General features: G+C 36.9%; 5 protein-coding genes across 13 annotated transcripts; 3 read left to right on the forward strand and 2 right to left on the reverse strand.

Moving 5' to 3' along the window:
• The first annotated feature begins 22,985 nt into the window (after nucleotides 1–22,985).
• On the forward strand, nucleotides 22,986–29,797 carry LOC142623921 (S-adenosyl-L-methionine:benzoic acid/salicylic acid carboxyl methyltransferase 3-like). 3 transcript variants are annotated; one of them, XM_075797405.1, is made up of 4 exons: nucleotides 22,986–23,402; nucleotides 24,640–25,044; nucleotides 28,187–28,441; nucleotides 29,221–29,797. In XM_075797405.1, exons 1-4 carry the CDS (start codon nucleotides 23,178–23,180, stop codon nucleotides 29,578–29,580), a joined length of 1,245 nt encoding a protein of 414 aa, XP_075653520.1. In that variant the 5' UTR covers nucleotides 22,986–23,177; the 3' UTR covers nucleotides 29,581–29,797. The 3 variants fall into 3 exon arrangements, with proteins under 3 accessions (XP_075653520.1, XP_075653521.1, XP_075653522.1); XM_075797406.1 differs by lacking the exon at nucleotides 22,986–23,402 and adding an exon at nucleotides 23,714–23,752; XM_075797407.1 differs by lacking the exon at nucleotides 22,986–23,402 and adding an exon at nucleotides 23,774–23,869.
• A 9,286-nt stretch (nucleotides 29,798–39,083) lies between these two features.
• On the forward strand, nucleotides 39,084–39,383 carry LOC142625278 (salicylate carboxymethyltransferase-like). Its single transcript, XM_075798963.1, has one exon. It carries the CDS (start codon nucleotides 39,084–39,086, stop codon nucleotides 39,381–39,383), a length of 300 nt encoding a protein of 99 aa, XP_075655078.1.
• A 13,179-nt stretch (nucleotides 39,384–52,562) lies between these two features.
• Nucleotides 52,563–55,732, forward strand: LOC142623808 (putative methyltransferase TCM_000336). The gene is made up of 4 exons (XM_075797262.1): nucleotides 52,563–52,714; nucleotides 52,878–53,282; nucleotides 53,810–54,082; nucleotides 55,255–55,732. The coding sequence occupies exons 1-4, from the start codon at nucleotides 52,640–52,642 to the stop codon at nucleotides 55,588–55,590; spliced, it is 1,089 nt and encodes a 362-aa protein (XP_075653377.1). The 5' UTR covers nucleotides 52,563–52,639; the 3' UTR covers nucleotides 55,591–55,732.
• Nucleotides 55,733–74,333: 18,601 nt separating this feature from the next.
• Nucleotides 74,334–84,192, reverse strand: LOC142625716 (uncharacterized). Of its 6 annotated transcripts, none has more exons than XM_075799415.1 (17): nucleotides 83,838–84,192; nucleotides 83,651–83,744; nucleotides 83,502–83,543; nucleotides 82,946–83,091; nucleotides 82,775–82,859; nucleotides 82,582–82,683; nucleotides 81,929–82,009; nucleotides 81,383–81,435; nucleotides 81,196–81,298; nucleotides 80,186–80,329; nucleotides 79,687–79,783; nucleotides 77,884–78,109; nucleotides 77,693–77,789; nucleotides 76,499–77,515; nucleotides 75,444–75,536; nucleotides 75,021–75,301; nucleotides 74,334–74,632 (listed from the first exon to the last, which is right to left on the reverse strand). In XM_075799415.1, exons 5-17 carry the CDS (start codon nucleotides 82,787–82,789, stop codon nucleotides 74,497–74,499), a joined length of 2,445 nt encoding a protein of 814 aa, XP_075655530.1. In that variant the 5' UTR covers nucleotides 82,790–82,859; nucleotides 82,946–83,091; nucleotides 83,502–83,543; nucleotides 83,651–83,744; nucleotides 83,838–84,192; the 3' UTR covers nucleotides 74,334–74,496. The 6 variants fall into 6 exon arrangements, with proteins under 6 accessions (XP_075655530.1, XP_075655528.1, XP_075655526.1 ...); XM_075799413.1 differs by having other exon boundaries at nucleotides 82,582–82,688; XM_075799411.1 differs by having other exon boundaries at nucleotides 77,693–77,786; nucleotides 82,582–82,688; nucleotides 82,946–83,113.
• A 3,688-nt stretch (nucleotides 84,193–87,880) lies between these two features.
• Nucleotides 87,881–116,945, reverse strand: LOC142624406 (kinesin-like protein KIN-14B). Of its 2 annotated transcripts, XM_075797972.1 has the most exons (23): nucleotides 116,607–116,945; nucleotides 114,011–114,134; nucleotides 113,625–113,711; nucleotides 113,296–113,466; nucleotides 113,066–113,172; nucleotides 112,333–112,464; nucleotides 112,028–112,206; nucleotides 110,941–111,102; nucleotides 109,962–110,053; nucleotides 103,229–103,380; nucleotides 102,423–102,596; nucleotides 100,604–100,750; nucleotides 98,669–98,857; nucleotides 96,633–96,704; nucleotides 96,283–96,338; nucleotides 95,958–96,183; nucleotides 94,954–95,145; nucleotides 94,665–94,856; nucleotides 94,143–94,493; nucleotides 93,745–93,843; nucleotides 89,434–89,574; nucleotides 89,184–89,342; nucleotides 87,881–88,621 (listed from the first exon to the last, which is right to left on the reverse strand). In XM_075797972.1, exons 1-23 carry the CDS (start codon nucleotides 116,814–116,816, stop codon nucleotides 88,166–88,168), a joined length of 3,870 nt encoding a protein of 1,289 aa, XP_075654087.1. In that variant the 5' UTR covers nucleotides 116,817–116,945; the 3' UTR covers nucleotides 87,881–88,165. The 2 variants fall into 2 exon arrangements, with proteins under 2 accessions (XP_075654087.1, XP_075654088.1); XM_075797973.1 differs by lacking the exon at nucleotides 112,333–112,464 and having other exon boundaries at nucleotides 116,607–116,931.
• Between the last annotated feature and the right edge of the window lie 6,489 nt (nucleotides 116,946–123,434).

Genomic DNA, 123,434 nt, shown 5'->3' on the forward strand with positions numbered 1-123,434 from the left:
TTGCCTTTGTCTGGATAGCGAAAGAATTTCTATTATTGTCTTTATTATATCTGCCTGTCGTAATTATTATAACAACTCTGCCTGCCACAGGCAAGTGATAAACAACCTTGGCAAACGGGGGCATCGTTTGCACACAAGCTAGACCAAGGAAGGTTGCTATTGGACCGGTCCCAAATCCCTAATCCAAAAAACTTTGAGGCCAAGTGCAGTAGGAGGCGGCCCAGCCCAACATTTACAAAAAAGGCCCCCACACATGGTTTCCAAGGCTTCTGCTTTCTCTTCCTCCTTCTCCTCAATCATCCATGTATGGTTTTCCTTTGCAGCTAGTACTACTTGGTAGCATTCCCTAACTAGCACTTGATCTCCTTCTACCTCACCCACACCATACTTCATTGGGAATTTCACGTTTAAGCAGTACGTAGATGTTTCTGCATTCTAATGGTTGAGTGTGGGCCTTCTAATAATCACATTGTATGAGGATGGGCAATCTACCACCAAGAAGTCAAGTTGCTAGGTTAATTGTTGGGGGTGAGATCCCACTGTGACCGTCAGCGCTACAATACCTTTGGGGTATACTTGGTCTCCACTGAAACTAACGAGGGGAGATTCAAAGGGCCAAAATATTATGGGGTCTACCTTCAGTTGCTGGAAAGCTGAAAGATAGATAATTTCTGCAAAGCTGCCATTATCTATGAGGATTTGTCTAGTGTTGAATCCTTCTATCATAAGCATGATAACCAAGGGTCATCGTGTAGTTACTTTACACCCCTAGCATCCTCTTATGAAAATAGGATGTCCATATCTACTTTTCTTCTCTGCTTCAAGGGTGGTATCCTGTGGACACTGTTTACCTGCCTTTGCTGTGACTTCTTGAGGGACTTAAAGGATCCACCCATGGATGGTCCTCCTGTGATCATCTATATCTCTCCTATCACCCTTTGTGGACAATTAAACAAATTAGCCTCGTCCCTAGGAACAATCTCGTGCTTCTCCTTGTTATCATCTCTAGGTCGGCTGGCATCCCCCTTTTTCACAAATTTCTGCAACTTCCCTTTTCAAATGAGTTCCTCTATATGCTCCTTCAGGTCTTTGCAATCTTTAGTGTAATGGCTGTGGTATTTGTGGAAGTGGCAATATTTTCTCTTGTCACGCACATTGGGTGAGGAGTGTAGCGGTTTTAGCCACTTAAGGTAATGATAATCCTTAATTTGCATTAAAATTTTATCAACGAGCATAACTAGAGGGGTAAATTTTACAGTCCAAGACATTTTATTGTCTTTCCACTTGTTCTTGTTCGGGTTCTGACGATCTCCCCTTTCTCTCTTATGCCCCCTCTAGCCTTCTCTAACGCCTTTTTTTTTCTTCAGGCTTGTCCTCCTCCCCTATTGCAGCTAGGGCACCTTCAGTGTTCATGTACTTCTGAGCTTTCAACAACATCTCTGCCATCGTCTGTGGGGGACTTTTTGCGAGAGCAATCATGAACTCTCTGGATTTCAACCTGGCTTTGAAGGTGGTTAACTACACCTTATCATCTACTTCATCAACTTCAGGACTTCTCTAGTGAAGCATTTCACATATTATCTTAAGGACTCACTTTCTCCTTGCTTAATGGTGAGCAAATGGTTTGCAGGCCTTTTCGAGCATTGTCCACCAATGAAATGGCACACAAAAGAGTTGCCTAGTTGTTCAAAGTTATTAATGGACAATATTGCTAGCTTACTAAACCACACTTGAGCTGCTCCTTTGAGGGTAGGAAAGGAGCGGCATAGGATCTCGTCTGGGGGTTACTATAGACTTAGAGTCATCTTGAAGGTAGTAATATGGTCTAGCGGGTCTTTCAAGCCATCGAACGACTTGAGCTGTGGAAGATGAAACTTCAAGGGCATAGGAAACTCCAGAACTTTTGTGGTGAAGGGCGAGTCTATTCTTCTGACCATCCCGTCCAGATTCCTATCTGTCTTTTCCCTCATTGCATTCCTTAGCTTGTCCATCTCTCTCCACATTTCTCTGAGGAGGTCCAAATTTGCTTCGTCAGAAGTTTTTAATCGTCGGTGGTCATCTCTTTTGTTGCTATCTCCATCGTCATTCATGTTAGTCCTAGTCCTTGTGGGTGAACGATTTTCCTCTTGTTGTAACTGCAGTCTCAACTCCTAGTTTGTTTTGGTGAGCTCTTCTACGCTAGTTGTGAGCGTCTGAATCCGTAATGCTAGTGTTGCAAAATCTTGCGGCGTATTGGACTCCATTTGGAACTTAGAATTCAATGGAACTACACTTTTAGACCGAGGTATGAAATTGTCGTCCCCACAAACAGCTCCAAACTGATGATGCAAAAAGCGTCAGCAATCAAGTTCGTCTAGAAGGTTTCTATCACAAACTCATCAAGGGTTCTACAAGAAGCTGCAAACAAGTACTCTCTTATGAGGACACTGGTGTAGTGCCGGCCAATGAGTCTCCGATGATAAAGTTAGAAAAGAAATGAAGTTTAAGGCTAGGCTGAGAGCAAGAAGAATTTTGTAAATCTCTGTGTATATTATCCATACCGTGTTTTGAGCTGTAAGGTGTCTATAAATAGACTTCTCTTCCTTGCTAGCCGTTGGCCTCTCTTAATGGAGGCTTGAATGCCTTCTCTGTAACGTTTTAGGTCTGCTTAATGTAGGTTTTAATGAGGACCCCAACGGTCTCCTTGTTGATACGTAACTGTCGGAGTATTGAATGCTTCTTTATGGCGCCCTTACTTCATCCAGGCTGGATCATCTGGAAGATTGTATCTATTTGGCTCATCAAAGATGATAGGAATTAAAATGTGAATCCTCAAATTAAGCAAAACTCCTTTAAAAATCTCTATTGTCGTGTTACCATTGTTTTCACACAGCCCTCTCAAATAAAACAAAACTAACTTGGATGTTCGTTTCATTTTTGTTTACATGGAAGTCGATATTACGTATATCGAGTTCCACTTTATTTTTTTAAAAAAACATAATATCGAGTTCCATTTTATTTTTTTAAAAAAAATTTGCAAAGAACTCGATACTAATAATAGCAAGTTTCACTTTAAAAAAAAAACATAACTCGATTTTTTCTAATCTTGAGTTACATGTGGCAATTTTTTATTTAGAAAAATCACATCAGCAGTTGCCACCTTGGCAAAATACACATGAAACTTTATATTGGTAATATCGAATTCTACACAGAACTTGATTTTCATAATGTCAAATTTCAAAATAGTGGTATTTTGCCAAATAATTTCAAAACAGTGCTATTTTGTTGAAAAGTTTAAAAAGAAAAAAATTGGTATTATGCCATTTTGCCCCAAACTACATGTGATTCTCCAACTTCATTGATTGCTCATGTCAAGTCAATGCCTTGCAAAATGGGTCTTTTTTGTGAGGCGCATTTTGTTTTACACCCACCCCCCTCACCTCCCCGAAAAAAATTGTATGGTATAATTAATAGAATATAACCACTTTAATTTATTTCATGCTATAATTAATAGGATATGATTTTAACACATGGTATTTTGTTCACATATTTTTATATGGACAAAGTTTAGCTACAAAATTAGTTATAGTCTAAACTTACAACTTTTCTTAATAAAATAAATATTACTAGATATTTTGAAAATCTAACCGTTGAATTACATGTTTTTTATGTTTTTAATACACATGCCAAATTTTGTGTCAATCAAATATTATTTGCTATATAATCTATAAACTTATATTTTATATATTATTTTAAACTACAAAAATTTGCAATTTGAACAATTTATTGATAATATAGTTCTTGATCTCTAATTTTCTAAAAATTTTGCGAGCATGGAAGATATAATAAGATGATATAATCCAATGGTGGATTTGTCAAAATTACTTTCAATAAAAAGATATTGAAGTAAAGTTGTAACTTAAGATTACAACCAATTTTATAGCTAAATTTTGTCATTTTTACATGTCACACTATTAAATAATTTTGTATGAGCTTTCAGGTTTGTTTCTATTTTTTCCCCCCTTAAATAGTGGAAGATTAAGAATTTGAACACATCTTTTCACCATAATGGATTAGGCAAGATTACTGAGCCATAAATATTTTGTCTGTTGACAACGATGATTTTTTTTTTCTTCTTATATTTCAATATATTATAAATAAAACAAACTTTCATACAAGGAAGGAAAAAATCTTCACAACTTTGCTTAAAGTCTATTGTGCTAAAGTATATGACATATATTTCAAGGACTCACAGAAGAAGATAAAATGGATTCATTCAACATATCCCTCAATACACACCACCCCGTCATAAGTCAAATTCAAAATTTTAAAAGGAGGATACTTCTCCATTGATTGCTTGGAGGTTTCTGAAGTCAATTGAAACGTCTATGACAATGAATTCAACCCATCTGATGCATTTAGTGATGATTAATACAATGTTGCAAAGTGCATTGACGAGGTTTGGCTAAACTCTTACCTAGTAGTCACTTTGGAGATGCAATAATTGACGAGGTTTTCCGTAGGTATAAGGAAATTATATCTAATCACATTTTTAAAGAGAATATTCAATTTATCAAATGTGACCAGTTCTACGACAAAAAGAGGATGGTCAAGATATTTATATGTGGTTGATTGTTGATAGTGACGTTATTTTATGCTGACGCTATTGTCATTGACACCTCTTTTGACGTTCAAGGCCGCACCCCTTACGTGGCGACGTTAGGCTAAAGGAATCAAGATAGCGAAGACTGACGGCCAAGGTGAGAAGGTCCTTAGCTGACGATATCATTGGTTGACGACCTAGGCTGACGGCAGTATAGGAGGTGCACATTGGTTGACGACCTAGGGTGACGGCAGTATAGAAGGTGCACATTGGTTGACGACCTAGGCAGGCAAAGGCTGAAGGAGTAATCCAACCTCCATTCTCAATCTATCTTGACTTCTACATACGTGAATATAAGGAAAGTTCTTTCGCTACACGTTTGGTCTTAGTCAAAAAGATCCCTATAAGGAAAAGAGCTCTATACGATATGCAAAGATCCGCAAATTGCTCTTCTAAAAGGAAAGTACTTCCTCGCCAAGGCATTTATTTCGGCTCTACTCCACTATATAAACCCCAGAAACCCTCATGACAAAAGGTACGCACAATCGCCTCAACTCTGGCACTCTAGGGTTGTTTTAAAGACTCTAACTTGATCGTCGGAGGGTTTTTGGCCGGCACCACACCGGTGCTCTCTGTCGATCACCTACTTTCTCTTCGCAGGTGTTGCTTCAATCGGAGGAGTACTCGCAGCTTACTGGTGACTTCTTCGGCATCATCAGTTGGCGCCGTCTGTGGGGAAGAACATTCAGCCTTGCTCTATCCCTGAGACAAAAAGTTGTATGGTACTCACTCGATCGATGGCAACAGTCAACAACCAAGGCGACGAACCGCATGCTACAGCGCTAGAAAGGCAAGTTCAGACACTGGCTGCTGCCGTCGAGCGCCTTACTAAACAGAATCACGACTTAGAAGAACAACTACGGTAGGCGACCGCGCACCAAAGTGCACCAGGGGAGGACCAGGAAGTAGCAAGCCCGGAAGGGAGGAATACCGTCAGGCCTGAAGGTAGCACCGCACCAACAAGGCTGGAGCGGCCGGAGACAAACCCGCCATCTGCCTCGGACTCCCTACCACCTCATGTCGCGGCCGAGATGCGGGAGATGAGGGAACGCATGGATGTGATGATGAACGCCCTTAGAGGACGGGTGTCCAGCAACCTGGACGACCTAGTCCATAGAACGGATTCACCTTTCACAGCGTTGGTGAATTCATGCCCCGTTCCTCCAAAGTTTCGCATGCCCCATGTGGAAAACTACGACGGATCCAAAGACCCGTTGGACCACCTGGAGTCTTTTAGAACCCTAATGCATCTTCAGGGTGTACTGGACGAAATCATGTGCGGCTTTTCTTACCACCTTGAAGGGGCTGCGAGGGATTGGTACACCGGTGGCCGACGCCTAATTCTATCGGCACCTTTAAGGAACCGGGCGCACCGGTTCGTGTCACACTTTATTGGAAGTCATCGGCACAAGAGGTCTATTGCGTGTATCGGGCATTAAGCGCGAGAAGACGAGACGTTAAGGTCCTATATAGCCCGCTTTAACAAGGAATCCCTCTCAATAGACGATGCGGATGACAAGATACTTGTGGCGGCATTCACGAACGGGCTACGAGGGTAAGTTCTTGTTCTCTCTATGCAAGAATGACCCAAAGACTATGTCCGATGTATACTACGGGCGACGAAGTACATGAACGCGGAGGATGCCTTCGGCCAAAGACGACCATAAACCCGGAAAAGGGAGAGACAGGAAGATACGAAACCCGATAATGGACGAAAAAGGGGGAGAACCGGAGAGGACGAGATGATCGACGACCCAAGCCGCCTACGAGGAAGGTACACGAACTTCACTCCCCGAATACGCCCATCGACCAGTGTTGATGCAGATTAAAGACGAGGAAACCTTGGCCTTCTCGGAAAACTGAAGGGAGATCCCAACAGGAGACCAAGGGATAAATACTGTCGATTTCATCAAGACCACGGCCATGACACCGCCGATTGCTACGACCTGAAACAGCAAATAGAAGCTCTCATTAGGCGAGGGAGGTTACAAAGGTTCATCAACAAAGAGAGGGCGGACCCGCCACAAAATCAAGCCCCTCGGCAAGGTAATGATCGCCCCAGGCAACCCGTAAGAGACATAAGGATGATTGTAGGAGGCACCGCGAGGGCCGGATCTTCCAAGAAAGCCCGAAAGGCATACATCAGAACGATCCAGAACGTCCAGTCGGCAAGTCCTGCGCTTGGAAGGTCACGGATTGGAAATCCCCCCATTGAATTCTCGGAAGTAGACGCCCAGCGCCTTCACCATCCCCACGACGACGCTTTGGTCGTCACCATACGGGCAGGAGACTACAACATACACCGAGTTCTCGTAGACAACGGTAGTTCAGCAGACATCCTTTACTATCTTGCTTTTCAACAGATGCGAATTGAAAGGGAGCGACTAATTCCGGTTAATGCCCCACTCATTGGCTTTGGAGGGGCGAGGGTACATCCACTTGGCACTGTCACTTTAGCGGTAACCGTTGGAGACTACCCACAGCAGGTCACCCGGAACAAAACATTCCTGGTAGTCGATTGCTCGTCGGCCTACAATGCCATCATAGGACGTCCAACCCTTAACTCATGGAAAGCCGTAACCTCGACATACCATTTGATGATAAAATTCCCTACTGATCATGGAATTGGAGAATTGAGAGGAGATCAGGAATCCGCACGAGAATGTTACGTGGCCATGATGGAGATGGACAATCACATTCAAGCCATGAACATAGAAGAACGTCGGGTGCCGACAGAGCCCGTCGAGAGGCTCGAAGACGTACATCTCGATGAAGCCCGCCCGGAGCGAACAACAAAAGTCGGAACCCTGGCCGACCCGGCGGTACGCCAGAAACTCGCAACTTTCTTGAAAGAAAACAAAGATGTGTTCGCATGGAGCCACGAAGACATGCCGGGAATCAACCCGTCGGTCATGGTGCACAGGTTGAACGTGTCGTCATCTTTTCCGCCCGTCCGACAGAAGAAAAGAACCTTTGCCCAAGAAAGAGACCAAGCAATAGCGGAAGAAGTCCGCAAACTGCAAGAAGCGGGATTTATCAGGGAAGTGTATTACCCCGACTGGTTGGCGAACGTCGTAATGGTCAAAAAGAACAACGGGAAATGGAGGATGTGCGTTGACTTCACAGACTTGAACAAAGCATGCCCCAAAGATAGCTACCCCCTCCCGCGGGTCGACGTCCTGGTGGATTCTACGGCCAAACATCAGTTGCTAAGCTTCATGGATGCATTCTCGGTATAACGCATCCGAATGGATGAGGCGATCAAAGAGAAGACTTCGTTCGTAATAAGCCAAGGCCTTTTTTGCTACAAGGTCATGCCCTCGGCCTGAAAACGCCGGCGCTACCTATCGAGGGCTCATGAACAAGATGTTTGCACGGCGAGATTGGAAGGAACGTCTAGGTGTATGTCGACGACATGCGGTCAAAAGCCAAGAAGAAGAAGCTCATCCGGGAGGATCTTAAGGAAACATTTGATACTCTTCGCTCCTACAACATGAAGCTCAACCCAAGCAAGTGTGCTCTTTGGAGTGACGGCAGGAAAGTTCTTGGGGTACATGGTATCCCAAAGAGGGATCGAGGCCAACCCGGACAAGATTCAGGCCATTATGGGGATGGCCCCTCCTAAAAATATCAAGGAAGTACAAAGCCTCAATGGTAGGGTCGCCGCGCTTAGTAGATTTGTGTCGAAGGCTGCAGATAGATGTCTACCTTTTTTCCGAACATTGAAAAAATCCTTTGAATGGACTGCCAAGTGTCAACAAGCATTCGAAGATTTAAAGGCCTACCTCTCTTCCCCGCCATTGCTAAGCCCCTCGCAACCAGGAGAAGAACTGTTCCTCTATCTGGCCGTTTCCACCGGGCGCCAGCCGCGGCCTTAATCGAAAAGACGATAAGATCCGGCCCAATTCCGTGTACTACGCGAGCAAGGCATTGCACGGTGCAGAAGAAAGATATCCCCCCATGGAGAAACTTGCCTTCGCTTTGGTTACAGCGGCCCGTAAGCTCAAGCCGTATTTTCAGGCCCATACGATAGTCGTCCTAACTGACAAACCTTTGCGGCGGGCAATGGGCAGCCTTGCGACTGCTGGACGAATGGCGTTATGGTCTGTAGAACTAAGTGAATTTGACATACAATATCGCCCCCGCGTCGCCATCAAGGGACAAGCGGTAGCCGACTTCATTGTTGAGTTCACCAGCGCGGAAGGCGAAGAAGACAAGAATCCCCAATGGGGCATTTTCACTGACGGGTCATCCAACAAGAAGGCTGGCGGGGTAGGGGTCGTGCTTAACTCTCCGGAAGGCGACGAGCTCAAATGTATGATTCGCCTCGATTTTCCTACAACTAATAATGAAGCTGAGTATGAAGCCCTGATAGCAGGTTTAGACCTTGCTCAAGTCATTGGGGCCACGAACGTGGTTGTTCATTGCGACTCCCAAGTCGTCACAAGCCAAGTAAACGGCGAGTACGAGTGCAAGGGTGAAAGAATGAAGAGGTACTTGGAGCAAGCAAAAAAGAGGATGGACGGGCTGCAAGCCAAAATAGTCCAAATTCCAAGAGGAGAAAATGAACATGCCGACCGGCTTTCCAAAGCAGCCTCTGCGGAACCTATGACCACCATCGACAAGGTACTTTCTTTCATTCAGTCCTCACCGTTAATTGACGTTGTCTGCATACAGGAAATTGGTTCCGAAAACAATTGGACCACGCCCTTGATCTCCTACCTAAAAGATGGCACGTTGCCTGATGAAAAGGAGGGCCGGAAGTTTGAAGGTCCGGTCTGCACGGTTTGTCTTGATAAAGGACGTTCTCTACAAAAGGGGCTTTTCTCGACCATACCTAAGGTGCGTGGACCCCGAAGAAGCAAGCTATATTATGAGAGAAGTACACGAGGGGATATGCGGCAACCATTCCGGATCACGTTCATTGGTACAGAAGTTGATTCGGGCCCGATACTATTGGCCAACAATGCAAAATGACGCCCATGTTTATGTGAGAGCTTGCGACAAGTGTCAAAGGTTCAGCAACCTCATTCGACAATCGGCGGAAGAATTGACCCCCATAACTGCCCCATGGCCATTCGCCCAATGGGGGTTGGATATCATGGGACCATTCCCGATGGCAGCAAAGCAGCTGAAGTTCCTCGTCGTCGGCATCGATTACTTCACCAAATGGGTTGAAGCTGAAGCCCTAGCCACAATCACTGAAAAGAATATAAGGGGTTTTGTATGGAGAAACATTGTTTGTAGGTTTGGAATTCCAAGAGTCTTAATTTCGGACAACGGTAAACAATTTGACAACGACTCCTTCCGAGCCTTTTGTTCAGAGTTAGGAATCAGGAACCATTATTCCTCTCCAGCCCACCCTCAGGCAAACGGACAAGTGGAAGTCACCAACCGATCCTTGCTTCGAATCATCAAGACTCGGCTCGAGGGGGCAAAGGGTGTATGGCCTGAGATGCTACCCAGCGTGTTATGGGCATACAGAACGATAGTACGAACCCCTATAGGAGAAACCCCTTTCCAGCTGACATACGGAAGTGAAGCGGTCATTCCAGCCGAGATAGGAATCACAAGTTACAGGGTGGACAATCACGACGAGGGAAGAAATGATCAAGAGCTTCGTTTACAACTGGATCTAATTGACGAAGTAAGGGCGGTGGCTGAGCAGAGACTCGCACGATACCAGGACCTTGTAAGCAAGCACTACAACTCCCGAGTCAAGCACCGAGACTTCAAAGTCGGAGATCTTGTTTTAAGGAAAGTAATAGGCGCGGCCAGAGATCCCACACAAGGAAAGCTCGGCCCGAACTGGGAAGGACCCTACAAGATCGTATCATGGCGAAGAAAGGGCACCTATCACCTAGAGACCCTTGGCGGGCAGAAACTACGACACCCATGGAACGCCGAGCACCTCAGAAAGTACTACCAGTAGAAGATAGCAAGCAGAACGTTACTCCTCACCACCAGTTTATGATCCTCAGTTATTTGTCTTAGCCTATTCCTGTTTACAGTGTATTTTAAGTCCAAAGGGCTGAAAGTTTATTTTTCCTACTTTGAACAAAATTTTACTCATGCATTCATCATAATAAGAGGAGGTTCATTCAGAAACGACTAGTGAATTTTTTATGTCTTCAAAGTCCACAAAGTGGACGGCCTACCTCAAAGTCCACAAAGTGGACGGCCTACGTCTAAGTCCACAAAGTGGACGGCCTACTTCAAAGTCCACAAAGTGGACGGCCTACCTCAAAGTCCACAAAGTGGACGGCCTACCTCAAAGTCCACAAAGTGGACGGCCTACGTCTAAGTCCACAAAGTGGACGGCCTACGTCTAAGTCCACAAAGTGGACGGCCTACTTCAAAGTCCACAAAGTGGACGGCCTACTTCTAAGTCCACAAAGTGGACGGCCTACTTCTAAGTCCACAAAGTGGACGGCCTACTTCAAAGTCCACAAAGTGGACGGCCTACCTCAAAGTCCACAAAGTGGACGGCCTACGTCTAAGTCCACAAAGTGGACGGCCTACTTCTAAGTCCACAAAGTGGACGGCCTACTTCAAAGTCCACAAAGGGGACGACCTACTTCTAAGTTCACAAAGTGGACGACCTACATCTAAGTCCACAAAGTGGACGGCCTACCTATAAGTCCACAAAATGGACAATCTTACACCTAAAATCCACAAAGTGGGCGACCCCAACCTAAGGACAAGGTGGACGACCTCGTTACTAGAAGGCCTTACCACCAAGTGCATAAGATGTACAAGTACAATAAAATGCTGATAAGTTCCCTATTGGGCTCGTCACCTTGCCATGATGCAACAAAGTGACGGTGTTATGTTCAAAACGACGGCATAATAACAATGTTATGTTCAAAGTAACGACACGATAAGCTAGCTGACGGTATTGTTCGTAGAAATGATGGGCGTATTACCAAATGAATACATCAAGCTAGATTCGCTGAAAGAGAAGCTGACGCCGTTAGGAAACTCAAGCATACAATTTTGTCCAACGACGTCGCCCATGTAACTGACGGAATGATAAAAAAAAAACGACCCTATGTTTTTATGAAAAAGAAGCTGACGCCGTCATCAGTTCAAAAAATTGGATTGAAGAAAAATACCGTCACCCTTAAGCTGACGAGTTCATCACGAACAATTTTGACTTAATAAAAAAACACACATGCTTGAAGCATAAAATGACATTAAAATTAAAATAGGCAATGTCTTTACAAAAGCCCAGAAAAATGGGCGCCAAGTACTACAATTTCGTCAACAGTTCTTCAAAAAAAAAAAAAAAAAAAAAGGGAAAAAGGAAAAGCTTTAAGCTCATGAGAGGGCGTCAGTGTTGTCCATCGTCTTCAACAGTGAAAGGCTGGGCACAGGAGAGAGAAGGGCTGACGGCATTTGGGTCGCCATTGTGAGGATTTGGAGTCAGAGTGACGGAGTGATCCGCAGTTGGCTGGGCTAGGACGACGCTGTTGTCTCTCTGATTATTGTCGTCAGCATCTTCATGGACGACGTCGCCTACAGGGGTTGACGGGATGGACTCATCCATTGAAATCCTTGACAAATCCAAGTCAGGATAGACAGATTTTACTTGCTTCAGGCAGTCCTCAAACCCGTCACCATAGTAGGTGGCACAAGCGTCTATGAAGGCTGACGAATCTTTAAACTCCTTCACAGCGTCATTCCTAGCCGTTTCCACTTGGACTAGGATGGACCTTAACTCCTTTTCTGCCACCACCTTCGCCTCCGTCTCCAGCTCCCGTCGACGGGTTTCCTCCGTCAGCTTTTCCTTATAGTCCTTCAGCTCCGTGCCCAAGATTTTGTTCGCCTCCTTGAACTGCGCCCGGCCGGGCCGCCGGTACTTGACGCGCTCGTTCAGACGGGTGATCACCCCCTCCTTGGCAGAGCACCTATTCGACAAGGCCTTCACGCGAACCATAGCCTACATTAAAAAAGATAGAACAACGTCAGGATGATTAAGACTGATCGAACACCAAAAGTAAAGTAAAAAGAGACACATACCCTAGTGAGGTCAAAAAGGGCTGACGCCCCTATCTCGTCAGTAGTTTGCTCCGCACAAGGATCCGTCTCCTCATCCTTTAAAATGGATTCCGTCACCTCTACAGCATAATCCTTGTGGGTCAGCAGATGGCGTACGGATCCTTGGACAATGGGCCCTGACGAGGTCATCGGACCCTTGCCCGCCCCATGAGCAGACCTAAGAGGTGACGGCCTCCGAGAAGACTTGTCCCCGGGAGTGGGGGCAACCTTCTTCCCCTGACGGTCTTCCCTGCCGTCAGGTTTCCTCTTGGCCGCGACCTTCCCAACGGGCCTGAGGGCTGACGGTGGGGTTGACTCGCCCCCAGCATTCTCTTGCTGTTTCTTCTTGGCCGCAGCGGCAGCTCGAACCCGTTGTTTAGCTGACTCCATTTCTGCGAAGAATTAGGGTTAGAAAGAGACGGCGTCAGGATAAAGACAAGAAGTTGAAAGACACTTACGACGACGGGAATAAGCGTTCAATTTGCAAGCTTCCTCCGTCGGTTCGTGACCCCACAATATAAGTGAAGAGTATCTAACGTGATTAGATCCCGACACTTCCTCTCGTCCAAAGGAATGGCCGTCACTCGACGAATGAACTCCTCTTGCTCCTCGGTAATACGTGGACGATTGTTAGCTGCAATGAAAAGTGGCGGGTTAGGATAGCAAAAAAGTAGACGAGGCGGGAAGGGTCGACGAGATTAACCTGAATCTCTAACATAAGCCCATGTGTTATCAAAACCATTGGGCATTGACTCCCACTCCTGCGACGACATACCCAATTTGTTCCTTCTACAAAGAAGTATCTGCCCTTCCACTTCCTATTGGAGTCAGGCATATCTGACACTAACTTCAACTCCTTATCCCTCACTGCAAAATGGTACACTCCTTTTGACGAGGAAATGTGCTGAGGACGATAACACCAAAAGAACTCGTCCAAGGTCAGCTGACGGTTCCCACCACTCAGACGACCCCATAAGATCTCGGCACCAATGAAGGTTCGCCAAGCATTGGGGGCAATCTGGCTGACGGATACCCCGAGGAAGTTAGCCAGCTGACGGTGTAACGCCGTCAGCGGCAGCCTTAGCCCTGCCGTGAACATGGCATCATACATGCCGACGTCCGCGGTTCATCCCGAGTAACACTTCTCACCCTCTTCAGGAAGACGGATGGGAATGTCGTCTGGTATTTGGTAACGGGACCGCAAACTTTTGAAGACATTCTCCGACATCGTCGGGAGAAAATTGTTGACGGACCACTCTGAGGGTAAGATGAAGGGACGGTCATCACCAGAGGATCCCGAGGTGCTCTCTAAGGCTTCCTCGTCGCCGTCACTCTCACCCCCGTCACTGATACTTGGCTTTCCACGAACCCCCTGGTCTTCATCGTCTACCCCTTCTTCATCACCACTCACCTCACTTCCTCTAGAACTCTCTACTTCACCGTCAGAAGGAGTTGACGAGTCTCTTTCTGACGACCAGGATAGGCCCTCCGCGGGCTCACGACCTGGTGGGAAAACTTCGTCGTAACCCGCTCCGTCGCGGATTGACGATTGATCACTCGGCGTCTCCCTAGACATCTGACTACCTACAAACGACGGGTTTTTCTAAGATCCTAGGCATACGACTTCGCTAAAGGGCATCACTAGAAAAAGTAAAAAGGTAAAGGAAAACTTACGTGGAGGACGGTCTCGAGAAGGTGACGGTTGCACGATCGACGGTGTGATAAAATTGACAGTGACGGATTCTTTCTCTCAAGATGAACAAGGCGAAAAAAGTGGGAAAAAGGGTAAACAGTGAGGTATATATAGGAGAGAGGAGGCGCGAAAGACGAAGCGACACACTCGTCCAGACGCGGAGCCAATCAGTCTATGACATGTGTCCCACCATTTAATGAACATGGCACAAATCACCATGCAAACACCATTTCCCCGGTAACACCAACTCCATGATCCGTCACCCATAGCTAACGGGATAATGGAGTGGGGGGCAGCTGATAGTGACGTTATTTTATGCTGACGCTATTGTCATTGACACCTCTTTTGACGTTCAAGGCCGCACCCCTTACGTGGCGACGTTAGGCTAAAGGAATCAAGATAGCGAAGACTGACGGCCAAGGTGAGAAGGTCCTTAGCTGACGATATCATTGGTTGACGACCTTGGCTGACGGCAATATAGGAGGTGCACATTGGTTGACGACCTAGGCTGACGGCAGTATAGGAGGTGCACATTGGTTGACGACCTAGGCAGGCAAAGGCTGAAGGAGTAATCCAACCTCCATTCTCAATCTATCTTGACTTCTACATACGTGAATATAAGGAAAGTTCTTTCGCTACACGTTTGGTCTTAGTCAAAAAGATCCCTATAAGGAAAAGAGCTCTATACGATATGCAAAGATCCGCAAATTGCTCTTCTAAAAGGAAAGTACTTCCTCGCCAAGGCGTTTATTTCGGCTCTACTCCACTATATAAACCCCAGAAACCCTCATGACAAAAGGTACGCACAATCGCCTCAACTCTGGCATTCTAGGGTTGTTTTAAAGACTCTAACTTGATCGTCGGAGGGTTTTTGGCCGGCACCACACCGGTGCTCTCTGTCGATCACCTACTTTCTCTTCGCAGGTGTTGCTTCAATCGGAGGAGTACTCGCAGCTTACTGGTGACTTCTTCGGCATCATCAATTGTATTTCTTCATTCGAATGACTTAAATGGTGTTGTTGTCTAATAATATTGTGGTAAGTCAAGATCTTGAATTTTTCTTTTCAAATTCCAGTACCAAGGGTTGTGATGTATTATCTGCTAGTGCTTTTTTATGTACTCAAATTACATGTATAAAAATTGGCTTGTGTTGTTCTTAGTGACCTGTATTGCTGAAAATTTCTCCTCTCTAGCAATTCAATATGAAGAAAGTTCAAAACTAACCAATGGAAGTTTCTCAACCAAAAAAAAAAAAAACCAATGGGAGACCTGTGACTAACACAAACACAAGGTTATTTGTAATGTTACCAATAGCCTGTTCCTTGGGATTTTGAGGCCAAAGGACGAAAATGAAGCAGAGATAATCTAATGAAAGGTTCTAAACCTCTTTTAGCTACTTCAAACACCCCTTGACGACAACTCAATTCATAAAGCTTTGTGTTAATGAACCTGATATGTAATATTTTGAACAAACCCCTTTGCAATTGACTTGATAGCCCTATAGGACATTTGGCTTTTTGTAAAGGCCAAAACCACGCAATTAAAAGACCCCCCCCCAAAAAAAAAACCACTGCTAAAAATTTGGCAATACTGAGTTTGATCATTCCTAAAATTTTGTAGATAGACCTATAGTGGCTGCTTTTTCGAACCATTGGAATAGATTTTCTTACCAGGCGGTTCATTTAGCAATGGTTGAAAACTGCTGCAACAAGTGTTAACAACTTTTACCTACGGTTTCAAAACCGCTGCAGTAGGTACTTTATTGTAGCAAATGTAAAAATCACAACCACTATAAGCATTAAAATAGGTCTACTCTAGTACTTATGCTATGTTTGGAAGTTTTGAGAGAGAGGAGAGTAGAGGGAATGAGAGTAGTGGATAAGAGAGTAGAGGGGAATGGCTATCCTCCACCTTATTTAGATATTTTTAAAATTAAGTAAGGGAGAAGGAAATAATTAGTCTTTTCATTTGTAATTTTGTTAATATAGTAAGTGCAAATTTGGTAATTCATTTGGTTAAGCATTTTTATGCTCCACTTTCCCTCCAAATTTCTCCAATTTTGGAGAATTAAAAATGAGGGGTTAGAAGTAGTTCAAACCCCTCCAAATCCCCCTCTCCTTCCTTAAAAAACATCCAAATATGGTAATTTAATTATTCTCTCTCCCTCTACTCTACTCCCCGGTCCCTCTTTCTCCCAACATCCAAACATAGCATTACTTTTAGTGGCGGTTATATAGCAATGACAACAAACAATGTGACATACACTGATACATGTAATTAACAACAATGTAAACTGATGCAATGTAGAGTATCGATTGTATTGGTTAGGGCAATTTAAACCCGAAGCAATACTTAGGTGCAATACCTCACATTTCTCTTGCAAATTTTTTTTATCACTTTTTAACATTTTTTTTTATTTCCTACTTTTTAAAATTAAGAGTTGAGATTAAAAGTCAATTTTTTTTTCTCAATCCTTCAAAAGTATTGTAGTGCAATATCTAAGGTATTGTGCATTATATTTTCATCCTTGTTATGTAATTGGTAAAACATTCAAAATGATTTTTAACTTATTTTCAAAGTAATCTTGTTTCAAAATAAACTTTGTTTAAAGTGTTCAAATAATCCATACTTTCAAAAATTGGTATCCAAAAATCCTTTTAAAGGGAGAATTGCTTCCCAAAGGGCCATGAAACTCATTATTATCTTGAAAAATGATTTTCTAAAAATCATGATATTTTTCATCCTTGAAAATACGTTCCCAAAAAACGCAAACACATGCATTCTTTCCTTTAAAAATTATTTTCCAAACCCTGGGGTTTTTCACTCTTAAAAATACTTTTCCAAAACCCATGTGAGTTTTTCCTTTAATTTTTTTCCCAAAATCCATTGGATTTTTTTTTCTCTTAATCGTATTTTCAAAACTTGATGAAATTTTTACCCTTAAAAATTATTTCCTCACAATCTATGGAAATTCATCCTTTTTGAAAACAAACTACTTTCATTTTTCAAAAAATAATTCCAAAATTTGAAAAAATTTCCAAAAACAATTTTCATGAATAAATTTCTTTAATAAATCATCATTTTTCAAAATCTGTATGAAAAAAATGCTTTCATTTTGAAATTTCCTTATTTCCCAACAAATCACTCATATATTTTCAAAAACTCTAATATTAATGCTTTGTCCATGGCTTAATAAAAACCTATGGTCCATGGATTCCATCAACTCCAAAATCAAGCCAACAAACCCCTCCCCCAAAATTTAACCATTGTGCTTCTTGTTGTCTTTTTGCACAAGAAAATTACATTGGAGAATAAATTGCAATTTTAGCCTTGCAATGCTTTCTAAAGGAGAAAAGTTAGCCATAGTTAATTCAAATGCAATTAACTTTTCTTACAATTAGTTTATTAAAGCATTTATATCTTACTTTCAACGAATTTCCAAAAATAAACTTTTTTTTCCAAGGATCCAATGCCAATTATTTAAGTTACTTTTCAAATAATTAGACAAGAGTGAATCAAAAGAAGGTACCATTAAAAGATGAGCATCGTAAGGTGCCTAACACCTTTCCTACACATGACTATGTTTCCAAGTCCAGGTCACTTGGTTTGAGACCTGTTATTGTTTTTTATTTAGTTTTGGAACCCTTAAGACCTTTCTTAACTAAATTATGAAATAAAATTTAATTAGACATAAATGATTAATCACAATTTAAGAAAGATAAACTTAGAGGTAATAATATATAAAGAATAAAATAAACTTATTTACCTTAAATGTAACTAATGAGAATAAGCTTAGCAGTAAAAGGGTAAAATAGTGGGTTTGATAAGTGTGGGGAGTAAAAGACCCTGATGGAGATATGGGCCTTTGGGCCGTGCTAAAGAAGGCCGACCTGCTCTTGAGTTTAGAACTTGTTAGTACTACGGGTCGGCCCATGCGCCGAGGATCCGAGGATCCAGCCGAGGGTGAATTTCTCTTCGAACTGACCCCGGAGAACCTGAGACTTCATGATAAACGTTAGGCAATGACATGGTTAAAACCAGTGGATAAAAGGGGTAAACCCTTGAATGTCCTGGAAGCACCGATGTAAGAGAAACACCAAGGATAAAGGCTGTCACCTCCACATTAAAGACCCTGTACCTACCACCCTGGCCGCATTAATGGGAAAATGACACCTGAACAGTGGAAGGGAAACTTCTGGTTACTATTCAAAGGCACTGAGAAAAAGAAATATCTAGGCTAAGGGGGAGTTTGGGGCAACACGTGTACAAAGCATCAAAAAGAAGAGTATTTAAGGAGCAACCTAGAACAGAAATAGGGGATCCCTTCTTTATAACCTAAAAGAAAGAGAAAAAAGAGAGAGAAATAATATAAGAATAGTTCTCGGCCTACGTCCGAGCAGGTTGATTTACAGTATTCATTGTTGTTTTCAAGTGTTTACCATCTTTGGCTTGTCATTTAATCCTCAAACACTTCTAACCTGGGTTTCAAGCCCACGCTCTACAAATCATATTGTTTAAGGCTCATTGGGCCTGAGCCCGTAACTGTTCTTGGGGCCAGGTGCAATTGTGCGCTTACAATAAGGACTGGTGTTCAAGAGATCAGATAATTAGAGAGAAAGGGAGCAAAAAGAATATATGGATTTGTTCCATTTTTAATTTGTTTGACAAATTTTCCAAGATTTTTTAAAAAATAATAATTAATATGAGATATATTTTGTTTTATTTCGCTATATAACTCCTTCTCAAAAAAAAAAAAGTCACTATAATAAATGTAATATTATAACTGTAAGGGCACGAAAATGGAACTCCTACCCACTAAGTACAATGGATCGCTGCCCAACAAGCCCAACACAATATATTTGTAAGAGAATGAATTTCGCCAGTAAACGCCTCAGCAAATTAAGGATGAGCCAGAGTTGATAGGGTAGATACTAATAAGATTAAAGGTACAAATTGATATGAATAATGTTTCTCGGTCAAGTCTGAGGATGAAATGTTTTTATATTTAACTCAAGCTTATGTGAATACACTATGTTCTTCCTTTTCTTCTTTTCCTTCTTAGATTACATGCCCATTTCTCATGGTGATCACTTCTTTATATAGTCCTTTACCCTTTCATCCCAACCTTCCACCTATTGATTTAGTAGAAAATCCCTTGGATGCTTGTCCCATCAGGACCTCTTGGAAGCTTTGAGGGTAGCTGTGAGCTGAGATGCCACTATTCAGGTGTCATTTCTCCATAAATACAGTCAGTTCATTTGGTGCAGTACATTTAACGTGGTGGTGATAGCCTTCTTCCCAAATATTTTGTCTTCTATAGTTGACCGAGTTTCTACTACTTTCTGTTATGATGTGTGCTCTTAAAATCTATTGTATGATGCTATGTATGACATTATGTTGTGATTAATAAAGTTGTTTTTATTATTATCTAAAATGATGATAACATGAATATGGAACATTATCATATAGTCCATGAGATGCATAGTATGTGATTTATGTGAAAAATCACAGAAGATATAAATCACAAGTTCTTTGTAAACTCAGAATTATAGTTCATAGTTGGTGAAATGGGCATTTCATCTGCGAAGACTAGAATGTATTAACTAAAATGATTTGTCTTGATCATGGAAGTGAAGACTTCTAGTTGATATGTTGATATATTTTAAGAGTTAAAACATATTGAACTGGACTGTTATGAGATTTATTATTCTCCAAACGACTATCAAATGAATAATAAACTCACGACTTTTATCTACATGAACCTTTAATCTTGGGAGGATAATGGACAAAATCATAAAGTGTGGGTTGTTTTGATATATCAAGAGTGAGACCTAAAATAATGGTCAAAACCTCAGTATATTGGGCAGCCACATTTAGTGTTGATGGAACATATATTCTCAAGATAGAATTCATAGTCTCTTAATGGAGATATATAATATTTCCTTGAGATAAGTTTAATATGCTCAGTTATTCAGAGAGTTAGGCCTAACCACTTTGGTAAGAAATTACTAAAGTATATATTTATGAAATTGGATTTCATAAATATATGATGAATAACTTTAAAGGATTAAACCAGGTACTCAAGGATAAAATATAGTAGTTTACAAAGTGACAGTCTACATTTATGACTTTGTATTACTACGAATATTTTATGAATGGGTTGCATATATAATAAAATATTGGGATATAATTTATAAATAAGGCCTAGAAAACAATTATATTTATATAGTGGTATTAAATATAATTAATGGTAACTTTGGACTTGTCAAGAGTTGATAGAAAAGTCCAAGGCCCATTAGAGCTAGTGTTTTATTGGTCCCTTTTTGGTCTCACTCCAAGCCACACACTTAAGCCCAATTGGAAAGGCCCAAAAGGCCAGCCCAATTAGATAATCAGATAGATATTAAGGGAGAAACATATAGAATTTGGTAGGTTTATGAAATAGTGTATATATGAGTGTGAGACACTCTCTACTTTTCTCCCTTGGAAACTGATTGAAAGACCACACTTCTTGGGCGTAAAGCGGAATTAGAATGAAGATTAAAAGTGTTCCCAAGTACTTCTAATCTTTGTTTTGAAATTCACCACACCAAGGTACGCTCTCTTATTCTTAAATTTTGAAATTTATATAGTGCATGTTATCGATTGCGAGTGAAGTAAATCTATTAAATTTCCACTGCGTATATTTTGTATGCGATACAGACATGTGATTTTCCAACACTTTCCCTGACCTTCCATAATGGTTACCTCTCTAAAGCCCTCCCGAGGTGGCCCGGCTCCTCAAAAATTAGAGCTTACCCATTATTCTTTTCCTCTGTCCTCGGCCAATTGACCCAGGCCTAGCAATCCCTTCGATCATCCTCAGGCTTTTGCTAGTCTTCTAGCACGACCTATAACCCAACATGCCTGATCGGACTTCCTATCCCCACAATAACCACACAAAAAAAAGTGGCATAAGGCAATTACCTAAAAATCCTATATTATGGAGTCAATCCTGAGCAATATTGCATGTGGTACGATGATTTATGCTAGTTTTAGCTAACACCATTGATTATGGTGTTGTCAAATGGGGCATATTAGCGTAAGTTTTTTTTTTTTTTTTTTGCTAAATTAGCGTAAGGTAACTAAGGGGGCTCGCACACCATAAAATATGGTGCATTAATTCTCATGCATGCAATACGGTCTAATTGGTGGATGACGTTACTTCACAAATACAGTATCTTTTTTAAGTGACAAAGATACATTATTAAGATACGATATATATGTCCATCCACAGATGAATATATTCATTGCCGAGGGTAATATATGAAAGCAGGCCAGGGTGACTCCACTTAGAGGCCAGGGAGTTTAAATTATATACTTTTTTTTTTTTATTTTTAGTTTTGACCCTCCTAAAATAAAATCTTGAATTTTATCAAAAATAAAATAAAATCTTGAATACCTTGATTCTATATTTTTTTAAGCCCAGTTGAAATAAATTTGAATATGATCCTCTTAAAAATATCTTGGCATTTTTAAATACAAAAAAATGTTCAATAACAAACCAATTTAATCTAAAATCTAGAAAAAAAAATCATAAGCCCAACAATAAAAATATAAATTTTTTAATCTTAAACCTTAGAAAAAACTCATTTAGATCTTAACAAATTTGAAATAAATCAATCAAATAAGAGATCAATGGATGAAAGATTGTTTGATTATGAACATCCGTAAGATTAATAATGAAATGATCATGCAACGATTTCATGATATAAAACATCATAAAAAGCAAATTATATAACTTTATATTTTTTTGTTTTTGTAATGTTATTCATGTTTAAAAAAAAAAAAAAATTGTATAAACTATAATTCTTACATACCCCTCAAAAATATCCTACAGGTATGAAAGCCTATAAGTACGGGAACTCTCATTTGTTTTGGGGAAAAATCTGGTACCACACCTTTGGCCACAACATTAGTCACAATTGCCCACATGACGAGTTGTAGTCAATGTTGTGACCAAGGGTGTGGCACTAGAAGTGCTCTTTGTTAGAGTCCGTTTGGATAGAACATATTGCTGAAAACTGAAAACTGAAAATATTGTACAAAAATAATTTTTTAATGTGTAAAAATTACTGTTCATCCCAAAAAGTACTGTTCATTGGCCTAAAATCACTGTTCATGGCCAATGAACAGTGACACATGCGCGTGGAAAAAAAAAAAAAAAAAAAAAAAAACTGGCCAGACGTGGACGCAGCCCTCCTATCCAAACGCATTCTAAATTTACGTCAGAGCACATGATGTTTAGTGCATTGGTCATGACGAGACAGACTTTTGTGAAACACAATCCCACGTGATACATATTCTAGATCGACTACGTAGCAATAGCATCATGCACCACAAACCATACACTTAAAACACATGGAACACGTTCGGTACTATGGTTGTTGTGAAAAGATCATTTTGGCAAGAGTTGTTGTCACTCTCGATCACAGTACTGCTCGTGCATCATATGTGAAGATCACTTTGGCAGAGATTCTTTTATTTCTTGTTGCTACTTGGTAGCAAACTGATTGATTATCTATTCATAACCACACATCCACACACGGTATATTTCTTCCAACGGACATTGCATTATTGCTATCCAATTCAGTCATGGGCTAATGGTCGTGTTGATCATTACCCTTGAGAGACCAAAATGATCACGACTACTCATTCTTGAAAAGAGGGAGATACCGATGGTTATAAATTGGGCCCTCTCCCTCAACACAATCAGCTCAAACTCACAGATCAACGCACATTATTTGAGAGAGAGAGAGAGAGATGGAAGTTGTTCAAGTGCTCTGCATGAATGGAGGAATAGGAGAAACCATTGTTATTGATTCCGTTCCGTTCCGGCCGGAACGGCCGGAATTTTTCGTTCCGGTATGCAAACCGGTACCGAGATACTTAACGTTCCACCTCGGGCCAAATTTCGGGCCATTCCGGTCCATTCCGGCCATTCCGGCCAATTCCGGCCAATTCCGGCCGAGATGTGAATTCCGGCCGGTACGTGATTTGGCCTATGGAAAAAAAAAAAAAAAAAAATTTATTATTTGATGGCTAATATTATGTTATAAATTTTGTTGGCTTATTAGTTATTAATTATTATGGGCTTATGTAATGAGTAATGATTTGTATTATTTGAAATTTAGTTATTTATTTATTAGAATTGACAATTTTATGTTTTACAAGAATATATATAATTTAATTTTTAGGAACCCGAAACACCTTAAAACGGTACGCCGAAATCGGCCGGTACCGAAATATTCCATTCCACTAGACAAACCGAAACGGGGTCCGAAACGGTATTAATAACAATGGGAGAAACAAGTTATGCAAACAACTCCCTACTTCAGGTATAAATTATTAGTTACCAACCCCCTCCGACGAATATTTTCAAACTACACACAGGTAGTAGATGGTTCTCCTGATTGCTCGAGTTAGTGGTGACTTCAGAAATTTTTCTTGAGTAGGTACTAAGAAACTTAAATTTATTAACGTCACAAAAAATAACACAAAAATACAGGAAGGATTCTATTTAAGAAGCTAGAAATTTTTTTTTTTTAGAGTAATACTACAGCTACACATTCTTAAAAAAATTTTATGCAACAATTTGTTATTGGTGGGTTAAAAAGTGATATCAATATTATTGGGTCTAAATTAAAATTAGTAACCACTTTCTGGTTATCACATTTGATTTGTTGTGAAATTATTGTAAAAATGTTGTGAATGTAATATTACTTTTATTTTTATTGAACCAAAATTCTTGTAATTTTCAAGTGAAGATGGTCAATATTTTTATTAAAATCGTCAAAATAATGGGCATTTTGTTTGCCATATTTTGTTATAAATTACAAATGGAAAAATGATACTCGAATATTTAAATTTAGGATACATACTCATCATTACGGCAATTATTAAGTATTTTAATAACACAGTATATGTGGCATATGATATCAATATTAGAAGTGTATGATCACTTTAGTATAAAATTTAGTTAATTTTTGACGTAAATAGTTGTATACATGCTTTTTGTCTGTGAAAGAGGAAAAAAGAAAAGAATAATGTACTTTAAACTAATATGTGCACATAATTTTTATACTCAGTTCATCTCTATATTGTAATTACCATGCTTTTAATTAGTTATGATGAAATTCATTGAAGAAGGTCAATTATTTGCACTGTATGTACATAATAATGTAGATTACAACTTAATCAAACTCTTTGTTTGGACTTTTTACAGCAAAAAGTAATATCTATGACCAAACCCATCGCAGAGGAAGCTATAGCCAATCTGTACTGCAACACCTTGCCAAGGAGCATAGCCATCGCAGACTTGGGTTGTTCTTCTGGACCAAATACTTTGTTGGTGGTTTCTGAACTTATCAAGGAAGTGGACAAGCTTCGCCAAAAGCTAGGCCATGATTCACCCGAATATCAAGTGTATTTGAACGACCTTCCAGGGAACGACTTTAATACCATTTTCAAGTCATTACCAAGCTTCCAGAAAGAAATGAGCTATCAACTGGGGCCTGGCGCTGGTCCATGTTTGTTTTCAGGAACTCCTGGTTCCTTCTATGGCAGGCTTTTTCCGAGCAATTGTCTGCATTTTGTCCATTCTTCTTATAGTCTCCATTGGTTGTCTCAGGTAACTTATTCTTTAACCACAAAAAGATTAATATGATTCAGAGAAAATATTGGATCAGGAGCTGGTGTAAAACATCCTGACCTGCCACGTTACCAATTTTTTTTTTTTTTTTCAACAGAAAATATTGAGCCTTAACTTCTCTTCTTTTCTCTCCTCCCCTGATCTCTCCCTCTCTTAATCAAACCCACAACCTCCATGGCCGGAGCTTCAAAGCTCAACACAAGCCACCAACACCACTATCATGGCTAAAACTCCATGGTTCAACCAATAGCTACTGCCGTGAGCCACCACTCCCGTTATCGCTTTTTGTGTATGCAAATGCAATGCACATAGATGAAAAAAAAAAAAAAGCATAGCCACCAACATCCCAATGCAAAAGCATAGCCACACCCAAGCCAAAAATCCAACGTTTTGAACACCCAAGACTTGAAACAAAAATCCTTTCTTTCTTACACTCCCAAACCCAAATCAAAATCCCTTTCTTTTTTCAAATCATTAAACCCCAAAAAGAAACCAAATCCCCTAACCCATAAACAAGCAGGCATTAAAAAAGAGAAATTTTCGGCTATAAATCAAAGAGTAACAACAGAAAAATATAAAGATAAAGAGAAATAAAGATTGAGAGAGAAGCCGAGGGAAAATGGGGCCACCCCAGTGGTGACTAGATTGGGTTTGTCATTGCCGCCACCGCCAGTATGGGTTTGTGTGGTTGAGATCTCTGGGTTTGCTGGGTTGTGTGGTTATGGGCTTGTCGAAGTTGTGGCGCTAGTTGTGCATTGTGGGTCGCAGTGGTTGTGGATTTTAATGGGTTTGTGGTGGGTTTTTTATTTCAATGGTGACTAGTGTTTTTCTTTTTCTTTTCTTGGCTGATGCAACTGTGGGTTTGAGTTTATGATTTGGTTGTGATTTTGGTGGTAGGAGTTGCGGTTGTTGAGTGGGTTACTGGCTAGTGGGTTGTGGTTGGTGGGTAGCTGGTTTTTTTTTTTTTTTTTTGAGGCGGTGTGGATTTGCTGGGTAGAGAAGAAAGGGAGTTGAGTTTAGTGGTGGCTCACGGCAGCAGCTATTGGTTGAAGTTTTGGCCATGGCAGTGGTGTTGGTGGCTTGTGTTAAGCTTTGGAGCTCCGGCCATGGAGGTCATGGGTTTGATTTAGAGATGGAGAGATCAGGGAAGAAGAGAGGCTTAAGGTGTGGCAAGTCAGGATTGGCTGGCGTAAAACACACATTTTACGTCAGCTCCTGCCCCAATGTTTTCTCTATGATTAATTATATCCATAATCACGTAATATGGGGTTAAATCCAACTTATCTTAGAAGTGATTATACAATACACCCATTATTTTGTGATATGAGAGAATACAATATTATTGTACTCTTGGATTGTTGTGTAATTTTCCTTATCTTACACCAGTGAGAGAGTTAAAATTTTAGTTTCAGAGGATCAAAGTATGAACCATGAACTATTTTTTCATTAAAAAAAAAAAAACTAAAATTCAAGACTAAATATATTATGAAAAATAAAATTAGTTTCCATTCAAATATATAAACAAAAGGAAAAAGCACGAAACCTCATTGTTAATGTGAAGAGTAATCTATATTTCAACCACACAAAATAAAATAACCTTTTCGCCTGCATTAATCTTAAATATAGAAACACAAGACATAGTTTGTTTGTTTATTGTTTTTTGTGGTCATCACTCGATAGGTATTTACATTAATGTCACTTCATAAGTATTAACCTTTGCATTCCATTAACCTTAAATACAATGATTAAGGCACTTTTCATATATCATATTCCGAATATATGGCCTGTAGTGAAAAAGATTAATATAAAATAATTTAAAATGTAAATTAATTACTTTATAATGCAATATGTGTATTATAAAAATTATATATATTAAACTTGATAAAAATTTTCAGTATTTTAAAAAATATTTGATATTTTTAACATTTAATCAATAATCATTTAAGCACTAGACAAGTGCAATAATTAAAATAATTAATGTAAGGATACAATAAAAATCAAGCAGCCCAAACCCACTTAAAACAGTGGAGTCGATGCAACTCAGCTAGGCCCAAACAATAAATATTTATGAAGAGAGTGGGGTAAGCCAAAAGGGGAGGGCTTTGCCCAAGGACAAAAACACAGGAAGAATGGTCAAAGCCCCTAGTTAAATATACAAGTTCGTCCGAGGACAAAGATTTTACACTGGGCGATACAGTGTTCACTCTCTTTTTCTCAATGTTCTTGCTCTAATTTCTATCCTTAGACTATTTTTCTCTTGATCCCTTTTCATCTGGAAGTTTCCTTCCCTTATATACTTCTCAGATCATCGCATCCTGGCCCTTCATCTCCACCTACCCAGACTCTCCATATGACACTTGTTTTCTTAAACTTCTGTTGAAGGGGGCAGAAGGAGCTGCTTAGTTGTGAATTCCACTATTCAGGTCACTTCATCATCAATGTAACTGATAAAACTATTGTCAGTTGTTTAATACGGAAGCAGTAGGTTAACTCTCACTAGAAACTTCCTTTACCTTCCATGATTCTCTCTCTACACCCCATCCTCCCCATCCGGACTTCCCAAAAGTCTTTTGTCTCTTCTCCTCCTATCCTCAAGCAGATCCCCTCTTCGGGCTCATGATGCCTCAATAGTGACAACTACAGCTCATTGTATCCTTTCTCAGTCCTTGAGCCCCCACAATTAAAATATACAAATTATCACTAATGAAGTTGTGACTCTTTTTAAATGAATATAAATATCTTAAATTTCTAATAAAAACCACTTTTAAAAAATTATTTTTTTTTAAATGTATAAATTTTAATTGAAATTTAAGATGTTATAAGCTTACTTATTTTTCTCGTTCATATTCATAAGCATGCGGGATTTTTTTTTAAAATATATATATACACACACACTTAAGATTTTCTTAAAAAAAGAATACATATATATCATTTTTATTTTAAATTTTGGGGGCTACAAGCTTCGCCATTTCCTGCAAGTGGATTGAGTTATTGCAACAAACGTGTTGTTTTATTGTTATCTATTTAAGATCTATGCCATGATAAATTTATATGGTGCATACTCTGTTGGCATCAGATTAAAATCACATTAACAACTATTAATATATCTTATATATGGTAGGTCCCAGAAGGGCTGGATGATAACAAAGGAAATATTTACATGGCATCTCCAAGCCCTCCATGTGTATTTAAAGCATACTACGAGCAATTTCAAAGAGATTTTTCAATATTTTTGAAGTGTCGTGCGGAGGAGTTGGTGGCCGGAGGGAGAATGGTATTAACATTGTTGGGAAGAAGAAGTGAAGATCCATCTAGCAAAGAGTGTTGTTACATTTATGAGCTTTTGGCTATGGCACTCAATGACATGGTCTCAGAGGTAATATTAACATATGCTACTACAAATTCAACTCTCGATAGTAAATTATGGAAAGCTTATTATTGGTTGCACTTAATTATGATTGGTAGACACAACTAATTATTTCCTAAATTTTGATTATCTAATCTAAAATTAGATAAATTGATCGAAACTTAATAACAAAGGTAGATTCTTCTAAGTAAAACAGATTATTTACCTTCAATAAAATATACATCATAATAAATTTAATTTATAATTAATCTTTCCAAGAGTCTTGTTAACTCAATTGGTTGGCACATTTTGTAACATAAACATCTAAGATTCAAATTTATCATTTTCCAACTATCAAATTATCCACACACGCACAAAATCATAAAATTAATTTTTGAAAAATAGGTTTTATACCAGTGGGAGTTACTTAACCATGTGCTAACAAGCGATTAACTACTTAAACATGGAAACACATGTTTTCCCAATGGGATCAGACAATACTATGACCCATATGGCTAGTAACAAATTATCTTGGATTGAAATTCAATGCAAAGAAGGAAAATTCAAAAACACCTTTTCCCAATGGGATCAGACAGTACTAATGACCCATAAGTCTCTTAGCTACTAACAAATGATCTTGGATTGATCTTAATCAAATGATCTTTCTTCTTATCCTTATATTTTGATATATTAACTATAAGTAAAACAAACTTATAAAGAGCAAATTTGTACTAGGAAAAAAGAACTCTTCTCAAATTTGCATATAGTCTATATATTGTGCTAATTAAAGCATAGAACGTGCGTTTCAGGGACTCATAGAAGAAGATAAAGTAAATTCCTTCAACATTCCTAATTACACACCATCTCCTTCTGAATTGAAATTTGAAGTTTTAAAAGGAGGAGATTTCTCCATTGAACGCCTAGAGGTCTTTGAAGTCAATTGGAACATTTATGATGGTGAATTCAACCCATCTAATGGGTTTAGTAATGATGGATATGGTGTTGCAAAATATGTGAGAGCGGTGGTTGAACCCTTGCTTGTTACTCACTTTGGAGATGCAATAATTGACGAGATTTTCCATAGATATGGCAAAATTATTGATGATCGCATTTCTAAAGAGAAGACTCAGTTTACCAATTTGACTATTTCCGTGACAAAAAAGGGATGATTATGATATTTAGATATATATGGCTTATTATATATAGTCATTTCATAATATGAATGACTTAAGTAGTGTGGTTCTCCAATTTAATAAGGTGATAGCTAGGCCAAGTGTGTATTTTATCTTTTCTAATTCCCGTACGAAGAGTTGGTATGTTATTCGCAAGTGCTTCTTTATGTAATAAAATAATGCCTATGAAAAAGTATGGCTTGGATTGTTCTCATTGACCTACAGTGCCCACAATTTCGATCATTCCCCTCTTTAATTTCTAACAATTTGACATGTAAAAAGTTCAGAACCGATCACTGACAAATTTGTGACACACACACCAAGTTACTAATAGCCCGTTACTTGGGAGTTGGAACCTTAAGGCCAAAGAATCAAAATAATAATAACAATCTAAAAAAGGTTCCAAATCATATATCAGTATTATGGACGAAACGTGACATATGGACATGAATTCCACGTTTTGTCATTTTGTACGTACTACGATTAGATATCCTTTTGTTTTGTTTTGTTTTGTTTTTTGTGTTGGTAGCAAGCTGGTTGATTATAACCACACCATGTAGAGTCCTTCTAATGGAAGTCCAAGATATTTATAAATTTTCATAATATTTCTCACTTAATTTTCATTATGTACTCTTTTACCTTTTTGCACTTTTATTTTATTCAATAACGAGATCAAAAATTAACTTTTTACGTAGCCCTTTAAAACTATTGCATCCGGTGTAATTTCCTAAAAAATTTTGATATATTGCCCCAAATCTTAATCTCATAATCATTCTTCTTATCCTTATACTTTGATATATTAATTATAATTAAAAACAAACTTATAAAGAGCAATTTTGTACTAGGAAAAAATAATTCTTTTCAAATTTGCATTAAGTCTATATATTGTGCTAAAAGCATAGATTATACATATTAGGGACTCATAGAAGATGATTAAATAGATTCCTTCAACATTCTTCGTTACACACCATTCTCATTTGAATTGAAATTTGAAGTTAAAAGGAGATTTCTTCATTATTAATCGCCTAAAGATTTTTGAAGTCAACTGGATAATTTATGATGGTGAATTATTCAACTTATCTGTTGGGTTTAGTAATGATAGATACGATATTGCAAAGTATATGAAACCTATGGTTGAACCCTTGCTTGTTATTTACTTTGGAGATGCAATTATTGACGAGGTTCTCTATAGATATAACAAAATTATTGATGATCGCATTTCTAAAGAGAAGGCTCACTTTATCAATCTGACAATTTCTATGACAAAAAAAAATGATTACGAGAGATATATATATGTCATTTCATAATATGAATGACTTACGTAGTGTGTTTGTCCAATAACAAGTTGGTAGGCCAAGTTTGTATTTTATCTTTTCTAATTCCCGTACTAAGCATTGATATGTTATTCACAAGTGCTTTTTTAGGTACTAAAATAATGCATATGAAAGTTTTGCTTGGATTGTTCTCATTGACCGACACTGCCTACAATTTCTCCTCCTTCATTTCTAGCAATTTGACATGAAAAAAGTTCAGAATCAATCATTGACAAACTTGAGCTACACACACCAAGTTACTAATAGCCTGTTCCTTGGGAAGGCCAAAGGATCAAAATAATAATAATAACAATTTAAAAAGGTTCAAAATCTCTTTTAGCTACTTAAAAACACTCATCTCTGTTGGTTGTTATTCCTTAATGATCTCTAAGCACTGAAAATTGTGTTCCTTGCTCTTGAAACCCGAGTTTGTAATAGCATCTGATGAAGATTAGAGGCCTTAGCTACGCGAAACATCCACATAAAAAGTCTTGTTCTCGTTAATTTCGCCGCCCAAAACTGAAATGTATCCACTTCCTGACGTGCATGTACTTGAATAAAATATACATTGTTTCCGTACGTACAGCAAGTTTTCTGAACATGCACGATTGCCAATTTCATATAGCAATTTTTTCGGAGAGTGAAAATAGGAATCCTTTTCTCTCCCTTGTAGGAGCTTTTCTCTCTCGCCAGATACGAGTGCTCTCTCCCTGTAACTTCCAGTGAGGGTTCTCTTGGCCTATTCATCTATTTCTAGCTGGATAGTAGCCATCACAAAAGTGTTATGGAGCAAGAAGTTGTGAATAGTCTTCAAAAATTACGTCTCACTAAGGAGGAAGAAGAGGATATTGTACTGATAAATGCTACAAAATCAGAGATTTTAGAAGAGTGTTCTTTAAGCCTCTTTGGAAGGCTTCTCACAGATCGGTAGCAGAATCAAAGAGCCCTCAAGACAACTCTGAAGTCTGCCTGGAAAATGGGGTCCGATTTGAGAATTGTTGAGGTTGGAAACAATATTTTGCAGTTCAAGTTTGGTTCTCGGTGTCAACTGGAGTGGGTTGAAAAATGTGGTCCGTGGAATTTTGAAAATAATCTCCTTTTGCTTTGTCGATGGAGGAAGGGATTAACTGCAACAAACATCACCTTTGCCCATGCCCCTTTTTGGATTCAAGTGTGGGGATTGCCATTTGAATACATATCTGAGGAAGTAGGGAAGGATATAGGTGGAAAAATTGGCAAAGTAATTGAGGTGGACAAGAGGTCACTCATGGCTGAACAAGCAAAGTTTATGAGGATAAGGGTTGAAATCCCCATTGATAAGCCCCTTCGCAGTGGAGGGAACATCTTAAACGCTGATGGTGCACGTTGCTGGCTCAAATTCAGGTATGAACGTCTCCCTACCTTCTGTTATATATGTGGTTTAATTGGGCATGATGATAAACACTGTTGTAAAAATTAGCAAGAAGGTCTAAAGGAAAGGCAATATGGAGAATGACTTAGGGCTGGTAGTGTTGTCAAAAATGAAGGGGAAAAAGGAAAAACAAAGATGTATGGAGGAGTAGATGCTACGGTGAATGAAGGAGCAGTTGCCATGTCACACGGTGCAGCTGGATTAGGTGATACAGCAGCTCAAACGGAAAGGAAAAGAAGTGACAGTCGGAACAGTAAACATGAAATGGCAGTGATGACAGCCTCGGGTTCAGAAGCAAAGTCCAAAAATTCAAATTTCTCTGAGCAAGACAGCCTGGATAGATGGGACGAGCCTACTGAGCTAGCACGTGATGTTGAGAAGAAGCTAGAAACACGGTTCAAAATGAATGAAATAGGTGCTGGTTTGGTTAAAGACTTGTTCAATGAGAAGGAAATGGCCATGTCAGCAACTAACACTAGTATAAGTGGGCCGGGTAAAGAGGCCTCAGAGGTTAGTAGCCCAATAAAATTTCAAATGGAAGTTGATAGTGATAAAAATGCTAAAGGCCTGAGCCCAAAGTCGGAAAAGAAGGCCACGGGCAAGGGAAGAATAAAAAAAATGGCTAGAGAGAAAACCGTGGCCCATGAGAAGGATAAAATAAACTTGAGTCCACGAAGCGGAAAAAAGAGACTAGGCAACATTGAAGCTCTTACAGAAACTGAAAGGAAGAGACCAGAAACGGGTATGTGGGGAGCTTGACAACAACAATCCAAATTTCTCTGATGAAACGGCGGTGGCTGCATGGCAGCACAGCCGAGAACAATGAGGACTTTAGGGTGGAACTGCTGAGGGCTTGGGAACCCTCAGACAGTTCGTGAGTTACGCGACTTAGTGCAACAATGAGATCCCAATTTTGTATTCTTATCAGAAACGAAACTAAAGATGAGAAGTATGGAGAAGAAAAAAAGAAGTGTTGGCTTCATTAATGGCTTAATTGTTCCAAGTGTGGGAAGAAGTGGGGGGTTAGCTCTGCTTTGGAAGAAGGATGTTACTTTGGATATCTAAAATTATTCAAATAGGCATATTGATGCCATTGTTTCTGAGGATTCTGGATTCAAATGGCGGATTACTGGGTCTTATGGAAATCCTAAAACTCGTTGACGGAAAGAATCTTGGGATTTACTTAAGGCTCTTAGCAGAAGGAGTAATCTTCCCTGGTTATGTCTTGGTGATTTTAACGAAATCACATCAATAAGAGAAAAATTAGGGGGGGGGGGGGGTGCTCGAAGATCTCAGAAGCAGATGGAGGAATTTAGGGAAGCAATCAACTGCTGCAGTTTCAGGGATATTGGATATTGCGGTCCAGAATACACTTGGTGTAATATGCAAGAAGGTGAGCATAGGAGGTGTCTTCGGTTAGACAAAGCATTAGCTATGCAAGAGTGGACTCAACACTATAAAGATATGAAAGTACACCATTTAGTAGTATCAACCAGTGACCGTGTTGCACTATTAATTTCTGACTCCTTTGCCCTGAAAAAACCTCAAAGGAGATTCCAATTTGAAGCAATGTGGACAAGAAGAATGTAGAGATATTATTAAGAAGGCTTGGACTGGAAATGGGAGAATTGATAACCCCAGTGACGTAGTGGTTGGTCTCAGAAGGTGTGCGGATGAGCTATCCAAATGGAATAAAGCAGTTTTCGGCCATGTCCCAAGACAGATTCAAAAGAAGAGGAATGTCTTAAATGCTCTGGTAGCAGGGGATCAGAATGGAAGGAATGGTAGGGAGATAAATAAGATCAGAAAGGAAATTAATGAGCTGTTAGATTGTGAGGAAGTTATATGGCAACAAAGATCAAAAGTCCAGTGGATGGGTCTTGGAGATCGCAATACCAAATACTTCCACTCTAAGGCCTCTGGAAGGAAAAAGAAAAATACAATCACCAAACTTTTGGATGATATGGGTGTGTGGAGGGAATCTTCTCTGGGTGTGGCTGATGTGGCTGTGTCCTAATTTGAGAAACTATATACAACATCTCATCTGGACAGAATTCAGGAGGTTATTGACACGGTGGAACCAAAGGTGTCTGCTGAAATGAACCATAATCTCATTAGGCAATTCACAAAGGAAGAAGTTGAAGTAGCCCTAAAACAGATGCATCCGACTAAATCTCCCGGCCCAGATGGTATGTCTACTGTTTTTTATCAAAAATTCTGGGATATTGTGGGTAATGATGTTGTGCATATGGTTCTTAATGTTTTAAATTCTGATACGCCCATGACTGACATAAATAAAACTTATATTACTCTTGTTCCAAAAATTAACAATCCTTCTAGAATGACAGATTTTAGACCTATTAGCCTAAGCAATGTTATTTATAAGCTTATTGCTAAAGTCTTAGCAAATCGTCTCAAATTAATCCTTCCCCAAATTATATTGAAAAATCAGAGTGTTTTTATTGCTGGGAGGCATATAACTGATAATGTTCTTATTGCTTTTGAGATGATGCACTACTTAGAACATAAGAAAGTAGGTAAGGATTGTTATATGGAAATTAAATTAGACATGAGTAAGGCTTATGATAGAGTAGAATGGGGCTTCATTGAGCAAGTTATGAAAAAATTAGGCTTCCATGATAGGTGGATTTGCTTGATAATGAGATGCATAACAACTGTCTCTTATTCTGTGCTTATAAATGGGGTAGCTCATGGTAATATTCTGCCTTCTAGGGGACTCCGTCAAGGGGATCCCCTATCATCTTATCGGTTTCTTTTATGTGCAGATGGTTTCTCGTCATTCATTAATAAGGCTGTAAGTACTTAAGCTATGAGTGGACTATCAATTTGTAGGGGCTGCCCTATAATATCACACCTCTTTTTTACGGATGACAATCTACTGTTCTGTAAAGTCAACAGCCAAGAATGTTAGCATCTAATTGGTATTCTTTAGCTGTATAAGGCTACTTCGGGTCAAAAAATCAATGCAGACAAATCATCGATTTTCTTTAGTGCCAATACTTCTGAAGAAAAGACAGTTGAGACCTTAGATATTCTTGGACCGATGCAGGATTCTCGACACAGTAAGTATCTTGGTCTTCCTTCAGTCATTGGCAAGTCAAAGGCTGATGTATTTACGGAGATTAAAGAAAGAGTTGGAAGGAAGCTATCCGGATGGAAGGAAAAATTCCTTTCTATAGGTGGTCGGGAGATTTTAATCAAAGCAGTGGCCCAAGCTATTCCGGCCTACACTATGAGCTGTTTTCAACTTCCTAAAGGGTTATGTGATGAGATTGAAAGCATGATGAGGAGGTTTTGGTGGGGTCAGCGTGATCAGGAATCGAAGGTTGCTTGGGTGAGTTGGTGGAAGTTGTGCAAGTCCAAGCTTAAAGGTGGTATGGGGTTCAGAAATCTCCAAGCGTTCAATCTTGCCATGCTTACAAAGCAAGGTTGGAGGCTCCTTGAGAATCCAAGCTCTTTGGTTGCCCGAATATATAGAGCTAAATATTACCCCCATGGTGATGTTCTTAAAGCTAGGTTGGGATCTAGCCCATCCTATACATGGAGAAGCATAGTGCAAGGGCTCGAAGTTGTGAGGAGAAGAACGAGATGGAGAGTTGGCAACAGACAGTTGATTCATATTTGGGATGATAAATGGCTGCCCAACCCCATTACGTATAAGGTTGTCTCTCCTCGACCCCAAAACTTTGATAATTTTCCCATGGTCTCAACGCTTATTGATTGTGATTCTAGAAGATGGAAGGTGGATCTTGTGATGTCTCTTTTCTTACCACTTGAAGCAAGGGCTATCCTTAATATCCCAATAAGCTGTAATCTTCCGGAGGATAAGATTATTTGGGTTGGTAATAATAGAGGTGTTTTTTCTGTTAAAAGTGCGTATTATATTGCACTTAACTTGGTGGAACCAACTGAGGAGGGAGACTGCTCTTATAGTGACCCGAGGGATCTATTGTGGAGGAAGTTATGGCACTTACATATTCCCTCAAAGATTAAAATCCTTACTTGGAGGGTGTGCGTGAATGGCCTTCCATCGGTGGTGAATTTGCAAAAAAGAGGTATTGGGGTTAGTGATTTGTGTCCCTGCTGTGGTTTAGAACCTGAGACCCTTTTTCACTCAATTATTAAATGTGAAGTAGCTAGAAGAGTTTGGGACTGTTGGGAAGGATGTGGCGTAGAAATCTGGCAGGGACTTATGGACATCTCTGATGTAGCTCTAAATATTTCGAGGAATGGCGCCAGTTGTGACTTGGAAGTTTTCTTTGGGGTGGCTTGGTCTATCTGGTATAATAGGAACCTAGTCGCATTTGAATCAAAATGCCAATTACCGAATCAGACTTGGAGGTTTGCTAAAGGTTTCCTGCAAGAATATAAAGGTGCAATGGTAGACTTGAGTTCGAATCTAGTGGAGAAGAATTATAGATGGTCTCCTCCGCCAACTGGGGTTGCCAAGATCAACGTTAATGGTGCGACTTCTGAAGATGGGCAAAACTCGAGTGTTGGGGTTGTTATTCGTGATTCTCGTGGTGCAGTAATTGCAGCGTGTGGTAAATACTTGCAAGGTCAATTTTCAATATTAGAGGTGGAAGCATTTGCAGTGGAAGCTGGGATTTTGCTTGCCCGAGATATGAATCTCTCCCAGATTATTGTGGAAACTGATGCTTTATCCATTGTAAATAGTATTAATGAAAGATTCATGGAAGGTAGTATTGGCCATCTGTTTCAGGGCATCCTTGCCTTGCTGAGCTCCTTTAATAGTTGGAAGGTCAATCACGTGAAGCAGGACTACAACAGAGCTGCTCATGAGGTTGCTCATCTGGTTAGACGAAGTGAAGAATGACAGGTGTGGATAGGAGTTCTTCCTATGGTAGTGCAGGAAATTGTTCAATCAGATTGTATTTCTTAATGCTTGCGTTTGTCTTCTTGTGTGTTCTGTTGTTTTCCTGTTCTGGGCTTGCTGGCTGCTTCTATGCAAGCTGATATCAAAAAAAAATTTAGGAGAGTTTTAAATGTTGCGTTTTGGGCCCGAAAAAGTGAATTTCACGTTGGATCAACAACACAAAAGTGCAACAAAAGTTCTGTAGAAAACGCTAGCTCTCCCATATCTTTAAATTAACCTTACATTTTTTTTTTTATAAACCCAATTTTGCCCTTCTTCTCTAAACACAAAATCCTACACATTCTTATCGATCACATTCTCATCTTTCTTTGATCCTCCACCACTGCTCTCCCTCTCTCTCTCTCTCTCTCTCTCATACGGCACTCAAAGACCTTCCAAAATTCAACTCATTCTCACCTTTTTCTTTTCTTTTTGGGCGAATTTGGGTTTTTATTTTTTATTTTTATTTTTTTTGGCTTGAGCTAATCTGGCTGTATATGCTTGGCTTGTTCCTGCACCAGTGCTCTTACACTCTCTTGGCACTCAAGGAACAACCACAAAATCTCACCCTTTTTCTTTTCTTTTTGGGCAAATCGGGTTTTTTTTTTTGGTATGGATGTTTGATTAGAAAAAACGTTAAATTCCAGAAGATCAATGGAATGGTTGAATTCTTTATTTAAAATCAATGGAATGCATGCGTTATTCTATGAGTGGTTGAAATATAAATTACACTATTCAAAAAAGCTTACTTCACATGAACAATAAGGTTTCATGCTTAAAATTCAAGACATGAAATGTGAATTTCTTTTGCAATGCATCATATATTGTTAAGGAAGGTCTAAGATGAAGCTGGATTGTTACAATTCCAATATTATTATAACCCCCATATCACCTAATTATTATACATACAAAATTCTAATGAATATTTCACATGAGATTTTCATTCCGTAGAATCAGTACAAAGCACAAAGGGCCAAAGAGTGTCGCAAGAGGTAGGGCAGATTCATGCAACACATTCGATCGAGGAGGCAAACTTACGTGACGCAACGAGCAAGCAATATCATTGGCAAAGGTCGAGGGCGTGTGGACCACAATCTTTAACACACTCGTTATCTTACGTGAGCTGCTTATTTTTGTAGGATCCACTACTTTTTTTTCAACTCTCGTAATGCAGCAACATTTATATTATTACAGAAAGTACTAATGTACCATAATTCTCTTGGTTACTAGCAAATGATCTTAGATTGAGTCCAATGCTAGACCTTTCATCCCTTTCCTAAAAAAATTCACTTTTCACCTTTTTACCTTTTTTTTACCCTTTTACTTAGAGGCTAAAATTTAACTTTTTGGCTTTTAATCTCAATCCTTCAAAATTGTTACACTCAATGCAATACCCTAGCAAATTTTAATATATTGCATTGTAACTTAATCAAATGATCTTTCTTCTTATTCTTCTATTTTAATATACTATAAGTAAAACAAATGGTCTTGGATTGAGATCTAGGTATTGCACCCAGTGCAATACCTCCCATCCCTTTCATAATATTTCTCACTTAATTTTCATTATTTACCCTTTTACCTCTTTGCACTTTTATTTTATTCAATGATTGAGATTAACTTTTTGACTTTCAATCACAACCCTTTAAAACTATTGCATTCGGTGTAATTCCCTAACAAATTTTGATATATATCTCCAAATCTTAATCCCATAATCATTCTTCTTATCCTTATATTTTCATAGATTAATTAGAATTAAAACAAACTTATAAAGAGCAAATTTGTACTAGGAAAAAATAACTCTTCTCAAATTTGCATTAAGTTTATATATTGTGCTAAAAGCATAGAATGTGCATTTTAGAGATTCATAGAAGAAGATAAAATGGATTCCTTCAACATTCCTCATTACACACCATCCTCATCTGTATTGAAATTTGAAGTTTTAAAAGAAGAAGATTTCTCCATTGATCGCTTAGAAATTTTTGAAGTCAATTGGAAAATTTATGATGGTGAATTCAATCCATCTATTGGATTTAGTAATGATGAATACAGTGTGGCAAAGTTTATGAGAGCTATGGCTGAATCCTTACTTGTTACTCATTTTGAAAATGCAATAATTGACGAGGTTTTCTACAGATATAGAAAAATTATTGATGATCGCATTTCTAAAGAAAAGACTTAGTATATCAATCTGACAATTTCCATGACAAGAAAAGAAAGATTACGAGATATATGTGTATGTGTGTGCGCGCGCGCGCGTGTGGCTATCCAATAATAAGGTGGTAGGCCAAGTTTGTATTTTATTTTTTCTAATTCCCGTATGAAGTACTGTTGGTATGTTATTCTCAAGTGCTTTTTTATGTAATAAAATAATGCCTATGAAAGTTTGGCTTGGATTGTTCTCATTTGCCTACAATTTCTCCTTCTTCAATTTGACATGAAAAGGAGTTCAAAACCAATTGAGAGTTCATTTAAACCCCTTAAACCAGATTGTTTAACTTAATATATTAACCAAGTGATTACTTAGATTAAATTTCATTTCTAGGTTAAACATCGATACACTATAAAAAAATGAGGGCTATAGCCGTGTTTAAAAAAACATGGCTATAGTGGACCTATAGCCGCATTTCTAAGAAACGCGGCTATAGACTAAACTTATAGCCATGTTTTGAAAACGTGGCAATAGGTTAAGTCCATAGCCATGTTTGTAAGTGTTAGCTGCGTTTTTTTGGATAGGGCCTATAGCCGCGTTTAAAAAACGTGGTTATAAGTCCAGCCAAATAATTTTTTTAAGGATGACCTATAGCCATGTTTACAAAATACGGCTATAGCTAATCTATAGCCGTGTTTTTATAGGTTAAGTTTATAGCCACGTTTGGAAAACGTGGCTATAGCTAACCTTTAGCTGCATTTTTAAAACGCGGCTACATGTTAAATCTATAGTCGCGTTTTCAAACGTGGCTATAAGTCATAAGATTTGAATAATAATAAAAAAGTGTCAACTCATGAGATTAATCTCACTGAGCACGTCACCCATCCAAGTCTTGGGCTTGCCATTTTAACTTATAAGTTTAAAAATAATATTAAATAATAATAAAAAGGACAACTCATTTCCCACAAAAATATAATATATACATAAAATCAAGAAAAGCGATCGTACAAAGCATTAAAAAATTGATAAAATAAAAAACAAAGCCCAATAAAATTTTAAAAGGAGTGAATGACACATTGACACTTGACGGCATGCATTCATTTAAATTTTAAAAATAAAAAATAAACAGCTAGAAGACAAACCATTAAAAATTTGATTAAACTCAATAAAGTTTTAAAAAGAGTGGTTGACATTCCCATAAATAAATAAAAATAAATAAAAAATAAAAAAAATAAAAAAGAGAGAGGAAGAAGAAGAAGAAGAGTGGTTGACATCATGTACTTAGTGTGTGACAGAAAGCAAGTTGTCCATCATCTTCAAAGTAGACTAGAAGACTCTAGAGTGCAAAGGAAAAAACGTTGGATGAGAGGAAAATGTAGAAACAACAAACAAAAACAACACAGAGAAAAATAAAATGCAGAAACAACAGTCGAAAAAAATGCAGAGAGAGAAGGGGCAAGCGAGACTGAGAAGAAGAATAAGAAACAATATTGGTCCGATCTCAAGGTCTGAGGTTGAAGCTTCAACAATGGCCAAATGGATTGCTACAGGCAACGTGGTGGCGACAATGACACAATGTTAATGACGGCAGTGACCCAAGCAAGAGCAAGTTAGTAAGTTATTGAGAAAGGAGAGAGATTATTAATATTAGATCTTCTTCTTTTTTTTGTAAACCATGATTTTTAGCTTGGATTTGTGTTTGATTTGAAAGTGGGTTTGGATGTGGGTTTCAAGTAGACTAAGGCAAATGGGTTTGTGTTCTTGAGCCTGTGCTTTTGTGTTTCTGAGCTTGTGCTTTTGTTTTTCTTGAATAGACTGTGTATTCTTATATTTTGGAGCATGTTGTGTTTGTATTGTGAGCATGATGTGTTTGATTTTGAATTTTATGGGTATGTGTTTAATTTTGAATTTTCTAGGTTTGTGTTTGAATTTGTATTTTCTGGGTTTGTATTATTTTTTTTTTTTTTTGTTTTGAACTTCTTAATTTAATTAAAATTTCAATTTAAAAAAAATTTTGAATACCAAAAATTAATTTTTGGAAATCAAAGGGTTTTTTTGTTGGTGGTTTTTCACTATAGCCGCGTTTTTAAATTGCCGCTGTAGGTTGAGGACCTATAGCTTCTTTTTTAAACACGGCCTATGTAAACCCTATAGCTGCATTTTATAAAAGCAACTATAGACCCATCAAACCTATAGTTACGGGTTTTAGGCCACGGCTGAAAACATGGCTAAAAAATACGTAGCTATAGCCAAATTGTCCCATAGCCACGGCTATAGCTCTTGAAAACGTGGCTATAGGACTTTTTTTTGTAGTGATAAGTTATATCATGCAAAGTTGCGGAAAAGTAAATAACATCAATCATTGAGAAACTTGTATAGACACGCGCACGCACGAAGTTACAATAGGCCGTTCCTAGCTTGGGACCCAAAGGCCAAAAGGATCAAACGAAATAATATTCCAACAATCTAAAAAAGGTTCCAAACCTCTTTCAGCTACTTCAAAAACACACATCTGTGTTTGTTGCTATTCCCTAATGATCTCTAGCCACTGAAAATTGTGTTCCTCTTGCTCTTGTAATGAAAGCCACTGCCTGATTTTGTGATAGCATACTCATTAGGCATCTCTAAACCAAATGATCATAGTATAATGCGACGAGGAAATAGCTAAGAAAAGCAAGTTAGATTTATTGGTCATATCCAGAAGATCTATTTCATCTAAAAGGTCTGGCCTAGACTATTATTTTTCATGTGCTCATCTTTGTGCGGTGCATAAGCGTGTATATATACTGATTGTAATGGACATTGACAAAGTTAAAAGAGGACTTGGATTAGTTTCACCGTGAGAGTGAGGTAGCCCATAACCGAAATATATAATATTTCCACTTCTCATATATGAGTATATGACCATAAATGCAGGCAGTCTCATCATTACTTTCTCGAAACCTTTGAAAAATTCTGGTGTCACTAACTAGTGTACAATTTTGTGCACAACTCGCCATGGCACCAGATGAACTCGAAACCTTTGCTTCTCGAAAGTGCTTTCTAGTTTTTGTCACAATGGCGGTGGCGTGAAGACATTAATACCAACAAGACAGCAGCAAACAACATAATTGCCAAACGCATTATATATATGGGAAAGAAACAAACGCTAAGAAAAAGCAATTGCTAGATCAAGGGCCTTATCTGCTTTATCAAAAAGGTCTTGACTATCCTTTCTTTTCTTTTTTTCTTCTGCTTCTCTTTGTTTGTGCGGTTCATATGCCCGTACTGCTTGTAATGGACATTGACAAACTCAAAAGGAAACGGTCTTCTCGCTTCCGCTTTTGTCCTTCCTTTCTTTGCTCTTGAAAAGACCTTTTAAACTATTTTTTTCTAATATATAATGGGTCTGGAGCACATATTAAACCATCTATTTTTAGTAAAAAAATTTCAGAATTTTAAAAAGCTATTAATACTTTTTCAATTCTCGAGAAATTTTTTTCTAAAAATAATTAATTATTGTGTGCCCTAAGAGCATACATTAGCAAAATCCATATATAATATACATGGTATTTTTTAATCTAGCTAATCCATGGTTTGGATACCCAAGAACAAATATTTTTTTCTAATTCCTCTTTGAATTCCTTTTATACAATGCCTTTGAGTTTATAAAGGAATATATAAACAGGAATTTTTTTTTTTTTTTTTTAAGAAGAATTTAAACAGGAATTAGATGGAATAAAAAGGTTGTTTTAGTATGTTTGGAAGTTTATAATAAATGGATGCAATATATACATATATACTCTTTACCTTTTATTCATTTTTTTATTAAAAAAAAACAGCTACAACAACAACTTAGAGGTAAAACTAGTAATTAACATTGTTTTTGGATCAAGGAATTAATGTCTGCAAGGAAAAACTAAATCATTTTAGTTTTTTTTTTCAATTTTATCATTTAATAAATTTGTATATAAAAATCGCTTTCAATCCTATTTGTGGTGTGTCTGAGGACCAAAAAGAACAAGGAGCGGGACGTGCTTTACCAATCCATTTGTAAAGTGCCTCATGATCCGAGAAGGTGGTCTGCCCGAGAAGAGAATGGGAAAGGTGCATGATGTCTTATGAGCGCCTGAGGGGGAGAAGGAACAATATGGTGGTAGGAAGCTCCCTGAAAGTGTATACCTACCACTCCCGCATTAAATGTTCTGTAGCAAATTTATCAGCTGCATTAATGAAGAAGTGACCCTTGAACAGTGTCTTCATAGCTAGCAATCTCTTTTACCACCTTCAGCAGGGCCTTGATAGGATAAGTATCAAAGGAAGAGTTTTGGGACGTACACGTGGAGAGGATATATTAGAAGAAAGGAGCTCTTCAATGAGGGGACTTTTTTTCTGAATAGGGGAGAGAAAAAAGAACAATGTAAAGACTAAGATAAAGCCAAGAAAGACTTATATAAGAAAACTTCCTCGGAAGGGACCGAGGAGAGTTTTTTTTAGTTGGTTGACTCTTTCTTCCTTAACTATGACCCGCATTACTAGCTTGAAACTTAACGAACAACCATATTGTGATTATCTTCTCATCTCTATGTAATAACAACTTTATTATTTGGGCTTGGGTTAGAATACAAGACGCCACTATTCTAAGTGGGCTTGGGCTCTTAAACCCAATTCCTACACTATCGGTTGACATTATCAATAATCAAAGATCAAATATTAGTTTCATTTCTTTTAGGAGAGACATTAAAGATGGAGACCAGGAAAAGCGAATGGAGAAGGTAGTGAGAATGACATGAAAGTCAATTTTGATATGCTTTGTTTGTTCATGAAAGACATCATTATGAGCAAGTGAACAACATTTTAAATCTCTAATTATCATAATAAAGCGGTATAATATTAGCAATAGAGACACTCATGTCCTTGATAAAAGAGCATAATCAAACGAGTTTGACATTGGTGTTAGCCAAAGCATAATATTCTACCTCAAGATTCTATCGAGCAGCAATAGATGACTTCTTGCTTCGCCAATAAATCAATTACTCCCCTAGTTAATAAGAAGCAATTCCCAGTAGTGGAATAACAATAATTGGGGTCTCCTATCCAGTACTCAACATCAAAGCAGGCACATAACACTTGGTTATTGGTGCAAGGAAAGAAAAGCCAATAAGTGGATAAACTGACAAGCGTGATGCACAACATTGGAAATGCAGGACAGGCGATTGTTAAGTATACAAAATTACTAACTGTGGCATGAGACATAATTTTGGGGTCTAGTGACCTAATAGCTTACTTGCAATCAATAAGACTCACACGAGATTTATATATATATATAAGTCTTATTTTATTTTCCTTGAGGGAGATAGTAGCCAAGATCAAACGAAATGACTTTGTAATCAAGAAAAGAACTAAGAGTGCCCGTATCCTTCATTTCGAAGAATGATCATCTGAGTTCCTTAATCCCATAAGATCATTGCTGTTATAACCAAGTCATCAACATATATATAAAAGTAAAAGAGTGACACCATTATCTAGGAGACAGATAAAGAGGGTAGAGTCATAAAGGATAGAGGAGAAGCCTAGCTGTGAGGTTGTAGCACTGATTTTGAAAAATTAGGCCTAACGGGTTGTATAAAAACATCTTCCATAAGGTCTCCTTTGAGTTTGGGCTTTACAACATGTTTGGGTCCAATAGACTCTAATATAAATATGACAATTCTTCCTTCTGAATTCTTTTTCTTATCTTTGTTTTGTTTTTCAAACCTTATTGAATTTTTTTCATAGAATTCACAATTTTGTTCCCCCTCAAATATTCAAATTACTCTAAATAGACAAACATACTAAATCAGAGACTCATTTGATTCAAAGAAGAGATTATCTTGCAAATAGAGAATGTAGAATATTGCTGAAATCTAAAGTGACACCACTATTTCTCTAGGGATCTGATTCTCAATGAGGATGAATTCTTTTCAAGTGGAGGTTGTGCTTTGAAAGAAAGGAAGAGAGAGAAGAGGGGAAGGGTTGAGAGATAAAGGTAAAGTATATTGTGGAGATTTTACAAGAGAAAATATGTGAACAAAATTTTTGTGAAACAACTTTAACGTGATAGGCTGTGAGTTGCGGAGAAAAAATGATGAGTTCATATAAAAATTATAGACAACCATTCATTGTGTACCATATCAAAATTCTAAAAAAACTTGTAGTATAAAAATTGTGGTCCTAAAATAATTCCTTTATATTTGTACAACATTTGTAAAAGAAATAGAGCATTAATATTGATGGTACTAAATAGCCATATTGCTACTTTTAGCACCACTAATACTAAAAAGCATGTTGCAATGATGGAGGGAAAGCCAAAAAATTTAGTTGTTAAGCTACAGTGCATAGCCAAAGATGGTTGTGCATTGTAGTTAAGATGGTAAAAAAAATATTTTATTAAAAGTTATATTATTTTATTGTGTTGGTGGTGGTAATTGTTATTTATTGTAGTAGATATATTATTTTATTGTATTATTTATATTATTTTATTGTATTAAATGCTAAAATAAAATCACTGATGTTGAATGTTTTGTAAAGTAAGGTAATAAAATAGATAAAATAGCTTTTTATGGTGTCAAATTGCTAAATTTTTTGTACCAGTAATGCTGATGCCCTAACTCTCCAACGCCAGTTAGAATTCCCTCATGAAATTTGGAATTTATTTTCCCAGCACACCTAAAGAAGGAATTTTATATTACATAATTTAAAATTCTAGCATGTGCCCAAATTCTACTTACAACTTTACCCAAATACAACCTAAAGAAAGATGTGTTTTGTCCATTTTTAGTGGAAACGTTTTGCTTTAAAGCCATATATCTAAATACATCATTCTCTTATCATTTCTTTCAATTGCTCTAATAGTTCATCCAAACGTATACTGTTACGAATTAAAACTTTGACTCCTTGGTTGGGACTGAACCACAGTGAGACCAAGGAGCCAAGCCCCTTGAAATTTTAATTTTTTTTTAAATGATATATATATATATATATATATATATATATATATATATATATATATATCTATATATATATAATTTTAAATTTTGTACTTGGCCCTTCCCAAAATTGAAATTTAAAAATTTGTACTTGGCCCCTTCCAAAATTGAAATTTAACCCAAAAGTTTATAGGTCTCTCTCGATTATGGGAATAATTTCTTATTTATCTAATTGTCAAATCTCAATAAACAATGTTTGTGTTTGTGACATGGCTACAAAATTATGACGACTGTTCGTATTTCATTGTTTAGCTTTTTATGTAAATTATTGTATCTATGTCCCTCCATGTTTGGATTATATATATGACTCAGCCTTTGGTATATTTTCACCATTTACTGCTTTGAGACCCAAAGCAGAAAAAGTTTCGTATATCAGAATTTGGGTGTTATTGTGTTGTATTTTTTTTTTTTTTTGGGGGATAAACTGCAATTCATTACTAAAAGAAAGAAAGAACGAACAATGTACAGGGGATAATCAGCCTTAGAGCATCAGCAACGAAGAGGGCATATGGCAAATGCAAGGAAATTATACCATTTAGACTCAAAACATCAGCTCCATTGAAAAGTGTAAAATACAACTATTGTAAAAAAATATACAATTGAGCTACAGTGTGATTCTAAATGTAGAATCACACTGTAGCTCAATTGTAAAACCAAATATTATTATTTTATTAATTCTACTGTTGCTTTATCTTCTCACCCTCTCACCGGTACTCTCATCTTTTCTCTCTTTTTTTCTTTCTTCATTTTCAGTTCTCTGATTCTCTCCTTCAATCCTTCTCCCTCTCTCGTCCCTGTCTTCCCTTTCTTTTTTTTTTTTCCTTTTTCTCTCTATTTTCCCTTGAATCAAGCCTCCGTGGGTCTCAAATTGGGTGGAGCATGGTTCGATGTGGCAGATCGGGGTGGTGCCGTGGCCGTGGATCGGGGTGGTGTCGTGCTCGCCGTGACTAAGCCGCCGTGGGTCTCGGGGTGGTGCCGTGGTGGTGGATCGGGGTGGAGCCAAGATCGCCGTAGATCGTGGGTCTCATGGGTTGGTGGCGCTCGGGTTTGATGTGGAGGTAGATGTGGCAGGTCGGGGTGGTGTCGTGCTTGCCGTGACTAAGCCGCCGTGGGTCTCGAGGTGGTGCCGTGGTGGTGAATCGGGGTGGAGCCGAGATCGCTGTGGATCGTGGGTCTCATGGGTTGGTGGCGCTCGGGTTTGATGTGGAGGCAGATGTGGCAGGTCGGGGTGGTGCCATGCTCGCCGTGACTAAGCCCCCGTGGGTCTCGGGGGTGGTGCCGAGGTGGTGTATCGGTGGGTGGTGTATCGGTGGGTCTCGGGGTTGTTTTTTGTGATTTCGGGGTGGTGCTGAGGTGGTTGTTTTTCTGAGTATCGGTAGTTGTTTTTTGTGGTTGTTGTTGGTGGTGAGTTTGGTTGTGATGGTGGTTGCTGGCCGGTGGCGTGGTTGTTTCTTGGGTTTTTCTTTTTTGGAACACTGAGAAACCTTTTGTATATTTTAATGTGAAAATATATTATTTTAATGAGTAGAATTGGAAAATAGAAGTTTTGATGCTGGTGCAGTGAAAAATGGTATTGTATAATTGATAAAGTGACTTTTTAGATGGTAAAATAGGATAGAACTGAAAAAAATGAATGTGGATGCTCTTACAGGTAGCAGTCTAGGCAGAAGGCAGATTATCCTTATTGAAGAAAAAAGACAATCTAGAACTTAAAGTATACCTAGCTGCTTGGTGAGCTACACCATTAATTTAGGTTCTCTTCTTTTTTTTCTTCTTTTTTTTTTCAGCAAAAGGTAAGTACCATTAATTGCAGGTTCTCTTCACCCAAACAAAATAACAGGAATCAAAAGACACAACTAAAGAAAGATTGCTATTGTGTTGTTTGATTCCACGTAAAGGATTGTTCAGTTGTTTTTTTGGTTTTTAAGAATTTTTTTTTGCATGCGTGTTCAGGTATGTGACTTTTTTCCGCCCTGGAGACACATAAGCACTAATTATTTTTTTCAGTTAGAAGAATATTAGATATATAATGAGATAATAAATATTATTTTTATTTGATAGGTAGATTAGGGAAAAATCAACTACAATATTTCAATTTTTTTCAAAAGAAAAAATGCAAATAATTCAGAAGCCCAAACAAGCCTTCACAGTAAAATGGAAGATGATTTTGTAATGGAGAAACTATTCTCATTCTCACGTGCTAAAACATTTTCTGCTCAAACTTTGTATCCGTTTGGATATGGATGAAAACAAACGCATCTACGCTTTTGGCTTTTTTTTTTTTTTTTTTTTTTAGCTTCAGTTTCATGGCACTATTCAGTGGGTCCCGTGTACAGTTTATGGGACCCACAAGTACTTTATTCATAAAAAATTTAAATAAAAAAAATTTAAAAAATTGGTCCTGTAACACTATTCACAGGTTTAAAAATTATTTTGCTACAGTATTTTCAGTTTTCAACAAAGTAAGCAGTATCCAAACGGACTCACCTCGGAAAATCTTGATTCCAGCAGTGTGAACTCGCCTTGGAGAGAGGTAGAGGATAATTTGAAAAGATTTGAATATACTTCTATTCAATTTATCTTACACTTCTACAGTTTCTTTCTCTACCCCTATCTTGTTAAAAAGACAGTTTCGACACACTAGTTTTTTGCTTAAGGGTTTTTATACTGAAAACTTATTAATTTTTTTAAAATTAGTTAAATTTGTAATTACTAATGACCCTTTTTTTTTGTCATATGGCACTTCTTGTCATCTCCTAAATAAGATATTCAAAGTTTGATCCTCCAATTTCGGGTACTAAATATGTACCCAAAATAATTGTACCTAAAAAAAATTAATTTTTAAATTTAAGTGATAGTTCATTAACAATGGTATTTTTTGTGGTATCATATATTTATAGTTCATCATCCTTTCCTCTCCCTCACTTTCTTTTAATAAAATAAATAAATAAAACTTTAAAAAATTTTACGTAAATAAACAAGTACAATTATATGTTTACATGAATTATAAAATGTAAATTGTACATAATGTTGCTAAAATTTACTACCTTAATAAAAAAAAGGTATATATATATATATATATTAAATACAATGTACACTTTACTTGAATATTACAAACGAAAAAGTTTTTCAATCAAAAGAAATGGACATATAAAGTGGTCAAAAAGAGAGTTTATGTAAACATGTTGGTGGGGGTACATATTCCTGCCACCCAAATTGACATTTATCCACTAAGGAAGTACCGTTTTTTTTTTTTTTTTTTTTTCAAAAAAGAGTTAGAACATTAAGGAGATACTTGAGTTGAAAAAGTTTAAGTACATTTATTTGATCTGGTTTGAAAGAAAAAGTATATAGACACAAAAATTAACGATAAATTTCACCTCAAGCTAATGAGGTAGATTATTAATATTAAATAAAAAAATATTATGTTAATGGTGGGTTTAGATAAAAATTAATCAAAACTTGTCAATTTAATTGTTTTGAAAGATGTTGTGAAAATTTTTGTAGATGTAATATTGCTTTTTGCAGACATAGTGAATTCTGCGCTGTATTTAACAATGGATTTATTAATCGCATTTAGCTCACAGCTTAATACACACTCATGTACTTTGTACTTTCGAATTCAGTCCCATAAAGTGGTACACCAAAAGCAATGCTCTCTCCCCTCTTCTCACATGAGGGTGGGTCCCACCATAGGGCCCACCCCTCATGTGAAAGGAAGGAGCGTTGATCTAGGAGTACCCAATAAATTTTCCTTAAAGTGTTAGATTGCTTGTTTCTAATATCTTCAATTGTTACAAGGACCAATTTAGAGCCCCATTTCCCCAAGTTCATGCATATAGAGTGAACTTTGCCAATTGATAATCTGATGGCACGCACTATATCCATATCTACATGGCCTTCCCACAATGAAAAAACCGGGTCCAACTAAATGTGTATCCCTCCGTTAACACGTGTCCAGCACCCGTGCTACTTTTTGCAAGAAGCAAAGAATCTCATTTTCAACCAAAGTGAAAACTGATTTGATAAACTCAAAGTCGCTTTCTTAGACTACTAGTGGGAAATTGAGACACAAAGCTCTTTCCACCATTGACCTCATGTCAGACATAGAAAATGAAAATGGCCAACAAGATACTTTACTTAGGAAGTTAAGCAAGGTGATCCGAGTATGTGACACTTGTAAAGGAACCCATAGCTTATGATGAACAGTTCAATCCCTTTGAGAGTGGGTGATTTTGGAAAAGAAATGAGTTACTCTATTTTATATTAAGTTGATTAAAAATATGTACGATGGATTTATAACTAATACAAAAAGAAGTGGAGGAAGCGAGTTTCCTAGGACTATAAGTTTGTATCAAGGATCAACATTAGTGATATTGTGATGTGGGTTGTTTTGTACCATTAGATTTTGTAGTTGCCATGTGTCCATCTAGTTAAAAATGTGAGAGAATTAGAGAAAATTTAGTGGGTTAGGAGCCGGTGTCAAAAAAAAAAAAAGTTTTCCATGTTGTATAGAACTTTTCTAAAATAATATATTACCAAATGTTCTAAATCACTCATTAACAAGACACTTTTAAAAGATAAAAAATATTTTGAACTAATTCACTTTGATAAAACATTGTAATGGAAACAATATTTATAATGAGATTTATAAAATTTGAAACAAATGAACTATCAATTTATTACATGTACCTAAATTTTCCACTTTTATGCGAATCTTTGTAACCCCATTCGTTTCCAACCATCACAAATTAAGAAGCTATAAATGGTAACATTAATTGCATGGCGGACAAATTAAGAAACTATAAGGGTCCGTTTGGATAGAACTTATTGCTGAAAACTGAAAACTGAAAATACTGTAGTAAAATAATTTTTAAATGTGTAAAAAATTACTGTTTACTCTTTTTTACTGTTCATATGCCTTAGTGCACTGTTTATGTCCCATGAACAGTGCACTAAGCGCTGGTCTTAAAAAAAAAATGCAGAGAGCTGGACGCATACGCAGACGTGCTATCCAAACCCTCTCTAAATGTTATTTCTTCTACAAGATTGTATAGGGGTGGCAATTCGTGTTCGCGTGTCGGGTTCGTGTCGTGTCAACTCATACGTATCCGACTATATGGGTCAACACTAACCCGACATGTTTATTAAACGGGTTAAGATTCTTTAACCCTAACACGACCCATTTACTAAACGGGTCAGTCGTGTCGACCTGTTTATCTAATTTTATCAAAATGAAGAACAGCATTTATGGAAAAACAAGCAAATAAATATTTTAAATATAAAATTCAGAACTAATGAGTAATTATATTACAAATAATCATTCAAAACTAAATCATATCTCAATATGATAAATAATCAATCACAATACATCAAAGAAAATAAACTACAACTAATAAGTTTATATACTTATAGTTTGAATGGTATATTGGTAAAATTTCATTTAATTAAACGGGTCAGACGGGTCAAACGGGTTCTATAGGTTGAACCCTAACCCAACCCGTTTATCAAACGGGTTCGTCGTGTCAACCCGAATATGACACGAACCCATTAAACCTCAACCCATAACCTGCTAATTTCGTGTCGTGTCATGTCGGGTTCGCGGGTCGTGTCCAATTTTGTCACCCCTAAGATTGTACACTTAAAGTACTTTACCAACTGTACATAAGTTTCAACTTTTTATATAATTCTTTGTATGCTCATTTGTTTCCAACCATCACAAATTTAGAAGCTATAAATGATAGTATTAATTGCATGCCACACAAATTAGGAAGCTATAAATACTGTTCCTTCAGCAAGATTGCTTGAGCATTATTCATGCAGCCATTAGGTAGAATTCCTAGTTGAAAATTTTGCGATTTGCTTGAGGGAGGTTTTTTTAAATGGAGTATTTTGAGTAGCTTCATATCAAATTATTTTTTTGCATATAATTACAATGCTAATTCAAATTTACATTGTCATAAATATTCTGTCAATTTAAATCCTAAGACAAGTTAGGTATTAAGACATGCATAAGTTAATAGTCCAAAGTCCAAACTCAAGATTTGTGTGGCTCATGCCCTGCCACAACACTAATTTTTTTTTACTCGATTTTAATGTAATTTGGACTACCATGAACCATCGCCAGTGCACCAACCATTATAAGTTATATATCTATTTATTAATGATAGACGATAAAAAGTAAAGAAATCCCATCATTAAAGTTTGCCTTTATAAGGAGACCAAAGTCCAGAACACATCCAAGTTCAAGGCAAAGAAGAAAGGCAAATTCTAACCCACATGGATGTAGAGAATGTCTTTCGCATGACTGGTGGTGTTGGTGTCACCAGCTATGCCAATAACTCATCACTCCAGGTTTACCTCTCATTTCTTTAGACTTTCTGTCTAGTGTTTATTCATAAGACCGACCCTAATTAATATGTTGAGAATACATAGCCATCTCAAAATTTTGGGACTTAGGCTTTGGTGGTAGTTGTATTACTTTACCTTATTTTTCTTCTCTAATGTTCTTTGACAGAAGAAGGCATCTGATATTGTGAAGCACATAACTATGGGAACAATACAAGAACTTTTTCTTACAACTACTCCAAAGAGCTTAGGCATAGCTGATCTTGGTTGCTCTTCTGGACCCAATACCTTAACCCTCATCAAAGATATCGTTGAAGCTGTTGAAAGGACTAGCCGCAAAATCTTGCACCCACCACCAGAGTTTCGTGTCTACCTTAATGATCTTCCTACAAATGACTTTAACTCAATCTTTAAGGCCTTGCCCGAATTCTACAGGGAGCTTAAAAAAGAAAAAAATGGTGGGTATCCCTTTATTTTCATAGGTGGTTATGCTGGCTCTTTTTATGGAAGACTTTTCCCCAACAACTCTTTGCACTTCATCTATTCATCCTACAGTTTGCACTGGCTCTCCAGGGTGAGAAGTTACTTCTCTTTTACATTTTCCCTTTTTCGACATCAGAATTCAAAAATAATGAAATTATGAAAGTGTGAGACAATAAAATTATAAAGAAAGAAAAAGCTGAATCAAGAAAATCAAAATGAAAAAAAAATAAAATTTACGTTGTTTAGTTAGAGAGTCTACTTAGACTAAATATATCTCTTTACCAAACTTTAGTATGAGAATATAATAAAAATGAAATTTATGTGATTCCACTTTGACGACCTAGAAAGTTTTTAAAGTTCATACTTCATATAGACTTAGCTTTATTTTTAAACTCTATATCTTACAATGAACAATATGGTTCAAGAAGACATAGAATAAGGTATTTATAAAAGATTAAATCATTCACTATCACATATTACAAGAGTTGAAGTACAAATAGAATTAGGATTTCTTTGTTTGCACGCTAAATAGGTTTGAACTTGGGCTTGAGTAGGGATCGAGTGAGCCATGATATCTTAACAAGAAGCATGCTTATTATTAACAACAAAGTCATGCAGGTTCCTCCAGGTCTTAAAGATGAGCAGGACAGATCAATAAACAAAGGCCATATTTACATCTCTGAATCAAGCCCTCCGCAGGTGTCCCAGGCATACTTTAAGCAATTCCAGGAGGACTTCAATTTGTTCCTTTGCTCTCGGTCTGATGAGCTAGTTGTCGGTGGACAAATGGTGCTGATCTTGCTTGGTAGGAGAGGTCAAAATCATGTTGACAGAGGCAACTCTTTCTTATGGGAACTTCTCTCGCTTTCCCTTGCCAAATTGGTCTCAGAGGTTAGTACGTTCGGGCCATTAAATCCCAAATTATGTTATAAAGTTTACACGCTGAAATGTCACATTACACCCTAAATAAAAAATAAAATAAAAAACCAATTCAAACACTAAAAGTCATTCAGTTCTAGAAATTCTTTTCAGAGTGGTCATTAAAAGTAATTAAATTAAAAAAATTTAATAATAATAAAACTTGAATTTATTAACAGCACAAAATAAAAACATATGCAAATACATAAAATTTTAAAATTTCTTTTCACAAGTTTTTATATTTTGAAATTATTGTGTGATATGATAGTTTCACTATCAATATTATCAGTTACATCTTTTTTACTAACATATTGCCTAAATAAGTACTGATATAAACAAAATGCATTATCTTTTTGAAAAAAATATATCACATATATCTAACAAATTCGGCTAAAGACTGAAGTAAGTACTAACAGACTAGCTATTTAAAAAGTGTGCATTTTTTTATATTAAAAAATAGCGATTTTAAAATATGTCATTTGAAAACACAATTTAAAAAAATCACAATTAAACGTTTGATTTGATATTTTAGGTTAAGTTTTTTGTTTGGGCAATTTTGGAGAAGTGCTATGTCCACAATATTTTTACAACATTTTCATAACAAAGCCTAGATAGTAAGTTTTTACTGTTTCTAATTTAAACTTACCATTAAATTTTTTTTTTTTTTTTTTTACCAGTAACAACCTGCTATTTATGATTTGTTATGAAAATACAGTGAAAATATTGTAAACATTGTATTTCTTGCAATTTTTTTGTTTAACTTTCAATGGACCAAAATGGAGAGGTTGAATTTTATTTTAAATGGGCTCAATTGTTATTAAGGGTGTTCAAGTTTTTTTTTTTTTTCTAGAGTGGTCAAAAAATCCATATTAATTTAAAACTCAAAAAATTTTAAGGTATATTAATAAAAAATTCAGGGTGATCTTGTGACCACCCACATTAGTACTTGGCACTGTCCTGATCGAGCTCATTAATCATGTTTATTGTTATCTCAGTCCGTAAGTTTTACGTAATAAAATTTGTAGTAATTTTAGCATTTTTATTTACACCTACAACTACACCTGCACTAACACCAACACCAACACCAACACCAACAGGCATAAGTTATTAACCCTTCTGTTTTTTGGTGGGGTCAAATTTTAAAGGGAGAAGTTGACGAAGAGAAGCTTGATTCTTATGATGCGCATTTCTATGCGCCATCAAAGAATGAAATAGAAGATGAAGTACGAAAGGAAGGTTCTTTTGGGTTAGACCAAGTTGAGATGTTTGAAATAGAGAGGGAGGACAAGGATGGTGTGAGCTATGGAACAGCGGTTGCCATGGCAGTTAGGGCCATCCAAGAATCAATGATTTGCCACCATTTTGGAGAAAGGGTTTTGGACAACTTGTTTTACAACTATGGAAGAATGCTGGATGAGGAAATGGCTAAAGAAGAAATCAAGCCCGTCTCTTTTGCTCTTGTTCTAAGAAAATTAAAGTGAAGTTGATATTTCAGCATGGGTTTTGCTGTCAGCAATTTGATTAAATACCATCATAGGTAATGTAAATGTGGCCAATGAAACCATGTCCATTGGTAAACCATATACTTAATTTCCTGACAATGAAACCATGATACTTTCTGACTGGGCTGATAACCACCCACCTTTTTTATTTATAATTTTCAACCTTTACTGCTAAGCGCATTTTACTTATCAAATATGTTTATCGGACGCTGAATTGCACTCATTGAAGAATTGATTGGGTTCCACTATATTAGAAAGTAACAAAAGAAAATTAACAAAAACTCCATTTTAATTAAATGTTGTGCGACTTTCCAAGAGTTGACTAATTGCAATAATAATAATAAAAATTAAAAAAAAATCAACATTAACCCATACACTCTAACACTAATTAACCGTCTTAAACAAAGCCATTTTCCTTTCAAAAAATAAGTATCAGTCACCCATGTAATCACAACTTCAATTATTGTGCGGTTTGTTCAGGCGTTAAATTTTATAATCAAAGAGTTTTTTATAAATTAAAAAATATATATATAATCAAAGATTTAAAAATGTCAAATATATATCATATGGTTTTATCCTTGTAAGAAGCAAAATCTCATTTGAACATCCCATACTTTCAAACATGTCACTTCAAACCCCACAGATTTAAGACCATGGGTGGTTTTGTTTAGTACAATAATGAAAATCTGTGGTAAAGAGTTAAAAATGTCAAATATATATCATATGGTTTTATCCTTGTAACAAATTAAATCTCATTTGAACATCCCATACTTCCAAACATGTCACTTCAAACCCCCACAGATTTAAGACCATAGGTGAGTTTTGTTTAGCACAATAATGAAAATCTGTGGTTTAAAGTGATACATTTTAAAAAATGAGATTTAATTTGTAAAGGATAAAACTGGTATTTTCTTCTTCTTTTATTTTCGGACTTTTCCTTAAATATTAATAAAATAGTATAAATAAGTGTATTTGCATTTTTTTTTTTTTTTTTGATAAACAGGAAAATTTTATATATATATAAGTTAATGAAAATAAACTAATCCAAAGAAACACTTAAAAGATACAAGATTAAACCTACGAGAGATAGGAAACTATTTTACATCCCATAACACATCAAAATATAATGTATCACAATATGATCAAAACACGCATTAAGCCTCCATCTGCATACAATAACGTACAGTTCAATTATTTCTACAATGATTATTTTCTCTTTATACATGTCTCACAGATACCCTTCAAGATATAGAAAACCAACAATCTAACACTAAACCTAAAATAACGTGGAGAAACAAACGGGTAGACTCGTAATTAATTTTAAAATAAGGCTTGGTAGGAGCTTCTCTCAAACTTTCATGTCTGACTAAGTGTTATGATCCTAGTGTCTCACATGGATTATGTATAAGCTTAATCATTATAAGCTCTCAAACACCCTCCCCTTACAAACCAGTTTTCAAGGGTAAGTTCTACCTATGAGTTTGTAACATTTGGTATCAGAGTCAACTACCACATTGAGTAATCAAACATAGCTTATTGAGTATGGAATCAAATGAGCTATGACTTTGTGGTCAGATCTCAAAAGGGGAGACCTAGAGATCAGAGAGAGGGAGTTCGAGTAGTGGTAGCCCCAACTTTTCTGAGTGGTCCCACACCATGTGTCCCAGGGTTTAAGTAGACTGGGGTTAATGAACACATGCAAGACCCTTCTTTTAGTTCATCAAAAAAAATCCAGCAAAATCGAGCCAATGAACCTCCTCCACACCTAAGCTTGAGCCCAAGCCCTCCACCACTCCAATTCACTTACAATTTCTCCCACAATCCCCCATCTCTCTCATTTTTCACAAACAAATGTGTTTCACACAATATTAGGATTCTTCTTTTAGTTCATCAAAAAAAAATTCGGCCAACCTCCTCCACACCTAAGCTTGAGCCCAAGCCCTCCACCACTGCAATTCACTTACAATTTCTCCCACAATCCCCCATCTCTCTCATTTTTCACAAACAAATGGGTTTCACACAATATTAGGTTCATCCTATTGGATATTCACGTATGAATGAAGTCCCACATTGAACAATAATGAAAAGAATGAATGGTTAACATAATATAATTGAGCACATACCCATTGGACTTAGGCTTTTTTTTTCTGGTTTAGGCATTTTGGGTTAAAGTGTGTCTTTATATGTTCTATTAATTATTTAAGGAAGCTTCCCAAGGTGTTTATCTTCCCAATAGATCCATGTGAGACCAACTTTGCATCTTGCTTTTTTTTTTTTCTTTTTTTTCCCAAGTTAAGTATGTCGTAATAATGGGTAAAAAGAAATAGTAAAGAGAACAGCAAAAACTTAACATATATGAATGGAATGGACATATTGAATGTCCTCTCAAAGTTGAGACCCTTGAGAGTGTAAATTAACAATTTTAGAGCACAAATGACCAAAATGACAACAAACCCACACTGAAAGGGACTTAAAAGTATTTTTGACTATAAAAAAAACATGTCAACAACAATCACGGAAGTCGAATTGTCATGTCAACCCACAAAAAAAATTCACTTCTCCCATGGGCCATGACCCAAACAATCTCCATCACCTGTCAAACAAACCCAATCTCGACCACCTTCATGTTCATCGGCAAGCTCTTATGCACAAATATCTTCTCCTTGTTATCTTTCTTATAATTATTTGGTTTTACACTAAGATGATGCATTTGGTTGGAGGGCAGATAGGAGGGACAGAAAATAGTGAGAAGATAACTTTTGGAGTTGTTTGGTTAGGAAGGAAAATAAGAAGAATTTTGGTGGGGCCGAGGCATTTTCTACCCAAGCCCACCAAAAATTGATCTCTCGAAAATGGAGAGAAAACATCGCTGAAAACTTATTGTTGGGTTCAGCCAACTAATTCTACAAAATTAACCCCATTATTAATTACTCTCACCTACCCATCTAGCCCATTCTTCATCACCTTCAACCAAGAACCATACAATTCTTTTTCTCTTTTCTCCTCTCTTTTTCCACTTCTCTACTCATATGCTACCCAGTATGTCTCACTCTTCTTAAATACGAATAGTCTACCAAGTTATGAAAAAAAAAAAAGTCCAAGTTTTTACGGTTTTTTTTTTTATTCCACCTAGCAATATAATATAATTTATAATAACAAAGAAAAACAAAATAAGGTTATAGGTATGATGTGTTAATTTTTATAAGATGTTTTTTTATTAATTTTAATTAATAATAAGTAATATTTTATTCTTATTTAATGAGTACAAAGAAATTATTTTTTACATATTATGTAATAAGGGTGTAAGAGTAAATTTATATAAACTACCCTTTATATCCTCCCATTTTTCTCCTCAATTAAACAAAAGAGTTTTTCATTCCTTCATTTTTTTCATCCCTAATACCAAACACCTGGGAGAAAAACTAAATTTTTTCTATCATCCCACTTTTCCACCCTCCCACTATTTTCTATCATTCCATTTTCCCATATTTGCCATGTTGATACCATATTTTGTCCGCCCTCAATTTGCGTGCCAAACCCCGAAAAATTCAAAAATGTCATTTTCTCTCCAGGGGGTCACAAGAACATATAAAATGACATGGTGCAACCCATTCGGACACCAAAGCACTAAAAATACTTTTTTCAGCCAAAATGCACCTCCTCGACCCCGGGTTAACCAAAAGTCAAACAAGGTCAAAATCCTTGTAAAACAACATTTTTCATGGTTTTACATCAAACCCGAGCTTCTCGAAGATTTTTAATAAGTTTGACCCAAAGTTGACCTCGAGTGGGCCCAAAAACCTTAATTTTGATATGGCCATTAGAACAGGTTGAAACCATTGCCATTACGAAGATTATCAAATTCTTATTCCAACGACTATTCATGGATCGAAATCGGGGTTAGAGCAACCAAGATATCACCAAAACCAGAATAACGCATCAATCGATGTGCCGCTAACTTCCAGGAGCCATAACTTTTGATCAAATCGTTGGATTTTCAAGTTCCATACCTTTTCAGAAATGGGAAGTCAAAATCTGTCCACGAGTGCCAAGATCAACCCCAATCATGGCCATTCCAAGGCGGCAGCCCTTGAAAGGCAGCCACCTTGAAATTTGCATCGGGGCTATAAATAGCCCCAAGCGCTCCCCAAATTGAAGAGAGGATCATTTTGTTAAGTTTTGCTCTCTGCCTGGTTTTTCTACACGTTTCTTCCCTCTCCCAAACACATCAAAACCTCTTGATTCTTGCATCCTCACCAACCACAAAAGGTAGTGTTCTTGTACCCAATCCTCTTCTCCTTGGTTCTACATCTTGGATTTGGGGTTTAGGGGTGTGGATGTAGCATTTTAGCTCTCATCCACACCCCTAACCTTCTAAATCTTTTTCCTAGTATGTTTCTTGCTCTTTTTGCTATAATAAGATGTTTTATTGCTTTCTTTTGCATGTTTCTTACTTTATCTTATTTCTAGCATGTTTTTTAGCTTAGATCCATGTTCTTTTATACTTGCTCACGTGTTGGTTATCTCGATCTACATGCTTTATACTTTTGCTATGTGATTGTGCCTAGATCTATCTTTTCTATGTGTTATTTGGCTAGATCCACATGTTTCTATGCTCATTTACATGCTAGTTATTACGCCATGCTTTCTCATACTTTGTTCATCCCTTTGTTCTATATTGATGTTTAGGGTTGCATGCTCACATGCTTGTATGACGTTTGGCTATGCCTTACTCGGATCTATGTATTTTTGTCTATTTTGACATGTTATAGGGTTAGATTTGTGCTTTCACATGCTTATATGCTTGGATTCACGTTCTTCCATGTTTAGGTGTTTGGATTTACATGTTTACATGCGTGTTCCTATGCCTATATACCTAGATCTATGGTTTCACATGCTGGTGTGCTTAGGTCTTTAATCTCCACTCGCTTTAGGTTTTCCTCCATGTGCTTGTATGCTCCACGCCATGCTTATATGCCTTGCCCTAGGCTATGTTCGTCGTGTCATGTGCTATTGTAGCCCTTTTGTTCCCTTTATCACATTTTCTTGCATTTTGGCTTAATAGTTAGGACTCGATCTAGACCCTATGGTCTTTGTCATTGTCCATGCACCAAGGCCCATATCAAAGGGTTTGGATCACTCTATTTGCATGTGTATACTTGCTTTCTTATATGCTTTATGTTTGTGTCAGCCTCTTTCGTTCAAGGCTTTGCCACGCTTAACACCTTCAGCGGGTTTATGGTTATGTGGTTACATCCAATGCCTATGAGGCCTTGTTTGGATATAACCATTTTGGAGGCGTCACCAGGATGCCAGTTACTTCTTGCATACCTTTCCCCTTTTTCCGCTCTGTGCGATGATATGCTTACCATACTTGCTTGTGCCACCCGTTGGCTTTCTATGCATCTTTACACGCTTGCTTACATGTCCATGCATGAGTCTTGCTTGCTAGTGTATCGTCCAAGCTTCAACACAATGAAGTTATGGACATTTGATCCAAAACTTTTGTTTTCTTGCTTGCTTATTTGCTTGCTTTCTTGCCTTGTTGGCTTTCTTGTTTGTTCGTTTATCTTGTTACTTGTCATGTCTCCTGCCACATGCTATTCTTGCCATGTCTATCATGCTTATTACTTTATGCTTCTTTCATATGTTCTTTGCATCTTTTCCTTCCATTACTTGTCTGCTAGTTTCTTGTCTTTGCCTTTGCATGTACACACATGGAGCGAGGATACTTGGAGCTAGGGCATGGTTTCCCAGGCGCAAGCAAACAGTGTGCGGAGTCAAGCATGTAGATTTAAGTCAAGTGGCTATGTTCAATAGGTTTAGGAGCCTAGTTCATCCCTTTTGGTTATGTACTCTTTTAAACCCCCTTCCTTCCTCCCTCATTTCTCTCTTTGATGGTTTGTATTAAGTATATTATGCCATGTACCATTCGTCCTCATCTCTGGTGTCACGCCCCAAACCCAAAAGGGTCCAATGCGTGAGAAAGACATCTCAAAGGTACCTAAAGATTTTGTTCCTTTTGACAATTCAATCCAAATAAAATCATATCAAATACCAACATCAAGAATTATCATAATAATTCCATTAAATATACTTCCAAAGTAAGTTAGAGCTTCATGCAATAAATATAATGACCATTGGTCACAAAAGAATGGAGGTCTGAATAAATAATTACATATCATCAACTTGTCCCATTAGTGGAAATAAAGGCATAACCACTATTAGATACAAAAGAATCGGGTCAAGCCTACTCTAATTTATACATCATCAATTATCTCCATCACAAAAGTCAGCCTCCATCAATAGTTAGTCTAACTACTGTTAGCCACCAAAAAAGCTTTCTCAAAACGATAGTTGCCTACTCTGAAAAAGCTTGTAAAATAATGGAATGAAACAAAGCCCAGTAAGTAACATAATTAATGGGAATGGGGGAAATGCAAATTTCATAATAATGAACATTTTACAAACATGCTAAAATTTGGGAATCTCCATTTGAATTCGGCAAAATAAATTTCCTTAACGTCATGACAAGAATGATAAGCATAATGTAGCACCGAGCTTCCCAAAGTAACTATGAAATTACATATTATTCATTGTGGCCATAAAATATCTATTGGGGGTGAAAAAGTTTTCCTTCTGACAAATGAGATTTATGTTAGGTCGAGGGCTTAAACCGAAACTCGACGATGGGCTCGATGCACGGCCCAATGGCTATCGGCGAAGATCCAAAGAACTCACTGTATTTTTATGCCTTGGGCCTAGATTGAGACTGACAAGAATGGCCCATAAACAATCCATACAATAGGCACGTCAGCATGGTTAAAAAAAATACTGTAAGAAATAGCCCAGCAGTAAAATGTTTCTGCAGAAAATAACCCAGCGGTAAAGTATTTCTACAGAAAAGTAACCCAGCAGTATAGTGTTTTTACAGAAAAGTAACCCAGTGGTAAAATATTTCTGCAGAAAAGTGACCCAACGGTGAAATGTCCCAGCTGTAAAGTAAGACGAAATAAATTTCCAGTTGTTAGATATTTTACAAATTAAGGAAAACATCTACATTTTCAAACTCATCATCCGTTAGCTTTAGAGAAAAGTCTTCTAATACAGCAACATGAGGGAAAAATTTTATAATAACAATTACATCATAACCATCAATAGGAAATGAATAAGTAAATATCATGGGTTTCATAATAATAAATAATGAGGAAAGCTTAGTGTGAGATGAAGGGAGAGAGAGAGAGAGATCACAGCTAGCGCAGTAAGATCATTATGGTGCCAAAACAGGCTCATTGATATAGTACATGTAGTGAGTAGAAAGAGTCATTTGTGAGTAGTATGAGTAATGAGTGAGAGTGTATAGTAAGGCTACTGGGGGTAGCTGATCGTTTTCAAATGGAAGTATGAGGGGTGTTTTTGAGCTAGGGGCTGAAGAACTTAGTTTCTATGCTTGAAGCTAAGAGCTTAGTAACTTAGAACTGTGCTGGAGTTTTGAGAAAGCTAAACAGATGAGTTGAGTAAGAGTTCTTCTCTATGAGTGTATTTCTTAGTGTGTTCTCTTGTCCCCTAAAGCATTAATGGAGAGTTCCATTCATAGTTGGGTTTTAGTGGGTAATGAGAAAATAACTTCTACTAAATCTTTCTCAATCTTCAGAAAATCCTTAGAGAATCATTCCTAGGATTTTAGCTAAGAGTGGTAAGCTCAACTTTTAGAAGGTTCTTGCTGTTTTGGGTAATAACAGCTGAGATTCTGACTTAGCATTGAATGCTGATAGCCTTGGCTGATGGGATTTGAGCATGTATTAGGCTAATGATCTTGGTTATGCTGCTGCTAGAATCAGAGCTCCCTAGGGCATATTGTATCACCCCAAGCTAGGTGTCAATCTTAGAGCCCTTGTTGGGAACTCTGCTAGGATCCCTGCTGGGATCCCCTTGGTGCCCTCCAAACCACATTTTCCTAAGTTTCCCCATTTGGAGTTCATGAGCTTGGTCCATGAACCAAAGAATACACATTTTTAGTAGGAAAATGAACTGATTTCAAGTTGTTTCAGGAGCTTTAATGGCCTAGTCATAGCTACTCTTGATTCTTGATCAAATGGGCTGGAGAAGAAAGAAGGGACAGCTAGCTGAAGCTTCCCAGCTTTCTATCAAGTCACTTTTAGCTTTATGTCACATGAGAAATGATGAAATATCAGCTTGTGAATGAAGGGTTCAACCCCTAATGGACACATGTCCTCTTCTGATCTGATTGGACAAGTTGGAACTTGATAGTAGTGGGCTCCAGCTGTTAAGTTGTTTAGAATTTTGGCTGGTCAGCTCATATGAGCTTCAACTGCTAGGATTTGTGTATAAGGTGGGCTAGCTCAACTGGGTTTTGTAGTTGAGCTTCTTTGGGCTTAATTATCCCTGCAAAATGAAGAGTTTTGTCATGGGTGATATACATGGGCTTTTATAAATTTTGTAAGAGAAGTATTTCTTGAGAGGTGAGTATTTATATTTCCCATGAGTGAGGGATTTAGTATATGTAAAGCAAGTGTTAAATAATATTTGAGTTTTGTAAATATGTGCCAAAATAGCATTTGGGCTTTATGAAATAGTTACCAAAAAAATATTTGGGCATTGTAAAGTAAGTGCCAAATTAATGTTTGGGTTTTGTAAAATAGTGTCAAATTAATATTTGGGCTTTATGAAATAGTTGCCAAAATGATATTGGAGCTTTTAGAAATAGGTATCAAATTAGTATTTGGGCTTTGTAAAATAGTTGCCAAATTAATATTTGGCTTTTGTAAAATAGGTGCCAAATTAATATTTGGGCTTTGTAAAATAGTTGCCAAATTAGTGTTTTGGCTTTGTCAAATAGTGCCAAATTAATATTTTAGGCTTTGTAAAATAGTGTCAAATTAATATTCAGGCTTTGTAAAATAGTTGCCAAATTAGTATTTGGGCTTTGTAAAATAAGTGTCAAAGTAATATTTGGGTTTTGTAAAATAGTTTGAGATTTTGTAAAAATATTGTCGTGTAGTAACGGGTTTTGTAAAGGGTGTTGTGTAGCAACGGGTTTTGTAAAGGTGTCGTGTAGCAACGGGCTTAGTAAAAGTGCCTAATAGCAACGAACTTTTAAGATTGCCATGTAGCAATGGGATTTGTAAAGGTGCCGTGTAGCAACGGACTTTGTTAAATTATCGTGTAATAACGGGCTTTGTAAAAGTGTCGTGTAGCAACAGACTTTTTAAAGGTGCTATGTAGCAACGGGCTTTGAAAAGAGTTTTGTTGGGCTTTTCAGGTCTTGCTCACAAGTTAAATGATTTTGGGCTTTTTTGTGGAGGAAGTATAATTTTGTGGCCCAATGTTGGTAGCAATATGATGGGTATTTTTGTGGAAACCCAAGTTGGATAATATGTAGAATATAATAGGTAATATTTGTGAGAGGGCCCAAGGTAATTTGTGGGGCTTATATATAGGGAATATTTGTGGGAGCCCAATAACATCGAAAATATTTGAGTAATATATGGAAAATATTTATGTAGGCTTCAGAATAATTCTTGGGCTTGTGTGGGTATTTTTGTGAATGGGCTAAAGAAATTAGAGCTTGAAAATTTGTACCTCAACAATATCTAATACCATTTCAAATCCAGAAACCTCACCCAAGGCCATATGACAAGGTCATCACACAGACGAGTCGTCACACAGACAGGATTGTCACATAGATGGGGTAATCACCAATATCGTGGCACAATAACAAAACCACATCAAAATCTCACTAGTTAAAGTATTTGAAATACACAGTTCACTTCCAAGTAGTTTCATAAAATGTTTCAAAAACCAAATAGTCACAATATTCTGAAAGTCCTATAAACTATTTCTTGTCATAAATATTTTGCGAGAATTTCTCAAATAATACAAGCTAAGATAAAGCATCTTTAGAATTTGCAAATAATGCAATAAATTCATAAAATCCATTCCCAAGAATTATATCAAAGATGCTTATCTCTTCCATACCAACAAATCATGCATTTCCCCATATGCAATATTAAACATATGCGCTTTTTATATATAATCATATATAATAGGGTCACAACACAACACTTTTAAGAAAACATATATCCATATATAATTTTCCAAAATGTGTTTGACCCAAAAACAACATTTATGAATCATGGTTATTTTCCAAAGATCCCATTAAAAAGCTACTTACCTTGCAATCTGCAAAAAGGCCTAATTTTCCCAAATAAGATTAGTTAGAAGCTAAACAATATCAAGCAAACTTATCACAATAGGCATAAAGCTTGACATTGCATCTAGCTATGAATTAGGAATTGCTAACTAAGACATTAATTAGGCAAGCCTAGCATTTAACCTCGCAAATATTATATTCCACTTCCAAAGTTTCTCAATGCATTAACTCACAAGACATAGACTCCAATTTATAAAATTGACCCATTCAATATCATCTCCCTAATACTAAAATCTTAACAATTTATGAGTCACTTCCATAAGATTTACACAACATCATCAATGACCCATGAAACCAAAATCACAATATCGTCAAACACAAACCATTTAATTTTTTTACTAGCTCCAAATAAACTCAATAAAATTATATTCACAATCTATTTCACATTAAAAAGCCAAAACCTCCAAATCTTCACCACTTAGCTAGCCACCATTATAAAAACTATAAACTCACTCATCAAATACATCCACCAAGGCCAAAACCCATACATAAAAACACATAAATATTACTTCTAATGCTCATAAATCACATGGGTATTATTATTAAAGTTTAGATAAAGAATGCCTCTAACAAAGCATATAAACCCACAAAAAGATTAGAAACTTTTACTTCAAATAGTATAGGTGAGTGAGCCTTACCTTTTTCCTAAGGAGTTTTTCAGTGATCTTGCTAAAAATGGTGGTGGAAGTGGTGAGGAGTGGTACCGTCGGGAGAGTAAGGGAGTGAAGAGAGGAGAATTTTGTGAGGAAAATGAAAAGAAAATAAATTTGTTAAAGACCTTTGGTTGACCGGCCAAATAAGGAGAGATTTTTATGAGTGTGTGTTGTGTGGTGGGGAAATAAGGGGTAGGTGGGTCACGTGGCTCCTAAAAAAAATCTAATCTTTTTTTTAATTTTATTTGGGCTGGGGCGTTACATCCAGAGTATGGCGACCCCTGTTTACTTTTCTGCACTTATGTTTTGGGTCATGCTCTAGATGTAGGCATTTACTTTTCTGCTCTGTGTGCTTGCATTGTGCATGATGTATGTATATATATACCTACTAGCCCCTCTCCGGTGTGATCATCACAATCCATGTCACCTAAGGCAAGCAACGCCTAATTTCCGCCGCGAAAGTAAGGTGATATGTCGTCGGATTTTCGCCGTGGAAATCTGGTACTTTGCCCAAATGCCTTAAGAAAGTATAGATTGAGACCACACCCATTCAAAAGCCAAACCTCAAAGCCCCCATGCATGTTAAGCCCCGAAAACCAATGCCAAAATCATGTTTTTACTGTCAATGTCCAAAAATTAAGGTTTTATCAAAACAAAAAACTGTCCTTGGACAGGTGTTGTGAGGTGCTTAACACCTTCCCCACACGTAACCAAACTTCCGAACTCAAAAATCAAGATTTTTTTCCATCCATATTAGATTAGGAAAAATGACATTTTTCTTAGCCTAGGATTAGTAATAAAATCAACTAAAGACAAGTGACCAATCACACATTAGAAAAACTCAATAATTGGTGGCGACTTCACTCACCTTTGATAATCCCTGTTCAAGGGCCTTTTTCGGTTGCTCAGCCACGTGTGGTCCTTTGGAGGGGTGACCTTACTAGACTCAGGTTCGATTAGGGAGTTGCGTCCCAGAACTCAACATTGGGCCACGTGGTCTAACGGCTACCGGTATACTTTTAAGCCAACAAAACTATTAAACCCAAAGTCTAAGAATCACGATAATGGTTGAATAAATATGTAATATGTGTTTGATATAATATGTTTGATTAGTAGTTGTAATAGTAGTTGAAATGAAGTAGTATTTATTTAGAAGTAAAGTAATCATGTACTTAGTGATGTAAATTTAAAGATATGAAAGCAAAGTCACTTATCTTCGTATGGTTTGTAGCCTAGCTGTGTAGCATCGGTGAGCTGATAGGATTCCAGCAGAATACCAGCAATAGAGGCTAGTTAAGCTTGCCCCTCTTATCATGCAATTAAATGAGTTTGAACCTTGGTTAATAGTTGGAATAAAGTGATATGTATTTAAATGTGAAGTAATCATGTACTCAACAATGTAAATTTATAGATAAGGAAGCAAAGTTACTTATATTTGTATGGTTTGTAGCTCAGCAGAGTGACCCCAGCGGTAGAAAGGCAGTTTGCCATGATAATTTCAAGATTGAGGGAGAAAAAATTGGGTGCAACTGGAGGGAGAGAGAGTATGTCCAGCTGTGTGTAGGGGCTAGTTAGGCTTGCCCCTCTTATCACGCACTTAAATGAGTTTTCCCCTTAACAATGCCCTTTTAGTTGTTGTAAAGTTATGAATAGTGTTGTCTTCCATGAGAAGGGCTTTAAGTATGAGAGATAGAGAAGAGTATTGATATGTGTTTATGAACAGCAAAACATTAGAACTTCAGAGTGAGAGAGTATGAGAGTGGACTTTAGATGAGTGTAGTGTGTTATATGTAATGGTGTAGTAAATGTGTATGAGATTGTGTAAGAGAAGCGGAGAAAGAGATGTTTAGAGATATGAGTGTTTTGTAGGATGTAGCATTTGTAATATGTATGGTATATGGAAGTATGAGAGATATAATAGTTAAAGATAGTAAAAATATGAGATTATAACCGTTGGAGAAGTTGTAGAGATTGTTTTCCAAGAGGAAAGATTTTGTAAGAGAAGAGTATGGAGACATGTATAGGTGTTTGGAGATGGGAGCAGTAAGATAGGTGTATTTTCTGAATATAGAGAGTGAGAGAATGAGTATATGAGGGGTAATAGTGCTGCAGTGTGTTTAGCAAGGAAGCTGGAATTTACTACTGGGCTTTTCTGCTGGGAGGGTGTATAAAGGCTTATGAAAGACATTTATGAGCTAAAGGTTGACGAGTTTAGTTCCTGATTTTGAAACTAAAAACTCAAAACTTCATTAAGAGTTTCAGAAGATAATTACAAGGAGAGAGAATAGATAAGTTCATGAAAAAGTAGCTCCTCTCCCCTTTTGGGTGTCCCTTGAGGTGTTGAAGAAGGGTTTTATTTAGCTAAGTTTAAGTGGGTATTTTAGTAAAGAATCTCAGCCAAAATCTGTCCCAAATAGCAATGAATCTTCAGAAAATCCATCTTAAGATTTGGGCAAAAATAGTATGTTTAGCTTTAAGGTGTTCTTGTTGTTTTGGATAAGAGCTGCTAGGGAAAAAGTAACTGAAAAGGAAGGTATTTTGGCAAGAAAAAGATAGTTACTTAATTGGTTTTGGTTTTAGCCAAATGTGAAAAAAACAGTAATACTCATGCTACTGAGTCAGCTGTTACATCTGCTCTGAAAAAGTTATCCCAGCTGTCAGGAAAAGCAGTGACAGCTATCATGAAACAGCTGTCCCAGCTGTCATTAGACAGCTTTTGCTTTGGGCATAAGCAAATGAGGTCAGCTTGGTGATTTTAGATTGGTAGAGAGGACATTCAGCATTTACTTTATGGATTTGGCTGAAAATTGTAAGATCTCTTTCAAGGGATTCTTGCTACTTTGGGTATAACAGTTGGCAACTAGGATTTCAGCATTAAATGGCTGATGATATCACCTTCAGCCAGGTATCAAGTGCTGAATACACTATTGGGGTTTTGCTGGAAATGTTTCCCCTTTTGGGTGTTTGTGTTTTTGGTACAAGGTTCCATTACAACACATTTCTAGTAAGTAATAGAAGGATTGGTTGAAAGTCAGTGAAGGTTTAGAGATGTAGTCGAGGTCTCATTGTACTGTGACATAATCTTGGCAAGCAAGAAGAGCATTTAATTCTCTGCTCTGGCAACTGATAGAAAAATATATGGTCTCATTGTGACAGACAACAGCTGGGTTGAAAGATATAATGAATATTTTGCATATAGTTGGAGATTAAAGATAGCCAATCAGATTAGGTCATGTGTTTGAGTTGGATTTTAGCTGAAAGTAGTAATAAGATTTATGTAGAATAATATAATGAAGTTTCTAAATTTGTATAGCAACATCTGAGGATTGAATGAACAGTTATGTTCGCAGCAGTTAGATGGCTGGGGATTTTAAGTATTTGTCACATGATGAATATTATGTTTTAAGAAAAGAGCAATGGGAAATTTTATCATCTAAAGTGCTATGTGATAAGAGATGCTTATCATATGTTACCTGCTACACACAAACTCGTCTGAGTTTAGAGAGTTGAAGAAGACACGCCAATCAACATGTCTCTTTTATCAATTTTAAACCGCTGGAGCTTTACTGAACATACCTCTTGACCCTTCAAACCACAACTCTCAAAGTTTCTCCAAAGAGACTCATGAGTTTGGATCATAAGCCGAAGATGAGATGATGTACCTCGGGTTTTGTTGTCATTTTGTGTAAATATGGGTTCTTGTTGAAGATGTTGTTTGCCATAAGTGTAAGAGAGGTAATATGAGTCATGAGCTTTGATTCATTGCTTAAGCCTGATCCATATGTTGACCATGAATCCGCCTCTTGAAGTAAAGATCTCGCGGGCCATGTGAGCCCAATCCATGTAGTTGAATGAAATATGAGCTTATTTTGGGTTTTAAAGAGATTTACCCAAAAAATCAATAATATGTTGATGTAGCATGGGTTGCCAATGAAGTAGTCCCACATGGGGCAAAAAAAGAGTCCTCAACAGTCCCGTAAAATATGGCCCAGAATCCTGCCACACCACCAAAGGTAAAACACCTACCCTTCTCTACCAAGAGAGAGAGAGAGCACCCGAAGCTCAGCGCAAACCACACACATGCGCACGATCACTCAAGAGGGGCCTCCAACGAGCCCTGCACATGCGGGAGCATCGCAACAACGGGTGGTCAAATGAAGGCCCGCGGTTCTACCATTTCGAGCCCGGGCGTCGACATTCCTGTCTTTAGTTATGGTGAAAATTTGGAGTGAAAAACTCGTTTATTTGGTGAAAAAAAATGAAATGATAGAAAATGATGTTTGTATAAATTTACTCTCATACTCTTATTACATATTAAAAAAGTATTAAACAGTTTATAATATATATATATATAATTAAAATAAAAAAAAGAAGCCAACTTGTTGGGGGGGGGGGGGGGAAGGGGGATAGGGACAGATGGGGTAATCTTAAAGCCCACTTTCTCCTCCATTTTCTCACCAATTTGAGAAGAAAACTCCCTCCTCATAAAAGGTGGGCCTAGAGAGAAAATTTTTCTCCTTTCATTTTCTATTCCTCCAACCAAAGGTGGAACTAATAATTTTTGCTTAAAAGGGTGTGATGGGCCTTTTTTGCATTGTTGGGCCTTGACTCCTCCTATTGCACTGCAGCCCGTTAGTCTGGCCTTACTGGGGTTATGCTTCAGGCTAGCTTGTGCACAATTTGAGCCAACCCAATGTAGACATGTCCTAGCATGAGCACTGTGGGCTAAGCGTATGGCATGGTCACAGCAAGAACAACTGTTACAAATGTCATGATAGGAATACAGTACAGCAGGGTAACTACAATACTAAATGGAATAAATAAAACTAACACAAAGAAAATGGTTAATAGAGTTACAACAGAATAATACACTAAATAGAGATAATACTACAACAAAAAAGATAAATAACTCAATAACTGAATAGTAGGCGAACCACTCAACAAGTATGGATAGTAAAGAAAAAAGAAAAAGCTTGTCTGTCAGACAATATGTTGAACTTTTTAGCAGAAGCAAACCCAAGAAGGGAACCAATCTCCAACGCAAGTAACCTCAAGAAAGGTTTTTGCCATAAAAGTTACACACTTTGGAGAAATGGCCTAAATGGATTGAGCTTCAATTCTCAATCTTCAAAGAGTGGGTCTATCAAGAGGAAGAGAAAAGGTGGCCTATTGATGGATGCCTTTATTCCTACCATTCATTTTCCCTCTCTGGTTTTCGTTCCATTCTTTATTTTTATTCTCTCTAGTTTTTCCACATATCATTTTGTTTTCTATTCTCTCCTTTCTTTCTATCTCTCCTCCATCTGTCCCCCTTTCATTGTTCATAGCTACCCCTTTTTTATACCATCCATCATTGTGGGATGTACCATTTTTGTCCCCCAACTACTTTTGGCTTCTTATGGGTATCCCTCCAAAACTACCCACTAGCCTGCCGACTACCCAACCACTACTTCTACTTAGAGTGTGCTGGTTGCACCGCTCTCCATTCCCAGACAAAATTACTTGTCTTGTTTCTTACCTCTCTCTATTTTTGTTTCACTTATCTGGATAAGGGTTAACCTACCTCATCACCTACCTCTATGGTATGCATCAAGTCCCATACTTACCTCTTTTGGGTAAGATGTCATCCCAACAAGACATTTCTCCCAAAGAAGCTTGAGCGGGAACCCTAGAATAAACCCCTTTTTCTCCCCACCGCCAAACCACACCCTTTAAAAACCTTGACCCATGGCTCACCTCCCATGTATTGGTAGGTACAAGTAGGTGGTGCCCTGGCCCTTTGTGCATGCTCCACTCCGTCCAAATTTGTTTCTTTCTGGCCTTCACACCATTTATGCTACCTTTGCGTTTTGTTTGATTCTGTTGTACGTGCTAGTTGATTCTTCCGTTCATCCCTTCTTGGACTGGGTATCGCTTGGGAAAAAGCCTTCATCTTCCTACTAGGCTCGTGATTTTCTTCTCTATGACTATGGGCCTTTTGGCCACTGACCCTGCCATATCACTTCATTGTGTCTGCTATAGCTTTATCTCTCTTTTTATTTCTTATTACCCCATGGGCTTGCAAGTTGGTGTTCCTGCCATGTCAGCCCATTTCTTCATTAATCTTTTGCTCAGGGCTTCCTTGACCCACTTTCCACATATTTACCTCTTTTAAGCTTATTAGCTAACAATCATGTCATGCCAGCCCATTTTACTACTTTATTCATTGGGCTTCCTCAACCCATTTACTTCTTCTTTACCTCTTTTACTTCCATGGGCTTTTTGCTAAATTCTTTGGGCTTCCTCGACCCATTTACTACTGTTAGGTTCTAAGACCTTAGGGACTAATATATTAGAACTTCAATATGTATTATGTTGGCAAATTATGATCAAAACATTTAGTCTAGGTTTAGACTTGCTCAAAGTTTGGTTTGTTGTAAGTTTGGAATCGAGTAGTTGCAGAAAATTATTGTTCTATTTCTGCACGGCTCGATCGATTGAAGAATAGACTCGATCGATCGAGAATCATGGATCAAGAATTTTCTGCAAAATTTTAAGTCAGCCCAAACAGCAGTTCAAGCCCATTAAGGATTAGGGTTTCAAATCTACTTCTTGTATATAAAGGAAACCCTAAGCACGTTTTTAAAAGACTTTTAAGAGAGAGAAGAGTGTGCCTCTTTTGTGTTTTTAGGGTTTTGTACCCAAAAGCTCTCTAAGTCTTTTGATGCTCTTTATGCTGTGTGTGTGAATCTCTTATAAGATCTAGAGATGTTTGCCTTCACATACACTTAGAGTTATCAAGATCTAGATTGATGTCAAGAGCTTGGTGATCAATTCAGTTGCAGATTCAAGAGCTTAAAGATATACAAGCGGGAGTGCTTGTGCTTGCTAGGAATTCAAGAAAGAAGTAGTCTGTGGACTCAGAGCTGTCACGTGGTCATGGTAGTAAGTTTTCTACTCGAGGTAGCAATAGGATGTTTGTGGTCTAAGTCGCTATTGTGTAAACTTCAATTCTTTCATAATAGATTCAGTTTTACCTTGACGATAGTTAGGTTAAATACTCTCCAGGTTTTTTACCGATTTGATTTTCTTAGGTCATCATATTGTTGTATTCTTTATTTTTTGCACTTTACAATGATATGATTTATATGTGTTAACCTAGATCTGCATAATTTGCCTAAATTAATCACTTAGCTAAATAACTAGATTAAACTAGTTGTGTTTAAGGGGTCTAAAAACTTTACAACTACATCTTTACCTCCAATTACCCTTTTGAACTTATTGGCCGTTAAGCCAGCCCATTAAGTTTACCAATTCATTCCCTGAACTTCTCCGGCCCATTTACTTCCTTTTTACCTCTTATTATTCTCATGGGCTTACTACTTCATTCATTGGACTTCCTCAACCCATTTACTTCTTTTTTATTTCTTTTTATTTTCGTGGGCCTACTGGCCATCAATTTTGCTACTTCAGCCCACTAGGATTATTTCCTTATTTGTTTACTGTTTTTCCCTTCATTTCCTTCTCACCTTCTCTATCATTAGGCTTCTTCTGCTGTTGGACCATTTGTCAAAAAATGGGCATCAACAGAAAGCCAACTCCTATTTTTGTAGGCTATATCTTAAAATATGTTTAATAGTTATAAATATTATAATGGATTTTAAATTTTTTATAAAAAAAAAATTGGGGGCATAGTCCCCACACCTTTGGTTGTAATTCTACCCCCCGTCTCCAACCAAGCTCACGTTTAACATTTTCTTTCCTCCATTTTTCATCCCTCGTAGGCTATCCTAGTCTACTTTGCGGGATCTTATTTATACCAATTGACATGATGCATCGGGTCATAACGAGAGAAATGACTAAAATAACATAGTAATATTTCTTAAATACCTCATAATATCATTCCAACTAGCTTCACTGTTCAAATTTTTTTTTTTTCAATGAATCAAAACAAAGAAAAAGGAAAAGAAATAGTTGTGCATTGGTTATAAGAATCAAGATTGGGTTTCTTGGTGAGTTCTATCTTGTGTCAATACTAGAGAAGCCCTGCATCCTTTTCCGGAGGGCCAGCACCAAAAATGAATAAATCACAGTTGCAGCCACAAAAGACACACCTATATAGACGCATAATGTTGTTGCACAGACATAGAGGTACCTGAAAGAAGAATGCACACAATAAGTTTCAATAATGTATGGAAATAGCTAACTTAGACAACATACAAGCAGCCAAGAGCCTTGTAGCTTGCACTTTCTAGTGTTTCCAATGGACATGTCCAAGGTTTAAATCTCCCCTTCACCATTGATGTAAGTTGTAACCATCGAATCATAAAAAATAAATAAAAGGACAACATACAAGGAAATACCTGATGAACAGAATTCCAGACGGAAAAGAAAAGGGAGAGAGAGGAGGGTAGATGGAATTTTAGTTAGAATCATGGAATGATAGCAACCCCTTGGCCCATACAACTAAATGCCAATTCCTACATGCACATCCTACTAGTATAATGATGGTCAGCACACTTTAGGTTCAATTGAAGACTTACTTTGGAGAAAAGACACTCCAAACAAATAGATGATTCCTCATCAACAGCAGTACGATGGTGTATGCAGTCAAGATAATGGAATTCACGCCCAGTGGAACCAGACAAGGAAATGCAAGCATATTCTTGAGAAGATGTTCTGAATCTGCTTTCTGGGGAATTACAAGATAGCTTGTGTCTACTGATATATACATCACTATGCTAAGAAGAAAAAAGCTGGGGGATGCATAGGTGATGATAAACATTAAGATGCCAGAAAGTAGAGTTGAGTAACTTGACATACCCTGCAATGGGTAAAACAATTAGGGAAAATTAGATAACCCAGGACTTTGTAGATCACAAACACAGTGCAGATGACAACGTTTGTTTATAAAAAAAGTACTTTTCTCTATGTTGTAAACTAAAATAGACAAGAAAAGGATATACAATGAAAGCTCCAGCAACATCAATGGTAGCCAAAGTATTGCTGTTCCCTAGAGCAAAATGGCCTGCCATTCCCAAATAGTACAACGCAGCAATCTAGAAGAAAACAACATTTCCCAGAATTAGTATTTGATATACATTTAGTCCCAATGAAATACATTTAATCACAAGACAATAAATGCGACAGTGCAACTAACCTATTTTACCCAATATGGAGTACAAGTTCAAATGCAGTCATTGCTCTCAAAGTCAGCCTTAATAAGATACAAGAAAGTCACAATACTACAATTGCTCTAACTTATTGTGGGTTAAAGCACAAGGTATTCCAACACAAGCCCATGATTTTACAAATAATTTTACAGATCCCATAAATTCCAACCTCTGCCACCCTTGTTAACATTCACAACTTCTTAATCTGAAATATATATTTACCCAATTCTTATACAAAGAGTACTATGCATGCAGGCCTATAATTTGTATTAACACCTTAGAAAGCAAATCTATTGTTTTTTCCAGGAATGTTGCTAAATAATTAGCACACCAGATATCTGTACACTAAAATAACATAGTGATATCTTATCTTTTGTATTAAACAAAAGATAAAATCAAATCCAACCTTATAAGTGTTTTTAAGGAAAGAGTTGTGCCAACAAGAACATTTTAAAAAATCTTAAAGTGCTTTCATTAACCACACATTTGACAAGTTAAGAACCATGGTGCTGTAATTCAGGAAACATTGTTCTCAATTTGGACAATCATCCTACCCGTCAATTTTGTTAAACTAGAAGGGTCTCTTTCCCTTCATACTAAACAAATCAAGATTATAAGTTCACAAAGCAATTGAATTTTTACACACCCATTTAAGGTGTCATTACTAGTCAAAGATTCAGCCCAATTTATTTGGAAGTATAAATTGATTTGATATGCTGTATGTTGTATGAATCTGGTTAGGCCAGTATTCTAGTTTTAGATTTGGCCACAGCAATAGAATTATTTGCTTTCAACATAAAGAAGAGGAAATCAACATTTACTCATAACAAGATGATACCGAAACTGACCTCAACCCACTGCTTATGATGTACACCGCCATTAGAAGCATAAATTAAGCTTGCCAAGATTTGCACAAAAAGCAATAACATAGGCAGCGCATTAATTGGTTGTTGTAGTAGTAGCTGAAGAAGACACCAACAGAACAGGTATGCCCATCCAATCAAATATAAAGAATTTTTCAATTCAAGAAGTGGATACTCGTTTTGAACTTCAATGGGAACAGAACCTGACATGAAGCTATGATGACTTGAGCAAATCTTAGATATGCAAATAGGCATTAGCCATGGATAGGCCACAAAAGTCCCAATTGTGGCAATACCCAGACCTGCAAAGATGATTTGTACCAATAAGGTAGCATTATAATTTGATGACACAAATATGTTGTCCTGATATTTCTGGATATGTTGTAAAACCAACAGCCCAAACATCAAAAAGCTAAACCCAACGGCCAGACTAATTTTTCTCCTTGATCCTGATAAAGATAGAGCAAACAAGCACAAGCTGATCATCAGGAGGCCAGAGACTAGCTGAATGGATTTTACATGGTTGCTTCCAGCTTTCTCAAGCCACTTTGAAATGTCAGGAAGATAAGTCCAATTCACACCTCCTTGATGCCAGCCTCTCAAAGTTCTTCCAGAAATAATAAGCACAAAGATGGAGCACATTTGAAAAGCAATTTTCTTATTTCCCTTGTACAATCCAAACAAACTTCGTGATGCCTCCACTGGGAGGGACTGCATCATTTTACGGAGTAATAATATATTTAATGTGGAAGTCACAAAATGCCAGATATATTGCTCTTCCTCTACCATGGAACTTGAACCCATACTTACAACAAGTATCAAGATAACTCCCAAGACGAAAGTCTCGACTAAACTCCAAGTGTGCATACTATACTTTGAGTCAAAACACTGTTGCATCTTCATATTGTAAACTTCTTTGTAGAAAGAAAATATAAGGCTCAACAATATCAGACATGACAGCATCATTGCTGCAACTCCAAAAGCAAGAAGGTTAACAGGTTTCTGGAAAATAACAAGAATTGTCAATAAAAGGGATAAAATAGGAACACAAGATCAACAGGATGACAAAATTGACAATTTGCTGATATCCCCACACTGAGAATAACCATGGATTTTTTCTTCACCTTCACATTGAAAAGACTTTCAATCAACACAAACTTTAAAAAAGAATAGACATACATCAGTAACTCTGCGTGATAACCACTCACTTGCAGTTTTCAGGAACTCATAATATGCTGCAACTATGCCACTGTAGTCTTCTTTACTATAAGGCCTACTGGATTTACAAAAGCAGCAACATTAGGCATCAGTAATGTTTCCAACAAATTTCACTTTCACCATTATTATGATATATGGCATCATGTACCCACCTGGAGACATCCTTCAACCTCCATGAACTGTGAAGCATTGTGGCTTTCAAATACAAGCAGCAAATCGTATTCTCTATATTCCCACTGCACTTATTTATTCTACACCCTTGATCATCACTAAAGCCATCACATGGGGAATTTTCACATGATAAACCAGGTAATTGTGCTTGCAGTAATCTGAGTAACTGCCAGGAATTTAACTCCAATGCTTTCAGTTGTTGATCATCTAAACTCATCAAGAACAAAAAAACATATTTTTTTACTTTAGGAGAGTTTTGTGTACACATCCTTTTTACAAGAACTTTCCCCTCTATTCTAATAAAAAAACTATTACTAATTAAAAAGAAATTAAAAATAGAAACAAAAAAGGAAACAGCATCAAATCAGACAACTTCATATATTATAAACGCAACTCAACTAAGCCCTGACCCAAACTTTAATTGTAGTACACAAGTTCACATATAATATGAGCATAGAAGGTATTATAGGTTTTCTGCATGCCGACCTTTAATCTGATTAATACTGCAAGATCTGACACTACAAGAAACTATTAACAGTCTGTACCTATTTCAGTGTAATATATGCCAAAGATATCTATCAATATCAAATGTACACAACTAGATTTTTCAGAGGTACAGATGATGATACAGACACAGAAAAAGTTAAAATTTACACAGGAAATCTAGAAAACCAATCTACATTTAGTTCATAAAATGGAAAACTAATTGAGAAGTAATCAGCAATCAGTGTGGAAGTCAAATAACTAAAGAAAACAAAGACAACCTCATTTTAGAAGAACGCTCAAGAATCACATGAATCATCAAAACTCCAAGTGAAACTCTTAAAAACACTGAGCAGTCAACAATCTCCATGAAAAAATTTATATGTTCACATAAATGTTTGGACAATGATCCTTTCTCAATAATAGCTACAATACCATGTTATCCGTGGGTAAGATATCTCCTAAAATAAAGATACTAACAATAAATGTGGTACGTCCTCAAAAGCTTTCAAGTCAGCTTCCTAATGAAGTTTTAAGTCAAAATAAAGAACCTCAATTTTTTCGTACTTAACTCAAAAACATAACAAAAAATAACCTAGTTAATCTGCAACATACTGCCAAGTTATTGTAACCACACTTGAAGTTGTAGAATGTTGTAGAACCAATTTCAAAGGTTTCTGTGGCTGTTAACCAAAAGGTTAGAGGTTCAAGCCCTCCCTCTTGCACTCATATGTTTTAACTTAAAAAATAAAAAATAAAAATAAAAACAAAAACAAAAAGGGTAATCTTCCAAGGCCATCCTACATACAAAATGTTGTAAGGCAACAAATAGCATAGTACAGACACAGTTGTTCCAATTTTGGGTGATCCCATTTAGTAATGGATGAGTATTTCTTATTCTATCATTACCTTTCCTGTCACTCATTCAATGCTTACAGGGAGTAACTTAATAGCTAACTTTCTTAAGTACCTCAACTCTCCATCAATCCATCAATCTATTTGTATGAAAAATCCTATGACAAACAACCAGATATTGAGTACACATATAGTTAATAGGACTAACGTATAATTTTGACCAAGTGTGAGCAGACAATAAAGGGTTAATTCAAACAGCATTTGTGAATTAAAGCATTTGATCTAACTTCAATGAGGATAATGAGTAATGAAGCCCTCCAAAATTTAAGCAGCTTTTGATTTCATACTCATATCATCTACTTCTATTTCCTTCTTTAAAATCTTTTTTTTCTGAACTCTTTTCTTTTGTTTTGCAACTGAGAGAGAGAGAAAGAGAGAGAGAGAACCTGTAAATGAACCAAAAGTGCCCAAGAGAAGGACACCTACATTGTTTTTAGGAATTGGGACACCAAATAGAAGGGCTAATGTAGGTGCAACGTCAACCTAGGCCACAAGAATCAGAGTCTATTAATGAACGTCATTACAACCTTGAATGAAGTCATCAATTAAAGAATTTGTTAGAATTATGATTAAGTGATTAAATTCATCATTTTCTAACAACTTAAGCTTTTGGAACAAGCGTTAATTTATCATGGTATCAAAGCAGGAGATCCTAAGTTCGATCCTTGACTCATTCTACCTCCCATTTAAAATATTAACAACTCCACGTGTTAGGCCCCACTTTAGGCCCACACATGATGGCGAGTGTTAGAATTATGATTAAGTGATTAAATTCACCGTTTTCTGATAGCTTAAACTTTTGAAACAATTGATAATTTATCTGAATTTAATATCTTCTACAAAGAAATAATCTAAAGGAACCCTAAAGTTCAATAGCTTACTTACCTGGTAAACTGTGTTGAGAGTGTACAATGCATAATCAGAGACATGATTTCTCAGGCCAATAAAAAGAGCTAAGGAGTCCGTTTCTTCAAATGAAGAGCCCCCATGATTACCGTTGTATGTCATGCCATGGTCACTTACAACCACCTATGAGTAAAACTCATTAAGAGACAGATATCTATAAAAATTCAATGTATTGAATGGACTTTACAGCTTGAACAGCTAAACAAAAGTTATGACCATGTGAATATCAAACTGTTCAAACAACTACAACCAGGAGGGTATAACAGTAGAGTTCTACACAAAATAAAGAAAGATAGCCAAAAGGGGGCAATAGAAACACATCAACAAAACAGAATTTATGACCATATGAACATAAAACTGTTGAAACAACTACAACTAGAGGGGTATAGCAGTATGGTTCTACATAAAATGAAGACAATGATAGCCAAAAAATGCTAACACAAAACATTAGCAATCGTAATCAGTGTGCACGTTATGTGTTAGTATACTACTTACTAATACTAAGAACATAGAGTCCTGCATGAAAACATATATAGCTGCTTTACACAAAGAGGACTCCAAAAAGGGATAAGCAAGCAATTAATGTGGATAATCAGATATTTCCAGATTAGATGGGTAAAAGCACGTATCATATTCCTATAAATTTTGGGGGGGATGAAACAAACAATCGTTAATTCATCATTTGACCTTCAATATGCTAAAGGGCCACTCTTATAAAATAAAGGCAAAAAATGGCAGTGAAAAAGACATTAAAGTTTTAGAATAGAACTGAAGAGCCACTCTTTTTGCCCCCAAAAAGACGAGATCATCAATCCCAAATGCTTAGATCTTTAGATAGTGGGCCAACAATTAATATCATGCTCACAAACTACACTAACATTAGGCAGACAAAATTCACATATTCCTATTTATATGGATCAAAGTAATCTGAATGATAATCAATCATACACTAAAATTCTCAAGAAGGGTAAAAAGGAGGAATTACAAACCAAAAGGGTCTGTCCTTGGCCATTCTCTTGACCCGCAATAACACTTGTATGAATCATCTTCACCACTTTATCCATCTCCAAAAGTTTTGGGGCCATTAAGATGCTGAAATAGTTTAATAAAAATCAATAGTGAAGCTGAGAAAAATAATATCCTAAAATCATTTGGATAAGATTCGCAGTGTTATACCTGTTTCGCCCACCAATATGTCCCACATGATCCAGCCCTAGATAATGTAGAACCTGACACAACAGCTTCAGTTAAAGCAAGAGATTGCAGTACCTCTCAAAGTGGAAATTGAATTCATCATCCAAACGGCAATATTATAACTTTTATAAAGAATTATTAAACAAAGATTAATCTGAAGACATTACATTGGACGCTGTTGCAATACAAATAAATAAATTTTATCTACATACTTTTCAAATTAGAAAGAGAAAATTCTGAAGTACAAAGCAAGTATCATAGCACACAACCTTGTGCAACATATGTATCTTCTGCAACAGAAATCTATGTAGTGGAAAGAAAGCTTATAATTAAATTTTATGCTTAAGATTCTGAATGATAATGAGCAAGCAGAGTTACTAGTGATCCTAAGAACTAAAGTTGAGACAGGAAAAGTTATGTTAGGCCCAAGAAGAAGCCAGCAGACATTAATTTCAAAGGCATTATAACCATTATCACTAGTAGAAATACTAAGAAGATATTATTGGTTGACTAGTAACAAAGACTAACCATAAGATCCCAGTCATCTCTGCTTAGCTCATCCCCCAAATGCCGAGAAACATTTTGATCTACTTGTACAGTATCTTTTACCTGTCACAAGAAGAAACTTGAGTATCTGTTGCAATTAGTCGATGATATAACTTTCATTCCAGAACCATGCCAGAATCCCAGATGAAAGTTGCAAATTATTAAAGCTGATTTTATGAACGTTGACAAAAGATCATATAGAAACAACAAAAACAAGTAGTAACCATTTTTGACCAACCAGAAATGTCAGAATACTGGCCTAACTAGATCATGGTAACATGGCATGGGAAATGTGCAATTTCTCCAGTTTATTTGGATATGAGATAAGATACATATTTTTTCACAATAGGATATACACAATTTATATCATCACAAGCAATCTTGCAACATTCTGGTGGGGGGAAAATATAAAAATACCACCAATCATCATGCTGACTATTAAATATCAGGATGAACTTTTTCTTTAAAAGAAAAAGACATTAATCATTTGTAATGAACCCACAAAATGGAACTATGAATACTTAGAAAGGCATTTAAAACATACACACAGAAGCACACAGAAGCACACAGAATTACTAAGATAATTAAGACCAAAAAAGGAAGTATTCTACATGCAAATCGTACAAAAGACTTACGAAGAAACTGCCTACTCCATCATGCCTTGTAAATAATCCTGGAAACAATTTAAGCCATGTTTCATCACCAAACATCACCATCTTCCAACCAATCTTTAAAAACTGGCCTACATAGGAAGGCAGTGAAAATGTTAATTGCATTCCTTGATACAATTGGCGTGCCAACTATTCTAACACGATTATATCAACTAACCAAGAAGATTGTCATCTAATAAAGCTTGTGTGTTAAAATTGAAAGCCACATCCAAGAATCCCCCAATTGCACCAGAAACCATAGCCTACAATTTACACACCAAATAGTGAGGATTAAAAAACAATTTGAAAAGGTTACGCATATTTTAAAAGACTGTACCAACACCCCCACCTTCAAACGAGGCATTGTAACAGTCGGAGGTGCAGCCTTTGCATGGTACCCAATTGCCATTCCATTCGCTAGCAACGACTGAGTGTACGGCATAGCGTCCATCAAAGCCTTGGGCGGAGGCTTATCATCCTTACCAAGCACAAATTCTGCTGGAAGACCATCAATAACCTAAACTGACATGGGTGTAATAAATGACAAACTGAAGCTTATCCATTGTATTACATAGCATCATTTAACGGCCCAACATTTCTCGATTTAACTAAAGTAAACTTTAAGTTTGGAGTTGTTATCATTTTGGCCGTCCATGTTTGATTCCATTTCATATTGGCCATGCCATCGCCATCGCCATCCATTTCCGTTACTAATCTAGTGAAACGTGGCATTATACAGGTAACATTGCTTAATCGAGAAACAAACAGCATGGTCAATATGAATGCGAAATCAAACATGGTAAAAATTTTGAAACGTAAAATGCCAAGATGAAAACAATCTCAGACTTTAATTTTCGAGACATTGATTTTTAACAGATATGGTTCATAGAGAAAGCTTTACATACCATTAAAACCAGTCTGTCAAATGGAGCAATTCCAGATAGTTCCTACATTAACACACACCACCAATTTTCAAATACAGCATCAACAAGAATTTTAAATTAAATAAAAAATTGATACAAATTACATAGAGCGCAAATCAATAAAAACAGACCTTATAGAGCGATTTGAGGTTGTGCGGAGGTAGATCTGAGTCGGTCTGATTGTGAAGCGGAGTACACGTCGGAGGTCGGAAACTCTCGGCGCCGCTGAATCGTAAGCGAAGTAAGGAAAAGAAAGTGTGAAATTGTTTTGATTGCTGAGAGAGAATTGAGGGATTATAGTTATAGTTATAGTTATACCTGACGCCGGAGAGGGCTGGTTTGACGGGAAAGAAGCCATAAACGAAGAGTGAGAGGCCAATGATTTGGATTGTAACTCCGGTTATTGTGAGTATTGTTAGCTTAGCGCAAGTTAACGAAGAAGACATTTCATTTAGGGGTTTAGACTCAGACTCAGACTCAGACTCAGACTGAGAGAGAAATTAATTGGAAAACCCCTGCAAGACTAAGACTGTGTCTTCTTGCTATGCTTCGTGTTCGTGGATCTCAACGACTCCAAATCCAATTGCTGAAATGAGGCAAACCACGGAAGAGCGAGCGAATTCAGTTGGAAGCTAGATGGATTGATGCCCTTTTTGTCATGCAGGGCACTTTCGTCATTTGGTCTCCCCGCTTCTATTTAAATTGAAATATACAAAACACTGGCTAGATTCATGAATAGCACCAAAAACAAAAAGTGAAGTGGAATTAGAGATGGTCATGGATAGGGTATACCCATACCCAACCCAATTAAATTATCAATGGATACCAAATTACCTTACCCCAATTAGTATCTATACCCAAATATTAACAATTTGTTTATCCATGGATATCCATTCTCTACCCAAACCCAATTTTTATAAAACCACTAAAAAAATCAAAATATCTTCAAAATCTCTAAAATGAGCAAAATGCCCATGGAACTTCTAAAATAGCCAAAATACCCTGATATCTCTAAAAACCACCAATTATGCTAAAAACCACTAAAATGAAAAAAAAATATATATATATATATATATATCTCAAAATTTCTAAAATGACCAAAATACCCTCAAAATTACCAAATATGCTCAAAAACCACTTAAAATTACCAAAATACCCTTGAAACATAAAAATTACCAAACTGCCCCATAAACCTAAAAAAAATGACCGAATACCCTCAAAACCTAAAATTTGACTGAAATACCGCTAAAACTTTAAAATTACCAAAATACCTCTGAAATCTAAAAAATGACCGAAATAACCTCTAAACCTAAAATATGACCGAAATATCCCCGTAACCCAAAAACTTACTAAAACACCCCTAAAGCTTCAGAATTACCAAAATACCCCTGAAACCTAAAAATTGACCAAAATATCTCCTAAACCTGAAAAATGACCAAAATACCCCTGAAATCTATAAAATGACAAAAATGCCCCTAAAACTTATAAAATGTCTAAAATACCCTCAAACCTATAAAATAACCAAAATAAGCCCTAAACCTATAAAATGACCAAATACACTCAAAACCTCTAAAATGACCAAAAATAACCCCAAGCCTCTAAAATTACCAAAAATACCCGGAAACCTATAAATCAACCAAAATAGCCCTAAACCTCTAAAACAACCAAATACCCCCAGAAAATATCTAAAATGGCCAAAACACCCTTGAAACCTTTAAAGCGACTAAAATACCCCTAAACCTGTAAGATGACCAAAATACATTTGTAGCCTCTTAAATTACGAAAATAGAGGTTTGGGGTATTTTGGATGTTTTGAGGGTATTTTTTTCAAGATTAAAGGTACTAAGAATATTTCAATCATTTTGTAGGTTTTGAGGCAATTTTGGTAATTGTTTAGGTTTCAATGTTATTTTGGTCATTTTTTATATTCTAAGGGTATTTCAATCTTTTTTTTTTTCAGGGGCATTTTTGCACTTTTAGGTTTTAGGGGTATTTCAGTAATTTTATATTTTGGGGCTATTTTGGTAATTTTATAGATTTCAGAAGTATTTTGGTAATTTCAAGGTTTCAAGGGTATTTTGGTCTTTTTTTGTTTTGGGGGTATTTTGGTTATTTTTTAAGCTTTGCGGGGTATTTCGATCATTTTTTAGGTTTTGGGATCTTTTGGTCATTTTTTTAGTTACGAGGTTATTTCAGTCAATTTTTAGGGTTGGGTGTATTTTTAACATCTTATAGGCTTTAAGGGCACTTTTGTCATTTTATAGGTTTCGGCATATTTTGGTAATTTTATAGGTTTCAGGAATATTTCGGTCATTTCTCAGATTTAGGGGGGTATTTTGGTTATTTTATAGTTTTCGGGGGTATTCTTGTCATTTTATATGTTTAGGGGGTATTTTGGTAATTTTAAGGTTTCGGGGATATTTTAGTCATTTTTTAGGTTTAGAGGGTATTTTGGTAATTTTAAGTTTATAGGGGTACTTTGGTCATTTTTAGGTTTCAGGGGGTATTTTGGTCATTTTTTAGGTTTTTGAGGGTATTTTGGTCATTTTCAGGTTTTGAGGGTATTTTGGTTATTTTTTAGGTTTTAGTGGTCTTTCAGTCATTTTTTAGGTTTAGGGGTTATTTTGGTAATTTTTAGTTTTCGGGGGTATTTTGGTCATTTTTAGGTTTCGTGGGTGTTTCGATCATTTTTTTAATGTTTCGAGGGTTTTTCGGTAATTTTTAAGTTTCAGGGGTATTTCAGTCATTTTTTAAGTTTAGAGGGTATTTCAATAATTTTAAGTTTATGGGGGTATTTCAATTATTTTTAGGTTTCAGTGGGTATTTCGGTAATTTTTATATTTTGGTCATTTTTTAAGTTTTGAGGGTATTTTGGTAATTTTTAGGTTTCGGTGGTCTTTCGGTCTATTTTTTAGGTTTATGGGATATTTTGGTAATTTTTGGTTTTCAGGGGTATTTTGGTCATTTTTTAGATTTTGGAGGTGTCTCAGTCATTTTTTATGTTTCAGGGATATTTTGGTAATTTTTAGATTTCGGGGGTATTTTGGTCATTTTTTAGGTTGAGAGTGCATTTCAGCAATTTTAGAGGATTTTAGGAATAATTTGGTCATTTTCAAGTTTTAGAAGCAATTTGGTAATTTTGATTGGGTAATTGGATGGGTTGAGGTTTACCTATAATAATTTGGTTGAGTTGGGCTTGAGTTAGATCTAATTAGTTAAATGGGTAATAATGAGTTAATGGGTAATATCCAAACCCAACCCAATCACCTTCTACCCATTAAGAATTGCGTATTACTCAGAATAATTGGATTAGGTAGGGTTAGATATCCATTATCCAATGGGTATGGCCATCCCTAAGCGAAACTCATGAATAATAGCAAAAATAAACTGAATAATAGCAAAAATAAACTGAATAATAAAATAAGTTGATAAAAAATAAATTAGCCAAACATACACTAGATATAGCATAAGTTATACATTACCGTACACACTTACTATCAAACACACTTTGGCTGAATGCATGTTTTTATGGTTTTAGTTATAATTATAAAATTATGAAATCATGTTCATGTTTTCAACTATGTTTCGTATACACAATGTGTAGCATGTGTAACTGTCACTACTCATATTAAGAAATGATCTCATGAGACCACCATTTCTAAAGGGTACCAAAATGATGCAACCAAATCACCTACGATATACATGAAGGAACAATTGATGTAATACTAATACACACACCTTCCTATCAAAAAATATACAAACACCTCTTCTAAGTTCTAACTAAGATATCAAAATTCGTTAAAAATATACGTCTTCCATCTAAGATACCAATTTGGGTCAAATAGATGTCAATTTGTGTCAAACAGATGTGCAACTAAACTTTTCGAATTGTTTTAAATTTGTGAATAAATTCTTCAGATATCCAAATTATTAAGTAATTTATTAATCACATAAATAATCTATTCTGGAGTAACAGTAATGTAACATTTTTTAAAATTGTATCTATTCTTTATAAATTCATAAACAAAAAATATTATATTTTATTAACTCAAATAATTAAATTTCTACTATAAATTCATTATTAATATAATTTGTGAACTAAAAACTGTTGGTCATAACGTTTATTATATTTGGAATAAAATAAATTAATCAAATAACTCACAAATAAAAAATGGAAACCAAATTGAACGTTTATTCTTAGTGATAAACTCAAACTCAACTTGTGTTCAATAAAATTAGATGAAAAGATTCTGGCTTTTAATACTTGACTCAACCTATTCACAACTCTAATTTCAATAGTTAATTTAGACAATTAAGGGCAATTAAAATCTGACAGTTTAATCAGAATCAAAGGAAACAGATGGGTAAAACAAGGCAGCGATGTATTCACAAGAAGCTTCAGTAATTTACACGAAAAGTTGATACAAAAATCAGCCATGACTCATACCGAATACGTGAAAACAAAACGTGTATACAATCCCCATTACAGCAATAACAGTTAAAACTGGCAAAGAGACTGTTGCCAGGCGAGCCACGAAATATATTACACCGCCAAACTGGACAAACCCCCCAGACTGATACAAACAGACCTCGCATAAGACAATCGAGCACAAGGCATAAAATCATTTCAGAACAAAAATTTTCAATCATGATCTCACATCTTTCAGTACTCCCCCCTTTTCAAGCTCACCAACGAGATCCCTCAGTGAAGGAACTTTCATGGCCAAAGTTCTGTACAGTCTAGAATAACGAGCTCGAGTTCCATCTGCAGTCCTTGCTAAGGAAAGCAAGCTTAGAGCCTCGGGGAGTTGAGAGAACACCTGTTTAATCTCTTCCAAGCTCATGTTTTCCAAAACAGAGGGTCTTGGAACAACCCTCACTATCTCACCACCTTTAGGTTCCTGAACCCTGGCATCTGCTTTAATAACCAGTTCAGAATTTGAGTTTGCACCACATTTAATTATAAACGGGGTTGTTGAGCCTGTGTTAAACTGCAAGACATTCCACTGAGCCACATCGACTTCAGAACCAGAACCCAAATCTGCAGATGCTCTGAGAGCATGTGATGTCTCTTGAAGATGGTCATCTTCTTCCGGAATTGCCTGCAGTAATGTAGGGCAAATTGAAATTCTAGGTAAGGGGTGAAAATATATTAGTGCAGTCTCATACAAAAGCCAGATCAACCAATATAGAAAGTGTCTTGATTGCACCCCCCCCCCCCCCCCCCCCAAGCTCCTTTCTTCATATTTAGAAGTTGGCAGTGAACAAAAAATTAAGAGCATTACTATTCCACATGAATTGCACTGAACCCATTTTGTTTCTTTCTCAAATTCAATTATTTGTTTCCGTACCCACTATAAAAACTTAAGTTCATTCCAAATAAATGAAGATTATCTTCTTCTTTTTTTGCTTCCTGGAGATGCATGAAAAGGAAAAATATTTGAACAACATTATCGTCCATCAAATGTATGCCTGTTTTCTCTTAATTGTAACAGTCCTCGTAAATTTATCAAAAACTTTTTCCAATATGCAGATCTACAACAATGCACTCTGGGAGAGGGAGAGAGAGATCTACAACAATCCATGTGATTCCCCTACCCAACAAACAGGGAACAAGAGTTGAAAAGAAAAATTATCTCCTCCAAATGCAAAGCTTTTACAAACCTCAATCACACGGCGAGCATCAGCAATTTGCCTCTGTGCACATGGATGATCAATATCAAGAAGGGAAGGCATCCGTTCCATAAGTTCATCTAATGATGCAAGCAGTGCTTTCTTCTTACTTTTGCTCAAGGTGCTAACAGAGGATTGCCTCATTATATCCTGGTCAATATATATTTAGGATGCTGCTTGTTTGCATTCCACATAAAATTATCAAGTAAAGCACTAAACTAGTTTTGAAGAAGGCAAAAACCTTGATTTGCTTCAATATGCCATCAAGGGAAATTAGAGATGCCAATCGTGCATCTTCAGCTGCAGTAGAAGGATTCTGAATAGGAGAACCACCATCTTCCAGTGTTAATAATGCTATATCACCCCTCATTTGTTGCAAAAGCTGATTGTAAACATGAAAAATAAAAATCGCATCACAATACTGCCATTGAAAATATATATTCAGGCATAAATATAGTAGGTATTAGGTAACATATTTGTCATGGCACAAAATGAATATATTCAGTAGCTCTGATCTTTACAAAGGGATAGACAAAGAATGGAATTTAAAGCCCAACTGTAATAGTGGGCTTACTAAATCTTCCGTCAAACACAAGACAAGCAAATTCAGACCTAGATAAGTAGCTAAGAAAAGTCAGCAACTTCCTTAAGAGCAAGATGCAGGGCAGCAAAAGATATAAGCAGTCTAACGAGAGATGAGCAACTGAGCAGAAACCTTTCTATTTAACGAGTGCAGTGACAATAACACTATTGATCTATTGGAGATCTAATTTGAAATGTGCTATGTTTGGTTCAACAGAAATTGATTTTTGGAAATTTTTTTTTTTTTTTGATAAGTAAGAATGATATATAAACGAAAGGCTACTCTATGAATGAAAAACATAGAGCAAACCCAAAAAGTACAAGGAGAAGAAATAGAGAAACAAGAGAAAACCAAACAACAAAGAAATTATAAGAGAAAAAGGGAGCAAAGAAAAGAAGGGAGGGAATCACTAGACGTGAGTCCCCACGCCCAAGACCAATCAAAAGAGTTCCACTAAAAGAAGCAAGCAACTGATCACTAGAGCTATCCAAATCCTCGAAAGTCCTCTGATTCCGTTCCTTCCAAATACACCATAGGATGCACAACGAGACTAAGTTCCAGATCTGAGACGAGTGCTTCCCCAGCCAATTCCACCAACCAAAAAGCAAGTCTGGGATCGATCTAGGAATAACCCAAGACAAGCCAAAGATTGTGGAAACAAAGCTCCATAACCGATAAGCCATCTCACAGTGAAGAAGTAAGTGGTCTACCGTCTCACCACAATGACGGCACATAATGCACCAATCCACAAAATCCAATCTCCTCAATCTCAGATTATCTCCCGTTAGGATCTTATTCCAAGCTACACACCAAACAAAAAAAGAAACTCGTCTAAGGGCCTTTACTCTCCAAATAGCTTTCCAAGGAAAGACAATTGAGGGAGAATGTCTTAATTTGTTATAATACGACCGGATGTCAAAAGCCCCGTTAGACTTCAATTTCCATCTCATCCAATCTCCAACCTCCATGGGAGGGTTAATGGAACCCATTAAACGAAGAAATTGCAGCCCTTCATCCATCTCCCAATCATTAAAAATCTACTAAAACAAACACAGACTCGGTACACCCCGACACTCCTACCGGCGAAACCACCTGAAACCTGGTACGACACAACTCCTGTAACGGCAGAACAGGACACATCGTAGGCACCAAGACACCGAAATGCTCGAACCACCCATCTCAGCCTGCATCCATACCGCCGGCGTCCGCTTATGATCTCCGGCCACCTGTATCGGCATCTCGAAGCCCGTTGAACTCAGCCCGGTGCGACACACCTCTTGTATCGACGAAACAGGGCACATTAGAGACACCGGAGGCATCGAGAAGCTCAAACCACCCATCTCGGCCTGAACCCATGCCGTCAGTGCCCTCACAAGACCTCCGGCCACCTGCGTCGGCAACTCGGAGCACGTCATGCTTACCCATGGAGTCTCCCTGTCCTTCTCGTGGGTATCGGCTGAGACTTTAAGCCCTCCACAACAATTAGAACATTCCCCAAGCCCTAATATTTTTGGGCTTGTGAAATCTGGGCCTGAACTTGAGCTACTGACTGGCATTTGGGCTGCCAGCTTGTTTGGGCCCAAACCCAGCTTGCCTTTGCTCATAACCTTCCCAGCCCGTGATACCCATTTAAACTTCTGAACTCCCCTTTTCTTTCTATCCCAGGAAACCCGCCTCCTCCCTTTCATGTCAACCTCCACAATTAGACCACTCCCTGTCCAGCACGGTCTCCTCACATCACTCGTCTCCCCATGTGCATTGGCTTTTGAGTATGATGGGAAGCATATCCTAATTCCTACCGGATTTTGCTCCCCTGACTCTGACTCCTCATCAATGCACTGCTCTCTCCTTTCCCCTTCTCCCACCACCCTCTTCTCAGGCTTGCCCACTGGATAATACCCCCCCTTGGCACTTGTAGAGCTCGGATTCACCACCATCTTCCCCACCATCTTCTCCTCTCCTAACTGTGTCCTCTTCCCCTTATCTGTAGTACCTAACTGCTTAAGCTGCTGTCTATCCTCTGCTTTTCCATGATAGCCTTGCACAGCATCAGCAAAAGTTCTAGAGTTCTTAGCCTCCAAGAAATGCCTATGCACCTGAGGAATAAAAATTGGATGACCATTTCCACCCGCATATTGGGAAGGGTTCAACATCTTTCTTAATTCAAGGCCAAAGGCCCTCCAACCACTTTTCTCTTTGCCTTCCGGGATAATAATCGACCTCCTAGACCCGCCAACTTTGAGTTCAGTCAATAGAAAGAACTGACCAAAAGAATTGGTGCTTTGTTGGAGAGTATAGGCAGTGTCACCATCTCTAAAAGTGAAAAATTGTTTGGAATTTGCCCCAACAATAATGTGTTCTATATTTGCCCCTCTCAAAAATCCGTAACAAGAAATACCGTCCCCCTTCCTCTACAACTAGATGAAAAAACTTGGATTCAATGAAAAAACTACGAAATCCCCCCATGCTAAACCCAGCTAGTAATCAATAAATCCCTCCATGCTCTGATACCATGTTTTTGGAAAATATTTTCCACATTTACAAGTGTTTGGGGGTGATAGAAAATGGTGAAAATTTTGCGACTTCATTTTCTGTAAACTTTTTTTTTTGATAAGTAAGAATGATATATATATATGAAGGGTTACTCTATGCCTGAAAAAACACAGAGCAAACTATTTTCAGCCTCACCCAAAACTTATCAACCTAACCTCCACCTCCCACCCTCCACTATTTTAGCACCCAACCACCAACCCCCACTAATGTCCCTAGCCTCCTATGGCCAACCACCTCCACCGGTGGCCGCCACCACTGCCCCAATCATGATTTTTCACATCTAAAATCTTCCTTTTTTATTATATATGTGCTTGGGAGATAAGAAAATATGAGAAAATAGTAGGAAATATGTTTTCCATAGCATTTTTAGGAACACAACCAAACATTTCCGAAGTATTTTCAAGAAAGAAATCAAACACTTGAAAATAATTTCTTTTCAAGAAAATATTTTCACTCAAAACAAAGACAGCCGTAATTCAAACAAAAGAAAATCCATTAGAAGATGTTAAGTGAATATATGATTTAAACAGAGCAGAATTGCAACTTTCCGACACATAAAACTTTACCCTAAAAGAAAGTGGGAATTAAGAAACACCAAAATCTGAGTAGAGACTAAGGAGCACCAGACCTAGTAAGATTTTAAGCACTAAATACACAAAAATCTTTCTTCTGTCTAACCTAAATATCTAGTAGAATTTAATCCATATTTTTTCTGGGATTTCAGATGTACAAATTTTTTTAATTTTAAATAACAGAGGAAGTTACAATTTACCACTCTACCCCCCATTTACACTTATCACCATGAACTTTTAGAATGCACAATTACCAGCCTAAACTACAACCCATGTTTCACTTTGCACCCTACCATCAATTAGGCTATTAACTTGGACGGAAAAGTATGTCACATACGACTCAATCCCTTAAAACAAATTGCTCCTCTTCAATCCCTTAAAACAAAATCTTTCCACATTTAACCCTTGTGATGCCACATAACCTTTGTTTTAAGGGATTGAGCAGGGGAAATTTAGTCATTTCATGTGGTGCCAAGTAAGCAGAGGTCACGTGAGGGGAAATTTAGTTTTTTCTTTTCTGTCTAAGTTAACAATCCAATTGAAAGTAGGGTGCAAAGTGAAACAAATGTAATAGTTTAGGGTGGTAATCGTGCATGATGAAAGTTTAGGGTAGTAAGTGTAAAGGGGGTATAGTTTAGGATGATAAAATGTAAAGGGGGTATATTATCCCTAAATAATATACAAGTCCACAACAACTAAAAAAAAAAACCAGTAATAACCTGGATACTAAGACGTGAGAAAAGGTTATAAGTGAAACTTTCTCGGGTGAAAACTTAAAATAAATGGCTAATTATGACATTCATAGAGATGAAGAAAAAGATGATGGTTGAAAAAATATGACTACCTTTCTTCTTTTGTGATCAACAGACTCCAGAGCTGAACGCAGCTTCGATACTTGCACTGCATCTTCTGCCTCTTCTGTTGACAAGGTACCAGCAATATCCTGATAAAAGAATGAGAAAATAGTGTCAGGAAAACTTTTAGAGAGGACAACTATAAATCCTTCATATCAAGCCAATGTCAAAAGCCACAGGAGCTGGCGCAAATATCATCAAATTGACTTGATACAGATTTCTTTTTGATAGGTAAGAATACTTTTATTGAAGAAAGAAAAAGACTACTTCATGTATAACAGACACAAAGTAGACTAAAGAGTAAAGAACTGTATACATAATTTATATTATCATAAAAAAGAGCTTCTCAAGAATATGTCCCACCTAAGACCCAGAGTCCCAGACATACCTTCAAGTGCTGCAATTGAGAAGTGTAGACCCGCTTTGCATACTCATATAAAAGCTGTCCCAGAGCATCTGTATGGGGAGGCAGTGCAGCACCAAGTCCAGCCATCCAACCATCCATAATAGCTGTTGAAAGAAGCTCCAACTGACCAGTTGTCCCCCCTGACGCATCATCTCCAGTAACAGACAGAAACTCAAAGCTCTCCGCCAGCCAGGATCTAATTTGGCGCTGCAGCTCACCTGCAGGAGTGTGCACAAAGAGAGCAGCAAGAGCTTTGTTTCCAGTTGCAAAAAATTTTGCTTCCTCCTGTATTTCCCTAAGCTTTCCACCAGTTACCTGCTGCCTCCAACTATCCTGTACATTTGAAATTTTAGTCTTACATAACATATCTAAACATGCATGTCTCTGTATTGGGTGAGGAGAAAACATGTTTACCTTCATAGCCAGAATTAAAAATCAAATCAAATCAAATAATAAATAAAAGTAAAACAGAATTAAAAAATATAAGACTACAATAGCAGCAACCTGATCAATTCCTCGTATTTTTAAAACAACTGATGAGAACTTAGACTTCTTTTCTGGTTTTATATTCACTTTAAAGCCGTGGATTTGCTCATCAACATAGCGCACAGGAGATCTTCCTGGGCTGTTACCCCGGCTGGAGCTCCTACTGCGTCCACTATTGCCCTTTTCTAGAAAGCACTCCACAGGAGAAACCTACAAACCAAAAGAACAGATACAAACTATACTCAGTAAAAACTCGAAAAGGAAAGAAATGCTTTAAGGGGAGAGGTAAATTCTGAAATTTCATTACCTTGATGGATTGCAGTTCTGGTGACCTAGCAAGCAAAGATCTAATATACAAAATTCGAACACGGGAAACAAGCATGGTATCCATTACCCTCTTCGGTTCCATTTTACGGATAAATGAGAAAACTGCATCTCTAATTTCAGCAAGTATTTCATGCTCTCTAGAAGCACCTGCTTTAATGACTGCAGCCAAAACCTGCAAAATTGAAATTGGGCAGCCACTCTTTTTAGATTTGAAGTTAAATTAATTGTCAAGCCATCCATAACTCTTTAGCCAAAACAACGATTTATTTTGATCAAACTGCTTCTCTTTCAGGATATAAGCACTCGTTGTCGGAATTATGGTAATAAACTGCCAAATATACACACACACACACACACTTCCATAGAATTCCATAATGAACCAAAGTTAGATATAATATTCATGATGCACATGTTTGAAATCACTCCAACAAATTTCAATTCCACCCTCGAAAATAAGTCTTTAATCCATTCACCCCACCCAAAGAATGTTTCAGGCATCAGAAAGAACAATCATGAATAGCCCAGTTACAACAAGCGGATTCCCGATGTCAGAACTTGTTAGAGCCTTTCTGGTGCCCCCCATGTTATACAAAAATTAGAGAAGACTATTCCTGAGGAAGTTACAACAATATCAAGCATCGAAAAGAAAATAAGCATTCTTATAAATTAAAGGTTAATATCATACCATATTTATAAAGAAATAAAAGACCAGTATTATGATTTTTCAAATTATTAGAAATTCCACAATCTTATCCCACTTAAAAAAAGGGGGGGGGGGTGTTAATCAATGATTAAGAGAGTACATATGTAATGCTTGTCATGACATAAACATCATTTGTTATATTACTTTCCCTATGATAACATCTCTGAAAAATTACAGAAGGGCTCTTCTTCCCCATTTTGAAATGGAAAACACATTATCACCGCTTGAATAATAATGTGACAGTAAACTGAAAGGATTGTAGACAGAATGACTAAGCATACCAGCATCAAAAGCTTGTTTGCCCCATCTGAAATGGCAGCAAGGCTGTCATATTGTTCAGGATCAAAGTCATTCAAGGCAGCAGTAAGATACTCTCCTGCAGGCGTTGTTTTAACTTTCTCAGAGCCTGATTTCACCAAAGCAACTGTGCCATCACTCTTTTCTGCTGCCGATGGCAAAGAAATAGCATCCATTGAACGTCCTTTATTATTGCTATTATTATCGATCCTTTTTTAAAAACAAGGACAGAGAAATCGAATGAGCATATGTTAAAGAGAATAAGACACAACAATAACAAGTAATTTCAATTTCAAATTAAAGTTATACCTCCCCTGCTCCCGAGGCTGAACATTCATCTGTCCTCTGGATAATGGACTTGACACCTGAAAAGAAAGATAAAGAGATTAGAAGTCTAGAACCACCATTTAGATGGAGCACTGGAGCACAATTCCACAAAATAAATCCACTTTGTCACTCTAGAGCCCAGCAATCTTAAAAGGAGAGCAATATAGTCACAAAAAATTCATTACCAAACAAACTTGACAAAGCATCAGGTAGAAAATATATTAAAAACAATACAAAATGATCGCGAATTTTTTACAGTTTTTCAAGGCAAAAATTTCCTTTTTCTGGATAGAGATGCGCAATTATTCATTTCTGAGCAAGAGAAAATCTACCTGGGCTGATCCAAGCAAAGATGCTTTTTCTGTTAATCTATCAAACAACTTCTCATTTTCTTCATGTAACCTCTGCAACAACAGAATATAAATGATCCTATCAGAACATAATGGCATTTAAGAGAGCAAGATGATGCAAGTCTTTCAGGAAAAATGGATTCTGCTATAGGTCATTGCTATAAATCCAAAAGCAAAGTCAGGCTGTGAGAACATATTTCATAACATTGGCTCTGGTGAAAGATGGACTCACTTCCATCCTAAAATGATCCTAGAACACACTTATTTGAACAAGATTGAATCATTGAAACATTGGCTCTGGACCTCTGGTGAAAGATGGACTCACTTCCATCCTAAAATGATCCTAGAACACATTTATTTGAACAAGATTAAAGCGTTGAAAGCTCTAGTGAACCTGACATTCCAAGATCATGTGCTCTCCCAATTTTGACACTCCACATAAGAGTTATTATAGTACCTTTATCAGCTGCAAATGCATACAAATCTGGGCACACCTCTTTCAAGACTGTTTCCCACTCCACTTATCATGCCAAATCTATCCCAACCTGACCTAATCCTCCTCCGTAAATTACAACCATGATTACTACACGCCCATTTTGTGGACCAACAACCCCATTCCTTCCCATTCTTCAAGGCAACAGCCTGTCTCAACAAGTGGTTATCCTCCTCCTCCATAACCATTTGCCTACAAGGGCCTGATTGAAATTGCTAAACTTCTAAACCCCATGTTGTATTGGAGAACACAGAGTCTTCCAATCTACCATATCAAATTGGAAATCATCACCCATATCTCCCCACCAAAAACCCCACTACAATCTTTCTAGTCTATCAACTACATATGGGGGAATGGTGAATAGAGGTAAATAATAAGGTAGGAAGACTAGATAATGTACTTTGATATACAAAAATATGATATTGATAGCCATAATCAATATAAAGTACATGGTTGATTCAAAATATACACCAAGGCAAAGACAAAAAAAAGCACAAGAATGGTAACTAGTGACTTCCACACCTAACCTAAAAAAGCACTTTACTATCTATTATTGGTTTTAAATTAATTTTGCTATGTTTTTTAAAGTTATTGATAATTTATTAATTATTTTTTACATTGAAATAAACACAAAAAATGCCTAGAAGATTGTTTACCCGAAATGTCAGTGTGTCTTGTATCGTGTTGTATTTATGCTTCTTAGCTTTGCACCAAATTTAAATAAACAAATAAAACTTAAAGAGGAAAAAAAAATGTTTAAATTGCCCTTTGCTTTAGGTGCTTCACCCTTGGCACTATACACACTTCTACTAACACTGGATTGAATATGATTTATTATAAAAATTATTATGATAACAATAAAAACCCAAGTATCTACTTAACACCTCCCCCCCCCCCTCCCCTCTCCCCAAAAAACCCGATGTATCTAATCTAAACTCAAAATAGAAACAAGCTTTTGCACAATCTTGAAAATCATAGATTATTTTTGTAAGTAAATATTTCATTTAACAAGTGCGGAGGTGCACAACTGACCATAATAATGGTGGGAGCATAGAAAGGAGAGCAAAGATAACTGGTCAAAACAATTCTGAGAGACCCCTCACATTTACATCTAAGATCCACAATAGTAAGAATCTAGTTAAGCAACCTTTTGTATGATAGTATGAGCCCCTCCCAAAAAAAAAATCCCTAAGTATCTAATCAAAACTCAAAATAGAAACCAGCTTTTGCACAATCTTGAAAATCATAGATTATTTTAATAAGTAAATATTTCATTTAACAGGTGCAGAGGTGCACAACTGGCCATGATAATGGTGGCAGCGTAGCAAGGATAACTGGCCAAAATAATTCTGAGAGACCCCTCACATTTACAACTAAGATCCACAAATAGTAAGAATCTAATTAAGGAACCTTGAGAATGATAGTAGAGACCCCTCACATTTACAACTAAGATCCACAAATAATAAGAATCTAGCTAAGCAACCTTTTGAATGATAATATAACCCAAGTATTAAGTACTACATACCTCAATTAGTGCATCACGTTTTTTAAGCTCCTCTTCAAGTTTCTTGGTCACTGTCACTGCCGAAGAATCTATGGCATCCTCAGTTGCCTTAGAAGATGAAACTCCAGGCCCTTCTGAGCCAGATGTTGACCTGGCTTCAGTGGAATGAAGAGCATCATTGAGTTGCAATTCAACACTTTTAATTTTGGCCTACATCAGAAAGGAGATAATAAGAAATACTTAAGAGATGCAAACATATAAGGAAGCAATTTCTTGATTAGGATAACATGGTCAAAATGCGACTTATGTTAATGAAATTGCAACATATAGAAACTCAGTTAAAATGTCACTAAAAGCTGAAAGTCCCATATAAGTGAAACTCACATGCATGTTCAAAATACTTGAGGATGAGAAAGTACCAAAGTAGTCCGATAACAACTTGAAAAGTTATAAGACAAGTGTCCAAAAATATGAGTCTCCTTATCAAACAACCAATCAGTAAAAGACCAACTGCCAAATTACCACCCCACTGTTTCCCTAGACCAAATACAAGAAACTCAGAAACTATCTCATTACAAAGGGATGCAGATAATAATAGATTGGTGTTGAATGTGTAAGAATAGTGTTCAGCAATAACAATTCATCACCCTTTGAGTTAACTTGAAAAAAAATAAGTGAATTGAATTTTTCCAGTTAGCATTTCTTGCAATTCATTAACGTTTTCAATGGGTTGTAAGTTAAGATCTCTGGTTTCCTAATATAGTTCCGTCATAAGGAAGATGTAGCAACACTGTTCAAGGAATTGTGCCAATGAGCTATGGCTCAACTGGCACTTCCTTCTCTCATAATAATGGATGGAAGGTGAGGTCAATGGTTCAAGACCCACTAGGTGCATATGTAATTGACCAATAAAAAAAATTGTTAAAGGAATTGTCAAGTGACATCAATCATAAGTCATTACCATCATTCACTAGATGAATAACCATATAATTTTTTTTTTTGATAAGTAGATAAATAACGATATAATTGTGATGTATATATCAATATTAGATTAACATTTTGAAAATATAGTCCAATACAGTGCATGAAAACTTCCAAGAGAACCTGTTTAATCTATCATACATGAGAAAAGCCTTATATTTAGTAACCCATATATCAACCTAAGATTAACAATATGCCAATGGTCCCTGGACCAAATTTAGTTATTATTGAATCTTTGTATTTAGCTTCTTTACTTTTGGAAGTTGTTAGTTCAGTTTTAATTAAGCTTTCCTAAAATAGGGGTAAGTTCAGTAATTTCCGGATTTCTAGAATAGGCTGTAATGTGCATACCAAAGGCCCATGAATCTTATTTTATGTTTTGGGTCCTTTTTCTATTCCGTTTATAAGTCCTTAATTACTTTTCTTTGTTATTAGGAATCCTAATCTTTCTACAAAAGAAGGTCATTTAAAAAATTAGAAGCCCTGGTCTTTCTAGGAAAGGGATTGGTAATAGCCTATATAAAGGCTTCATGTAATTAATAACACATATAGAGAGATTGGAATTAACAATATTACAATAGTGTAAATACCTTCTTTTTCCTAAGTGTTGATTGCTTAGGAAACCTAGGTGTGATTGCCTAGGGTTTATCTTTCTTTTCTTCTTGTTCAATTTACTGTTTTAACTCGAAACAGCCAACAAATTCCCTCAAGATTCACTCAAATCCATTCTTTTTATTACCTGATCCTACATAATCCATCAAACATCAAACCCCATTCAACAATCCCAATTTAGTGCTGTATTTAAAAGATCCTACATCAAAACCAATATTAGAGCCTAATAAAGCTTCTGTCCTGTGTCAATCTCCTTCCCCCACAAGTAACGGATTGAGGATAAGATCATAGGTTCAGTCCTATTCAAGCATGTCAGTTGTGTACTTTAAAAAATCAAAAAAGGGAGGAGGGGGGGAGACCAACCTGCAAAGTCTGAATTGTCAAATCTCGCTGCTGTATCTGCATTTTTTGATCTTGCTCCAACTGTAATAGTTGAGCAACTTGATTTCTGAGCTGAGCATTTTGCTCCTTCTCAATTTTAAGTTTATCCACCAGCATAATATTCTCTGACTGCATCAAATAAGATAATGAAACGGTTCACTGACATGCTTAACTGAACAAGCAATATGATCTATACTGACAGTAAAAGACCTTTTTTTTTATAAGGACAGTAAAAGACCAATTTGGAACACAGACTTTTCTGTTGAGCTGATTAAAACACCAATTACATAACCCCAGTGAAACAACATAATTAACAAATAAAATATAATTTCAAACGTTGTGACAAGCTAGAGAAAAAAATTTAACTGCAAACTATTGGGCAAATAAATATAGTAAACATCGCTTCAGAGCTAGTAAAGTGTAAAATTACCATTCAAATACCATATAAGTACCACTCAAACGTAAGAAGTTCACTCATATCAACATGACATACATTAAGAAATAAAAAGCAAGAGTATACAGCATCTTAACCATCCTGTACCAGCAGAAAACATGAAAAAGATTGCCCCATAGTAATATAGTTCCCAGTAAGAGTCTTGATGCTAATCAGTGAACAGGGTGGGAGGGGTTTTTTAGTTGTACCTTTTTTTTTACAGTGGGAGGGATGGCAGTAGGGTTCATTTCTGCCATGAGATGGTGCACAGAGACATACTGAAGAGTTTAGTTTACAAATCCTTCTACTTGGCAGACAAGGACACTACAGTGGTAAACAAGATAGCTTGTCTGCAGGGGTTTTGCATAGGTGTCCTAATTTTTGAAATACCTCTACAAGATTGAGAGGTGCTCACCATGTTAATTTATTTTGAGCTCTTGCAGGGAGCTAAGGTGCGGGGGGTTTGAGAAGATACATGAGGTTGGCAGCACAGTAGTACTAATTATTTGCGGTTAGCTTTTTAAAATAAGGCCTTTGTTGGCTGCCGCAGACATGTTGCTTGGAATGAAATTTGGTGAACTCAAACTTCCACTGAGGAGCTTTTCATTGTTTGTATAGAAGCCCTCCAGAAAATCCTCAAGGGGGGTTATTAAAAGAAATTGGGATTAATGATACCTAGTGTAAAAGGAATGAGGAGTATGTAGATCATGTCTTACTACATGAGGTTAGCCTGAGGTTTCTGAGATTTAGTATGCAAAGTTTGATGAAAGAGGTTAGCCTGGAATGTGTTTATGTGGAGTATTATGCTGGAATAAGATAAACCTTCAAAAGTATAGCATGGTTCACTCACCTTACCAAGCTCACTTTCCTGAAGAGCGCTTTTTATTTGCTTTTGGGATTTGTCATTCCCTATTCCACTTCCATTACTTAATCAAATTTTTCCTATTTTCTTTTCTGTAAGTGTTAGTGCTGGCTAGCTACTTAGGTGTTTGTGCCATTTGTACACTCCCCGCATACATTGGTTGCATCTGCTTCAGTGCATTTTAGTAAAATTGCTTACCTATTCATAAACGTGTGTTGTGTGCGCACTAATCAGTAAGCCATATCCAACTTGGGATCCATTTAAGCAAACATACAAGGCTGAATCAAAAAAGAGTATTTCCACTCCTGAAAACCTGATCCAACTGGTACGCAGACCTTCCACAAATTACTAGCACTTTTCATCAAAATAGAGTGAAGGGGATATATGAGGCTAATCACCAAATAAGATTCAATAAGCTAACATGGGGGACAATGTAAAAACTTCATGTGAACATATAACTCACTATGGAAATGGAAAACTATACCAAAATCATGTAGTTACAAAACCTTTAAATCCGATTGCAGTGTGAGAGAAACTTTCCACGCCTTTTGAACTTCATTGAAGAGTAGGACAGACTGATCATTTGCATCTTTAAGAGCCTGTTTTAGTCCCAAAACCTCTTGTGTCAGATCTTGGATTTCTTTCCCCTTTTCATACAACTCTTTACGTGCATCATTTGCCTACAAGATTCATTAAAAACTAAATGTTAGGAAGAAAATCTGTCAAAACTGTGATTTCTTTGGGAAGTACAGTGCACCAAAATGCATTGATTATATTTTGTGGACTTGGAATCTTTATTTGGGAGAGAAAATGAATCCTCTAATCAACCCCTAGCTTTAACTGTACAAGAGCTTCTTCTACATAACTATCTTTACATAAATTTTTTCTGTGGCACTTTTTTCTCTAAGATATAGGGTCCTTCCCCCCAAAAACCATAAAGTAGTAAATTAACTTTGTTAGACTCAACATTTATTTTGGGAGAAATCAGGTCCTCCAATCAACTCCTCACTTACAACCGTAAGGGAGTAGCTTCTCATTTTATTTTATTTTTTTTTTTTTTACAAAAATCTCTTTGGAACATTTTTCTCTAGGCATGGGGTCCTTGCCACCCGGCAGCATTCTTAAGTTTTCATTAAGTGGTCATATGGGAGTTCATGGCACCCTAATGTTCATACCCAGCTGTTATCACCCAAAGGCAAATTAAAATTATCAAATCAAAACTAGTGCCACAAAGTTTCTCTCTACAGAATGAACAAGTTTATGAAAGCAAGGCATAAGCATTATCACCTAGTCTTTAAGAATAGGAACTTACAACATCTCTCCATTTCTTAATCGTATCTCGGTTGCCAAGGCTTAGCACAGCATTTCGGGCTCTGCTAGAGAAATTCAGAGATGATAATATCTCAGACAAATTCTTTACATTGGGACTTATGTTAACAATCATCAAAGTTTTCGAACTTCCACCTACAGAAAGAATAAGATTTTATTTATTTTTTTAAAAGTAATAGTTGGTTAAGAATGAATATTAAAAGCAGAGAACTTTTCACAAGACCAAAGAATAAAGATACCAAGAGCCTTGTAGCTCAGAAGCATTGCTTGGGCTCCTTTATGAGTAAAACCAGGGTTCAAGTCCCACCTCCCCCACTCATTGTAACAATTGAATCATCAAAAAAGAATAATGATAATTCTATTAAAGATCACCGAAAAGAAGGGAGAATGAGAAGAAGAAAAGCCAGTGTGGTAGAGTTCCATATTTAAGCATGTGAATCTTAATGCGGACCAATCAGCCTCTGACGCAAGTACATTGTTAATGTCCATCTGGAGTAAAAAAAAAAGAACTAGCTGCATTTATAGAGCTGATAGTTGACAATCTCTTATGTGGGGATCTACTCACTATACTAATACAAGTACATGAACCTGAGGCCCGGAATATGTACTCTATTTTTAAATTTTTTTTTTAAGATTGGTGTTTTCTTTATCACAATTCTCAGGCAAACCCAAGTGCTTCTGAGATGTAGTAGGAGAACTTTTGGGACGGTTTAATGTAACTTGCCACAAATCCAATTGAATATGTTCTCTTTAGAATTGTTTTGTAATACTACTCCCTCAGTTAAAACAAGAACATATCCAATATGACAGGTAGCATTAAGTTTGATTTAGTGAATTTGGCGCCTTACCCAATAGGACCTGTAATAGACGAGTACTAGTTGGTTTATAAATTTAAGACTAAGGGCATTCCCCTAGCTGCCCCTATATGCTTAGTTTATCCAGGAACCTTCCATCTAGTGAATAGGAAAGTTGGGTTTAGTACCATGATTATCTGTGTTTGCAGGTTCCAAGTTATTGAGATTTGGCAAATCCTTTTGTTAACGATTCTTCAAAAAGCTCAAGTGGTGAATTTAATCATTCAACCATTATTCCAACACTCCCCTCATGTGTGGGCCAAAAAACCCCCTTAATAGGTGGGGCTCAACATGTAGGATTTTCAACTTTTTAAATGAGAGGTAGAGTGAAATCAAAATCCAAACCCAAGTTATTACTCTGATATCATGATAAATTACCAATACTTCCAAAATCTTAAGCTGTTAGGAAATGACAAATTTAATTATATAACCATTATTCCAACACCTTCTACACACACCCACATGTATGACTCAATGTATAACAATATTGCTCATATGTCAAATCAACTTATTATTATATTCATTTAATATGTATGACCTATTGTAATAGAATGTTTACAACTCTAAATTATTTTAGGCTTCCATTGGATCTTACACTTGTTAAAAGTACAAAATGCAATCTGGGAATCTCAAAATAGCTATTGTTTTATACCCAATGTTGTAACATGTATGTGTCTATGCAGACCACTATCTCTGCCTAAGCTTGAAATGCAAAACCAACAACCAACAACTGACACTTGCCCACAAACCCCCTCCCTTAACTCCAAGACACACCAACAACTTAAAAGTAAAAACATGGTATGTCAATGATTATATTGAACCCTATCATAAACTAGTTGACAAAAGTAATTTACAAACAATCTCTTCATCTACCCATGATGTTTGACTGTTGGTTGACCTCATAATATTGTGCCACATAAGTTTTCTAGGCCTCACAAATTTACACAAAATTATTTCAATATATGTTATATGATTGAATTTAAATTGTATTATATATTTAAACCCTCCATTAGAACCTAGCAAATCATATTTTCTTTAAATAGTACTATATAAAATTCCATATACAATCACAATCATAATAAATGCTTAATGCTAGAATATATAGTTTTATATACAGTCACAATCATAATAAATGTCTATTCATAACTACCATAATTATCAAATTTCATATTTAGACAAAAAATTATATTATGTTGAACTTGTTTGTGCATTGTGCAGGTTACCCACTAGTTAGATAGGTAAAATTTAAATCTTTGTCCTGCTAAATACAAGGTGCCAAAGAAACTCTTCCATGAACTGAGTCTCTTAACAAAAAAATTGACTATAATAATCAAAAGGTATATATATTTAAAGTGATTAAAACTTAAACCATACTCATGAGTATAAAATCATACTGTTCTCTATTTGAAATGGGGGAAGTTTTAAGATTCTATACAGGGTTACAGCACTAGAAATCAGCTTGAAGGGAGACGCACAGAATAATCCAAGTCAAAAATGGGCCTCATAACAGAGCGGCTTTTGTAGACTCATCTTTGATAAGCCAAGGAGCGGGGGATAGGATAACTTGGGATGTTCATTTCATTCGGGGTCCTAATGATTGGGAGGCAGATATGGTGGATGATTTCTTTCAATTCTTGGCATCCAATTTATCTTCAGTGATGGATGGTGGTCATATGAGACGGAAGTTGACGAATCTCAAGCTTCTATTTTTCAAAACCTTATTGGACGGTTCTCTGTGTGGAGAAATAAACTTTTTTCTTCAATTTTCGATTTACTTGATTTATGTAATTTTTGTATTTGATATGTACACTATTTTTTTTTTTTTTGATAAGTAACGATAAAAATATATTAGAGAAGAACACAGCCCCGTACATAGGAAATGTACTAAAGAGGCAAAAACATCAAGAAACCAAATTACAATGATCAAGCAAAATAGGAAGGGAAAGACAAGAAAAATATGGTAAAACTAAACACCATTCCAGAAGAGTAAAAAAGAAAAAAGACTTAATCTCAAGAATGGACCGATCGCGACCCTCAAAACTTCTAAAATTCCGTTCCCGCCAGATACACCACATCAAACAGTGCGGCACCATCCTCCAAATCACTATATTGTGATGATGCCTGAAATTGCAAGCCCAACAATCCAATAGATCCACTACCCTTTGCGGCATCACCCAACCATTACCAAACAAGCAAAAGTCCATACTCCACATCTCAAAAGCTATAGGACAGTGCTGAAGGAGGAGATGATCAACAGAGATTCCCACACCTTTTACACATAAAACACCACTCAAGGACAACAAAGTGCCTTTTCCGAAGATTATCAATAGTAAGAATCTTGCTTAGAGCGCAGTCAAGAAAAAAAAGCAACCCGGGGGGAACCTTCGATTGCCATATCATTTTCCAAGGGAAGGGAGTGGCGTGGGGGGGGAGGGAAAGGAGTGATAATACCCACTCACCACAAAACCACGGCCGTGCGGCTAGCTTCCAACAAAGCTTGTCGTAACCTACACCCCGCACCTTTGTGGAATAGATTAAAGTCATACACGAATCCAAAGAGTGTGACTCTTGATCATTCACAAAACGGCGAAATTGTAGGTTCCAAAAAATACTCCCATTTGCATAGCACATAACCTCGCAAGACCGAAAGCATCCCTTGTCCTACTAATATTGTATAAATGCGGAAACGCCTCCTTAAGAGGACTATCCCCACACCACACATCAACCCAAAACTTCACACGAGTACCATCACCCACATCATACCGAAGGAACTTGGAAAAATTCAGCCAACCCCTTCTAATGGACTTCCACAAACAAACACCATAAGCCCTGCATTACACATTTTGTACACCAACCACCCCAGTCCATTCCCATACTTCGCCCCAATGACCCTTCTCCAAAGGGCATCATTCTCCTCACCATAACGCCACAACCATTTGGCTAGAAGGGCGTAATTAAACCTTCTCAAGCACCGAATGCCTAGCCCTCCATTCTTCACTGGCCTAGACCTTAGACCAATTCACTAAATGAAGTTTACGATCGTCACCAATACCATTCCAAAGAAAATTTCTTTGTAATTCCTCCATCCGCTTAGCCACCTTAACTGGGATAGGAAGGAGAGACGAAAATAAAATAAGTAGGCAAGCTAGAGAGAGTACTCTTAATAAGGGTAACCTTGCCCCCTTAGATAAATACAATCTCTTCCATCCAGCCTAGCCTTCGCTCCATCTTCTCCAAAATAGGATTCCAAACCGTCTTATCTCTAAAGGTAGCACCCAACGGAAGACCTAAATATTTTAGCGGAAGAGCAACTCTCTACAACCCAAAATCTCCACTAGCTCATGCGAATTAGGCACATCTCCAACCGGAACCAACTCGTACTTACCTAGATTAATTTTTAGCCCTCGACACCTCCTCAAATCTAGAAAGAATCCCACGCAAAGTGTTATATGATCGCTATCGGCATCACGAGAAAACAAGAGTATCATCCGCAAACAACAAATGAGACACCGTCAACAAGGAACCATTTGCATTCCCCAACCGAGAAGCCGAAAATCACTGCCGCCGTAGCAAGACCCAACATACGGCCCAACGCCTCCATGACAAGATCAAAGAGAAAAGGGGAAAGCGGATCACCTTGCCTCGTACCTCTAGAACTCCCAAAAAAGTCGAAGGGCTACCATTGATCAAAATGGAGAATTTAACGGTTGATATACAACACCCGATCCACCTTCTCCACTTGTTCGAAAAACCACATTGCTTGCAACAAAAACAAGAGAAACTCCCAATTCACATGGTCGTAAGCTTTCTCGATATCCAGCCACAATACCCCCTAACCCCCTGCCTTCAATCTACCGTCTAAACACTCGAAGCAATAAGGACGAATCCAAAATCGACGACCTTTCAAGAAGGCGTTCGAGATTCTCGAAATAATGCGTGAACCACCCTTCGCATACGATTGGCTAACACCTTAGCAATGATCTTGTACAACCCTCCCACCAAACTAATAGGCCTAAAGTCTTTAACATCCACAAGCATCAATTTTCTTGGGAATGAGAGCAAGGAAAGTAGCATTGATACTCTTTTCAAACACCGCATGGGCATGAAATTTATGAAACACATCCATAATATCCGCTTTTCATCAAACCCCAACAAGACTGAAAAAATGCCATTGTAAAACCATCCGGACCAGGCGCTTTATCACCATTGAAATCTTGGACCACTCTAAAAACTTCATCCTCAATAAAGGGTCTGTCTAGCCAGTTGGCCTCTTCCCTAGAAATACTGGAAAAGACAACCTCATCCAAGAGAGGTCTGTGGACCTCATTCTCAGAGTATAATTGCCTATAGAAAAGAGAAATGCTCCCCTCAATGATCCCCTGATCTGTGGATAACTCTCCATCCACCATAAGCCTATCGATGGTATTGTGTCTTCTATGAGAATTAGCAATACGATGAAAAAATTTGGTGTTCCTGTCACCCTCCTTAAGAAAAAGAGCCCTAAATTTCTGCCTCCAGCAGATTTCTTCCAACAAGGATGATTTTTCAAGCTCTACACGAATTCGATCATTTTCCATACTTTCCTCTGCTGAAAGAACACGATCATCCTCAATAACTTCCAACACCTTGAGATCCTTCCACAAATTCTGCACCCTAAGGCCTATATTACCGAACTCCTCCACATTCCATCTCTTCAAATCTAATTTCAACATCTTCAGTTTGTTTGCCAACAAATAGCTAGGAGAGCCTTGGAAATGATAGGACTCCCACCAAGACCGCACCTTTTCCAAAAAGCCCTCATCCTTTAACCACATGTTCTCAAACCTAAAGGGTTTTTTGCCTCCTAGAAAATTCCCTCCCTCCAGTAGGATTGGAAAATGATCAGAGAGCAACCTAGATAGACGACGTTGACAAACAGATGGAAATTTCTCCCTCTGTCGTTTTTTCATGGAAAGGTATTTGGAAAGTTAAGACACTCCAGCATGTCTCTTTTTTGTTTGGACAGCCGCATGGGATAGGATTCTCACGGGAGATAACTTGCGGGTTAGGGGCTTTGATTTCGTTAACTGGTGCATTATTTGTCATTGTTGTGGGGAGACAGTGGATCATTTGTTGTTACACTGTGGAAAGGCTTATCGGCTATGGAGTTTTGTTTTTAGAACTTTTGGGATTTCATGGCTTCCCTCACATTTGATGATAGATTTTTCTATTTAGTAGGTGGAGTTGGTTGGGGAAGCATTCATCTCACATTTGGAATTTAGTTCCATTGTGTTTGATGTAATGTATTTAGAGGGAACGCAATCGGCGAACTTTTAAAGACTTGGATAGATTAGATGACCAGCTACTTGCTCTCTTTTGTGGCTCCCTTTTTTATTGGTCTAGGGCTTGGGGACTCACATCTAGTGATTCTCTCCCTTTGTTCCTTAAGTCTCTCTTTCTTTGTAATTAGTGCTTCTTTTATGTTTTTGCTTCTCTCTTTTTTTGTACTTTTTGATATGCTTTGTGCTACTTTGCATTTAGCAATTTTTTTAATATATATATCTTTCTTACTTATCAAAAAAAAAAAATGAGCCTCAAATCATTTTAAAACCAAAGAGGCTAAGATGCCAACTAAGCGTCCCTTCAGCAATCTACCATCAGATTTACACATTTACTCATAAGAATAGTTTACTCGTCATCTCAGTATCAACTGAGGCAATCTAAACGTTAAAAAACAACAAAGAGCAGTAAAGCACTATGAGAAAGGCATGGTACTAAAATTACCACTGCTACTCACGAAAGCTGTTTTTGTTGCCCTTACAATTATATGATTATAATAACTGCTAGCATAACTTCAATAACACTAGAAAGAGAATTGAATACCTAGTGAGTCTCCAAGTATCTGTGTAAGCATTGAATTTTCATAAGGAACAACATCCTTCTTTGAAGTCAAAGATGACAAAACATCCCCCAACCTACATGTGTAACAAAAAACGCAATAAGAAGGGAAAGGCCAGAGTGAATTATGACAGTTCCACATGTTGAGAATACGCTGCAAAAGCTTAAACAAAAGAATCGGACAACAAATAACCTCCCCTACCTCACCCACCATCAAGATCAATTCAACATTAAATGAATGTAAAAAAAAAATTAGGATAAACGGCAGAAAATGAATGTAAAAATCTTGATTAAGTAATACAGCAACAATCACACCAAGATACATACATACATACATACATACATACATATATATATATATATATAGAGAGAGAGAGAGAGAGAGAGAGAGACAATGACAGAGACAGAGACACTTAACTTTTGTAAATGTTACACCACTTAACAATTGTGTATTAAAACTTTAAAATCATGTACAAAACTTGAGTTAAAGGATAAGATAGTAAATAACATCTTATCAAGAAAAAATTAGGCATGCATGTTAAGAACAAATAAAACGCATAATTCAATGCGAGGATTTTTCAAATTTATTCTGATACAATACCGATTCTCTCAAAAAATTAAGTGGTTAGAAAATTGTGAATTTAATTGTTTAACCAACATTCTAATACACGTCACATGTGGGCCCAAGCTCATTAATAAGCATGGCCCAACAAGTGGGATTTTAAACATTTCTATTGGAAGATAGAGTCAAGACAATTTTTAAACTCATTATCAATATTCTAACATAGTCCAATAGAAAGTAATTAAATGGTGTAAGATTAACAAAGAATTAAACAATTTGTAAACTGATTATGTATGTGTGTGTATAGTACAAGGACCAGTAATCCCATTGTATGGAGAGAGTGCGTATTATGCTTGATAGGCAAGCAGCATGTCCAAGTTAGGATAAGCTAAGATGACATACGCTGAAAGTGACTTCATAACATGCAGCAAGTCTGTCACGTGCTCCCCACTATCATCTTCCCCAATTGAACCCTCACTTCCAGCCAAATCCACAAGAGAAAGCTTGCTGTACGAGTTCTCTCCAGTAATCAAATTGCCATAATATATATGTATTGTGACGATCCTGACAAATGAGACAAGAAAGTACATAGACAAATTAAAAAGAACATTAACATAATAGACATAAGTAAATGACACCCATATACAAATATACACATGAATAACTAGGAAACTTTGTCTATATCATATGTTTCCCTTTCTGAAATTGACAAGTTCTATCTTCTTTTAAAAAGAACATCAAGTTAAACATTTGAGAAGAAACTAAAAAAAGTTCATAACTTTCTGAAAACCACATCATTTGCCTTTGAGAGTAGAAACAAAAGATGAAAACGTCTCCCATTTCAAGTTTTAAGAACGGGCCCAATGCTCACTTTTGCATTGCCCAGCTGACAGCCACAAGGATCTACCATTTGATATCTCATTTAAAAATCAATAGTGCAAACAATCATGTGGATTTGATGATTCTGTCCATTTAATTCTGACTAAAAGTTGCAAACAACTTAGACTTTCATTTTCTTATTGTTCTCTTCATAAAGTAAAGATTCTTTAAAAGGGAAAAAATGCACAATCAACAACACACAGACTTTTCAAGAATCTTTTTCTAAGTATTCAAATGAGATATTAACGAGCAGGCCAAAATTCTTCTTAAAACTGAATCAGCAAAGATGTGAAAAGCAACCAGAAGACTTGCTTTGCATTCACTGCTATAGAGCACAAACCATATTGGAGAAGCAGTTCAGGAACAGCAATACATCTGAACTTATTGGACAAGTCTTTTTAAATGACAACTTGGCAGTCTTATAACAGCAATGTGACAGGACTCCATTTGCAAGAGAAGAAGACAGCTTACTTTTACTCTTCCAAAATTATGTTAAGTCAACATATAACCACAATCTAATAAAGAACCATTATAAAATTAAAAGCAGAAACAATATGGAAAAATCAACTAAATTTTAAGTACTTCTAAGGGCACCGAGTGAAGACCATACAAGTGAGAAACATTAAACTTTGATATGTCATTTCCCCGGCTCTGAAAAGCAGCCTTCATAACTCTAGAGAATTCCGATGGATTATCAACTTTTTCCTGCACGAGTTCTATAATAGAGTCTGGTGATCCCATCCGGACCTTTTGTAAATTGCTCCCTGATTCAGAAAGCAGATCCCTAACCTAAAAGATTATGAAACAGGTCTAGATCAAAAACATCACAATGGTGCCATGTTAAAACCATCATCTTCTAACAAAATCAGAAAACAGCATATTGTTACAACAGATAAGTCATGTAAGTAAGAGAACCTGTTCATTGTAGAGCTCAAAAATTGTAACAGAGAAGTTGAATCGTGAGGTGAAAGTTGAATCTGAGTTGGCTAGATCAAACAACTCCTCAAAACAGCGAGAATATAAACCACGATCATGACTAGATCCTTCCTAAAGAAAATGCAAAAGTACATCAGAGAAGCAACCTACCAGGACAGATATCATGAAAATTTTACATGAAAAAAGATTAAAGCGCCCCAGCAATGTGCGCACAAGTTGGTCAAACATGAATGTATGCTCCAATTTGTTTCGTATACAAAATTTCTCCAGATCATTTTAAAGCGGGTGAGAGAGAAAAGAAGAATCTACCACAAGAAGAGGAGTCGGTCAGATGGTGAAAATTAACACTTATACTCAACTTGAGTCAACTAAGCCCTAATCCCAACTAGTAGCTGAAAAGTTGGAGTCAGCTTTGTTAATCCTTGCATCCCACTTGGCCCTACCTAGGGCCATACCCTCATTTGCCTTTCTTCCCAAGTAACCCCTTACGTGGGACCAAAAGGAAAGGAGGTAATTCAAAATGCAGAACCCTCTAATCTTTACAACAGAACAACCCCAACTTAGAAGCCCTTTAAATTAGCTGGCAAGGCAGCACATTTTCATGCATGTATAAATATGTAAGCAACATAAAGAATGCATCACATACATGGAGAGAAATAGATCACACACAAACGAGAGAGAGAGAGAGAGAGAGAGAGAGAGAGAGAGCAACCATTGTGTGTGTTTTCCCGGAGTGAGTTTGTCCATAAGCCAATATGGAAACATTATATCCATCCAGAGCTGACTGCACCAGTGGCTGAGCATCCCTGAACAGTTCAGCTGCACAAAAAACCCCAAAGATACTAAGCAACATAGCCGAACACAGTATGAACTATTACAAATAATTTCATACAGTACAACCAGGGTGCAACAACTAAGAAAAAAATTTGAATGTTAGCTTACCTTGTCCAACATGAGGTCCATAAACTCGGTCAAATTCAAAATCCTTCTTGGGGTTGGAAATGCTATCATCACCAGTATTGACACGGATAGTGCAATCATCAGGAAATTCAACAACAGAAGTTCCTTCATCTTCAAATAATGGCCTAGTACGACAAAATACCTTTATGTTACCTGAAACAAAATAGCTTAGGTTTTTTAATAAAAATGACCACCAAATGAGCTTTTTGAGAAGCACACACATGTGCATGTGAGTGTGTGTGCGCGTGTGTGTGTGCACGTGTGAGAGAGAGAGAGAGAGACTTTTGAAATGGAAAATCACAGAAGAGTACCTTTGGCTGTCAACAAATCATTAAACAACTTTCTTTTCTCATTGATCAGTGGAGAAATTCTAGCCTCAGTTTCCAGGGCAACTTGATCTGATATTTGTACCCAAAAAAGATATTGAAAATACTGAAAACCTTACAAAATAAGTACAAGATGGTATGATGCATATCAAGACTGGCATATTTTTCAATTTTTTTGGGTAAGTAGCATAATTTTCACAAATTAACTATCCAAAGATGAAATGATGTCCACCAAAACAGTTTATAATTGCGGCATTACATATAAATCCTTATACCCATATCAAAAATATCATTCATGAATGTCGGAAAGCAGTCTCATACCATCCCCTCCACATATATCAAATGGAATACTTAAATTCACAAACCCTTACCTAGTTTACGGGTTTTCTCAGCAAGAACACCTAAATAACGTGTAACTCGATCAAGTTTAGCATTTGAATATTCCTGCAGCTCATTTGCTTCTTGCCTCAACTCCAAGTAATCTTCTCTTGCAATCTGCCCAAAATATGAGATATGGTTGTCAACAAGAACATGTAACACTATCACATGCTCCACATACACACCCACTAAATCACCATATGTAAAAAACACCTAATAGGCAAACAAAAAACAAATCATGATTTAAAAGCTCTAGAAGAGATTTAAACACTTCTTGATTTGCTTGACAAGGAATAAAGTTCCATAGGAAATAAAAAGGATCTCCAATATAGTTCACAACTATTGTAATTCTAGCGTCAACAAAGCAAAAGAACTTTCCAAGGACAGAAAATTCTGCACCTTGCCTGTTATGAGAATAAAAGATTTAAGCGGATATCAATATTTTACTCTCAATTTCATCTTCTATGCTGATGCGGTTTACATGTGAATCTAGTCACGCAAATATCAAGTCTTGCATAATAAAATGGCAAATAAAATATTAACTGCAATCTAACACTATGGGATTTTTTTAATTTCAAAAGTTGGGGGTAGAGGGATTTGAATCCTGGACATCTCCATTGGAAACACTAGATGTCAGATGAGTTACCTTGCAGTTTGACACTATGGAATTGTGGCCATCACCATCAAATCAAAACATCCTAGATAGACTCCTCAAATAAAGAGAAACCTGCTAAGCTTCATGTAAATGTAGTTTATTAGCACTTAATTTCTCTAGCCAGTAACCCTGATAGTTGTAAGAACCTCCAATTATTAAGGAAAAGTTCATGCACCTCTAATCCGTATGTCCTGACATCTAAAAATCATGATTAGCTTCATCATTTTGTCACCTTTCATCAATGTAAAACCCCTAAGAAAAGGTAACTCTACTAACCATTGTTTTTCATGTAAGCAAATCCATTGCTTACATTGATACTGACACGTATAAGCAAGTGCACTGATTCCCAAAACCCCAGCAGATTAACGCTACCAATCAAAGCAAACCCAGAGATATTATATTATAGAACCTATCTAAAAGTAAACATTATTGACGAAAGTTATAGTTTAAGGCATCAAGTCTCCCCTTCATTGTCCCAACTAACTGAACCTGGACTTCCAACAAAGATTATGATTTACCAGTCACCTCTGCTCTTCCAAAACGTTGCAAACTAATTACAGCACGTGATTTACATTTACCATCTCATCACTTATGCCAGCAAAACTAAACAGAATCATATTTCTTCTGACAAAGGAAAGAATTTAATTTTATTATATTTGTAATGCTGCCAGAGGCAAACATACTAACCTTTATATGCTCAAGTTACTCCCAATTCCAAAAAATACATGAATTTGAGGTTATGTTTGGTCTCATTCTCCAAAAACAAATACATTTTCAGAGTCAAAGAAAAATGAAACAATTCTTCTAGTACTATGCTATTTGCCACAACATGCTAAAGTGGTTGACTATGAGTGGTGGACAATCTTTTTCACTTTGACCCACCATTTTTCTCCACCAGTCACAATCGATCTCTGATAGCACAAAAGTTGCGTCCCTATACTGTCTCAAGTAGAACATACCTATCAACTAATCCAAATTCTTGGAAATGATTTAAAAAATTATGGACACTTTTCTTCTATTTTCTTTGTTTGATAGATACAATAGGTATGGCGTCCACTCCATAATGATTACTCCCTACCAATAGGCTCTCTTATTCAACAACAAAATACTTTACCAGTTAAGGCAACTGGAATCCAACTTTACTTTTTTATTATTTAAGTATGAAAGAGACTTTACAAAACACTGTAAACTAATTACAGCACATATGCCAACAAAAATACACATCATACTTCTTCTGACAAAGGAAATAATTTAGTTTTTTTATATTTGTAATGCTGGCAGAGGCAAGCATACTAACTCTTTTATGCTCAAGTTACTCCTAATTCCTAAAAATAATTTTAAAAAACAGTAAAGAAACACGAATTTGAGGTCTTGTTTAGTCTCATTCTCAAAAAAAAAAAACTACTAAGTTTTCAGGGTCAAAGAAAAATGAAAGAATTCTTCTAGTACCATGCCATTTGCCACAACATGCTGAAGTGGCCGACTGCCAAGTGCACAATCTTTTTCACTTGGACCCACCATTATTTCTCCACCAGTCACAATCGACCTCTGATAGCACAAAAATTGTGTCCCTATGCTTTCTCAAAATGAAACATGTCTACCAACTAATCCAGATTCTTGGCTTATGGACACTTTTCTTCTTTGTTTGATAGATACGATAGGTATGGCGTCCACTCCATAATCATTACTCCCTACCATTAGGCTCCCCTATTCGACAACAAAAAACTTTCCCATCTAAGGTAACTGAAACCCAACTTTTTTTCTTTTTTTTTTTTGAAGTATGGAAGAGACTTTACCACCAACATTTCACATTAAATCAAAAATGCACTATTTAACAACCAACATTATAGAAAACTACTAAAAACACACTATCACTAATTTACCACCACAACTCAAACAGTGAATTTTTTTAAGTAAAGTAAAACTTAGTTTACCTTAACTTGGTCCTTCAATCGCTGAAGCTTGGAGGAGAGCGAGTGCTTGGAAGACTCGGAATGGGACAAAGCCGATGCGGTGGAGATCGAGTACCGCCGGACCAGTGGTCCAGCAGCGGAGGACCTGAAATCGCCTTGCTCAAACGACGACGTTTTCCTCGGCTCGAACCCGCTCACCTCCCAGTTCCAACGGTTCCTTTGCTCCCCCATTCGAAAACCCTAGCTAAGCTCTCAGATTTGGTTTTTGAATCAGAGAGCTCCAAAACCTTCTGAAGAGAGAGCTTTTTTTCTCATCACTGATGAGTCTGTGCTTTTATTTTTTTTTATCTCTTTATAATAATAAATGGAGGGAGGGGAGAGGGGGTTTTTGGTTTTTGGATTGGGTGAGAGAGTGGAGACGGCGTCGTTTCCAATATATGTGACACTCTTCAGCTGTTTAGCTCACACGTATTTTTGTGCTTGACATTCATTCACGCTTCGCTCTCACATATTTCTCGCTTGCGTTGCGTGGGGTGGTTTCATTAATTTTTAAGATAAGGAAGCACGTGAGCGCGCGCGTGAGTGTTCGCTCTGCACTACATACAGTCTACAGGATGACTGATGAGCCACCCCACCCGCGCACAAATTTGAATTATGGCTAGATCAAAATGGAATTATATCTATCGAACCAATATTATACGTGTACATTGGATTTTGGTGCTACCACTTATGACAGGCATGTGCGAGTGCAACCCACGACAAAACATGGCCAGCTCACTTTCTTTCCCCAAAAATGTGCTGGACTCAACTCTTTAACATATTAAACACCTCAACTCGTGTTATAGTTAGGTCATGGGTGTGCATTATATGTGTGACTGTGAGACGACAATTAAATCAAACCATCAATAAATTGGTTCAATAGTCCAATCTTATTAGTGACCAAATGATGTAGGTGACTAGTGAGGCCGAAGATCAAGGATCAGTGAATAGGCGAAGGTCGAGCCCAAGGTTACCAGGTTTAATTTAACCTATGTATGAGATGAGCCGATATATATGTCCATGTTTGATAACCTCGTCCTCGTGCCCAAAAAGGAAAGCTGGAAGCCCATTAGCTGTGTTCATGGGAACATCGATCAAAGGCTGAACTTATTTGTCCATGACCAACACAGTCCCGCCATGTTTGCCCATGATGGGATGGCAACACTTGTGTCCATTTTCGAACACAGTCAAAATTATGGCTATGACTAAGGAGCCACATTCCTCATAATAGTCGGTTCAGTCCTAGCCTATAAACAGGGCCCGCCCAATATGCTTTGAAGTTTAAGGCGATATATTTAAATGAGGTATTTTTGTTATTAATTAAATAATATTTAATTTGTTTTCAATATCAGAATTTTTATATAACAAAAAGGCATTTTTTTTATCTTGTATTTTTTTTTTTTTAAGAAATGCTAAAATTATAACAAATTTTACTAAAAAAACGTAATGAATGTGATTAATTACACTTCAAGAAAACAATAAACAAGTTTTTTTTTTTAAGAAACGATAATAAACAAGTATTTGAATAAATAATGTTAGGGATATTATAAATTTTACAACATGATACTTATAAAGATGATCACTAAGTAATTTAAAAATGCATTTAATAAGTTGTTGACGTTTACAAATCATATTAATTATCACATCAATTTGTATAAAAGTTTTAAAGTAAAATTTATAATATTTTTCTATCTAAATTATTTCTTGTAATTAGCAACACATATTTGTAAACCCTATGTATTTAAAATTGTAATATCTCTAGCATTACTCAATTCTTTAGTACTTCTTAAAAGTATAAGAAAAATGTAAAACTAATTTTTTTTTCCTATATCTAAAAAAAAAAAATATATATATATATATATATATCTTAAATTTTGCCCCAAAATTTGGGGGCCTTTCTCTACTAGGGGGTCCTAGGCGATTGCCTAAGTGGCCTAAGCCTAGGGCCAGCCCTGCCTATAAATGGACTCATCGTCGTAACAAGGAATGAGAAAAAACAACTCCTTCGCACACGTCCCTTTCTGGAGGTTATTAACATGGCCATCGAAGGCTTCCTCATCACCTATTTCTTGATAACCTCTTTGATTCCCTTTATCCACTTTTGCATGTGTTCAATGGTGTACACTAATGAGCCCAGCAATATCCTCGTCTAGAAGAGGGGTTATTGGACGAGGGAAGCATCTGCCTTTGTCTATTAGAGTACTTGTTGGACGAAGAAAAAGCCATTCACTCACAATCAATGATAAGGCATTACACAGTAGCAATAAGTCTCCTTACCGTTGGAGAGACAAAGATCCTCTAATTAACACCTCACGGAGGCATTACAGATACCACATTGAAGCCACCATTAAAACACCTCCAACAGCTAAGAGAAGGAAGCAAGTGTATATATATACAAGCACCTCAGGACCTGGAGAGGTACTTAGTTCTAACAAAAATACTTTGGTATTTTGATATTAAGTTCTTTTTCCTCTCTCAGTTGTCTGATTTTATCATCGGAGGCGTTGCGGCAGGCACCACACCGGTGATCTCTACTTCTTCCGCCCATTATTTATTCTTGCAAGACTCTTGGCAATCTTAGACAGCTCTCCCTCTAGACGATCATTTCAACTAACGATTTCAGCATCATCGTACACAAAGTAGTTTGGTGTGGTTTTGGGTCATATTTATCACTGCACCCCAGTGCTTTTTGCCCAAAACCCTTACCGCACTTACCTTAAATTGACCGATCATTGTGCAATTCAATGTGGTTTGATCATAGCTAACTAGGTTTATAGTCTTTTATTCTCATTTTGGGTTAGACTAGGTCAGCCTGAATGCCTTTCCCCCCCCCCCTTTGTTTTGGGTTGATTTAGAGTAACCCAATGGGTTTTTAATTGTGAAAGCTTTTAGTAATTTTTAATCATGGAAAAGTATATATTAAATATATAAAATACTAGTTATATATTATTAGGTGTGGCACAATACAATTTTTTTAATTTTTTTTGAAAACATAACCACAAACTGCACCACATCTACAATCATGTGGTTCTTGCACCTCTACAAGGGTTGGTGATGCAATGGCCGCATTTGGCAATTAGTTTTGGTAGGTTTACGTGTAGTTGTGCAGTTAGAGCAAGTTTTTTGTATACTGCTAATGGGAGGTGATGGACAAAGTTTTCTTTCAAACTAGTTTGAAGAGATATCTTGCAACTCATTAAATGAGCCATTAATAAATCATCCGCATGAATTATATAAGCAAGTCACATGAGTCATTAAATCGGTAATTTAATTAAAAATACACAAATAATTTTATCAACAATCACATAGTAGGTTGGCTGAAGGCAAACTTTTCTCTATGGGAGATTTTCTTTTATATTTTTTGTTCATGTTTTTTGTTTTTTTTGTTTTTTTGTGTGTACGTGTGTGTTTCTTAGCCGCGATTTAATTTAGTTATAATATTCAAACAATGTTTCATATTTCAATTGGATTTACGTAGAGATTACAATCTTAGTAGACATTTCACAGCCACGTCACTTGTAGAAATTGTTAGAAGGACAATATTCAAAACAAACTGAAACATTGGATATACCACCGCTCCCCCTTGGTGCGATGGTCACTCTACAAGTATAAATGCTTGTGGGGTGTGGGGGGGCAAAGACTAGGGTTCAAGTCTCCAAGAGGAAGTTTCACGCACATATACACTTAGATTAGGTTAAAGTAGAAATTCTATCTTATATAAAAAAATATAAAAAAAACATTAGATATTCAGAAAAAGCGATAATTACAGTAAACCCACCTGTGGTATGCCCATTTGCACTTTGCCTACCCGTGATTTAATCATTTACACTTTGCCCACCTGAAGTTAGTTCTGTTAGCTTTCCGTAACCCACCTCTCTGTTTGCCGTTAAAAAAACAAATTTTTAGGCAAAAACAAATATAATAAGAATAAAAAAGTTAGGGTTTTTTACTGCGGAAGAACTTCTTATTGCTGACCCTTCAACAAACCATCCTTCATTTCTTTTAAAACCCCAAGTATCTCTAATTTTTGTTTACATCTTTGCCCTCATCTCCTTCCTTTAGTTTGAAGAAGCTGACTCGAATTGCGGATCTGGGTTTGGGTTTCGGTATGACCTCCAAATGTAGATCGAAGGCGACCCAATCGAAGGCCATGACGTCTTCGACTATGAGTAGAAATGGGGCGGCGGTGAGTTGGGCCACTTGGTCCAAGGAGGACAAGCCGTTGAGAGCGTCGAGCCACGCCTTCACCTTCGATGGTTTAGCCTCATCTTTCACCTTGAACAGGACGATGTGTTCGATGGCCTCGGACTCGAGCTGAGATGATGGCCTCTCTACTATCTTGCGCGTGGGTGGAAGTGGGTTTCGGCGTGGATCGAAGTGGGTTTCGGCGTTGGGGCGTATCGGCGTGGATCGAAGTGGATCTTTCTTTCTCGTGGGTCAGAGTGGGTTTCGGCGTTGAGGCGTATCGACGTGGTGGGTTTCAGGTTGTTTCGGGTTTGTTTTGTGGTGGATGTGGGTTTTTGTTGGTGGTAACAGTGTGGATCGGAGGAAGGGGAAGGTTGTGTTGGTGTATCGGCATGGTGGGTTTCGGGTTGCCGTGGGTTGTTTTGTGGTGGCTGTGGGTTTGTATTGGTGGTGGCAGCGTGGGTCGGAGGAAGGGGAAGGTTGTGTTGGTGGTGGCTGTGGGTTTTCTCCCTCTTCATCTCTATCTCTTTGACTTCTCCCTCTCTTCAAACCCAACCCAGTCACGGCATCACCCACAATCCACCATCAACCAAAAACGTGTATGATTTTTGTAAATAACTGAAATTGTATGATAGGATTTTTATGAAATTAGAGTAGAGCAATTTCAAGTGTAGGATTTTTGTAAATATTTTTTAGGATTTGTGCGAATATGAAAATCTTATTTGTATTGATCGGCTCAAGACTATTCATACCAAAAACAAGTGTGTTCTTGAATCCAAGCTACAAAACTCCTTATTTGATCTTGTTTGTTTAAGTTTTTTTTTTTTTTTTTTTGTATTTAGAGGAGAGAGACATAAAACAGAAGATAAAATACATTTTTACCCTTAATTTTAACAGAGGTGGGTAACAGATGGGTAACGGATTGAAGTTCAGGTGAGCAAAGTGTAAATGATTAAACCACGACTAGGCAAAGTGAAAACGAGTCATACCTCAAGTGGGTTTACTGTAATTATCCCTTAAAAAAAAAAAACTGAAACATTAGAGAATAAAATCAAAATTCTGAACATTATAGCAAAATCAAAATGATCTAAAACTTCTAGAGTGCAATTTACACTTTAATCTCTCTTTCTCTACTATATATTCGGAAAAAAAAAAGCTTCAATTCATGTACCAATATATATCTATACAATGATAAATAAAAGACTAAAACAAACGTTTCATAAAAATAAAAATAAAAGATTTGCCTTCTAAGTAGCTTGTTTTGATGGAAAGGAAGTAGAGTAGAGGGAGGGAGAGTGAGTTAAATTACTTTATTTTGATTTTTTTTTTAAAAGAGGGGGAGTGACTCTAACTATTTCTAACCCCTCATTTTTAATTTCCTCAAATTATAGAGATTTGAAGGGAGGATATAGTATAGAAATACTTGATCAAATGAATTACCAAATTTACTCTTACCATATTAACAAAATTACAAACTATGAAAATGTTAATTATTCTCCTCCTCCTTACTTAATTTTAAAAGCATCTAAATAAGGTGGAGGATAATCATTTCCCTCTACTCTCCTCCCCTCTACTTTCCTTTCCCTCCAAACTTCTAAACATAGCATAAAACTTTTTTTTTAATCTATGTAATATCGCAAATCTTCTTCATATATTTATTATTTCTCTTTTGTTGTCCATCAATCCCACTTATAACTTCTTCTCTCTAAAAAATCTCAACTAAATTAATCCTCCTACCTAGTTGTTTTATTTTTAATGTGATGGTAAATTTCTGATTCATTGTCGATTATGGACTGTAAGAAACACATAGATGTGTGTTATGATTGTATAATAAAACTTGATCTTAGATATAAAATTAAGTAATGGCCCCCACTTTTTTTATTAAAAAAATGTACTACATAAATTATTAATGCACTATTTTTATTTTCCTCATTTTACTCTTTTACCGTTAGTATCTCATTAAATCAAAGTGTGTTTAAGGTATATTTTCTAAAAAATAGATTTTTTTTAGGATATAAACAATTGATGCATTATATTTTATGCATAATTTTAAACTACAAACACTTACAATTTAAACAATTTATTGATAACATCGCTATTAACATTTAATTTTATAGAAATTTTGCAAGTATGAAGAATATAAGAAGAAAATGTAATCATTAGGGTTAATTTGTCAAAATTCATCTTCAATAAAAAGTTATTGAGTAAGGTTGTAACCTTATGCCACAACCAATTTCATAACTAAACTTTGTCCTTATTTTTTTCCCTTGTTACTCTTTTTTATTTGAGAGAGAGAGAGAGAGAGAGAGAGAATCCCTTGTTACTCCTGTGGGGAGTAAGAGGACCCAAATGGGCATATGGGCCTTTGGACTGTAGCATGGAGGGCCGACCTGCCCCAGAATTGAACTCTACGAATTGGCCAATACGCCGAGGGTCCAAGGGTGCAGCTGAGGACGACCTTCTCCTCGGACAAGCCCAAGAGAATTCAAAGCTTCATTATGAAGGTCAAAGCACAACTCTAGAAAGACTAATGGTTAAAGGGGGAAACTCTGAACCTTCTCGATACACCAGTGTTAAGGAAAATATCTAGAGCAAAGGCTGCCACCTCCGCATTAAAGACTCTGC

This window comes from Castanea sativa, chromosome 2 (genome assembly GCF_040712315.1).
Source record: "Castanea sativa cultivar Marrone di Chiusa Pesio chromosome 2, ASM4071231v1".
NCBI lineage: Eukaryota > Viridiplantae > Streptophyta > Magnoliopsida > Fagales > Fagaceae > Castanea > Castanea sativa.

Excerpts from the sequence above, each read along its gene's own strand:
- LOC142625278 (XM_075798963.1), top strand. The coding sequence starts at position 39,084 with ATGGATTCCTTCAACATTCCTCATTACACACCATCCTCATCTGTATTG.
- LOC142623921 (XM_075797405.1), top strand. The coding sequence starts at position 23,178 with ATGGAAGTTGTTCAAGTGCTCTGCATGAATGGAGGAATAGGAGAAACC. Across the intron at positions 23,403-24,639 it reads CGAGATGTGAATTCCGGCCG|CAAAAAGTAATATCTATGAC; the intron begins GTACGTGATTTG and ends GACTTTTTACAG. Across the intron at positions 28,442-29,220 it reads TCAATGACATGGTCTCAGAG|GGACTCATAGAAGAAGATAA; the intron begins GTAATATTAACA and ends CGTGCGTTTCAG.
- LOC142624406 (XM_075797972.1), bottom strand. The coding sequence starts at position 116,816 with ATGGGGGAGCAAAGGAACCGTTGGAACTGGGAGGTGAGCGGGTTCGAG. Across the intron at positions 98,858-100,603 it reads TGACAATTCAGACTTTGCAG|GCCAAAATTAAAAGTGTTGA; the intron begins GTTGGTCTCCCC and ends TTTCTGATGTAG. Across the intron at positions 88,622-89,183 it reads ATGCTCGCCGTGTGATTGAG|GCAATTCCGGAAGAAGATGA; the intron begins GTTTGTAAAAGC and ends ACATTACTGCAG.
- LOC142623808 (XM_075797262.1), top strand. The coding sequence starts at position 52,640 with ATGGATGTAGAGAATGTCTTTCGCATGACTGGTGGTGTTGGTGTCACC. Across the intron at positions 53,283-53,809 it reads GTTTGCACTGGCTCTCCAGG|GTTCCTCCAGGTCTTAAAGA; the intron begins GTGAGAAGTTAC and ends AAAGTCATGCAG. Across the intron at positions 54,083-55,254 it reads TTGCCAAATTGGTCTCAGAG|GGAGAAGTTGACGAAGAGAA; the intron begins GTTAGTACGTTC and ends CAAATTTTAAAG.
- LOC142625716 (XM_075799409.1), bottom strand. The coding sequence starts at position 83,965 with ATGTCTTCTTCGTTAACTTGCGCTAAGCTAACAATACTCACAATAACC. Across the intron at positions 81,436-81,928 it reads GAGATGACTGGGATCTTATG|GTTCTACATTATCTAGGGCT; the intron begins GTTAGTCTTTGT and ends CTGTTGTGTCAG. Across the intron at positions 79,784-80,185 it reads CTCTCAACACAGTTTACCAG|GTTGACGTTGCACCTACATT; the intron begins GTAAGTAAGCTA and ends CTTGTGGCCTAG.